The sequence below is a fragment of the Antechinus flavipes genome, chromosome 2, assembly GCF_016432865.1.
Source record: "Antechinus flavipes isolate AdamAnt ecotype Samford, QLD, Australia chromosome 2, AdamAnt_v2, whole genome shotgun sequence".
NCBI lineage: Eukaryota > Metazoa > Chordata > Mammalia > Dasyuromorphia > Dasyuridae > Antechinus > Antechinus flavipes.
Genome location: NC_067399.1, coordinates 451931946 through 452036802, shown reverse-complemented (window position 1 = coordinate 452036802; position 104857 = coordinate 451931946). Strand labels below are relative to the sequence as shown.

The 104857-nt window shown below is 36.2% G+C and overlaps 1 protein-coding gene across 6 annotated transcripts; it reads left to right on the top strand.

The window, feature by feature from the left end:
• The first annotated feature begins 18315 nt into the window (after positions 1-18315).
• On the top strand, positions 18316-81425 carry TPX2 (TPX2 microtubule nucleation factor). 6 transcript variants are annotated; one of them, XM_051979382.1, is made up of 19 exons: positions 18316-18414; positions 22803-22909; positions 23706-23813; positions 33739-33897; positions 38009-38131; positions 41719-41857; positions 45104-45232; positions 46409-46528; positions 46772-46887; positions 47627-47778; positions 49063-49234; positions 55000-55138; positions 55882-56098; positions 69451-69546; positions 71053-71232; positions 73817-73963; positions 74727-74838; positions 78127-78293; positions 80957-81425. In XM_051979382.1, the coding sequence occupies exons 4-19, from the start codon at positions 33792-33794 to the stop codon at positions 81065-81067; spliced, it is 2226 nt and encodes a 741-aa protein (XP_051835342.1). In that variant the 5' UTR covers positions 18316-18414; positions 22803-22909; positions 23706-23813; positions 33739-33791; the 3' UTR covers positions 81068-81425. The 6 variants fall into 6 exon arrangements, with proteins under 6 accessions (XP_051835342.1, XP_051835338.1, XP_051835339.1 ...); XM_051979378.1 differs by having other exon boundaries at positions 78106-78293; XM_051979379.1 differs by lacking the exon at positions 23706-23813 and having other exon boundaries at positions 78106-78293.
• The last annotated feature ends 23432 nt before the right edge of the window (positions 81426-104857 follow it).

Sequence of the window (104857 nt, the reverse complement as noted above, 5' to 3'; positions counted from 1 at the left end):
TTTCTTTCTTTTCTCTATATAACCCCTCAGTTCACTCTGCTGGATTGCTTGTCTTCCTTAAGGAGAAGGCCTACAGGATGTGTCACCCCTTTCCCATGTAATGCCCAAATAAATGTCCTTGTGTTATTTGGAGGTGGTTTGAACCTGGATTCTTTCAGAGACAACATTGCAATCCGCAACCCAGTACCCCAACATTTTTAGCTTACCTCAACAGATAGACATATATATTCTTGTTGAGTCATTCAAGTTATGTCCAACTCTTCATGACTCCAGTTAGGGTTTTCTTGGCAGAGATACTGGAGTGGTTTGCCATTTTCTTCTCCAGCTCATTTTATCAATGAGGAACTGATACAAACAGGGTTAAGTGACCTGACTCCAGGCCTGGCACTTTGCTGACTGCACTACCTAGCTGCCCCACATTTACTTAACTACTTTTAGCCTTAGTTTCCTCTGCTGTAAAATGGGGATATAAATCACTTTGCAAACCTTAAAGCACTATAGAAACATCGGCCACTATTATTCCCCTAATTGAACTTTGTCTTTTGACAAAGAAAAACAGTTAAATAAAATCAACCAACAAATTTACCACATCTGATGATGTATTAAACATCATTCATCTGCTCATACTTTTTTATGGAAAAGAGGGGAATATATTTCAAAATCCAGGAGCAAAATTATTTTGACTTTGTCTACTTAAACTCAAATATGAAGAAGGCCACTAACGCAATATCCATTCAGCCACTAAAGTGATGCTTTAAAAGCACAGGTCTGGTTTTATTAGTCAATCTGCTCAATAAACTCCCGTAGCTCCCTGAGACTTTTAGGATCAAATGAAAAATGCTTTGTTTGGTGTTCAAAACCCTTTATATTCTAGTGGTTGTAACTCCCAACCCCCAATTTTTCTGGTATTTTTATATTTTATATTCTTCCAGATATTCTTCAGTCCAATGTAACTGGCCTCTTGATTGATTCAAAAACAAAAACATTCATCTCTGAGACTTTCTCTGATGAGCTCCCAAGCCTAGGCTCATAATAACCAACTAGTCCACATACTAACCTCCCTGCCTTCCTTTAAATCCCAACTAAAATCCCATCTTTTACTGGAAAGTTTTCCCCTACTCCTAATACCTAGTGTCTTTTCTCTATCAATTATTTCCTATTTATCCCTGCATATTTTTGTTTGTATGCTGTTTCTCCCATTAGACTCTTAAGTTCCTTAAAAGCAGAAACTTTTTTGCCTTATTTTAATATTCCCATGACTTTACACAGTGTCTGACACACAATAGGCACTTAATAAATGTTGATTGAATGATAGATTTCTTTTTGTCTTTGATTATGCCCAATAGTAGCACCATAAAAAGACATAGTTCCTTTTCTCACATAATTGCAATTTTTCCCATAACTTTTGGACCAGTTTACAATTCTTCCTCCTCCCAATCAGTTAAATCAGCAAGAATTTATTAAATAATTATTATTGACAGGATTAAAAGACAAAAATAAAATAGTCCCTGCTTTCAAAGAATTTACTTTCTTTTGATCGTTATTGTATCTGTCTTCTCATAATCCCAACAACACTATTTCTATTTATCTTCTTGATGACTTCGATAGGTAGAACTTGAAGTAGAATCTCAGAATTATTTTAATTAATGCTTATCATTAATGATTTGGAATGCTTTTAATGATTATCTATAGCTTCCACTTCCTTTCAAAAATCATATCCTTGAATGATTTGGAACTATGCTCAAAAAGTTATCAAACTGTGCATACTCTTTGATCCAGCAGTGTTACTATTGGACTTATATCCCAAAGAGATTTTAAAGAAGGGAAAGAGACCTGTATGTGCAAGAATGTTTGTGGCAGCCCTCTTTGTAACGGCCAGAAACTGGAAATTGAGTGGATGCCCATCAATTGGAGAATGGCTGAATTATAGTATATGAATATTATGGAATATTATTGTTCTGTAAGAAATGACCAGCAGGATGATTTCAGAAAGGCCTGGAGGGACTTACATGAATTGATGCTAAGTGAAATGAGCAGGACTAGGAAATCATTATATACTTCAACAACAATACTATATGATGATCAATTCTGATGGACGTGACCCTCTTCAATAATGAGATGAATCAAATCAGTTCCAATAGAGCAGTAATGAATTGAACCAGCTACACCCAGGGAAAGAACTCTGGGACATGACTATGAACCACTACATAGAATTCCTAATCCCTTTATTTTTGTCTGCCTGCATTTTTATTTCCTTCACAGGCTGTTTGTACACTATTTCAAAGTCCAACTCTTTTTGTACAGCAAAAAAATTGTATGCACATGTATACATATATTATATTTAACATATGTTTTAACATATTTAACATGTATTGGTCAACCTGCCATCTGGGGGAGAGGATGGGGGAAGGAGGGGAAAAGTTGGAACAAAAGGTTTTGCAATTGTCAATGCTATAAAATTACCCATGCATATATCTTATAAATAAAAAACTATAATAAAAAATCATATCCTTTGACCACTTCTCTATTGGGAAATGGTTCTTATTGTTTTATATTTCTTGGACAAATCTTGGATAATGGGTTTTTATCAGACATTTGATGTAACATTTAACAGTTTTATTACAACCTTATTAGTTTGGTGCAAAAATTTTTGGTTTTCTATCATCTGAAATTGTCTATTTTGTCTTCTCTGATCTCTATCCTTTGATTATAAACTTTTCCCCTAACCATAGTTGTAAAAAAGTATCACCTTTTGCTCTCCAATTTTTTCATGACATAACTTTTTTATATTTAACATAATTATCCATTTGAAGTTTATTATGTAATACATTTATCTATGGAACATATCCTATATGATGTAATCTAAACCAATTTTTTGCTAAAACTATTTTTCAAGGTATTTTTTTCTTTTTTAAAAGTAATTTTACTAATATATTTTATTTTTACATCACTTTAATTTTTCCAAGTTTGTAATGTTCTCTTGGTTCGGTTTTCTTGGGGTCTCTGGAAGCAGCCTTAGTTTCAGTCAGAGTAATCACCACAAGAACAACCAGGTGTTAAAGTCTAAATCCTTTATTATCTCTTTCAAAGTCTTGTTTCCTTTCCTGGGACCCAGTTAGCTTTTTTATAGTCCAGATTCTTTATTATCTCCTTCCTAGGGCTGGGCAGCTTTCTGGAGAGACTTTCAGACCGGCCTTGATCTCAGTGGAGAAATGCAGGAGAAGAGCCTGCCACCAGTGGCCTGACTGAAGCTCAAATGAATGTCTGTCCTTGGTTCCTGTCTTCTCTGCCCTCTAAAAGCTTCTCCTCTGTCGCTCTCAGTCTCTGCTATTTATGTGCTCCACACTGAGTATAAACCAATCATTATATCACTAGGAAATCATTATTTGTTGTATGATTAAAGCAATCATACTGAGTCATGCTAAATTAAATAACCATCGTCTTTATCAAGTCCACTGACAACACCTTGTTTCAAGTTCAGAGTTCTGGCCCATGACACAAGTACCCTAATTCTCACCCAGAAAGCTATTATGGAATGATTTCTGGGAATTTTTTTTCAGCATTTTTTGCCAAATAGGGCATCTTTCCCTTAAGGGGTACTTCATATTTAGGGTTTTATCAAACAGTGGGCTACTATATTCAATTGTTTCTGCATCTTGCTGGTCTAGTTTTTTCTACTATCTATCTGCCTCCATCACTTAGTAATTATTACTTCTTTGACCTCTCTATCCAAATTTGTCACACAATCCAAATCCTAGTGTCAGTTGTCACCTGGCTTCCCAGGTCATGCTTCCTCCTTGCTCAAAGAGTTCAGTATCTGATTCACAATCTTTTTCTCCATGTAACTCTTGACTTTATAGTAGCTAGGGTGCTTTAACATACATGTTGATAGTTCTTCAAATACCCTAGCCTTCCCAATTCCCTATCTATTCAACCTCTATAACCTACTCCTTCATTCTACTTCTTTTACACACAGGGACAATGACACTCTTGATCTTACCATTGCCTACAAGATTACATATCCTCTTTCTAAGATTAAGAATTCTAAAAATTCTTTTTTAAAAATAATAGCTTTTTATTTTTCAAAATAAATGCAAAGATAGTTTCCACATTCACCCTTGCAAAACTTTGTATTCCAAATTTTTCTCCTTCCTGCCCTACCTTCTTCTTCCCCTAGACAGCAAGTAATCCAATATAGGTTAAATATGTACAATTCTTCTAAATATATCTCTTTTTAAAATTATTTTTTATTATAGCTTTTTATTTACAAGTTATATGCATGGGTAATTTTACAACATTGACAATTATAAAACCTTTTGTTCCAATTTTTCCCCTCCTTCCCCTCATTCCCTCCCCGCCATGGCAGGTTGACCAATACATTAAACATATTTCTACATTTATTGTGATGTGCAAGAAAAATCAGATCAAAATGGGAAAAAGTAAGAAAAAAAAGACAAGCGAACAAACTACAATAACAACAAAAAAGGAAAATACTATGTTGGGATCCATATTTAGTCTCCATAGTCTTCTCTCTGGATGTAGATGTCTTTTTCCAATACAAGTCTAAAGGAATTGCATTGAATCTCTTCATTGTTGAAAAGATCCAAGTCCATAACAGTTGATCATCCCATAAACTTGTTGCTGCTGTGTACAATGTTCTCGTAGTTCTATTTACTTCATTTAGTATCAGTTCATGTAAGTCTCTGCAGGCCTTTCTGAAATCATTTAGGGTTAGATGCTGATCTCATAGAACAATAAAATTCCATTACATTCATATACTATAACTTATTCAACCATTCCCCAGCCGATGAACATCCACCTAGTTTCCAGTTCCTTTCCAAAAGGACAAAAAGGGCTGCTATAAATATTTTTGCACATGTTAGTTCTTTTCCCTTTTTTATGATCTCTTTGGGATACAGAACAAGTAGAGACACTGTTGGATCAAAGGGTATGCATAGTTTGATAGCCCTTTGCACATAGTTCCAAATGGCTTTCCAGAATGATTGGATAAGTTCACACCATCAGCAATGTATTTTCCTACATCCCTTGCAACATTTATCATCATCTTTTCTTGTCACCTTAGACAATCTGACAGATATGAGGTGGTACCTAAGAATTGTTTTAATTGGCATTTCTCTAATCAATAGTGATTTAGAGCATTTTTTTCATATGACAAGAAATGCCTTTAATTTCTTCATCTGAAAATTGTCCATATCTTTTGACCATTTATTAATTGGGGAATGGCTTGTAAAGAATTCTAAAATTCTTTATCTAACCCCAAATCCCCTTCATTTCATCTCTTCCAATACCTTATTTCCCCTATATCTATTCTTCATTCTCATCCTGCCCTCCAGTCCCAAGCCATCACTCCTGCTCTAGTTTCATCTTTCCTTCATTCTGAATCTTGATCCTGTAGTTAACCAATTCAATATTATACTCCCATCTACTCTTGAATCCCTTGTCCCTTTGTACTATTGCTACTCATGCTTTGTCAATCCCAATTGTGTAAACTCCCACCATCTGTCTCAAAAATCCCTTTCTTAAGTCCCTATTATGTACTAGATACTGTACTAAGTGATGGGAATCCAAATACAAAGAATATAAAAAAGTCATTTTCTCAATACCTAGGGAAATACTCTTGACTCAATTCCTATATAAAACTAGTCCTGTTGATGTGGGAAAGATTCTTTTCTTTTAAGATTCCCTCCCCCTCCTAGTTAATGTAATTACCCTTTGACTCACAAATCCTGGTCTCTTTGTATTCCAATAGAAGATCCAGACCTGTCGCAGCCCCCATCCGGATCTGAGCCAACTTTGGGGCTACACTCACAGGCCCCTCTAGCTAAATCTCCTATTATAAAAGGGACAGCTGGGAACCTCTCTTTGCAAAGGTCCCAAACATGCTAACCATGTGAGGACCCTCTGTCCACTGGACCCTCTGTCCGGTGCCCTCCTTATCTCTGCCTTCGCCTATTTCCTTAACTATGCTTTAACCTTGCTTCCAAACCCAATAATACACCTCTTTTATCAATCTAGCTCTCGGGCTGATAAATGCCTTTATTAGGGACTCATCCCGCTACTAGACTTCATTTACCACTGTATCCTTGCACGGAATCCAGAGGGGTTGCAGGGGAGCTCTGTTTGACTCTCTGTACCCCAAACCTGCCACTAGACCTCAACTAAACCCTAATTTCACTTAGGTACCCCAAATCTAGACCTCAACACTACCAACTTCATTTCCAAAAGAGCCTGACTGCCAGATGAGGGCTTAGATATTGGTGGCCTGGATCACACAAAGCCCAATGTCTATTTCTTAGTCTCAGGTCAAGAATTAAGAGGCTTAACTGTCAACAAAGGACAGAGGCAAGATAAACAGTGGAAGCTTCCTCAACCAATCTAAGAACTTTCCATTCACCCCAAGAAGCTGAAGCTGACCAGAATTAGTTATAGAATAAACTGCTTCCCAGATCTCCAACATCTTGAACTGTTTTAACACCTCTTCCAGACTCCCAGAATCAAGCTCTTTGGGTTCTCCATTTGTAGAGATCGTGTCAACTGAGCAAGAGGATGTATTCAGTGCATATATTACACCTCCATTACATCAGAGTTTTCAGCTTGGGGTAGGGTGGGGGCCCAGAAAGGCTTGAGAAAAGTTTTGGACCAGCCACTGTGGAAATTGTGATAAAGAATCAAAGAGATTGCCTTCCTATAGTGAGGGCCCAGTTGAGATTAAATAACATAAATTTATAATGGATTTAGTTAGCATGGTTATGTGACTTCCTATGTCCCGACTTACCTATGCAGATTTATTATGCATTGCTTTTCTTTACCCACTCTATAATCCAGACAAACTTGCGTAGGCCTCCCTCCCCCTAATTTTTTGTTGTTCAGTTGTTTCAGTCTTGTCCGACTCTCCATGATTCCACTAGGGGTTTTCTTGGCATACTGGATACAGGAAAGATTCACCAATTCCTTCTTCAGCTCATTTTATAGATGAGGAAACTGGAACAAACTGGTTAAGTGACTTGCCCAAGGCCTCTCAGATAGTATGTGTCTGAGGCCTGATTTGAATTCAGGAAGATAAGTCTTTCTGACCTCAGACACAGCATTCTATGTATTATGTCATTTAGTTGCCATTCCCCTCAAATACCTTGTAAAGAGAGGTAGCATATTATAGAGGATAACTAGCTAGTACCTGAATTCAGATCCCATCCTTGTCACATAATGGCTATATTTCTATAGATGAGTTTTTTTGATCTCTCAGTCCCATAGGTAAATCTCTAAGACTAAAATCTCCATTGATAGAAGGATTTTTTCTTAGCTAGCTTTTAATATCAATAAAATCACTGGATCTGTCCTTTTCCTTGCTCCTACATTTTACACGCTTCTATATGTTCATATTGTCTCCACAAGAGAATTGAGGGCAAATTATTTCATTTTTTTTTGTATTTGTATCTCAATTGCCTCGCACATATTAAGTTCTTAATATATTCTGGTTGATTTATTTACTTTGTATTTCTTTTACACCAATGCTAAATAGTTTTGATATTTTTTACTCTCTAATATAGTTTAAGATCCAGTAATTGTTTTATCTCCTTTGTTCATACTTTTTCATGATATACCTTGAGATTCTAGACTTTTTGTTCCTCTAAAGTAATTTTGTTATAATTTTATCTAATTCTATAAAGTAACTTGTGGCATTTCACCCATATAGCTGGAATACTATTTTTCTTAAATGCAAACGACACTTAAATGTGTTAATTATCCAATGAATTAGTATAAATTCTTAATTACCCATCATGTGATACTCTATTGGAACCAAGATCTCACTGGTCTTCTCAGTTTTTTTCAGACCATATCTGGAATTGCCTTCCTAAAAGGAATTCAGTATACTTACTATTAGAAAGCTCTCAGCCTGTAAATGCTGATACTTGTTATCCAATCCCCCCAGTTCTATTGCATTACACAATTTGGTTCAAACCCTGGTGCCCTTATCTAAAATTAATGAAATAGTACTCAAGATAATAAAATATAAAATCCATTGTCTGCACACATATCATGAATTCTCAATTCAATTGGTCTCCCTTCTCTGTACACAATTTCTTGCATTCATATATTCAAAAACTTAGCAAACTATAGTCCAAGTTTATTGTACAAAGGATAACTGAAAAGAGGAAAAGCTCTCAACTTTTGTATGTACTTATTTGTCTTCAGTCAGCTTCTCATATACCTCCCAGTTCTTTAGATGTGGAAGGAGAATTCCAGAGCATATACTTATTCCAAAGCTCACAGAAAGGAATAATGAAAAAGAATATTTATAATTCATGCCAGAATTGTGAACTATGAACAAGGGAAAATGGGGGAGAAAGGGTGATGAAAACCAGTATCTCCCTTCCAGATCACCACCCAGCAGGATTCACAATGATTGGCAATCTTAGCAACTTGGGGTCTTCTTTCTCTTTGACACTCTAGTCTCTGACCCTGCCTCTGCTCCCATAGTCTTAGTGTCTGACTTTCTTGCTCCCTAGCATGTTGCCTCTTAATACCAGTACTTAGGAATAGCGATGATGCAATCACAGCCTTGGCCATTTTCATCAGGCTCATGGAAAGTCCGTAGCCTAAAGCCAAAGTCAATGACTTACTGGCCTCCATCACCTTCTCCAGAGCCCAGAATTCTTAATCCAATGGCACTTGAAGAAACAGAGAAAGCCAACTCTGTAGAGCTGCATTAGAGGAGGAATAAGAACCATCAGAAACTTCTCTGTCATTTTCTCTTTCTCTGTCTTTATTTCTCTTTTTCTGGCTCTTCTTCTCTATCTCCATCTCTGTATCTCTGTTTTGCTCCCTTCATATCTCTCTTCCTCTTTCTTCCCTTCCTCCAGTGCATTTTCTCTCTCTCCCTCTCCCTTCCTCCTTCCCCTTCTGTCTCTTTCTTGGTCTCTTTTTCTCTCTCTCTCTTTCTCTCTGTCTCTCTTTTTATATGTCTGTCTGTCTATCTCTATTTTTGTTTCTGTTTCTCTCTGTGTCTATCTCTATTTTTGTCTCTATTTCTGTGTGTGTGTGTGTGAGTGTGTCTGTCTCATTCTTTTTTGTAAGATTGAGTTTCAAATTTTCTTTTTTCCCTTCTTCCTTTCCTCTTTCCCCTTCCTCCCACCTCCTCAACACAACAAGCAATCTGATATGTTACACATATGCAATCATTTTTAAACATATTTCCATATTAGTCATGTTGTAAAAGAAAACCAGAACAAAAGGGAAAACAAGAAAGAAAAAGCAAACAAATTTAAAAAAAGGTGAAAACAATGTTTTTATACAGTCTCCATAGTTCTCTCTCTGAATGCGGATAGCATTTTCTTTTTATTATTTTTTTATTATAGCTTTTTATTTACAAGTTATATGCATGGGTAATTTTACAGCACTGACAATTGCCAAACCTTTTATTCCAATTTTTCCCTTCCTTCCCCCCATCTCCTCTCCCAATGGCAGGTTGATGAATACATGTTAAATATGTTAAATTATATATTAAATACAATATAAATATACATGTCCTAGAATCGGACTTTGAAATAGCCTGTGAAGGAAATCAAAAATGTAGGCGGACAAAAACACAGGGATTGGGAATTCTATGTAATGGGTTCATAGTCATCTCCCATAGTTCTTTCTCTGGGTGTAGCTGGTTCAATTCATTGCTGCTCTATTAGAACTGATTTGGTTCATCTTATTGCTGAAGATGGCCAGGTCCATCAGAATTGATCATCATATAGTATTGTTGTTGAAGTATATAATGATCTCCTGTTCCTGCTCATTTCACTCAGCATCAGTTCAGTAAGTCTATCCAGGTCTTTCTGAAATCATCCTACTGCATGCGGATAGCATTTTCTAAACCAAATCTATTGGAATTGTCTTGAATGAATGTATTGCTGAGAAGAATCTATTATACTTGATCATCATATCATCTTGTTACCATATACAATACTTTCCTAATTCTGCTCACATCACTCAGCATCAGTGCCTGTAAGTCTTTTCAGACTTTTCTGAAATCAGCCTGCTCATTATTTCTTATACAACAATGACAATCCCTATTCTCAAAGAGCTCACAATCTAATGGGAGAGATAAAACGCAAACAATTCTTTGCATACAAACCATATACAGGAAAATTAGAAATAATTAACAGGAAAACCATTAGAATCAAGATCAGGAAGTCTTCTAGTGCAAGGTGGGATTTTAACTGGTTTTTCAGGGAAACCAGGGGATGGAGATGAGTTAGGGAGTGAACAATCCAGGCATTCCAGTTCAATCCCAATTTATAACAAAACCCAGATTCTGATAGTTTCCTATGGACTTCCTTTTTTTCAAGGAGTTCAGTGTCTGGATCATAGATTTCTTTTCCAACCCAATTTGTTCCTTCAATTTCTAGGGTTCTTCAACCTATAATATGATGTTACCTCAAACATTCTAACTTTCAAGTTCCTCAGTATAATCAACTACAATGACCTTCTCCTACATTTTAAGCTATTACAAGAATGTACAAAAGATTCCCCCCTTAATTATAGCACACTCCTCTGCTCTTAGGAAGAGTGGATTCAATTTACAATGGTTACCACTAAATATTCAAAGCTATCAAATTCCCTTCTGAGTGCTTTTTAGCTGATGGATGTCATTCTCTTGTAGAAGAAAGAATATGGTGTTCTAGCTGCTGAGGCCAGTCCACTACTGGGATCCCTCAGCTAAACTCTCTTGTAGTTTTATTCCTTCCACGGTTAGGAAGCAGGAAATCTGGTGGCCCCATACCAAAAGGAAAGAGGTTATAAACAGAAGGTGGCCCGATTCTCAAAAATCTACTTGCCTGGAAGGACATGCTCATGGGACAGCAAAAAGGGAACCTCCCTACCAACCCTTCAGAGCTCAGAAAGTTGTCCATTTGTGGACCATGATAAGGAAAATTAGCCCTTTGGTCTCTTTGTGTCTTTGGCATTCATAATCTGTTCTGGATCAACCACTAAGGAATTAAAATTTTTTTCTTTACTACAAAACAAGCACACAGTATCTGAGGAAGTCAGATCTTGCTGACTCTAGATCAGTCACATTATTATGCTTCCTAGTGGCCTCCCTGCAAATTTTCCAAATATGTTTGGACCCTTTCTTTTTGTGTTTCATGCACTTCTAAGAGCAGTTTACCCATATAGCAGTGGAAAGAGGCTGCTTTCCATGATCTGAGAATTGGGCTCCCATTGGTCAGATCTCTGTAAGCTACTGATAAAAGAAATGCATGTTAAAACAATACTGAAGTTCTACTTTACCCCATCATTTGATAATAATGACAAAAAAGGAATGACAATTGTTGGTGGAGATGAGAAGACAGGCATTCATTCTTGATGAAGTTTTTAATTGGTCCAGATACTTTGGAAAGAAATTTAAAAGTATGCCCCAAGAGTCACTAAATCACATATTCCTTTTGACCCAATGATTTGACTTCTAATTCATAGCCTAAAATAACAAAATAGGAAAAGGATGTACAAAAATATTTAATGCAATACTTTTCTTGTAGCAAAGATTTGGGGAATGGCTGAAGAAATTATGGTATGTGAATGTTCTGACATATGTATTAAGTATGCCATGGTAATATAAGCTCCTTTCGCCCAGAAACTATTTTTGCTTTTTCTTGGTATCTTAGTACCTAGAACATTATAAATGTTAAATAAATGCTTGTTGATTGATTATTTACTATCCCTTTAAGTGATCAGGGTAGGTTGAAGATGAATACCATGGAAATAAAGGATAATTAATTGGGAAGCCAGGTACATCAGTATCTATATTAAGCCCTGAGTATTGTGCTATTAGTTGTTTCAGTCCTGTCCTAACTCTTTGTAACCCCATTTGGGGTTTTCTTGGCACTCACTTTCTAGAGTGGTTTGCCATTTCTTTTCCCAGCTCCATTTTTCAGATGAGGAAACTGAGGCAAATAGTTAAGTGACTTGTCCAGAGCCACACAGCTAGTATGCGCCTAAGGCCAAATTTGAACCATCAGTATTCCTATCTCTAGGCCTGACACTCTAACTATTGTGCCACCTAGCTGCCAGCTATTAGCTTAGTATTGTAGGGCTCTTTGAAATATAACTGCCAAGATTTATTTCACAGTGTCTCAGTTGTGGGTTCATGACCTTTATATATATGTATATGTTTGCTTCTTAAAATTTAGTAGCTATTTGTGCCATACCCTTCCTCTAGGGAATAAAGAATTTGATATTATTTGTTAATAGATATGTATGTATATAAAGTTGTACTTAGTTGTGTTAATAATAAGATCTTTTCTTCATTGTGGAATGTTTGTATTCTGAATTAACAGTCATATATAGAATTTTTTTTCTTTGTTGAATATTCATTTATGTATTATAGCTTTTTATTGACAAAACATATGCATAGATCATTTTTCAACATTGACCCTTGCAAAAATTTCTGTTCCAACTTTTCCCTTCCTTCCCCATCCCCTCTCCTGTAGATGGCACGTAGTACCATTCTTGTATAGAATTTCAAGAGAAAACTCCATAAAGCACCTTTGTTTGAGGGCTTTTGATCTTCACTTAAGAGAACAACCCAAAACTATTCTCTTGGCAATGGACAGGCAATTTAGAAGCAGCACTCTTAGGAAAGACTCTAGTACATTTTAATTGGCTTCTATCCTGCATAACTATGTAGATTTAATTACTTCTGGCTTTCTTATGAATTGTCCCTGAAATCAGCAGACTGAATCTCTACTTTTTCCTCTAATTATAAATTTATAGCTAAGTGCTTCACCAGGGCCCACATAGCTCCATGGCACCTAGAAAGATACTCCATAACACTCACTCACCCTTTATTTTCCAGTTTTATTGGAAAACATTTCAATCCTTTATTCCCATCCTTTTCAACATATTATTTTGATCAAAGATCTCAAAGTATAAATCTGGAAATTGAGATGATACATTATATTACCTACCCCTTATCATCCTGGAAACCATGAAAAACCTGTAGTAACTAACACATCTAATATGGATCTTTTCCTATTCAAAAAGAAAGATGAGAAGATATCTATGAAGCTGCCATACCATCAAATCAATCCAGATACAAATTTGGAGGAGCATCCCCCTCCTGTTTCCAGCTTTTCTGAAACCAAGGTTAATTGGGCAGTATATCATTTAATAAATCTTATTTGGACAAATAAGTTTTGTGCATGCTTTTCTCCTTGATTTCCTAGTATGACTGCTGAATGACTACAATATTATTCATTTGAAGAGGCTTGCCATTAAATGCAAGAAGAGAAAACGATCACCCAAGATAGGGGAATGGAGTAATGGAGCTACTGAACGACTAGTACTTTTCATCTTCTTGTCCTTCTCCTCCTTTTCCTTCTCCTTCTTTTCCTTCTCCTTCTCCTCCTTCCTTTCCTTCTCTTCCTCCTCCTCTTCTTCTTCCTCCTCTTGTTTCTCCTCCTCCTCCTCCTCTTCCTCTTATTTTTCCTCCTCTTCTTCCTCTTCTTTTTCCTCCTCCTCTTCCTTCTTCTTCTTTTCCTTCTCTTTCTTCTCCTCCTCCTTCTTTTCCTTCTCCTTCCTTTCTTTCTCCTCCTCCTCCTCCTTCTCCTCCTTCCTTTCCTTCTCCTCCTCCTTTTCCTTCTCCTTCTTTTCTTCTTCTTTTCCTTCTCTTCCTCCTCCTCTTCCTCTTATTTTTCCTCCTCTTCCTTCTTCTTCCTCTTCTTTTTCCTCCTCTTCCTCTTTCTCCCTTTTTTCTCCTCCTCCTTCACCTCCTTTTTCTCCTCCTCCTCCTTTTCCTTCTTCTTCCTCTTCTTCTTATCTCCTCTTGTCTTTCTCCTCCTCCTTCTCCTCCTCCTTCTTTCTCCTTCTTCTATCAGAGTGACTTTTTTAGAATCACAACAGCTAGTAACTATGAAGTATCTCAGGCTGGATTTGAATTCAGATCCTCCTGACTCCAAGGATAAACTAAACTTCTTAAGAAAGAAGAAATGATTTAGCATCTAAAAGATAACTACTTCAATCATTTGAGTACAATAATATGTCTGATTGGAGTGAAATTCAAATAAGGTGAGGACACTGAGTGATGGTAGCCAGTAGTCTGCAAGGGAAAGCCTATGTCTTCTTCTGACAGTATTGGTATTGGAAAAGTAGTCATATAGTATCTTTTGGGAGGATTCAGGTTATCCTGATTACAAGAAGACAGAAGTATAAAAAAACAGAAGCTTAATGGTTAGAGAATTCCAAATAGTACAGTATACCTAAGTAATTGTAGAACAGAATGGAATAGAAATTAGGGACAGGTAGAAAGGACGGAGAAGGTTAGGGATGAGGGAGAGTGACAGATGAACAGAAATACAACAAGAATAGGATAGAAAAGAATTTTCACCTGGTCATCCTTCAATTCTGTATCTCAGAGATTCAGAGGGAAGAAGGAATTTCCTCCTCTGTAAAATTAAATGGAGAAAGAAATAGCAAACCCCTTCAATATCTTTGCCAGGAAAACCCCAGATGGGATCACAGAAAGTCAGATATGACTGAAGAACAATAGTATGATATCTTGGGCCCTAGATGGGATGTTATGATTTTCTTATCCTGGAAGGGAACTAGGATTCTTCTTCCCTTTCAGAGCCTAGAGATCCCTAGTGCCAAGGGGCTTTTAAAAAAAAATACTAAGTTTTTATTTTTCCAAATATATGCAAAGATAGTTGTCAACATTTACCTTTATAAAACCATATGTTCCAAATTTTCCTCCCCCCTCTTCCCTTTCCCCCTCTCCTAGACACCAAGCAATCAAATATAGGTTAAATATGAAATTTTTCTAAACATATTTCCATATTCATCATTCTGTGCAAGAAAAATTGATCAAAAGGAAAAAAAAAACATGCAAACCCCCCCTCCCCCCAATAACAAGAAAGGTTAGTTCTCTCTATGGATGGGATGGCTCCTTCATCCCAATTCTGTTAGAATTGTTTTGAATCACCTCATTGTTGAAAAGAGCCAAGTCCCTGTCATAGTTAATCATCACATAATCTTGTTGCTATGTACAATGTCCTCCTGGTTCTGCTCACTTCATTTAGCATCAGTTTATTTAAGTCTTTCCAGGCTTTTCTGAAATCAGTCGATTTGTCATTTCATATAGAACAATTATGTTCTATTACCTTCACATACCATAACTTAGCCATTCCCCAAATGATGGGCATTCATTCAATTTCCAATTCGCCAAGGGGTTTGTGTTTTTTTGTTTTTTGCTTATAGAACACTAAGGCATATTTTATGAGCAATGGCAGCTCAACACCAAACTCCAGCTAAGATGTTTATTTGACTGGAAGTAGGTTTGAGTTATTGACTCTCTGGACTTCAGATTTCTCATCAGTATAAAAACCTGCAGTCTCATGATTTATTTCAGAAGCTGTGATATGCTGGTCAAATGTCTAACAACTGACTGGATGGTTTGAAGGAAAGACATGGCCATACTTTAAATTTAATTTGTATTGTTAACATTTTCTCCATAACCTCTTGAGAGTCAAGTTTGAGCTGGCTCCAGCACATTCCTGGTAGAGAGGCTCTGATGCTGGACTTGGTGGTCTTGAGACCTGGTTAGTGAGGAACTGCTCTGTGGGTGGATGATATCAGGCAGGGAGGAGTATCAAAGAGATTATAGGGAAATAAGTTGGGGTGAAACATTTCCTCACAGTTTTCAATATCACCTCCCCTAGTACTAGCTCCCAGGACTGGAAGCTTTTATTTTGTTCTTCTAGGTTGGCTGGAGGGCCATCTAGTGGAAGTTTATCCTGGGAAGCAGGGGATGAAGGATGCATATGGAGATGAGGGGAGATAGGTTCAAGGGCAGGAGCCTAGCTATCAGCATAGCCCATTCCTACCTGGGAGTTTTACTGTACAGAGCTAATATAAGAGTTTATAACTTTTTTCAAAAATAGATTTCAGCTTTAGATAATGACAACACCCATGAACTCTACTTTCTTTTTCTAATCTCTAACTTTTTTTCTTTCACATTTTGAACAAGTCATATTTATATAGCACTTTAAGGTTTATAAACCCGTGAGCCATCAGTCCCTATAATATTATCCTGGTCTTATGGGTAGGCTAACTAATTTAAGCTCAATTTATAGGATTACAGGATTTAAAGCTAGAAGGGACCTTTGAAATTATAACCTAACCTTTTTCAAAATTTTGCAGATGAGACATCTGAAGTTCAGAGAGTTAGAAGTACCTTGCTGAAATTCCTTCTATGACACAAATATGGTACTGATACCCAAACCAGGAAAAGCCAAAGCAGAGAAAGAAAATTACAGACTAATCTCTCGAATGAATTTTGAGACAAAAATTTTAAATAAAACATTACCAAAAAGATTACAGCAACTTATCAGCAGGATAATACACTAAACCAAGTGGGATTTATACCAGGAATGCAGGGCTGGTCCAATATCAGGAAAACTATTACCATAATGGACCATATCAATAACAAAACTAACAGAAATTATATGATAATCTCAATAAATGCAGAAAACACTTTTGGCAAAATACAGCACCCATTTCTACTAGAGCAATAGGGATAAGATGGAGTTTTCCTTAAAATAATAAGCAGTAACTATCCAAAACCAACAGCAAGCAATATTTGTAATGGAGAAAAGCTGTATGCATTCCCAATAAGATCAGGGGTGAAGCAAGGATGTCCATTATCACCACTATTACTCAACTGTACTACAAATGTTGGCTTTAGCACCAGAAGTAACTTTTTTTTAAAATTTAATAATTTTTTATTGCTAGAACGCATGCCAGGGTAATTTTTTTTTTTTTACAACATTATCCCTTGCACTCGCTTCTGTTCCGATTTTTCCCCTCCCTCCCTCCACCCCCTCCCCCAGATGGCAAGCAGTCCTATATATGTTAGATATGTTGCAGTATATCCTAGATACAATATATGTGTGCAGAACCGAACAGTTCTCTTGTTGCATAGGGAGAACTGGATTTAGAAGGTATAAATAACCCGGGAAGAAAAACAAAAATGCAAGCAGTTTATGTTCATTTCCCAGTAGCACCAGAAGTAACTTGCTGAAATAGCAGAACCCCGCAATTCTGACTCCAAATTCAAGGTCCTTTCCCACTATGGGCAAAGGCACACATTAGAAACCCTGATTAAGTGTTCGGGGTTAGTGAGCCTTGTTGAAGTATGTGCACACGCAGTCCACAACACTCTCCTGTAAGTTGGAACCATATTAAAATGTAATTGAGAAATACTTAACAAAATATATAAACATACTTGATGTTACGTTTTAAAACTTAGTTGATTTGTGACCATAGGGATCCTTATGAATGGATTAGTGGCCCGTTTCTATTTGAGGTTGACATCACTGAGGTAGAGTATGGGAATGGGAATAGTATTAGATAAATTTGGAATGAAGGGTTGAAGGTTAATTGCCAAGGGTCCTGAATACCCTTATGGATACCTTCCACAAAAATAGGAGCCTGCCAAAGTGAGGAAGGAAAGTTGACTCAGTTATGTAATCTGCAAAATGGGAATGTAAACATTTAAAGTGCCTGCCTCGTGGGATTAAGAAAACCACATTTATAAAACACTTGTGTAAAAATCCCCAAACCACAGTAACCCGCTGGAATATTAAATAGGCTTCCTGTGTCGGAGCCGTGATCTTAGACCCTGGGAAAGAAGCGCCAGTCCTCGCTCCCACTCTGGGGATTCCCCTATCTGCGGTTCCAGCCTCTCAACAGCATACCCGCCAGGGCACGCTCCTTCCGAGGGAGGAGGAAGGAAGGACTCAGAAACAATCCACTTCGTGTATCCCAGGCAGGGAATATTATCCAGCTCCCAAAGTGGAAGAATCCAATCAATGGCGTCAGAGGGAACATTTTGAGACCAGACCACATATCAGGAAAAGGGATGTTTTTATTCTCGACTACAAATGTGTCGTGGAGCTTCATTGAGATTAAACACAGACAAACAATCAAACAAAAAAAAAAAAAAACTTAAATAACTCGGGATTCCTCTAGTGAGAAGAGCCAGCAAAGTTCTAAAACTTCATTCCAAAAAAAAGTCATTTGGGATGATCTTGGCGCAGAGCCTTTTGGGTGATGTAGTTTCCTTTGGGCCTACTCCATTGGTTGAAATCGTCCAAGGACAACATTTCCCAGCAGGCTTCGGAAGACCAAGATTCTGTTGCGAAGGATGAGGATATTTGTGTCTCTTTCCTTCCTGTGGGCTCTCGGCCGCAGTTGCTGCCGCGCTGACCAATCGGAAGGCGCAGAGCCCCGCGCTTCCCGTCTTCTGATTGGAAGATTCAGACTCAAAAGTCCTCTTTCAAATCTTTAACGGGTAGCGAGTTGAGTTGCCCCAGCTGGAGGTGTAGGCACCGGCGGTACAAATTGGAGGTGAGTGTAGGCGTTACCTGTCCCCGCATTTATCCTCCGGCGTCAGTCCCCTCACCCTCTTCGGTACCTTGCAGCCTCCCAGGGCATTCGGAGGGCGGTGGTTTTGCCGCGCCTTGTGGAGGCCCCCTCTCTCCTCTAGTCCCCGGGGCTTCTCCCTGGCCTCACTCGTCGAGCTGGAGGTCTGGGTGGGCCTCGTTCCTTCCCGTCCGCTTTCTAATCCTCTTCCTCCTTTCTCGGGAGAAATGGGGATCGGGCGTTGAGGGGTCCAGCCTTGAGCTTTTGCTGACCAGGGGAGGGGAGCCCCTGGCATAACAATAGCAGCTCCCGTTTCAGCCTCCGAGGGAGGGAGGAAGAGGATGGGCGTCACTTATATAGTTGTAGCAGCAGAGTCAAATTCCGGGGTCCTGACCGACCCAAGATCACTCAATTTACTGAGAGCTAGAACTGGAATAAAGGTTTTATGATTCCCAAGATTGGGGGGTAACTTAGTTTCTATTTTCTCACATTTAGTTAAGGTTTACTAAACGCTTTTCCATTCATTATCTTCTCCTTGGGTTGTTCATTATTGTTCCAGTTTTACACGTGGGAGAAACAAGTTCAGACAGTGACGTTATTTTGTTTTTTTTTAAACAAGTCACTCTGTTAAATTCCATAGACATTAAGTATTTACTGTGTCCCCAGCCTTTGGTAGGAAGTGATGATGAAAAAACTTTTCAGTAGAAAGTGGATTTGAACTTGAAGGAATTCGGTGTGAATCTCCACTCTACTGTTTAAAACCTTTATAACCTGAGCATGTTTCTTTGCCTGTCTTGGCCCTAGTTTCTTTTTCTGTAAAACTAAAGGAGATGGGACTGGCTGATGACTGAATGTCTGGTCTACTCCGCCTTTAAATCTAGGATCAATCCCTACTTGTTTTCCGTAGGATTGACTAACACATAAGTGTGAGTAGTAAAAGTAGTTCCGCTGGGAAGCAGACACTAGTTCTCAAACTGGGATTCTAATCTATCTTTTGTGATCTTTTGACATTCATTCCACAGGAATTAGTAGTATTCTTATTTTAAACACCTAGAAACCAAGCTTTAAAGGAGTCCTTGTGATAAGAATCTTGTCAGTTACTGCGCAAGTGACCTTGGATTGCACATTTAATCTTTGTGGGTCTCAGATGGCTTCTCTAAAATCTCTAGATGCTCCCTCTTAGTCTTCTTTCTTGCCATCACCACCATCATCTTCCTCATCCCTTTCAGCCCTTACCTGACCATCCTGGTGCCTCTTGCAAAATGGTGGCTGAGGGGATTGCGCCTTGGCCAACTATCAGAAACGACTGTATTAATTTGAAGGTGGCAGGACAAGTGGTACAATTTAAGGTTGAGGCACATATAACTTGGTAGAATGAAAGCCTATTGTGGAACATGAGAGTTTGTCAGTGAGGCAGATCAGATTCAGATTTGACGAGCAACGAATCAAAGAAACAGGTACACCTGTACAATTGAAAACGGAGGATGAAGATACAATCGATATATTCCAGTAAAGGATTAGGAGACTTAACAAAAATAGAACCGCTGGGGTAGCTAGGTGGCGCAGTGAATAGAGCACCAGCCCTTGAGTCAGAAAAACCTGAGTTCAAATGTGATCTCAGACATGGAACACGTTCAAGCTTGTGACCCTGGGCAAGTCACTTAACTCCATTTGCCTTGGAGGAAAAAAAAAATAAAACCTTCAACTCCAGAACTGAAAAGAAAACAATTCATTTACATTAGAAAACCAAGATTTGGTTCCTTCATATCCTGACTATGGCAGTATAGTTTTCTCATTTCTTTGATTCCTTCCCCCATTCCTTTATTGTACACAAAGCAACTGATGTATGTGCATAGGCATAATGTGTAATTTTTAAAAAACTAAATGACTGATATTTTGAGCAACATCATATGGAAATGGATAAGGAAAGAAAACTGGTTCTATGAAAATTTTCCTTTTCTCTATTAGTAATGCTCATTCAGCTTTCATCTTTATATATTCTCATAAGTTACTTTACCCAATATTTAACAACAACAAAAAACCCACCAAAAAATCCTTGCATATCTTGTTTGATCAGATAATTTCAGTGTTTTTCTTTTATCATTGTAAAACTAAGGACAGTTTTATAACTTTTATGTATGTCTAGGGCAATCTCTGTCTCTCAATAGAGATAAATTATTGTAAAGAAATCAATCTTAGTTTTTCTTTCAAATCAAATATCTTGTTGTTTAAATAAACTTCTTGTTTATAATTTTTTTTTTAAAGAAGAGATTTAGACAAGAATCCCTCTGAAGTTCCTCCTAGCTCTAAGTCTATGAACCTAATTGATTTAATCAGTCACAACTAGATCCTCCTCTTAGAACCCAGGTCTTCATGGTGTTCAGATCCATGTGATGAGTGGAAGGAGCATCAGATTTGTGGTTGGGAGGCCTATGTAAAGTTTAAAACACCATAGAAATGAAAATTGCCAGTCAGTCAACAAATTTTGATTAATCACTTGGTAAGTAATCGTAGAGATAAATTTAGTGCTTTTTTATGTGGCATCACTTGTAATTTCATTGTCTTTATTTTGATGTTGCATCTTTTTTTCCTGCCTCCTCAGCCCTTGGTTATCCTGAAGACAAGAAAAGATCTTGATTTCCTAATACTTTTCCTAGGACGCATCATTTGTTTAGGTAGTAATGGTCAAGTATCTATTCTGAAATGGACTTTCCTTCTATTGTACTGTTTCTCTTGAATTTCTCTCATTTATCATTGTAAGCTGGGAATGTGCTAGATACTTTGGAAATACAGAAGTATGAAATATAGCTGTCTGTTCCAAAGATGCTTCCTCTGTATTTAAGGATGTACAAAATATTTTGGAGACTAGTATAAAATAGTTTCTGGTATATCTTTCAAGGATCTAGCTTTATATTTGTCAATTCAACCTTCATGAAATTGATTCTCATCTCACCAAAAAGGGAGCTGTCTAGTAGAAATTCTTTATTGTCTTGTTTGGTAAAAGTAATTCCTTTTTAAAAATGTTCGTGTGTTGGCTAGAGTACAGGAAGACATGTTCAGCAACATTGAGCATCTCAGATATGGGAAGGTGTTAATTCATTAATTTGAAAGAGTTTAACTCCATTAATGAAATAAGAATTTGTGATAATCCTAATTAAAGAAGGTGACTTGTCACCAGGAAATACATATTATTTTGAAAAAGGGGTCCACAGAGTTTTACTCTGCAGAAAGAAATTAATAAATTCATGGAAGCATGAAAAGATTTGTATGAAATGATGCAGAATAAAATAAATAGATCCAAATAAAAATATGTACAATGAAACAAATTATACAATGTATAATACAATAAGTAATTTTCAACTTTGTAAATGAAAAGATCATTAAAATGAAGTTGAATTCAAAATAATTTGAAAAACCAATGAAAGTTCCAGGGAAGAAATGATGAAACATATAGGACTTTATCTTCTTTCAACTAGGGATAGCCCTCTTTTCTTTCCCCTTCTTCTACCATTCTCCTCTTTCTACCATTCTCTTTCTCTGAGAACTGTAACCAAATCACTATTACCATTAACAAACTTGAAAAGAGTGACGTGCAGATTGGTATGTTAATAGACTGTCCTTTTGTTCCACTTTCTTTATGACTCTTCCTGGATACTGCTCTTCCATTGTCTTTCCACTTATTAGAATTAGCTTCTTAAAGACTGGGACTGGCTCTGTTATATTAGTATCCTTGTACTTGGCAGGTTATAAGAGCTTAACGATGGGTTTCATTCATTCATCTTGGCAGTCTTGCCAGACTTGGGTACTGACCTTACAAAGCTTTTCCTTCTAGTTCTCCCTTTGGCTTCTCTCATTCAGAAATGTTTCTAATCAAGAGTATGATACTCCATAATCATCTAACATCTGTACTCCATTAAGGTATTCAGAAAGAGAGGTGGTGCAAGTATTTTTTCTTCACTTTATAGATAGAGCTCATAAACTTGGGGAAATTAGGGAACTTGCTTAAGATCACACAGCTAGAAAATACCACTGATTTTTTTCCCCCCTGATATACCAGGCAGCTAAGTAAACCTGTTCTTCCCATTCTTACCAATTTGGAGTTTGCAGAAGTAGCTGGTCTAGGTGCAAAAATTAAAACTGTTGCTACTGGCATGATACTGGCAAAATTTTTTCACAGAATGAAGTATTCACAGAATGAAGTGCATTGTCACTGTTTCTTTAATCCTCTCTAGGTTTTCTGTCCAACCATCTACTCTGGACTTTTGCCTCCTGTTTGTTATCTGTTCCTTCTCTTCCTACCTCTTTTACCCCATCTAGTTACCTTAAGACTAAAAGAATTTATACCCATGCCAAGCCTTACTTGTTTCTTCTAGGACTGCTCTTGGCAGAAGGTTGCATTCCAGTCTTTCAGATAATTTGGGAGAGGTTACTTTGGGCTTTCACTCTCAGCCTGTGGGCAAGTGGACCTGCAGATTGACAGGTAAGCTGGAGGTTAGGGTCTATTCCTAGAGTGAAACACACACAAAAAAGGGGTGGGGGTTAAAGGGAAAATAATTTAGGCTAATTTGATAATTTTGTTGATCATCTCAAAATTTGTTGCTAACTTTGATATGAAAAAAGGGAAAAAAATGGTTGATATTTTGCTACCTTTATAGTAGATGGCTGAACCAATGGATTTGGGAGGTAGGTTCAGAAAGAATGCACTACTTATCAGGTGTCCCAGCTAGATCATATTATAATAAACTGGAAAATATTGGTAAACACTTTTTTTAAGGCAGTGATAACCAATTTAAGCAAAATGAACAGATTTTTGAAGGAAAGTAACAGGTGTAACCATGCAATTAGACTATTAGAATTGTCAGGGACCTCATAAAAGTCTATGAATAACATATGTATTCTGATCATTTTATTTAGTCCTGATTCCCTTATTATATAAATGAGGCGGTTTGAAATTCAGAGAAGGAAAGAGTTTGTGGCAGATTTACCTGTTGGCTTCCTGATCCTTTCAGTTATATATAATCTTTAGTTTTGTTGAGGTTAGAGGGTGGTATGCTTATTTAAAAACACAAACTAAATAGGTACTTATTAATGCGATGTTAATTCATTTGAATTTGTCATTTTTGAGATTTCTTTTGATATTTTTGTTTTGCCTCCTAAGTTTCTTGAAGAGTTAATTTTCATAAATTATTAGAACTAAGAGAGACCTTTTGAGCTCTAACAGGTTGTTCATTCAATATCTGATTTACTTTAAATTTGCTATTTTTCTTTATTTCTAGTGAGTACTGAAACCAGAAAGCTTGTTACTTTGATTACCAGTATCATCAATTTCCATTTAGGGCCCAAGGAATGCCTAAAGGTGAACTGTTATTTAGAGACGCCTGAAGGTAATGGTCTCTCCCCTGAGGAAAATGAAGATCTTTGAATTTGTTCTCTTCTTAAGAGAAAACTTCTTTTTAAGGATAACATATGAAATAGTCTAGAAGGGATGGGGTGAGGGAAATGCTGGAAATATAGATTTGCTTCATGTTTCTTGACAGTGATGGATTAAAACAAATGTTCTTGTGTCCTGTGCTGACTTCTGAGTGTTTGGATGCTGGAGGATTGTCATTGGATTTAAAATTGACCCAATTTTGGAAGCTTCTTAGATCTGTTTCTGTAAACAGATCTGGTTTCAACATTGAAGAAGTTAGCAAACTTAAATGTGGAAACACAAAGTCCATTAAACTTCCTTCAGATTTAGTTTGTGACTTTGATTAACAGTTAAGACTGCATGCTGGATTATGTTGCCATTTACTGACTCCCGCTAATCCCTTATGTACAAGAAAAAAATATGTAGGTGTTTTCTCTGTGGGCATGATGAAAATAACTTGACTCCATTTAACTTGTGGTGCTGAAACTAGATCTCTCTTCTCTTGTGAAGGGAGGCAGGGGTATCTCTTGGGAAATGGCACTAATAAGACTGCTTGTGATAATTATTGGTACTTGGCTGCCCCCAAGCAGTGTTCTTCACTGCTATTCACAAAAGTCAAACCATTTCATGATTTACATGATTTATTCTAAGTATTTTAAGTGGCAAAGTTAGTTGGGAATCTTAATCTTACAGGAGATTTTATTAGGGTACTTTATGATTTCAGTTTCAAAATATAGAAGAAAGTAATCTTTTGAAAGCAATTAAGTGTCTTAAGTTTTAACGTTCTGCCTACTGCATCTTGTAGTTTAATTTACAGTCTTTCCTCATAGAATTGAGGCCGACATAACTTTACAAACTGAATAGAGGCTAGGCATCATTTAAGTCTGTTTGTTTTTCTTAGAGTATTGCAGCTACTTGACCACTGTCTCAATACTGCTTAGAATGTACTCTCTTGCAACTAACTACCTTCCACAATCTGTATCATTTGATTTATGGAACTTGTCAAGGCTAGTCTATTTTTGGATGAAGAGTGAAGAGAGATAGGCTGGGAGTGGCTGATATCAGGAATACATGGAAATTGAGGGATTATGTTGCAACTTTTGCAATTCTTTATTATAAATACTTATTTTTCTGGTTCTTTTTTTATTTTATTTTATTTTAATAGCCTTTTATTTATAGGTTATATGTATGGGTAACTTTACAGCATTGACAATTGCCAAACCTCTTGTTCCAATTTTTCCCCTCCTTCCCTTCACCCCTCCCCCAGATGGCAGGTAGTCCAATACATGTTAAATATGTTAAAATATAAATTAGATACACTATAAGTATATATGACCAAACCGTTATTTTGCTGTACAAAAAGAATCGGACTCTGAAATATTAGCCTGTGAAGGAACTCAAAAATGCAGGTGTGCAAAAATATAGGGATTTGGAATTCAATGTAATGGTTCTTAGTCATCTCCCAGAGTTCTTTCGCTGGGTATAGTTGGTTCAGTTCATTACTGCTCCATTGGAACTGATTTGGTTCATCTCATTGCTGAGGATGGCCAGGTCCATCAGAATTGGTCATCATATAGTATTGTTGTTGAAGTCTATAATGATCTCCTGGCCCTGATCGATGGTTCTTTTTTTTTTCAATCAGTCCTCTGAAACCCATGTAGAAGCTTAAAATTTCTTGGAAACCATGAACTTTATAGCTCACTAGCACTTTCTTTTTTGCCAGTGACTTTAAATACTTATAGGTGCTCATACTCACAAAGTTACAGGAATTGGAATTGAGATTTAGCCATAGGAATAGGCTTGCAAATATAGAGAGCTCTAATCAAGGACCAGATTTTCAACAACTATTTGAGCATGTTGTAGGCAAAGTATTATGCTAGGCATTTTGGATGTTCTATCCCAAGACACTTAGAAGATAGATGCTTTTGTTACAAAACTTAAAGCCTGACAGACAATTACTAAGTTTTTAACTATGTGGTGTTGCCAGATCATAAGTACAATAGAAGTTCATGGGATGGAATGTGATCTCACTGGTTGTTGATCATGGATTTAGAGTTGGCTCAGGGCTTTAGTACATCTAGGTCACCTAGACCAATCCCCTCATTTCAGAGATGATGAAATAAACCCAGAGAGGTTTAGTCATTTGCCCAAGGTTACAGAGGTACTAAATCATGTAGCTGGGATTTGAACCCATACCATCTGACTCCAAACCCATCTCTTTTTGCACTCTGTCATCTTACCTATGAACTTATTCTAAGGTTGGGATAGTCGGAAAAGGCCAAGGGAGGCGCTATGGAACTTGGACTGGGCTTTGAAGAATGGTTGGTCTTTAGGGAGGAATATATTTGGGGAGAAATAACAGAAGTGAAGCCATAAGCAAAATGTAAGCAGGTGGGAATATGTCTTTGCATCCATGTTACAAGTAGTTTTGAGAACATGGATCTTTCAGGAAAGAAGGCTGCTTCTTGAGAAGATCTAAGGCTAAGTAAGGTGTGAAAGAAGAATTTAATTTGTGAAGGATCTTGAAAGGTCTGAAGAGCCTCAACTTGATATAATAGGGGACCTATTATAGGTTCTTGGTAAGGACAGTGACAAACATTATGTATTTTCAAGTGAATAGGTGTTTATTGAGTGTCTCTGTACCTTCTATGCCAGGCATGCTAGAGGTTCTTTTAGGGAGCCTATATTCACATCCTCATACTGCTGACAGTTGAAAGTCTTAAGATAAAAATAGACCATCTCTTGAGTATTGTGGACTTGAATGATAATTTAGTTTTTCTTGACACTGGTTTTAGAGCATTTTGTCTTATTTCTGGTATTCATTTACTTTGCTTCTCAGTGACAGAAGTATCATTTTTATTTCAAGTTATTTCTAGAATGTCACCTGAAAGAGAAAATTGAGGTAATTGTAAAGTGATATAAAACCATTTATTTGGAGCCTCAACTTTAAATACATCTAATCTAATTATCTTATTGTCTAATCTAATTGTCTTATTTAACAGATGAGGAAACTCAGGTCCTAGGAGGGAAAATGGCCTTGCCCAATTAGTGGTAGATACCAGAATATGATTAATGTCTTTTGACTGCCAGTTTAGGACTCTTTGTATTATGTTGTACTTTTTTTGAATTTTCATGATTTGCATTCACTTGAGTCATAGCATTTGTATCTTCTTCCATGTCAAATCTTATAAATTTTTAAAACATTTGTGATTTCACACCTCATTGATACATGGCACTAAGTGAAAACAGGCAGAGAAGCAGATATTTCTATAGGAAAGCCTGAAGGCTAGAATGGAAAGATTTTGGAGGTCAAGAAATCTATTTTAATTTCAGTCTTTCTACTTGGGTAGGTTATTGGTTTCATCTGCCCTCTGTGTTAAATGGCAAGGTAGTGTCCTAGGTTTTTACTAGTTCTGAACATCTACAATTCCATGTGTGAAATTACTTCCTTGCAGTTATATTCAAACCTTGATTTATACCTTAGATATCCTCTTGCCCCTTCTACATAAGACCCAGAGAGTCTTTCTTACCTGAGGTCACACAACTAGTTAGTAGAGAACTGGGACCAGTTTCCTCAATCCTAGTTTAGTGTTCTTTTCTCATTAGTTTTAATAGAATTTACCAGTAAATGGAGGGTCAAGCACCAAAGCCCTTTTGTTTCAGTTCTTAATTGAAAAAGCCTTTCCAGAATCCCCAAGTCTGCTCTTCTGCATTAATAAAAATAGACAAATAAAATGAACATAATTGAATTTTTACTTGAAGATTTCCTTTCCATTTATTAATGTTTGACACTGGACAGTGAAGTTATAGGAGATAGAAGTCCTCATTGCTTCTCCCCTGGGTATTGTAAGTAATATAGTTTACTGATTAAACTACTCAAATTTTCTGTGTTTCTCCAATTCAAACCTTCCAAAGCAATCTTAATACACAGTTCTGATCATGTAACTTCCATGTTTAAAGTCTTCCATTTGGTTTATGAGTAAAATTTGAACAATGTAGCTTGACATTCGAGGTCCTATATAATCTATAGCATTCCTTTTCGGTCTTACATCTCCATCACTAGTCTACTTATTCCACATTACAGCCAATTGGGGTGCTCACCGTTCTTCATCCTTCTTTAGCCCTCTTCTGGCTCTGCTTTTGTTGACCATTCTGTATGACCATTAGAACCATAGCAATTCAGTTTTCCTATTGAAATCCTTTTTTTTAGGACCTTACTTTTTTCTTGAATCTTCTTTGAAGTTTTACACTGGTCACTTAATTAGAAATGTGATTCCTGCCTCTTCATATTTCTATATGATCTTTTCTATATTTTTATATTCTTTGCATTCTAATTATATGTTCATGTTTTATCTGATACCCTCATGCCCCACATATTATAAATTCCTTCAGGGCAAAGATGGTGTCATTGTTTATCTTCTTAATTTCAAGGCCTAGCACTTTGTCTTTGCTTCTGCTATTTTCTTCCTCTCAGCCCCCAGCCTCTCGAAAAAAATCTACTCATTTCTTAAAACTGCTCTAATGTTATCACTTCCATGATCCATGAACTTCTTTGATCTTTCTTTGGACTTTCCTAGGATTTGTACCTTTCATTTATATTCAGTTTTGAATTTTAGTCTTTTCTATGTCAAATATTGTACTAGATTGTAAACTTGGTGGATACAGACAATTTTTAACTTATTATAACTTTTCATTGCTGAGCATAGCTTTTTTGACAGTAATAGGTTCTTTGAATAAAAATATTACGGTAATTAGGGAGATGTTTTCTCTTGCTTTCTTACAGGGACTGTCATAAATAGCTGTCTTCCAATAAGGGAGTTCCTAATTTTGCCACACTAAAGCTCTGGCGTTTTGTATCAGAATCAGCTAATTTTGAAATGTGATGCTAAATTTCTTATTTGGCAGGTTGGCTTGTTTGGGGGAATGCGATGACGCATGTGCCTTTTTTTTAAAGTGAGGAGTGTTGACAGAAACTCAATCCTGATTGAAGGGTAGAGGAAAGCATCCAATTCCCACCATGCCTGCAACTCTGTTAACAGTTGGTTTTGGCCTTAGCTTATTCCATTTCCCACTTAGCTTCTGTGGGCTTTAAAAAAAAGTTTCTACCACCTGAATTTGTGCAAGGTGCTTACTTTGGTAAGACGTATTGCTTTCATTTTCTGTACTTGAACAAATCACTTGACCTCAGTTTCCTCCTCTCTAAAATGAGGAGATTCTCTTGGGCCCTCCTAGCTCTACTGATCACATTTCTGATATCTCAACTAAGCCAAACAATTGTTTTAATAAAAGACAGTCAGGTTAGACTTTTGTGGAAGCAAAGGAAGAAAATGGTCTGGTTCACTGCATATGTCATAAGGGGACACCCATCAATGAGGAATAGCTGAGCAAATTGGTATATGTAATGAAATATTTTTTAACATTAAGAAATATTAGGAATTCATATTCATGGAAATATGGGGAAACCAAGTACGACATGTTCAGGGTCTCCTGCATACCCCATACTTTCATTTTTAAAGAAAGGTTAAGTTGGCTTCAGGGCAACATTTGTTACCATAAAAGACCTACTATAAATACTTTGGTCTGTATTAGAACTTTGGTTTTGTCTTTAACTTCCTTAGGGAGTTTGTTCTGTCATTGAATTTCTAGGTCAATGGGTGTTAATAGTTTAGTTACTTTAATTGCATAATTCCAAATGGTTATTCAGAATGATTGGATCAGTTCACATTTCCATCAAGATGTTAATATTAATTTTAAAATTTCACTTAAATATAGGTTAAGCACTTCTCTTATAGACTCTTTTCTTTTCTTTTTTCCCCCCCGGAAGCAAGTATCTTTCTGGGAGTTCATGACTTGACTATAAGCCTGATGGTTTTAGGAGAACCTTGTGTATAAAAATCTGAAAGAAATGCATTTGCTCCACAGGAGAGTGCTTTAAGCAGTAAGATATTTAAAATAGAATTTAATTGATGTAAATAGTTTATGGAAACATTTTCTTTAAACGTTTAGGCACTAAACTTAAATTACCTTAGAACTATTAGGCCTGCATTATGAGGTAGTGTTGATTGGGCAGGAATCTAGGATCTGTTAGCCAACTGATTGTATGTTTAGGGAGATTGAAAAATCGGTGATTTCTTTTTTTTTTTTTTTTTTAATTTGCTGAGGCAATTGGGGTTAAGTGACCTGCCCAGGGTCACACAGCTAGGAAGTGTTAAGTGTCTGAGACTAGATTTGAATTCAGGTCCTCCTGACTTCAAGGCTGGTGCTCTATCCACTGTACTATCTAGCTGCCCCTGTGATTTCTTTTTTAAAAATTCTTAAAATCTTTTTTGAGATTCTTTTTATGAGATCTAAAAATCCATATCTGGTTTTGTAGCTCTGAAAAGCCAGCTTCTTTTTTTTTTTTTGTTTTTTAATCCAAACCAAATGATATTGTATAAGGTGTTTTGCGAGTCTTAAGATGCTATATAAATTTCAGCTATCATTGTTAAATATTCCTATCTTTGCATACCTCTTACTTTGTGTCAGTCACACTCTGTAGTTGAGTTGTTGTTTTCAAAATGCTAGGAGAGGTTGATGGATTACATTCTCTCCTCTTACCTCCTCCTTCCCTTTTCCCTCTTTGGTGTCTTCCGTCACATTCCAGTCTGGGAAGCATGCCCAGTGACCTGGGGTAAGCATTGGATCATGGGAATCTTAGATTTTTCCCATGCTCCTTAATGTCTGGTTTACCCAAGAAGGGAAACCTTATAATATCATTGGATACAGTCCTCCTCCAAGATTGTCCCAGGGGCATTTTAATCACCATCGCTGAGGAATAGTTTTGAGAGCCAGTCTTAGACTGTTGAATGACTTCCTTAGTAAAGGTGTGTTCAAATGAAAATGGAGAGAAGAGAAGTCACTAAGTAGTTTAACTAGGAATAGAGTTTGTCTGGTCTCTAGTTAGAAAGATAAAAAGAGAGAATAGGAGCTCTTTTTTATACTTTTTGGGCTTTCCTTTTTCTAATCCTTTTGGAACTTAGTCTGTAGAAAGACCTAAAAGTAGAGCAGAACAAGTATCATATGTAGGAATGGGAGGACTGGGTCAAAATCCTAGCTTTGACATTAATTTTGTTACCTCAAATAAGCCTGTAACTTTTCTGAATCTCTGCCTTGTGCCCTCTTCCTCTACTTCTTTTTCTCAAGCTCTGCTTTTCTCCCCTTGCTCTCTGTTATCTCTCATCCTGAGCTGCCTCTTTGCTTATTCACCTATTCTGCCCCTCCTTCTATCTTATTCTCATTTCATTTCATTTTTCTTTTTCCTTTTTCTCTTCCTTTTGCCGTCCAAGCCAATCAGGCTCCTTACTTTCTCCTTCATTGGACCTACCCATCTGCATCTTTTTAGGAGGCTTCTGGGGATAGGGCAAAGGGCCCTTGGTTCAGATTCCACTATGACATTATGTGTGATTGCGGAGTGGGCCAGGTAACCTCCAGGGTCCCTTCTGGCTTTTCCTCAGTGATTCTGTGGCCTAATATCCTTTCTCTCTTATATAACAAAAAAATTTTTTTTGAATTAAAACTTTTTATTTTTCAAAATATATGCATGGATAATTCTTCAACATTAACCCTTGCAAAACCTTGTGTTCCAATTTTCCCTTCCTTCCCCCACCTCTCCCCTAGATGACAAGTAGTCCAATATATATGTTAAACATGGTAAAAATATATGTTAAATCATATATATATATGATATATATGTATATATATCATATCATATATATATGTATATATAATGTACCTATATAAATATACATACATACATACACACAAATACACATATTTATACAATTATCTTGCTGCACAAGAAAAATCAAGTCAAACCAGAAAAGAATGAGAAAGAAAACAAAATGCAAACAAACAATAAAAAGAGTGGAAATGCTATGTTGTGATCCACTCTCAGTTCCCACATTCCTCTCTCTGGGTGCAAATGGCTCTCTTCATCACATGACATCACACATGTCATCACATGACAAATTCCCATCTCTTCATCATTGGAACTGGCTTCAGTTATCTCATTGTTGAAAAGAGCCATGTCCATCAGAATTGATTTTTGTATAGTCTTTTTGTTGCTGTGTACAATGTTCTCCTGGTTCTGCTCATTTCATTCAGCATCAGTTCACGTCTCTCCAGGCTTCTCTGAAATCTTCCTGCTGGTCATTTCTTACACAACAATATTATTCCATAACATTCATATACCATGATTTATTTAGCCATTCCCCAACTGATGGGCATCCATTCAGATTCCAGTATAACTAAGTTCTTAAAAAAATTATCCAGACTTGCTTTCTGCATCCTCTTAAGTAGTCTCATTTCCTTTGGGATTTGTGATATTACATTCTCTTGACCTGGCCTATCTCCCTCTCTTCTCTTTTCTTTGCCGGGTCACCATTCATCTCCAGCCTTTGGAACTTTGGGGTTCTTCAGTGCATTTTATTCTCAATGCCTTGCCAATTCCCATGGTAACGATTGCCCAAAACATCTCCCAAACTCTTTCCTACTAGCTCTGGTTTCCTGCTGTATATCACTTGGATGTTCCTTCAGGATTTCATCCTTTTAGGCAACATGGCATTATGGGAAGAAGCTATCTTTGGTGTCAGAGGCCATAGGCTTTGAGATTCTTTGGTCTCATATTTCGGGCTCCTTATATGACATTGGACTACTCACTTGACCAAAAGGGGGCTTGAGTTTCCATGTTGTAAAATGAAGAAGTTGAACTGTATGACTTCTGCCATCCTTTTCACCTCTAAGCTTGTGGACTTCTCTAAAACTACCCTTTCTTGAAACGTCATCTTTGTCACCCAAGCTCTAAATCTCAGTGTTATCTTGAGTCTTCCCTTGCAATTGGGTCGTTTCCCCACCATCCTGTATCTTTCATAATTGTTCACTATTCATGGTCTTCTTGCTTCAGTTTTCTTTCTACCTCCAAGCTGTCTTTCTCATAGCTGCCTAAGTAATTTTCTTTAGGTCTGGGTCAAACCATGCCACTAAGCTGCCACAAAGCTTTCAGTGAACTCCTCATGGTCCCTAGGAGAAAATATAACCTCGTCAGCCTGACCTGAGACACAGGAGGACTGCAGCCTCCTTATTAGCTTTATATTCTTACCCTTGTGCATTCTACATTTTAGACACACTGGGCCTGGAGCTGTTCTTTGTTTCCATATCTTTATGCAAACTGTTGACTGCCTCAAATGTATTCCTCATATCTCTGCCCCAGAATCCTTCCTTCTTTCAGGATTCAGTTCATTTGCTGCAACTTTTGGGAAGTCTCCTATCTTCTCTTTCCTCTCTCTTGTCCCCAACTCTCCTGTTTTGGCTTATCTTAAATTTGCTTCTCTTGGTTAATTTTGTATCTTAGACTATTCTTTCTTTGAATTTAAGGCTTAATTTTTAATTAATTTTTTTTTATCAAAATGTCTTTCACATAGTATGCACTTAGTATATGTTTATTATATTGAATTTGTTGACAGCAAGACTATAACATATCACTGTGCTGAAATCCCCAAAAGGTCAAGAAATATCATCTTAGATCATTGTTTTCCCAACTAATTTGAGTGAGTGTTTTGTACTTTGGCAATTTTTTGACAAATCCCCAAAATGTTGGTCACACACAATGTTGTGGAACATACCCACTGAACAGACCTTTGGATTTGAAGGCACTGTAGAAGAAATCAATTCTATTTTATACCAAAAGGTTATTTTGTCTAGATTAAGGATATAAGTATATTTTTAAAATTTTAAACTGGAAAAATATTGCTATTATCATCATAATTTTTTCATGCAGCCTTTTCCATTACATTTCATTGACATTTTGAGCACCATGCCTTGGACTACTCCACAGCCCCACTCATGACTTGTTTCTTCTTCAGACAGTGATTGCACCAGCCAGAGAGACTTGTTCGTGAACAAAGAAGAGGCAGCAATGATGTCTCAGAGTAAAGCCTCTTATACCTTTGATGCTCCAACAGCTTTCTTCAATTTCACATCTTTGAGTAATGAAGATGTATATAATGTGGACTCCTGGTTTGGTAGGTCTCTGCTTTCTTTGGCAGCTCTGAATACTGTCTGTGTGCCACTTGGCAACCCTTTCTGCTTATATATTAGGTCCTCATGCCAGTTGTTACCCCTTTGTTTATAAGGAGGGATTATTTATTGCCTGTGAAACTAAATTCCCTATTGGCATATAGTTAAGTGTCTCCTATGTGCCAGGCACCTTGTTAGGAGACAGCTTTACTCAAAGAGTTTGCAGTCTATTTCTAGGAGTAGCATGTATGTAAATATATGTCATTTTTGGGTGAAGTGGCATGGGATGAGAAAGCACTAGTACTGGAGGAGTCATGAAGAAGGAGGTATTTAAAGGAAATGAGAAATTTTGAGAGGTAGAGGTAGGAAGGGTGTGCATTCCAGGAATGGCAGTTAGCCTTTATAAGGTGTGGAAATGGGAGATGGAGCATTGTGTGAGGAACAATAAGAGGGCTGATTTGGCTAGACTGGAGTGCATGAAGAAGAAAGGTATGTGATAAAGCTGGAGGCAGATTGGAATGAGGTTATGAAGGCCTTTAAAACCCAGCTAAAAAGTTTGTATTTGATCCTATCAGTAATTGAGAGCCAATGCAGTTTATTGAGCAGGGTAGTGATAATGTCAGACCTATGTATTTTAAGAGTAGCATTGTAGCAACCATGTGGGAGACAGATTGGAGAGAAAAGAGTCTTGAGAACATAATAGGATTCTCCTTATATTTATTTTTGACCCTATTGAAAATGCCAAATGTGAAATCAATTCTTATACTAAGTTGTTTATTATTATTTTTGAATAAAGATCTCTTTTTATTGGTACCTTGCTTTGTGTTTGTGTTTAATCAGCATAGATGCTCGAAAGAATAACTGCAATAGTTACACCATGCTTTTGTTCAAAGAAAACAGGTTTGAGAAGGGAGTGGATATTGAAGCACAGAGAAGATATTGAAGCTAGATAGCAAACCACATGGTTTTGAACACCTAATGTCATAAAGTCATTGTAAATATGGTGTGGTTGCTTAAAAAACCAGCATGATCTTAATTCACATGAATAGAAAGAGGAAAGTTATAAGCCCTCTGTTCCCTGCCATAGTCAAATCATGTCTGCAACAACATGTCCAAGTCTGGACTTTACATCTTTTTTTTTCCTGAGGCATTTGGGTTTAAGTGACTTGGCCAGGGTCACACAGCCAGGAAGTTTTAAGTATCTGAGACCAGATTTGAACTCAGGTCCTCCTGATATCAGGGCTGGTGCTCTATCCACTCTGTCACCTAGTTGCCTTGGGCTTTACATTTCAGGAAGGTCATTGACAAACTGTATCAAATTGAAGTATACTACAAACCATCTGGACAGAAAGAGCAAATAGATAAGGAACTTACAAAATAGGTCACAAGCCTGAGGGAGGAGGGGAATTAGCATTTATATAGTGCCTACTCTGGGCCAAGCACTGTACCAAGCAGTTTAGAAGTATTTTCTTCTTTGGTCCTCACAACAACCCTGGAATTGCTACTAATCCAATTTTACAGTTGAGAAAACTGAAGCACACAGAAATTACTATGACTTGCCCAAGGTTACACAGCTAGTTCATGTCTGAGTTTGGATTTGAACTCAGACTCTTCGTTCAGTGCTTGGTCCCTTGTACCACCTGATTACTTGGCACTGAAATATTATTAGTGTGTTGTAGAGATGTCAGTTATTTTGACTTTTTCCAAAATTATTTTCCTTTTCAAAAATGGAGCAGCTCATAATCTCTTGACTTGATTGTAATTTTATCCTTCAAAAAGTGGTGGATATAAATGAGGGGAATTTCTGTTTTGGACCTGATTATGTCACCAGGAAAAAAGAATTATTGTTGTGGTTTTCATCCATTTTCATGATGGAAATCTTGGGGGAATATGCAGTCACTCAATTTTAGAATTTATCATAGGAGAAGAAAGCAATATATACCTGTGCATCCATCAAAAAAGAATCAGGGTCTTTTTTTTCCCAAGTATACTCATTGCTAAATCATAAGTGGATATCATGTGCAATCCTACACTAGTGTTTGATAGTGTAGGAAACTAGAATTTTCTGATTGAGCAGATATTATAAGTCTTGCTGCTTAAGAGACAAATAATTGAAAATGGCACTGTGGTGTTAGATCTAACATTCAACAGCTATTGTGTATCCATCTTGACATCTATATGTTGAAGAACTTTGGAGCATTTATCCAGGGAAAAGTCATAGAAAGGATTTGAGAGGCTATCTTGTCAAAGACAAGTTAGACTTATTCCATTTGATCCTTGAGAACAGAACTGGGGATAGTGGGTAGGAACTGTAGTCAGCTAAATTTAAGCTTCAGGTAAGGAAAAACATTCCTAAAAATTTGGAGCTATTCCAAAGTAGAATGGGCTGCCTTGAGAAGTAGCTGGTTCCCCTTCACTAGAGGTTTGCAAACAAAAACTGGATGATTCGTCAGGAATGCCCTGCAAGGGATTTGTGTTAAAATGTGACTATACAGGGTGGCTTCTGAATTAGTTCCCTTACAGTTTATGATTCTTTTATGTCCTTAGGAGAGCAACCAGAAAGATAGGAAAACTGAAGACCAATGTCATTATAAGCATGAATTGGTTCTTCTGGAGAGAGGAAAATATAAGGGAAGCATGGTGGTTATTTTCAAATTTGGAGGAACAATTATGTAGACATTGTAGATTAATTTTGTATATCATTTTACTGAAATAGATTTCAGTTCAGTCTAAGGGAGGACTTCCAAAAAAATTAGAAGTATTAAAAAATGTGATTAATTACCATTAACACCCACATGACTGATCAATTTGAACTGGCTTTTATATCTGCTTCTCTTAAAAGAAATCTAATATATTGGTGTTAATAACTATACTTTTTCTATTCAAATATGACTTTCCTAAAACCTGAATGTAACCTATAATTGGTGTTACTTTTCTGTTTGTATCCATTTATTTTACTTCTAAAAAGACCTCAGTTTAGGCATGTCACCTATTTTGGGAACAGTAAGGAAGACTCTAGTCTTTATTAGTAGTATAGAAGAGAAGATAACCTCCAGATAAGGATTATCTCCTTCTCTACTCCCCATTACTCCATTCTATATCCTTAGCCTCTCAAGAGTAAACTTGAGTAAAATATTGAGAGTCTGGTTGGACTGTCAGAAGTTTTTGTTGCTTTTTGAACAGTTATTTGGGGGCATCTAGATTATACAGTGGATAGTGCACAGGTCCTGAAGTCAGAAGAACCTGAATTCAAATGTGACTTCAAAGACTTAATATTTACTAGCTGTGTGACTCTGAGCAAGTCATTTAATCCCAGTTGCCTTACCAAAAAACAAAAAAAACAATTGTTTGAACTGGATTTCTTCTTTCCAGTAGAGCCCTGACTGCTTTATAACCTTATTAGGTTATATTCTCAACTATCTCTGGTAACAAAGAGCACTTTTGTAGGACATCAGCTTTGCAGTTGAGATTTGGAACCTCTTGTAGACAAGATAACATGATCCTTTATCCTGTATTAACAAATCCCTTTATACACTAAAGTCTTGACATTATATTTTGTTAAGAAAATCACAATCTAGTTAAGTTGTAGATAAGATCAGTTCAGGTTTGTAAAATGTCCATTGGTTCTGGGTGCTGAATCTTTACTTTCACAATTCTCTAATGTTCTGTGAAGAATCTTCAATATTTTTGGTAGAAATGTGATTCCAAGCAATCATTAACCCTCTTTCTGTGGGATCACATTTGGGTTTATATTTCTTCAGTCCACAAGATTCATATTTTTCTTTTGTAAATGTTTTCCTTTTTGAGTATAAACTGATGAGAAAATTTGGGTGCCCTTTTAGGTGAACTTGCATGTTTGGCAGGGTATTGTTTTATATTTTCTTACCTGTTATTTGTTCAATAGTGGCTTACGAGCCTTAAGTCATATACTTATTATGTGACTCTGGGCAAATCACCTAGCCTGTAAGAACCTTAATTTATCTATAAATTGGGAATAGGTGGCTAATAGGGCTATTTCATAAGTTTGTTGTAAATAAATGATTTTTGTAAACTTTAAAGTGCAATTTAAATGTGAATAGTTGTCAACATGATCGAGATGATTTTGCTTTTCTATAGAGGAGAGGGCCAATTTGGAGAATAAGCCTCCTGAAGATGATGAAGCACCAGAGCCCACCTTTAGGAAGACACCTTTGAGAAAGGCTCACGTACCCCAAGCAGTTGTTATGCCTTTGAGATCAGGTAAGTGGACTAGAAAAAAAAAAATGTCATAGGAAAAAATAAAATGGTAGCACAGATTACTGTGAGTTCAAATCTTTGCTCTGTTGCCAACATAAGTGATCTGGAGAATAAATTAAGGGCTTGTATTTTCTCTGAAATGGGAAAAATACTTACCTGTTCACAGCATGATAGATAGGGAATGTATGAAAATTCTATATGTTTTATTTCATTTTGTTTTTTAGTTCTATTTTATTTTATTTATTTAGAATGTATCTAAATTCTTTCCCTTTACTTTCTCCCTCCCCCATCTATGAGAAGTCAAGGAAAGAAACCCAAACTCCCAAATTTCAACATAAGTCACATTGCAAAAGGGAAAAAAAAAAAGACAAAAGAAAGGAAAAAAAAAAATCAGCTCTCAATCTGGAGTTGGATAGCATGTTTGAATTCTTTTGTGATTGTGGTTGGTCATTATGTTGATTGCAGTTATATTTTTTAAAGTTGTTTATCTTTATAACGTTGTTACTGTATAAATTGTTCTCCTTGTTCTGCTTACTTTATTATCTTCCCAGGTTTTTCAGAAACTTTACTTAAACTTTACCTTAATTTTTAAGACTTGACTTATCTATCTTGCCCTAGCTGGAAGTTTAGGGCCTCAATCATGATTGGCACAGGGGTTTTTAACTTGCTGTTTTCAACCTGCACTAGTTTGCCTTCTTTAGACAAAACTGTAGGACTCAAATTAGCATGATCTCCTATGGTCCCGGATTCCCAAGCTCAAAAGATTGGTTAGCCTTAGCATTCCTATGTGTTGGCATCTTAATCATACCCAGCTATATAAATATGGCATCATTGGGAAGAAATTGAACTGCTACAGAATATTTTGTGACTGTCACCCGTTTACCTTAATTATGTCCTGTAGTAATGCTAACTGAAAGTTTATTCATATTCAGCTTTTGAACAAGTAATGTCACCCTGCTCATGTCATTATTTAGTTTGACAAGAGCAGGGCATTAAGTGTAGCATTAAAAAAGACAGTAACTTATTCTGCACATGCAGAATAAACAGGATGATATAATTAATTGGTATTCAGGGAAATTAACTCTGATGGACCTCAAATACTAGAATTGGTCATTATGGATTGGATGAGTATTACTACCACTTTTTTCCCTCAGGTAGAAGGAATCTCAGAGTGGTATACTTACATAGTGGGTCTCTGTTCTTTTCTCACTATAGATGTGGTTAATTGAACTGAGGAAAGAAATTATATCGTGAAAGCATACCTCTTTTTCTGCAAAGTGGGAATTGTGCTTCAGGTTGGATGACATGAGAGTAGAATTTTGGTTCTTAAGTATTAACAACATGCTAGCAAAATGTCATCTGTTGGCATAATATTACCTAAGGTGTGTTATGTGGTTTAATTCTTTTCCTGTTTGGTCATCTGTCCAGCCCTAAGTTTAACTCAGGCTAAACCTTATTATAAAACTGTAAAACACCCACTGTGCATGCATACTTTGTCTGAGTCATGTATCTAGTTTCAAAAGATGACCAGGGTCTAAATTGCTAGTTACTAAATACACACTCAGAATCTTGTCTGTCTGGTCAGGACATAAGCATCCTTTAAGAGGTCATAAATCCCTGTTGCTTATTTCAACATCCAGAGCCTCCTTCAGTGTAAATCTGAAACTGACCCCAGTTATGTCATTAACTAGATCTGTGGTATCACACAAATGACTCTCCTAATTAAGCTGCAAGATTGATTTGCAAATAATTCATGTAGATAAACAGTATCATCCCTCCAACAACTATTAAATTAAATATAGAGTTTTGGGTAGTGTATTCTACTTGGAACTAAAGGAACAACAAAAATTAAATAAGTCTTGATTCTTACTTTCAAGGTGTTTATAATTTATTAGAAAGGTAAAGCTTCTTAAATAATGTATACATGTATATATTATTTTTACATTTATAAGAAATGAGTGTTCTACATTCTTATGACTATTTGTATATGTCTTATTTGCCTTATTAGAGATAAGCTCCAAGGTGGACTATTTTGAATTCTTATAAAAAATTTTTCCACAGTTCCTTCTGTAGTTATTTGTCTCTAGTTGACCTTCAGCAAATTTTTGTAGAAGGACTTCAGGACTGTGTCCTTATTTGGTCTTTGTATTTCCTTTGATTAGAAAGGGGGTCTAATGTTTGCTAAGTTTCTCTCTTTCACAACCTTTAAAAAATCCAGAACATAACAATTAAAACAAGTCTGAAATAAGTAGCAATAATTTATAGAAACTCCATCCACAACAACAATATTATAATATTTTCTTCATCTAGTGGTTATTTACAGCCTCATGTATTGGGAAAATGATTCCATGTAGAAAGATTTCTGAGCAACTAAAAAACCCAACGCAGCATCTACACATTAAAAGCCCATATATATTATTCATAATAGAAACCTCCAGATTCTTACCCCCAGCCTTTCACCTCTTATTTTTAAAACAGTTCTAGCAAGACTATTGTTTTCCAACTCTGTAATAAATTAGAGATGGGAGGGGCATGTCAGAGTAGATTAGTTGAAAGAAATGAGGATTGACCACTTAAAAGTTAGGGAGGAAGAAGAGAAAAGTCATGAAAAGCTTACACAACTTCAAAAACAAAGCAACATGAGATAATTTAGTGTAGAGACAAAAAATCTTGCAGAACTCAAAAGTCCCCCAAGGGCAGTGTTGTATTATAGCACAATCTTCATAATGACAACCCTTCACTAGTAGAAGTTTATATTATGTTAGCTATGCATAATTTAAGAAGGCAGTATGGTAAGCTTTGGCAGTATCAAGACATGACCTTCTGGTGGAAGTTTCCATTTCCTGACTACAGAGAAACTAGTTCAGGTTTTTAAAAACTAATCATGAAACAAACCTCTGTTTAAAAACAAATCCCCAAACTCTCTGTGGTACTCTATGTATAATTTGTAAAGAAAGAAAATTAGTGTATTGGAAAGTCTTTTGGATTTGAAGTCAGAATGTAAAAACTCGGGACCTTGTCAAGTCATTGAATTTTTTTCTGTGCTGCACTTTTCTTCATTTGTAAAATTGGAATAATAGTACTTATATTACCTACCAGAGAGATTTATTTTTGAGGGATCAGATGAACTAATGTATATAAAATGTTTTGTGTAAAAGAAATGTTTTAAAAGACTTCTGGGAAGAAGGTACATAGTTCCCACCAGACTACCAAAAAAGTCCAGGATTCCACAAACAAAAAGACAGGGTTTCTTAAACTTTTTTTTTCCTTTTTGTGCAAGAAATATTTACACAACCTGAGGTATATAGGTATATAAAATAGATATACAAATCACACATTTACTGATAATAAATCATAATTTCATAACTCCCATTCAATTATACAATTCCATATGAGATCATCACCCACAGCTTAAGAGGTTTTGATCTAAAGTACTTTTTAACTCTTCTTTTGTCCTACCTCGTTGGTTTCATACGCTGACTGTGTTATACTAACGTGTGCGTGCGTGTGTGTGTGTGTGTGTGTGTGTGTGTGTGTGTGTGTGTGTACTTATATATGACTTGTTTTTTCGGCCCCATTTCTCACTATAGTTGGCAACACTTATGTAGAAACAGAGAATCCATCAGAAGAATCTGCTCCATCAAACTCTTGCAACTCACCAGGCTACCAGGAAACTACGTCAAAAAATGTACCTGTTTTTGGATCCCTTGTTCCGGGCCAGTCCCAAAGGTAACACTAGTGCTTGGGAGCCAAGAATAACTTTTGTGATCAAGGCCAAGCTTTAACTGATAGAAGAGGTGATTACACTTCCTAGAACAGATAGGCCTCTGTCTTCTCTTGGGGATGGCTTCTGCCTCTCTTTCTTTGCAAAACCTTTCTCTCCATGCGTGGAATGGATTGTTTCCATCACTCCTGCCCTACTCTCTCTTCCTATTCTTCAAGGCTTAGTTCAGCTGATCTCTTCATGAAGGCTTTGAGTCTCTACTTCTAATCCCTGGAAATACTTTTCCCCTCTGCAGATATGCCCAAATCAACTTTGTATCCTATTTATTTGTAGGTGGTGTTCCTTTTTCCATGTTTTTGGTCCCTGAAGGCAAGAATTTGAGGGCAAGAACTTGGGTATATCCTTAGCACCTAGCACCAAATCTAAAAAATCTTTTCACAATATTAAGCATACTAAAACCGTTTTTTGCCACAAGAATTAAGTTGCACTTGAAGATACTTTATGTCTTAAGAGTGTTGTAATTGAGGGTCTGCATTCAAATTGAATTTTATTGTCTTGTTTCCTGCTTGATAATTAAATCCCCCTACAATTAGAAATCCAAGGCATGTTTATTGAGTCATATAAGTTGATGCCATTCTAATATGTCCCTGTATATTTTAAAATAATCTTAAGATTATTATTGAAATTAAATTTACAGGAAAGCAGAGTATTTTATTTTTCATGGCATAGCTAGGAGGAAGAAATCACAGATTAATGTGCTGGGAACTGATGTCCTCTGGACAAGTGACACTTTTTTTTCCCTCAATAATATTTTATTTTTCCAGTTGCATGTAAAGATACTTTTCAACATTCATTTTTATAAGATTTTAAATATTTTCCACTTTCTCTCCTTACCTTCCCACTCCTCAAGACAGCAAGCAAGGTTATATGTATATAGTCATTTAAAACATTTTCATATTTGTCATGTTGTGGAAGAAAAGTTGGAACAATACTTTCTAGCTGAGTGACCCTGGACAAGTTACTTAACTTTTTCAGCAAAAAGAAAAAAAAATTGGAACAAAAAAGAAAAACCTTGAGGGGAAAAAAAAGCAAACCAAAAAAAGATGAAAACAGTGTGCTTCAATCCACATTTAGACTCCCTAGTTGGATTCCATAGTACAAGAACTCTGGATACAGATTGGCATTTTTCATCCCAGGTCTATTGGAATTGTCTTGGATTACTGCATTACTGAGAAGAGCTAAATCTGTTATAGTCAATCATCACATAATCTTGCAGTTACAGTGTTTTCTTGGTTCTCAGTTTATGTAAGTCTTTGCAGGCTTTTCTGAAATCAGCTTGCTCCTCATTTTGTATAGAATAATAATATTCCATTATAGTCATATCATAACTTATTCAGCCATTCCCCAATTGCTGCACATTTATTTAATTTCCAATTCCTTGCTACCACAAAAAGAAGTGCTACAAATATTTTTGCACATGTGGGTCATTTCCCCTCTTTTATGATCTGTTTGGAATATAGACTTAGTAGTGACCCTGCTGGATCAAAGGGTATGCACAATTTTATGGCCCTTTGGGCATAGCTCCAAATTGCCCTCCAGAATGACTGAATCAGTTCACAACTCTACCAATAATGCTTTGGTCTCCTCATTTTCCCATGTCCCCTACAACATTTATTATTATTTTTTCCTGTCATCTTAGCCAATCTGATTGGTATAAGGAAGTATCTTAGAGTTATTTTAATTTGAATTTCTTTAATCAGTAGTGATTTAGAACATTTTTTCATATGATATTTGATTTCTTCATCTCTTCTTAATCTTGTACTGTTTATCAATTGGGGAATGAGTTGTATTCTGATAAATTTGATATAATTCTCTATATATTTGAGAATTGAGACCTTTATCAGAGACAACTTGCTGTAAAAAATTTTTTTCCAGTTTTCATCTTTCCTTATAATGTTTCTTCCCCTCCCCCCAAGGCAATTGGGTTAAGTGACTTACCCAGGATCACACAGATGGGAAGTGTTAAGTGTCTGAGGCCAGATTTGAATTCAGATCTTCATGACTTCAGGGCTGGTGCTCTATCCACTGCCCCATTTGCTTTATAATCTTGATATGTAGGTTTTGCTTGTGCAAAAATATTTTAAACTCAATATAGTCAAAATTACCATTTTACAATTTGTAGTGCTTTCTGTGCCTTGCTTGATTATAAATTTTTTCCCTTCTTATATCTGACTGACAAACTATTCCAGACTCCTCTAATTTACTTATGGTATCACCCTTTACATTTAAATAATGTATCCATTTTGACTTTATCTTGGTATATCATGTAAGATCTTAGTTTATACCTAGTTTCTATCATATCCAGTTTTCTCAATAGTTTTTGTCAGATAAGTTTATCCCAAAAGCTTGAGTATTTGGGTTTATCAAATACTAGATTATTACGTACCTAATTCATTCCACCGATTCTTTACTCTTAGCTAGTCCTAGATTATTTTGGTTATTACCACTTTTTAATACAGCTAGAGATATGGTATAGCTAGACCACCTTCCTTCATATTAATTATTTTTCCATTAATTCCTTGCTATTTTGTTTTTCCAGAATAAATTTTGTTCTTGTTGTTGGGTTTTTTGTTTGCTTGTTTGTTTTTGATTTTGTTTTTTTAGCTATGTTGAATAATCTTTTGGTAGTTTGGGATGGCACACGATAAGTAAATTAACTTAAAAAGAATTGGCATTTTTATTGTATTGGCTCAGTCTACCCATGAACAACTGATTTTTTTTCAGTTGTTTAGATCTGACTTTATTTGTGTGAAAAGTGTTTTGTAATTGGTTTTTTTTTGGTAGTTCTTGGTAAGTCTTGTCTGGGTAAATAGACTACCAAGTACTTTATATTATCAAAAATTATTTTAAATTTGTTTTTATCTCATGCTGCTATACTTTATTGATAACATGTAGAAATACTGATGATTTTATATGGGTTTACTTTTATATCCTGCAACTTTGCTAAGGTTGTTAATTATCTTCATTTGTTTTTTAATTGATTCTCTAAGTATAACATCTACTTATGTCTACCTTGTTTGCCTCATATTTCTCTGCTATAATGAGATGGAGAAGGAAATGGTACTCTGTTATCTTTGCCAAGAAAATCCCAAATGGGGTCACAAAGAGTTGGACATTAATGAAAAATTACTGAAAGATAATAACATTCACTAGTATACTGTATTAGTTACTCTTGTTGATTTCTTCTCTAGAGTGACTAGAAACATGTCTGCTAAGAAGAAATCAGAACAGCGGCAGAAACATCAGCTCAAAATGAAAGCAGAGAGACACATTGTTCCCATGGTCAGTGATGAAATGCCACCTTCTAAGAAAATGAAAGTGTAAGTAGACAGGTGGTGGGGTTTTCCCTACTTTAGGTGACTTTGCTTTATCCTGTAATCCTCTCATAGTCTCAGTCATAGTCTTTTGGATGCATTTTTTGTGAGGGCAATTGGAAATGGCTTTTGCATTTAATAAATATTACTGCCAGTGTAAGGTCAGCTTGTCTCAAGCATACTTGCTACATCACTGAGTGTTCTAGGGACACTAATGAAATGGTAGCTAAACTAACTCAGATGAATTAATTATGTGGCAGAAAACATACTTATCTTCCTAAAAAGTGTAACTCTTTTTAGTGTTGTCTACCTTTTTTTCCTGGATCTGCTTTTGTCTCTGGATTTTTATGTTAACCACTACTCTCTCTTGCTTCCCCTCCTACTTGTCTGTCTGTCTGTTCATTATTCATGTACACTTAATAGTATGTAGCTCCATGGCTCTGTCTTGAGCCCTTTTCACTGGTTGTTTTGTATCCTCTCAGTTGATCTCATCAACTATCATGAATTAATTCATCAGATTTGAGCAGATGACTCCTAAATATGTATGTATAGGACTAATCTCTCTGCTGAGTTCTGATTTATGTTATCAGCTGTTTTTTGGACAGTTTCACCTACTAGGGTGATCCCATAAGTATTTCAAATTTGACATGTTCTAAACACAGTTAATCTTTCCTCCCTAGAGCTCTTTCAGATTGTGCTTCCTATGAAAGCACCATCATTTCTTCAGTCTCCAGATTCACAACTTTAGTGCCATCCTTGACTCATTGATCTCATTGACTGTTTACCTCCACACAGTGTCTGCCTTCTCTCCTATCTATTACACAACTCCCATGCTAGTGTCTGGCTCAAGTCTTTCCTAAGGTTCCCTTCCCCCTGGTCTGTGCCTCTTGGAATCCTTGGTTTTCTTCAGGACTTCGTTCAAGCTTCATCTTCTACATGGGGACTTTTCCTATGTGTTTGTGCTCTTCTCTGCCTCCCTCCAAGCTTACCTTTTATTTGCTTTCTGAATGTCTGAGAGCAGACACTCTTTCATATTTGTGTTTGTATTCCTAGTAAGTAGCACTGTGACTTACACTAGGAGGTACTTAATAAATGTTAGTTTGATTATGCTTTAACTGATTTTATATGTGACTCTGGGAAGACTGAATACATTGTCTGCTTTTGACACTTTCTGACCTCTAGCACTGAGGGCAAAAGTAAGTCCAAAGAAGGTAATGCTTCCAAAAATGATACCCAAAAGAGTGAGTCTTCCGTGGGGCGACCTGCAGGCAGAACAGCTGTGTCTTGCACACCACCCATAAGGTGAGGATCTCCCCTAGCTGGTATTTGAACTATATCAGATTTGTGGATTCTTTTTAAAAGTTTAAGTGGGTGGTGACTTGATAGTTTCCAAGTGAGCCTTGACTTGATCATGTGGACCTTAATGAAAATATATCTGGATTCATGTTTAGGGGCTTTGGAAACAACTCTTTGGGATTATTTGAGTGTTTATATTTTTTTTTCTCATTTCATCTTTATTTCTGACTAATTTGATTTTCTTTTTAGGAAGAAGGTTCTAAAAAGTACAGAGGAACAAGAGTTGGAGAAGAGACTGAAGATGCAACAGGAGGTGGTAGAAATGCGTAAGAAGAACGAGGAGTCCTTGAAAATAGCTCTAGCAGGTATAGGCCAACTCTGCTGAAATCACATTTATGATTGCTTCTGTTCAGCATTTCCTTAGTAGAGGGAGGTTTTTTACAGTAAAGCCTTCCTATGTGATTCATAGTCTGTATAAGTAGGATATGATTATTGAAACACTGAGCAGTCAACACTGCCAATTGTAGCACTACAATTTGCCCTATAAACATTGATCTTCTTGAGAATTGTTAGGAGCTTTGGTCTACAGAGAAGTAGGAGCAAAGCTAGTTCTTGGAACAAATACCAGTAATTTTACCTGGTAATAGGAACCTGATGCTTTTTTTTTTTTTTTTTTTTTTGGGAGGGGGGAGGCAATTAGGGTTACTTGACTTGCCCAGGGTCACACAGCTAGAAAGTGTTAAGTATCCGAGGCTGGATTTGAACTTGGGTCCTTCTGACTCCAGGGCCAGTGCTCTATTCACTATGTTATCTAGTTGCCCCTAACCTGATGCTTTTTCAAGAATAAGGCAGGATTAAGAGGATTAAAGAAAATGACTTGTTTTGTCCTTTGGCAGTATCCACAAAAATACTATCCAGGAGGCTGAATCTAAACTTCAGGTTAACTTGACTCAGGTTTCAAATTAGGCAAATTAGGAAACTGGCAATATTATATTGGTTCTGCAAGTTAAGAATGTTGGTTGTGCAGTATTCTCTGCTCATGGTGGTTATATTTCCAAAGTTTCGGTCTTCTTCTTTTTTTTTCTTTTTGTCTACTGTATCCAGGGCAGCCTCCAAAGAAAATTGTCAGCCAAGTAACCAAGTCAGTTGACTTCCACTTCCATACAGATGATAGGATCAAACAGCACCCAAAAAACCAGGAAGAATACAAAGAAGTGAATTTTACTTCTGAACTTCGGAAGCATGCTCCATCTCCGGTAAGGTAATAGGCAAAATGACCTAGTCCCAGTTACTAATGTATTCAAAAGGATATTGTGCTATTATTCTAAATAGTTATTAATTATCTCAGAGGAGATAAGAGTAAGGGTAGAGAGATACATATTAACTCCATGGCCAACCATTCTGGAAAATAATTTGAAATTGTATCAAGCACCACATACCCTTTGACCCATCAAAACTTTATTACTGGGTGTTTTTTGAGCATTCCAGGTATAAAGTACTGGTCAAGTGAAAAGAGAATAATGATTTGAATGAGAATGGGACAAAGACTCACATGAAGCAAGACTCCAAAGGCCTTTCTTAATTTACTCTTCTTCACTTTCCTTATCTGTAGAATGGAAGCTATACTTTGATCACTTAACTCTTGAATAAGTTTGCTTTGAGAAAAGTGCTTTATAAACTGTGGAATGCCACAGAAATATGAGATGTTAGCAATAATATGATACCTCGAGAACATGTTAAATCCATGTAAACTATCTTGAATAGAATGAAGACGAAGGAGACCCTGAAGTTAGCACATCCAGACTAGATGTGATTAATTAGAAATAAGTTCCACAGAGTAGGAGAATCTCAGTTGAGTGCCTTATATAGTATTTTACATCATTTATCTCATGAGATCTTTTCAATAGTCTTTAAACAAATAGACTTTATACTTATTTTACATGTCAAGAAAATGAGTTCAAGGTCATACATTTAATGAACATTGAGTGAAACCTGAGTCAAGTTAACCTGAAGAATCCATTCCTTTTTTCCCCATAAAACAGTCATGGTGGAATAAGAAAAAGAAAAGCTTATCCAGAGACTATAATGAAGATAGTAATTCTCTTTCTTGGTAGATGCTGATGACTTTGTGTAATCTGGTTAATCTCATTTGCTTTTTTCTGACCTAGAACTTACCCAGAGAACTCCAGAATTGGAGTCAGAATAAATAAGAGTAATCCCCTCACATTAGCCATATGACCTTACGAAAATCATTTAAACTTATTTGGTTTGTTCCTCTAGCATAAAATGGAGGCAATTCTGTTTACTTTGACTATTTCACAGCATAGTTGTGAGGATAAGACTTTACGATTTGTACTAATCTTATTTTTGAGTGTAGGATTTGTACTGCCAGGTTAGAGGTTAAGACTGCAGCAGTCACAGAAAATTGCTTTTAAAAACATGTTTTCTTAACTGAAAGGCCATTGTATTTTGTGTGTGTGTATGTGTATAAAACTTTTCAAAGGATATTTGTCATTTTGCATACATTTTCCTGTCTGCAGGCCCGAGTAGGCAAGGGGCCTACCATCGCCAAGCCTTTCAATTTGTCCCAAGGAAAGAAAAGGCCTTTTGAAGAAACAGCTTCTACTTATGTCCCTCTTGCACAGCAAGTTGAAGCTTTCCATAAACGAACGCCCAGTAGGTACCACCTGAGAAGCAAGAAAGATGATGAGGGTAAGTGTTTCCTATTTGAAACGAGTGTAATTATACATATATATATAAAAGTATGCAATTTTGTACGGGGAACAGACATACAGTATAGTGTCTCTCCAACTTTTTGAGTCTGTGACATACCTGTAAACTTGTGGTTTGGGGAGGAGTAGTGGTGAAGAATGGTTTCCCTCTTGTTTCTCCAGATGTTTGTCTATTTGTTTATAATACTAAGTTAAATTTCTATATTGCTTTAAGGTTTAAAGAACATGGTCATCACAATTATTTTATGAGTGGATAGTACAGGTATTTATTCTCAATTTACAGATTAAGTGGAATGTATTGATCCAGTTTCTCCTACTCTGTGGAACTTATTTCTAATTAATCACATCTAGTCTGGATGTGCTGACTTCAGGGTCTCCTTGGTCTTCATTCTATTCAAGATAGTTTACATGGATTTAACATGTTCTCGAGGTATCATATTATTGCCAATATCTCATATTTCTGTGGCACTCCACAGTTTGTAAAGCACTTTTCTCAAAGCAAACTTATGTTCAGTTACAAGTCTTGTGACTTGTAACTCTCATTCATGTACCAAGATTCTATATGTTTCTCTCATTATCACTTGTTTTTTTTTTTTTTTGTTTTGTTTTTTACTCTGTTCATTCCTCCATCTACACTGAATTATAGCATTGACCAAGGAGAATGAAGAAACACAAGTTAAAATCAATTCAGTTTCTTAATGTGAGACTTAGAGTGCTAACATTTTATTTACATAAGTTAACATGGGATCTTGAAGTCCTAGAATCTCTTTGTAATTTTTAATATACAATACATAGACTTTATAACACTGTTGGGTAACAGACAAGGAGGATCTTGTATTCTTTTATTTTATCTCTGACCTCAGTAATGTTGGTATTCTTTGGAAATGGACTCTTTGCAACCTACCTGCACTTTGTTGTCCTGTGAGCTTCTTGTGTCTTCCCATAATTCCTAAAGGATCATTTAGCATGAGTGTCAGAGGTCTTCACAGTATTCCATGAGCCCCATTGTAACACTTAGTCTATTACTTTTCTTTCATTATTTTAAAAGCTTAACTCCTTTTCTAGTCATATATTTAATAAAAATATCCAACATTCATTTAAGGTTTACAGATACTTTGTATATAACTTATTTATGTGTCACAATAGCCTGATGAGATACATGTTACAGGTTGCAGTATCTCTGTGTTATAGAAACTGAGACTTAGTGAGTTCATCTGTCTGTGGTCATATTGCTATAAAGTATCAGAGATGAGATTTAAGTCCAGCTCATCTGTACTGCACATCTAAAACTTTATTAATCCACTTTCCTCTCTATTTCTTACACTATCTCTTTTATGCTACTTCTCACTTACAAACCATCATTGCTAACAACCCATTGTATGCTTTGCCATTATTGTTCTCTGAATCACTCTTAATTTTAATTCTTCAAAGAATAGTGTTCCAGGGTAGCTGTAGACTATTCTCACTTTATGTATTTTCACATTACACAAATTCAACATTACATAAAAAATTCTGAAATAAATCCACATTCCAGAAAAACACCCATGATGACATAAAAAAAAAATTTATTTTGTAATAAAATTTTTTTAAATGTTATCACAGGTGTGGTTTTAAAAATGTTTTATTTTTCCAAATACATGCACATTCTGTATTCACCTTTGCATAATCCTCAAATTTTTCTCCCTCTCTTCCTCCCTTCTCCAAATTAGCAAACATTCCTATATAAGTTAAACAAGTTAAACATTGCAAGAAAAATCAGATCAAAAGGGAAAAAAACATGAAAGAAAAAAGAACAATTACCACCACCATCACAAAAAAAAAAAAAAGTGAAAATACTATGCTTTATCCATATTCAATGTCCATAATTTTCTTTCTGGATGTGACTGGCACTTTTCATCACAAATCTATTGGAATTGCCCTGAACTATCACATTGTTGAGAAGAGCCAAGTCCATCCATCTGTGATAAACTTGATTGTACAGTACTGTACTCTCATTCTGCCTCTGCCCCTTGGCATAGCACTCTACTGCCTCTCCTCATGTCCCCCTAATCCCCTCGCTGAAATAACCCCTTCAAGTGAAAGTTGAAGAATGGGCTTATGGAGAGACCAAAGCCAGTGCTGGATTGGGAACAGGAAAGATTATTATGTCAGTAAACATTTATTAAAGGTTGAAAATAAAAGCAGGAGCTCACAGTCTAGTGAGGGAGAAAACATGGAAACAGTTATATAAAACAAATAAATACAGGCTAAATTAGAAATACTCAATACAGAGAAGGCCCTAGACTTATAGGGAATTGGGAAAGGCTTCTTGTAAAACATGGAGTTTTATTTGGGACTTGAAGAAGCTGGGAAAGTTGGGAGGAGGAAATGAAGAAGAGCATTCCTGGCATGGAGAACAGTCAATGAGAATGCCCAGGAGTTGGGAATAATAAGTAGACCAGGTAAGTGTGTAGCATTGTAGAGTATGTGTTAGGGGACTGGAAAGCTAATCAGGGAGCTTGGATATAAAGGACTCAAATCTGAAGATCTCATATTTAATCTGGGAAGCAATAGGGAACAACTTTATTAGGTAGTGTGTCTGTAAGACTGAGGGAATCAGACCTATACTTTAGGAAAATTACTTGGCCAACTGAACAAAAGATGTATTGGAATGGAAAAGGTCAGCAACCCAGGTGTGACGTTCTGAGGGCTTGTATCAGCCTGGTGGCAGTGTCAGGAGAAAAGGGGATATATGTTATGAAGGTGAAATTGAGAGGTCTTGACAACAGATTGGTTATAAGAGAAGAAAAACAGTGAGGAGTCAAGGATGACACCTACATGATGTCTAGATAACTCTGTGACTGGAAAGAAAAGATAAAGAAGGGGGAAGATGATTTCAGTTTTGGACACGTGTTTGAATTGTTCTCTGATTTTTATTCTGTGTTGGAAATGCAACATGAAAGGGGTTGAAACTTTTGTTTTTTTTTAACATCCTTGATACTGATAATGGAAAATAATTGTTACATATTTACATATAAAATAACTTATGGAGAAGACTTTTGAGTGCTGCATTTTTCTCTATAGTCAAGTCCTCTTAATAAAACAATGTAGCTTTTGTTCTGTATTGATGCCTTTCAGTCATTTGTGTGACCTGGAACTATACTCTGCCATGGAAAATGACAAATGTAACCTGGGCAAAACCTACTGGAATCAGTGCCTTATTATTCCTTTGTGATATTTTCCTTAAAATACTTTCAATATATACATTGATTATTCTCATAAAGATGTTTAGAAAATAGGTCTGTGACATAGTAGTTCTTGATTATTTGGCCTTTTGGGATAAATTAGGCTGTCCATGATTTCCCCCCTTATTTGTTCTAGATATTTTGAAAATCAGTCCCTCAAAACTGTGTTTATCTTTCAGTATGGATTTTTTTCTGTTTATAAGTGATCTGAATTAGCTTTTCTTTCTGTCTTTATCATCTTTAATTCCATTTTCACTTTCTCTTAGTTTAATGAGAATTGAATTGTTGGAGTCCATGTGATTGTTCTATTAATAGTAATGAAAATAATTTGTTATAGAATATACAATTGGTTTCATTTTCTTTCTGTATTTTTTTTCTACCTAGTTTCATTAATATGTGATCATACAATCATCACTTTAGAACAAGAAGGGTTCTTAAAGATCATCCTGTCTAACCAACCCATATTATTGCAGAGGGGTTAATAACACAATTAGTAAGTTGAAAATAGTTTAGTTGAGTCTCACTTGAAGTAGATGGTTTTCACTATTTATCACTGTTAAGGGGTGGTAATAACAACCCACATTTATTTAGTGCTGTAAAGTTTGCAAAGTCTTTACAAATATTCCCTCATTTGATCCTCAAGATAACATTGGGAGATAGGGTCTATCATCATCATCCCCATTTAAGGAGTGAGTTATATTTATTGATTTATAGACCTTTTGCACAGAGCTGCAGATTGGAAATTAGAAATCTATAACGCTCTACCTCATTGTCAGTCATAAGGTATTTTGTTTGGAAAATGGAAGGGACTTATTTGAAAATCTTTCAGTGGAACTTTTGACAAAAAAAATGAACTTCTTTTAAAAAAATTTTTTAATGAACAAATTGAATTTTCTTTTCCAATCTTGTCCTTCCCCTTTGAATAAAAAGAAAAAAGACCAAATCCTTTGTAACAAATATGCATAGTCAGGCAAAAACAAATTTCCTCATTGGTCATATTCAGGAATAGTTTCAATTTCATCATCTGAAAATTGTCTGTTCATATCCTTTCACCATTTATCAATTGGAGAATTGTTGGAATATTTACAAACTGTTAAGTCATTAGAATTGATAGAGACAATAATTATCTAATTTAGCATGGTTCAGTATCTTTGATCTAATCTTACAAGGAGATGTTTTGGGCCAGAACCTGAAACAAGGTACTAAGTAGAACTAATTGATACAATACTTGTGTTCACACCTTTACTCACTGGAGTTCACACGTTTGAGAGATTTCAGAGTTTAGTATGAAATATGGAAATTCATACCTCTCTTGAAGCTCTTAGGGCCAAAGAGCACTATGGGAGAAAACCCGTAATTCCACTCTTTGATATATAAGAAGAAAGCAGAGGCCCAGTTAGGGGAGTTCAGCTGAATTTAGATTGAGAGGGGAGCCATCAAGTGAGTTCAGCCAGAAGCCCTGTCTCGGAGGCAAGAAAGATTCATTACAACTTCCACCTGGCTGGCTGGAGGCTGAAGGACAAACCTTTGGATTTGGAGACATTCAGAAGGAGCTCTTGGAACTAAGCAGAAAGATAGGCCTCTAAGAAAAAGTAACCGGGCTATTTTGGAAGGAGAAAATAAACATTTGTATTTTATCATCTGGCTGCATTTGGGTGATTATTACTTTTAACTGCAACTAAGGCTGCCTCCAGAAAACCTCCCCAAGAAACCTGCTTTCTCCCAGAGAAAATCATTATAGTATTTTTGAAGAAGAAAAACACCAGCAGAGAATGGCTTGATTTCTTATAAATTAGAGTCAATTCTTTATATATTTTGGAAATGAGGCCTTTATCAGAACCTTTAACTGTAAAAATATTTTCCCAGTTTATTGCTTCCCTTCTAATCTTGTTTCTATTAGTTTTGTTTGTACAAAAGTTTTTTAATTTTTTGTGATCAATAATGATCTCTAGTTCTTCTTTGGTAATAGATTCCTTACCTCACAAGTCTGAGAGGTAAACTATCCTATGTTCCTCTAATTTATTTATAATCTCATTCTTTATGCCTAAATCATGAACCCCTTTTGATCTTATCTTGGTGTATGGTGTTAAGTGTGATGTTGTGCCACAGTTCCCTTTTAATGTCCTGACCCAGTTTCCCAATTTTCCTATTTAGTTACTCTGCCTCAGATTATAACCTTTCTCTCTTAATGTTTGATGAGATAAAGGTTTTATATCTTTAGGCTATAATCTTTTTATTGTTTGACAGGATAAAGGTCTATCCATTTTAGACATCATTAGAATATCAGTAACCTCTCCAATACCTCCCACCATTGTGATTAATGACTTTTGTTTCATATTAAGAAGAACATTAATGTTTTATATAAATCGGAGAAACTTTTCTTTATGAGTGGAAAGAGAATGCTAAGATATACCAACACATCATTTACTCCTGATTGTTATCCATTGTAACCTGGGCAAAACTAATTGGAGTCCCAGGTATGGCAGGGAATCCAATAGCATTTTTATGGTTTCATTTGCAGGTCTCTTACCCTCTAAACCATCAGTGCTCAAGATAACAAACCCACAGACTCCTGTATTTAAAACTAAGCAGCGCGCAAGGCCTGTAACATGTAAGAGCACTGCTGAATTGGAAGCAGAGGAACTTGAGAAAATTCAACAGTAAGTTTCCATAAAACCGTGAAAAATCTAACTTTAGCAATTGGTGTACTTCCTTACTTGGTAATTGATAAATTCCTATCAATGTCTGTGGGACTCATACCACATGTGACTTTTTATCTAGCCACAAGGTAAGGAACCAATTGAGGGAACAACTAGGGAATCAGGTTTGTGTTGGGAGGGATGAGTGAAAAGAAGCAGCAAGATGTTACATAGGAAAAGCCTTACTTGATTTTTACAACTCGTGAAGGCTAAATATTGTTGTTTCCATTTACAGATGAGAAAATTGAGGCTTAATGAGTAAAGTGACTTTTCCACAGTTATTCAGCTATTAGGAGGGAGAACAGGTTTTCTGACTGCTAATTTTTCTCATTAACCTGTGATTCTAATAGCCAATGCCATTATATGACTAATAACATTGTCAACTAAGGTTAAATGTTGAGATGGAATATAGAAAATCTTCTCCTAATGGTATTATTTGTTTTAGTGCTTGTGGAGAAGACAGAAACAAGTTACTATGAGTAAAAAATAAGTCACATTCTGTGGAGTTAATCAAAGATTAAGACATTATGTAATAATTTCTTCTAACAGTATTAGAAGATGATATTACTATATGTCAATGACAATTGATATCTTAATGAAGTTTAAATACACTATGAGGAGAAATCTCCATGATTATTATTTCTGTCTTTGGCACAAATTTTTTTTTTTTTCACGTCCTTGACATTTCATTAATCATTCTACAGATACAAATTCAAAGCACGGGAACTTGACTCTAGAATCCTTGAAGGTGGGCCCATACTACCAAAAAAACCTCCTGTAAAGCCACCCACTCAAGCTATTGGTTTTGACCTAGAAATTGAGAAAAGGATACAGGAACGTGAGGGAAAAAAGAAGCCAGAAGAGGATCACTTTGAGTTTCATTCTAGACCTTGTCCTACAAAGATCTTGGAAGATGTTGTGGTGAGAATTTTTTTAAGTGCAAATAAAAGTGTTTTGAGAACTAGAAATTGATTAAAATAGGTGGGTGCCGGTTTGTTAGGATTTGTATTCATGTTTTGGTCTTTATAGTGTGAGAAAAGGTTGAGGTACTTTTGGGGTATAAAATTAGTTAGATCAAGTTAATACCAATTCCTGGTAAGATTTTTAAAAAAATATAATAAAGACCATTTATTTTCTTCTGATTTCTTATTCTGGCATGGAAGTGAGTAACTATGTTTTCAGACAAGTGTCTTTGAATGTCAGGAATTTATAAATCATGATGAAAAAAATCATGATTATATAACAAACAATGAATAAAAGAATATCTTATAATTATATTAATATATTGTGATTATCATGTTATATATTTATAATTATGTTATGAACACATAAACCATGTTAATATTTTAATAAATTAAGTCATAATTATTATAATCAGCATTTATACTTTTCTTAAGAGTTTCAAAATATTTTACATATATTATCTCATTTGATTGTCACAACATGTCCCACAACATGCGAAGTAGGTGCTCTTATTAACTCTATTCTATAGCTGGGGAAACTGAGGCTGAGTGAGTTTAAATGACTTTTCTCATAGCTTATATATGTCAGAGCTGGGATTCACATTCTTGATTTTCCCAACTAGCAAGTACAATGGTCTACCCAAGGTGCTGCTTTCCTGACCTAAGCCTTAACAGTTCTTGCCAAGCTGGAAAAACAAATACTTTCTGACAAATTCATAATTTTGTTGACTCTACTGGCTTTTAAAACATTTGTTATCTTGAGTTTGTTTTTTAAAATTTGAGTTCTAGATTCTCCATATGAACCCATTGAAAAGGCAAGTAATATTATAACAATAATTTGTGTGAAGTTATACAAAACATTTCCATATCAGCCATATTTTCACTAGAAAAAATATAGGAAATAAAGAAAAAAAAGAAAAAAATAGGAAATAAAGAAATACTTTATTTTGCATCATATCATCAGTTTGCTCTCTAAAAGATAGCATTTTTCATCATTTGGAATTATCCTAGATCATTATATTGATCAGAGTAGTCAAGTGGTTGACAGTTGATCATCATTACAACATTGCTGTTAGTATACACAATGATATCTACTTCTCACTTTGTTTTGCATTAGTTCATGAGTCTTGCCATGTTTTTCTGAAATCACCCCTCTCGTCATTTCTTAAGGCGTAGTAGTATTCCATCATTATCATTTGCTATAACTTGTTCAGCTATTCCTCATTCCCTTGATTTCCAATTCTTTGCCATCATAAAAAAAGCTATTGTAAATTTTTTTGTATATATAGGTCTTTTTCCTTTTTCTTTGATCTTGTTGGGATGTAGACTAAATAGTGGTATTGTTGAGTCAAAGGCAATGCCAGCCTAGTGCCAAATTTTCAGAGTAGTTGAGCTAGTTCATTTCTCTACCAATAATTCATTAGTATATAAATTTTCCCCGTAATCTCCCCCAGTTTTTGTTATTTCTGATCAGTTGAGGTAGTAGCTCAGAGTTTTAATTTGAATATCTCTAATCACTTGTGATTTTGAGCATTTTTTCATATGACTAGAGGTAGCTTGAATTCTTCTGAAAACTGCTTGTTTATTATCATTTGACCATTTATTACTTTGAGAATGGATTATTTTTAATAAATTTTGACTCAAATTCTATACTCCTTATATATTTGAGAAATGAGACTTTTGTCAGAGAAACTTGATTTTAAAATGTTTAATATTACTTAATTATCTATGGTATCTTTTAGAAAAATATAGTTTCCCTGATTATCTTTTTAAATTAGGTCTGGTTTTGTTTTTGCTTACAATTGTCCATATATGGCTATGCAGTGATCTTACTCTGATTCTCTGTACTTGGCCAGGTTTTTGTATATAGAAGATTTTTTTTTAATATATCGAAAATCCTTAAACCCCATATAGTGTCACTTAACTGAATGTGGAGCTCACAAAATTATGATTTATTATTAGTAAATGTTTAATTTGTGTGCCTGTTTTATATGCCTACATACTTGGGCTCACAATAAAATTGCTTGGGTGATCTTTTTTTTTTTTTTAATTTTATTTTATAAGAACTTTTTATTGACAGAATCCATGCCAGGGTAATTTTTTTACAACATTATCCCTTGCACTCGCTTCTGTTCCGATTTTTCCCCTCCCTCCCCTCACCCCCTCCCCTAGATGGCAAGCAGTCCTATATATGTTAAATATGTTGCAGTATATCCTAGATACAATATGTTTGCAGAACCAAACAGTTCTCTTGTTGCACAGGGAGAATTGGATTCAGAAGGTAAAAATAACCTGGGAAGAAAAACAAAAATGCAAATAGTTTTATAGGCCTTTGGGCATGGTTCCAAATTGTCCTCCAGAATGGTTGAATCATTTCACAATTCCATTAATAATGCATCAGTGTCCCAGTTTTCCCATATCCCCTTCAACATTTTTCATTACCTTTTCCTTTCATCTTAGCCAATCTGAGAGATGTGAGATGATCCTCAAAGTTGTTTTAATTTGTATTTCTCTATTAATTTAGAGCATTTTTTCCCATATAACTATCAATGGCTTTAATTTTGTATTATGAAAATTTTCTGTTGCTATCCTTTGACTATCAATTGGAGAATGACTTATAGTCTTATAAATTTGACACAACTTTTAATATATTTTATAAATGAAACCTTTATCAGAAATATGGTTGTAAAGATTTTTTTCCCAACTTTGTACTTCTCTTTTAATCTTGTTTCTGTTGATTTTGTTTGTGCAAAGACTTTTTTATTTAATGTAATCAAAGTTGTCCATTTTGCTTACATAATGTTCTCAAGTTCTTTAGTCATAAATTCTTGTCTTCTCTAAAGATCTGATAGATAAATTATCCCTTGTTCTCCTAATTTGCTTATGGTATCATCTTTTATGACCGAATCATGTATCCATTTTGACCTTATTTTGGTATGGGATATGAGATGTAGGACTATGCAGAGTTTCTGACATTATTTTCCAGTTTTCCCAGCAATTTTGGTCAGATACTAAGTTCTTATTCCAGAAGCTACTTGAGAGTTTATCAAATTCTAGATTGCTATAGGCCTTGATAATTGCATTGTGTGTATCTAATCTATTCCACTGATCCACCATGCTATTTCTTAGCCAGTACCAAATGGTTTTGATGACTGCTACTTTGTGATATAGTTTTAGGTTTGGCATTGTTAAGCCATCTTCCTTTTTTCTTTAATTCTCTTGATATTCTTGACCTTTTGTTCTTCCAGATGAATTTGGTTATTATTTTATCTAATTCTTTAAAATAATTTTTTGGCAGTTTGGTATGATACTGAACAAGTAGATCAACTTAGGCAGAATTGTTATTTTTAATATATTAGCTTGGCCTAGCCATGAACAATTGATGTTTTCCCAATTGTTTAGATCTGACTTCATTTGTGTGAGAAGGATTTTGTAATTGTATTCATATAGTTCTTGGGTTTGCCTTGATAGGGCAACTCCCAAGTAGTTTATTTTGTCTACAGTGATTTTAAATGGAATTTCTCTTTCTGTCTCTTGCTGATGGGCAATGATTTGTGTAGGTTTATTTTATATCCTGCAATCTTGCTAAAGCTGTGAATTGTTTCCAGTAGGTTTTTGAATGATTTTCTAGGATTCTCTAAATATATCATCCTATCATCTGCAAAGAGTGATAGTTTTATTTTCTCATTGCCTGTCTTAAGTTTTTAATTTCCTTTTCTTTTCTTATTGCTAAAACCAACATTTCTAGTACAGTGTTGAATAATAGTGGTGATAATGGGCATCTTTGTTTCATTCCTAATCTTATTGGAAATGTGTCCATTTTCTTTCTATTACAAATAATGCTTGCTGTAGGTTTTAGATAGGTACTGCTTATTAGTTTAAGGAAAACTCCCTTTATCCCAGGGTTTTCTGTATTTTGTCAAAAGCTTTTCCTGCATTTATTGAGATTATCATATGATTTCTGTCATATATTAGTGTGGTCGATTATGGTAATAATTTTCCTGATATTGAACCAGGCCTTCATTCCTGGTATAAATCTTACTTGGTCATAGTGTGTTATCCTTCTGAGAAATTGCTGTAATCTCTTTGCTAATATTTTATTTAAAACTTTTGCAATATTTGTTAAGTACATTGGTCTGTAATTTTCTTTCTGTTTTTGGCTCTTTCTGGTTTAGGTATCCATATTTGTGTCATAGCAGAAATTTGACAGTACTCTTTCTTTACCTATTTTTCCCAGATAGTTTATGTAGTATTGGAATTAATTGTTCTTTAAATGTTTGCTAGAATTCACTTAATTAACTATAGTCTTTTATTGTTAAGGAGTCCCCCGCACTTGACCTTTTGAATTGCCATATATTTCAGAAACATTGGACCCAAGAAACCTTTTCTAATCCAATAGCCACGTAATCATAAGGGATGTTATTTAGATCAGATCTATAGAGGCTGATAGTTTTTAATACTTTATTCAAGTTAAATCTAAATTTTGCAATAAGAAGTCTGTGAAATGAACATCTTATGCCATTTAACAAAATAAGCAAGCACTAAATTGGATGAGCAACCTAAACATAAAGTGTAATAAAAAAATTTTTTTTTTTAGTGGAAAGAGGTGTTTTTCAGGAAAACATGTATGGTATAGAGGATATATTTTATTCATATCTTTATATACTTTTCCAAATAGATTATAAGCGTCTTAAGGGTAGGAAATCTATCTTTACAGCCAATTAGGCTAAGGTTTGAGCACAGAACCTTATACAGAGGGTCTCTATAAACATATCTGTTGATCAAATAACAATTTTATATAACCAGGTACATTCTGGTTAACTGCCAGAATATATGGGATTGAAATTATTTATGGGTGTACAAATGAACAGATGATTAGCATGAAAGGTTAATTTAGAGTGTTCTCACTAGCATGGTCCTGAGTAGCCCTGTATTAAATTAAAGAATGAGCTGTGGACTAAAAAACACCTATGAAAAAAGGGGATGAGAGAGACATGTAACAAGTAATACTTCAGGAAAATAGGCAAGAATGTGTTTGTTAGCCCTGGTCTTCCTACTCCTCAATTTAATTTCAAAATACCTCTGCTAAAATTATCTCCTCTCTTCACTGATAATCAGTCTGATTATATAGTCCCCTAGATGTCTACTAAATTTTCGAATCAGGTTAAAAAAATTTTTAAAGCTTTTTATTTTTAAAATATATGCAAAAATAATTTTCAACATTCACCTTTGCAAAATCTTGTTCCAAATTTTTTTCTCCCTCCTTTCTCCTCATCCCCTCCCCTAGATGTCAAGTAATCCATTGTTTTCATAATTATCATGATGCATAAGAAGAATCAAATCAAAAAGGAAAAAAGTGAGAAAGAAAATAAAAAACAAGCAAGCAACAAAAAGTGAAAATAATATGTTGTTATCCACACTCAGTCCCACAGTACTCTCTGTGGGTGCAGATGGCTCTTTCCACAAGATCAATGGAACTGGCCTGAATCACCCCACTGTGGTGATACAGCTACATCTATCAGAATTGATCATCATATAATCTTGTTGCTGTGTACAATGTTCTCTTGGTTCTACTCACTTCACTTAGCATCAGTTCATGTAAGTCTCTCCAGGACTTTCTGAAATCATCTTGCTGATTGTTTCTACATATATCATAACTTATGTAGCTATTCCCCAATAATGGGTATTCACTCAGTTTTCAGGTCCTTGCCACTACAAAAAGGGCTGCTACAAACATTTTTTCACAAATAGGTCCTTTTCCCCTTTTTGTCATCTCTTTGGGATACAGGCCCAGTAGAGACACTGCTGGATCAAAGGGAATGCATAGTTTGATAACCTTTTGGGTATCAAGTTCAAATTTTATATTCTTACTTTCAGGGCTTTTCAGTATTTTGTGCTCTCACATTCATTTTTAACAGTTTTTTATCTCCAACTCATTCAGTATTTTAGTCCAAATCCAGAAGAAATGAAATTTTAAATAGAAAGAAATAACACTTTGAAGCGATGAAAAAAACCCAACTTATAACTGTAAACACATATTAAATTGAAAGAGCTGGGCCTGGATGAAGGGGTTAAATATGTCTTCCATATCATAATATCTGAATTCTAATGACCAGCTTGCCAGCTTTTCAGCAAGCAAGTCACTTCCTTTTACTGTTTCATCTATAAAATAAGAGAGAATTGGAATAGATTTCGCATTTATGTTTTGGTATTCTTTTAGGAAAAAAGACTAGGAGACTAGCAACCAGGAGCCTAACAAGGATTATCAGCTATGAAATTAGAAGCTGTTACCTTTATTAATGTTACTACAGCTACAATGGTGACAATGATGTACAAAGTACTACTGTTCTAGGTATTGGAAATACAAAGATAAAAATAATAGAGGCTTTTATTTCATTAACAGTACTAGCACTAACAACTTGGAGCCTTTAGAAGCATGGTGGAAGTGACAATTCCAGCTGAACTATTCAGAATACTAAAAGATGATGTTGTTAAAATGTTGCACTCAATATACCAGCAAATTTGGAAGACTTGCCAGTGGTGGTTGTATTGGAAAAACCAGTTTACATCTCAATCTTGAAAAATGGGCATTGATAAAAAATGTTCAAACTACCAGATATTTGTGGTCATTTCACATGTCAGTAAGTTATGTTTAAGATTTCGCAAATTAGGTGTCAGCAGTTTGTGAGCTGATAATTATCAAAAGTACAGACTGATTTTTAAAGAGTAGAGAAACTAGAGACCAAATTGTCAATATTCACTGAATTATGTAGAAAGCAAGGGAGTTCCAGAAAATAGGTCCTTTTGCTTCATTGACTATACTAAAGTATTTGACTGTGGGAGTACCAGATTATTTTATTTGTCTCCTAAGGAACTTGTATGTGGTTCAAGCAGCAAAAATTAGAACCTAATATAGAATAATTGATTGGTTCATGATTGGGTAAGAAGTATGAAAAGGCTATATATTGTCATATATACAATATGTTGTATATTAACTTAATATGCAGAGCATCTCATGTGAAATTACAGACTAGATAAATCCAAGGCTTGAATTTAGGTTTCCAGGAAAATTACAGTGGATCTCAGATACCAGTGACAATACACTCTTGGTAGAAACTGAAGAACAATTAAGAAAACTTGGTGAGGATTAAAGAGGAGTGTGAAAAAGCTGGCTTGCAGTTAAACATTTTTTTTTAGTTTGTTTTTAATACACATTGTTTTATGAATTTATGTTGGGAGAGAAAAATCTGAGCAAATGGGAAAAACCATAGGAGACCCAAAAAAAAAAACAGAAAAAAGAAATGAATATAGCATGTGTTGATTTACTTTCAGTCTCCTTAGTTCTTTCTCTGGTTGCAGATGGCATTTTCTGTCTTAAGTATATTGGGATTCCTTTGAATCATTGAATTATTGACAAGAATCAAACCTTTCATAGTTGATCATCTCACAGTCTTACTGTTACTGTGTACAATGTATTCCTGGTTCTGCTTGTTTTGATCAGCATCAGTTCATGTAAATCTTTCCAGGTCTTTCTATAATCAGCTTGTTCATCATTTTTTATAAAACAATATTTCATTGCCTTTATGTACCGTACCACAGTTTATGCAGCCATTCTGCAACTGATGGGCTTCCACTCCTTTTCCAATTCTTTGCTACCACAAAAAGAGCTGCTACAAACATTTTTGCACATGTGGGTCCTTTTTCGTCCTTTAGATTTCCTTAGGATACAGACCCAGTAATAGCACTGCTAAGTCAAAGGGGATGCACTTTTATAGCTCTTTGGGCACTTGAAGTTGAACATTAAAAAAAAAAAATTGAGGTCATTATCCCATTCTATCACAAGTAGGAGAAGAAATGAAGATTTTATATTATTGGACTTAAAGATCACTGCAGACAGTGACTGCAGCCATGAAATTAAAAGAAGAAAAGCTATGGCAAATGTGGACAACACACTAAAAAGCAGAGATATCATCTTGCCACAAAGGATTGTATACTCAAAATTATGGTTTTTCTGATAGTAATTTATGGTTCTGAGAATTGAGATTATATGGAAAGCTTAGCACCAGAATCGGTGTTTTCCTTGGACAGAAAGGAGATCAAGTAAAAATAAATTGACTTTTTATTGGAAGAACAAGTACTGAAGCTGAAACTGAAGTTTAAATATTTTGACCATGTAATGAAAAGACAGGACTCTTTGTAAAAAACTCTGATGCTAGAAAAGATAAAGGCAAAAGGAGAAGGGGATGGCAGAAAACAAGATGAATAAATAGTGTCATGGAAGCAACAAAGATGAGCTTGGACAGACTTTGGGAAGTAGTGGAGGGCAGTAGGGCCTTGTGTGTTGTGGTCCATGGGATTGTGAAGGGTTAGATATGACTGAATGATTGAACAGTAACAAGTAGCATGTTCATCTAATTCTAATTTCTTTGAAATTGCTTTTCTGTATTCTAAGAAATTCTTGCAAATAGGACCTTCCCCTTGTAATTGTGTTTTTGAGTACAGAACACTGAAGCTACTGTGTTTGCTTGCTTCTCAGGCTTATTGAGCTAGTCTATAACCATCCCAACAGCACAGAGGTCAGGAAGGCATAGGGCATCCAGACCCTATTTCTATCCAGGGTAGGCCTAATGCAGCCACATTGCAGAGACATCATTTTGATGAGGTAAGATGAAATCAAACAGCTCTCACATCAATAAAGGGAGACTCAAGACAACATGAGCATGTGACCACTGATTTGAAATCCAGCGTCAGTTCCCACCAGTATGGATCCGTGATAGTGAATGTCCTTAATCTGCTGACTCTTTCCTTATGGTTGATAAACTTCCACCCTCTTACTCTACTAAGTCCAGTGACCACTGAATGTATAACTGCCCAAGAGTAAACCATGGTCTTCCCATTCTCACATTTCTTATTTTTCTACCCTTGTAATTGTATACTTAAGTATCTCCTGCAACTTCCATTGTGCTCTGTGGAATTCCTGTTCCTAATCTTAAATTTCTTTTCATTTTAGATTTAGAGTCACAGAGACTCTACTTTTATCAAATGATACTGCATCCCTGAACTTAATTTTTAATATTGATTACACTTTTTCTCATATTCTCCAACACACTAATCCCCAGAAGGCAGTGGGAAGGGAGGAATACTCTGATTCACCCAGACTCTTCCTCTTCCATTATCACCTAGTAACTTTTATTTCTTCAAGGTTTACTCTATCCAAAATTAAGACCCAACCCTGATCATCCTGGTAGCCATTATCTTCTGGCCTTCAGCTTCTTTCTTTCTCTGACTCTTCTTTCTATTCTACCTCCTACACTTTTACCTTAGTTCTCAATATATATTTTGATATTTCTGTAAACTACAATCTTTATTCTGTTTAAGCCCCTTAAGTCTGTTTCCGTACAGCAACGATCACCTTTGATCTCACCAATCTCTGTAAATATTCCATGTTCAAGGACTCTGAAAATTTTTTGATTATAGCCTTCTGTGATTTCATCTTTTCTTATGCTTTACTTCTTCTAACCCTTTTCTTTGCCCTTATAGTTATTTCTCATTCTTCTACCTTTTGCACTTTTTCAGATTATTACCTTTTTAATCTGGTTCCTATAATGTTGTCTAGTCTCAAAACTTCTCATTCTAAGTATTATTACTCACATCTTGAGCCTCCTTGGTTCCTGCCACCATGGTCTCTCCCTTCTCCTCTCCCTCCATGACTCTTACTGCAGCGAGGCCATCCTCATGGGCCTACCCAGCTATTTTTCTCTCCTGCTCCCCACCTTTCTCACCTTAATCCTTTCCCTCCCACTTCCACCCATTTCTTTACCTTTCTTGATACTGTGCTGACAAAATAGCCATTTTTCATGAACTTCTTTTCTGTGACTCCTTGACATTACTTCTTACTCTCTTCTCCTTTCCACACCAATCCTTTTTTTTCTCAAAAACATTTTGTTGAACTTTAGTGGGTCCATTGTAGGAGTGTATCCATTTCTCAGGATCTTTGCTGCAGTAATAATTTCAACCTACCAAAGGCAGAGGGGAAAAATGGAAAGCAGAAGATTTCTCCCAGGAGCCATAATTCATCCATTCACTTTTGTGGACGTCAGTCTTTCTACATTTAGCCTTACCCCATCCCCCTCTTCTTCCTTCATCAGCGTGCTGACCACCCCATCCTCCATCCCCCTTCTGTATTACCTTTTCCTGTTGTCTGCAAACACTGCCAAATCTCATCCAACCTTAAAGTCTGCTGGACTGCCATTTCCTCCAAAACTTCTAGAAAAAGCCATGTATGCATGTTGCTCTACTTCTTTTCCTCTTTTCTGTCCTTTGCATCTCTCAAGTGAAACAGCTCTCTACAGAGTTATGAATGATCTTTCAGTTGTTGAGTTTGATGGCCTTTTCTCTGTCTTCATCCTACTTCTGCAGTATTTGAAACTTCACAACCTTCTTTTTTAGCAGGAAGTACCTGCCTTATGCTCCCTCATAGTTTCTGTGTGTTTTCTCTCTGGATAAGCTTATTAATTCCCATGTCTTTGCAGTGACTTCCAGATCGGTATTTACAATTCTAGTCTTCTTTTGAGCTCTAGTTACCAACTCCCTACTATTTACTGATTGTCCTATTGAAATTTCAAATTAAATGTCCTAAAGCAGAACCATAGGAATCTAAAAAGATTCCAGAGCTCACTCCTCTTCCTAGTTCTTTAGAAGTTACTCCTACTACTCAGGTTGCAATGATACCCTTGTTAACTCCTTATTCTCCCTTGCCTCCCATAATCTCTCTGTGGCCAAGTCTTGTCATTTCTTTTTTTTTTTTTTTTTTTTTTTGCTGAGGCAGTTGAGGTTAAGTAACTTGCCCAGGATCACACAGATAGGAAGTGTTAAGTGTCTGAGACTGGATTTGAACTTAGGTCCTCCTGACTTGAGGGCTGGTGCTCTATCCACTGAATCACCTAGTCTTGTCATTTCTGCTACCACAACACTTGTCAGAACCATCTCTTCTCTACTCACACACCCATTAGCTTGGTTATGGTTCTACTTCCTCTTCCCTGGACTACTAATTGGCCAACCTGCCTCTTGTGTGTCTCCATATTTCATTCAACTGCCAAAGTGATTTTACTACAGCACAAAACTGATTGTATCACTTCCCTATTCAGTAGATTTTAGTGGGTCTTTCTTCCTTCTAGGTTCAAATTCAAACTCCTCTGTGACATTTAAAGCCTTTTACAATCTGACTCCAGCCTACCTTTCGAGGCACATTATACATTATGTCACATTCCATCTAGACTGCTCTTAATTTTCCTTACAGATGACATTCCATTTCCTTGCCCACTATCTTATTTTCCTATGCCTGAAATGCACTCCCTTTCACCTGTCTCTTAGAATCCCTGATTTCCTTCAAGTCTCTTCTCAAGCTTCATCTCCATATAGAGTCTTTTCTAATCTTTCTAACTGCGAGTGCCTTCTGCCTTTCCTCATCATCTTTTAGTTGTTTTTATATATTTATATATACATATGTCCTCTGGATAGGCTGTATGGTTCTAGAAACTGTTTCACTTTATCACTATAGTTCCTTTGGCTAGCACATACTTTGCTTGTCAGGTGATTGCTAGTCTTTTTAAGCAATACCAAATGACTTATTTCCCAGGTAGTTCTATCCCTTTCTCATCCAGAGAGCCATCCCTTATAATTAAAACTAAAAAAAGAGGAAAAAAAAAAACAGCTGAGCAACCAAGATATTGAGTCCAACTGCATATTTAGTGTTTCATACTAATAGGCTCTCACCACAGAAAAGGCATGGTGTCTTCTCATAACTCTTCTTTGGACTCAACCTTAGTCATTATAATCACAGTATTCAGATTATTTTTGTTCTTTTCATTTCTTTTTTTTTACAGTTAATATGTAATTTTTTTCTGGGTTCTTTTAACTTCAGTCTGTGTGAGTTCATTTAGTACCGTTTAGTTTTGTTTACTCTTTTCTGAATTTTGTTTGAGATCCAGTAATACTACTTTCCACCTTTTTTGTTGCTTTCTCCCCTTTTATTTCCCTTGATATTATTATTGTTGTTATTATTGACATTGTATTTTAAATCAAGGATAATTGTGATAAAAATTTTTAAAAAATAGTGCTTGCACACATTAAATGAATAATTAAATACTATTACATAAATTAATTTAGTAAAAATCTATTTTAATATAATTGATTTCTTTTGTAATTTTGCATATTTTGTTTTATGCCTTTAAAGACATTCCAAAAGGAAAATTTATGACAAAAATGATTAAGAACCTCTGTGCTAAAAAACTATTTTTTAAATTTTTATTTAATTCCATAAATATTTCCTTGCTAAACCTCTAGGTGTAGTATTTTTCAATATTGTCTATCTAGTATTTGTAGGATTTCTCTAGGAAGAGTAGTAAACTGTTTTCCAAAACAGTTTCTTCCTCAAAGTTATTTTATATACTTTTTATTGGTCTTGATGAGAGGTACCATTTTAGGAGAGGGAAAGGCATCTTTTTTTTTTTTTTTTTTAAAAGGCCAGTATTAAATGACTTGGCCAGGGTCACTAATTAGTTGTGTCTTAAGTTTAGGTTTGAACTCGGGTCTTTCTGATTCCTGTACTCTGTCCACTGTACCTCCCAGCTGCCCCAGGGAGAATGGTACCTTAACTATCAGGACCTTTTAAGCATAAAAATGTTTTGCTATTCAGAGTTATCATCTCCCTCTCTGCCTAAATTTGACCCTCAATTTCCCGCTGTAACTTCCAAGTGCCTATCTTCTGTATCTTTTATTTTATTAACGTTGCTTTTGCTCAAAATTATTTTAGGAATTCTTCTTGAAGTTATCTTCAGACCCAATGAAACTATTTATAAAGAATTTTTTAAAGTTTTGCTTATGCCTTTTGTTTTTAGATTAGTTCTCTTTATTTCCCAAGAACCTTCTCTTGTACCAAAGAAAAAAGTCTATGACGCATTAAAAAAATTTTTTTTGAAATTCCAAATGGTAACTTTTTTGTTTTCTTTTGTTTGTTTTTTTGGTTATGATCCCAAGTACTTAGAAAAGAAAACAAGGAACTTATGAACTGGTAAATACAGTGAATGAATGAACTAAGTATATCAGTAAAAGAATGAGATTATTTTGTGTGTATTAAAAATTGAGGGAGTCCTTTAACTCTGTAAAGTCTGAATGTAGGTTCTTTGAATAGGTACTTGGGGAAGAAGATTAGCTGGTATATAAGCTTCAGGACAATGTTTTTGTTTTTCTGGAGCACCTTGTGGTACACTCAGCTGCTTAATTAATACATTCTTTTCTCCTTCTTCCCAGGGTATTCCAGAGAAGAAACAACTCCCTACTACAATTCCAAAATCTCCTGCCTTTGCCCTGAAGAACAGAGTCCGTGTGTTCACCAGAGAAGATGAGGTGATTTGGGAAGGGTTTGGGTAGGGATTCAATTCACTCACTTTTTCTCCCTAAATATGTTCTCTTCCCACAGTTCAGAGTTTACCATTATCTAGAGTTGACAACTTTTCAGAAGTAAATTTCTAACACATGGTTTGCTATGCAGAAAGATGTTGTTATGAGTATACACATGTGCTCGGCTCTGTACGTACATGGCCTCATGAGATCTTGAGAGTAGAGTTGAGGGAGCTGAACATAATGGATCAATTTACAACTCAAGAAGGTACTTAGAGAGATGAGGTAGATTAACCCCTGAAATTGACCATTATGCTATATTTGGTACATGGTGTCCTAGGTCTCTAAACCCTGTTCTGAAGTATACATAGACTGTTACCAAGCAGCAGTGGACTCTTAAAAGCCCTTAAAGGGCTGTCATCTGACTGATCTCTTTTTGCCCCAACGGTTTGAGTTCCAACAGATGCACTACATGGCAAAGTTTCATGAAATCAGTATGCGTAAACTGTCATTGATCAGCCTAGTTTCTTATTTCCTCTCCTGATTTGTCTATAAATATCTTTGGATAGGGTAATTTTATAGCAAGTATCAAACAGGTGCTTTTTTTTAAGGCACATTTGTAACTAAAATACTTGTTAACTCTGAACCAAAGCCATTTATATGGTTTCAGTCTTGTTTTGGAAGAGGAAGCATGCCATAGTGAACGTTGAGTCAGGAAGCCCTGGATTCAAGTCTTTGCTTGGGCACTTCTTAACAGTGTATCTAGGGCAGGGCTTCTTACACTTTTTCCATTTGCAATTACTTTTTGCCTGAGAAATTGTTACAGGACCCTGGGTATAAAGGTATATGAGAGAGGCATACAAACTAAACATTTAATGATAATAAATCATAATTTTATGATCCCTACATTCAGTTACAAGACCTCATCTGAGATTGTGATCCACAGTTTAAAAAGCTTTAATCCAGGGCACATCCCCAAACTATTTTGATTCTCATTGTCTTCATTGGTAAAATGAAGGAGTTGGGCTTGGTAGTCTCTAAGGTTCCTTTGAGCTGCTCTAAGTGTGTGATCTAGTGTACCCCAAAGATACATTTGTGTATGATTTGACAGTGAAATGAAGCGAAGTCACTCCTCATTACAGTGAATTGAATTGGAAGATGATATGCAGCAGGATCCAAAATATTGTGATGTTTCTTGTCTGCAAGATAAGTAACTTTATTGCTCATTTAATAGAGTGCTTTTATTCTACTCAGAAACTTCATATAGTCAGGGAGCTTTTATAACTAGCTCCCTGAGCTTTTCAAACTTTTTCATAGGTTAGTAAGTGATTTCCCATTTGCTGCATGAGGGAACAGATGAAGAGAGGATCATTGACTTGCCTCTGATTATATTATGTAGGTAGTTAGTAGGTTAGGCCTAGGCGCCTCCCTCCCCTTCTCCCCCCAATCTTTAACATTCTTATTTACAAGTATGGAAGAGATCTATTTGTGACTGAACTTTTTTCCTCTTAGGAAGAAGAACCAGAACCAGCAGTGATCAGAGCTCACCCTGTGCCACACTATGGGGTACCCTTTAAGCCCCGAATCCCAGAGCAGAGGACTGTGGAGATTTGCCCCTTCTCCTTTGATTCCCGGGACAAAGAACGGCAATTACAAAAAGAGAAGAAAGTAAAGGAACTACAAAAAGGAGAGGTAGCTGTTTGGTTTTTTGCACTGAGACTGAATGATGAATATAGTGAACCTGTCAAAGGTGGGGCCTTTCATTGTTAAAGTCTAAGTATTTTCCTATTTCTGAATTCATTCAGTCCTCAAAATAAAAGAGTCAGTTATGTGATACAACAACCCAGAAAAGCCAATGAGATCTTATGCTCAATATGTGGCATCCAGGATGAGTCCCACTCTATTTTGTTCAATGAGATTTGTAATATTGTGTACTCTTTGGGTTCCACATTTTAGAAGGGTTGGTTACAGACTAGTGCCACCAGGATGGTCATTTGTCAAGGAATATATCCTAAGTATTGGTTTAGATAAGTAGGAAAGTGTAGAGAAGAAAATGACTTGGGAGAGGGCTTCCAACCATGAAATATTACTGTTTGGAAGAAAGGATGGGAAAACTGTGACCAATGGGTAAAAGTTGTAATAAGCAAACCTACTCAATATTAGATATTTTTTTTCCCCACAATTAGAATTGTCTAGCAGTGGAATGGGCTGCTGGAACAACTAGTAAATTCTCTCTTAATTTGAGGGGGAGGAAGGGAAGACTCAGTGAAGACCTGATGAGATGTAGAAACGATTCCTTCATGGAGTAAAGGATTAGACTTTTGCATTAGAATCCAAAATTAGAAGGGATTTAACAGGTTGGTTATCTAGTCCATATGATATCTAATGAACTCTACAATATTTCTAACCAATACTCATTTAACCCCGCTCACCAAAAGCACTCTCTTCTACTTTTGGAAGGCTCTGATTGTTAGGAAACTTTTCTTTATATCATAAGCTAAAGTCAGCTGTTTGCAGCTTCCATGTATTTTTTTAGTTCATACCTTAGAACTTCTGTATTAGAGAAGAGCCATCCAGCCTCATTTTATAGACATATAAGTTCTCATTTTATAGGCAGGTGCTTAGAAACATAAAGTAGATTTCTGTGACTTCCAAAGGCTTCCTTAAACCCTCGTCCCCTTATTGTGTCATGAAGGCATCTCTCAGCTTGATGAACTTTGTTGATTATCAGTGCTGTGGGGATATTCTTGAAATGCCACTGAGAAGTAACTAAAGTTTAATCATGGATGTAGAAAAGTCAGATCATCCCATATCCTTTTAAAACCCATAGAATTATGAATTACTAACACTATACATTGCTTTAAGGCAGGAACTGTTTTTGTTTTTTTGTATTTTTATGGCTTAGCATAATACTAGACAAATGTTAGATACTTAATAGGTATCTTGAATAAAACATGGACTTTGTAATCCTGTTTATTCACTCATTTAAACTTTATTTATTTATTTTAAAGTGCTGAGAGTGGGTCCACAGACTTTATCAGACTCTCCAGTCCATGACAAAGAAAAAGTTAGGAATCCCTGTACTAGATCTTGCTGCAGTTAATATCTTGACTTGCATTCCTTCTCTAAACTCTTAGAAATTTAGACAGTTCCTTCATATAAATTTGACTCCCCTGTGGCAGTTGCAGAGCCATGCATCTCTGTTGACTCTGGCTCTAGCAGATTGCTGCAGCCTCATTTAAGAGTTCCATTATGAGTTAGGCCATGGCTGGGCCTAGCCATGCAGAGCCCCATGAAGGGGCAGGTGGGGAAGTCTGTGAAATGGTGCATTTACATTAAGTGAGAACTGTCTGGCCATTTAGATTCTTTTGCTCACTGGGATTATTAAGTAGCAGGAAAAGCTAGGAGTCAGAAATATAGATGTGACATGTTGTAAATATGGACCCATCCTTGATATTTAGAAACTAGTACTCACAACTCAATGGGAGAGATTTCTGCTGCTGACTATTTGCTTTCCACCTTGTCTGAGGAATTGATGTAGAATGAGGACTTTGTGTATATACAGGATTAGGTCATACAGAAAGATTTTGGTACTTCAAGAAAAAACATCCCTCCAGTGTTCAGCTTGAATATGGCCTTGTTTGAAAAGTTAAGTTCTTCAGAACCAGCTACACCTAGCAAAAGAACACTGGGAAATGAGTGTGGCCTACAACATAGCATTTACACTCTTTCTGTTGTTGTTTGCTTGCATTTTTGTTTTTCTTCCCAGGTTATTTTTATCTTTCTAAACCTGATTTTTCTTGTGTAATAAGGGAACTGTATAAATATATACATATATAGTATTTATGATATACTTTAACATGTTTAACATATATGAGACTGCCTGTCATCTAGGGGAGGGGGTGGAGGAAGGAAGGGAAAAGTTGGAACAGAAGTTTTTGCAGGGATCAATGTTGAAAAATTACCCATGCATATTTTCTGTTAATAAAAAGCTATAATAATTTTTAAAAAATGTAAGTTCTTCTGGGTCAGTCTTGCCCTATGGGAGAGCCCTCATAAGACCTCATTGGTCTGTCTCTGTGTGTGGTGAAGAAATTGTGGGTTATGATTTGAGCAGATCATATTGCTGTCAGTAGTAATCACTGATGATAACCAGTCCTTGATCAATTTGGCTGGGCATATTTGAGACTGGAGCTCTGAGGAACCTCATCTATGTCTTGTAGTAAATTGTATTTTATACTTACTTGCTTTTGTCTTTTCCTTTGTTTGGGATCAGGTGCCTAAATTCAAGGCACATCCCCTGCCTCACTTTGACACTATCAGTCTTCCAGAGAAGAAAGTGAAGAATCCAACCCAGCTTGAACCTTTCCACCTACAGACAGATGAGAGAGGAGCTCTTAAGGCTCAGACCTGGAAGCAGCAGGTGGGGACAAAAGGGAGAGCATTCGAGAAGTTACTAAGAACAGATGGATTGGAAGTCTGTCTTGAAAGCTGACATCAGGATTATATTTCAGAAAGTATCATATCCCAGCAATTAACTAGGACATGTCACAATTTACTAGATTTCCTTGAAGGGGACAATGTCTTTAAAAACTTTAATCAGTTTGTTAACTGATTTTTTTCACATTCTGGAACTTTGTAAACCTAATTGTCATACTCTATTATATTCGTACATTGAAGAGCGGAGTATGGATAATAGGAATACTTTCTCAATAGAATGTGCTATAAGTAACTTTGCTAAATAGTAGATAATGTGAAAATGGTAAATCAGTTATCTGCTAAATATTTCCTTATTTGAGATCTGAGTCCTTGGCTTATCTGGAAAAAATTGAGAAGCCCTAAATCTCCCATTGTTTTCATAAGTTATTTAGAGTCTCTGTCCAAAGGAAACTATGACCTGATCCCTTGTGTGGGAAATCCCTTCCCCTGCATCAAAGAATTCTACTTTCCAAGAATTGGTTGAATTCCTACTACTGGGAGATGTTTTCTGGCAGAGTGTCCAATTTGGGTGGTTTTTATTTTGTGATGTGCATATTTAAGTTGCCTATTGTCTAAATATGTTTAATTCAGGTTTCTATAATCTCCCCTTAGGGTGGAGAGTTTCCTTTACCAGTGAGAATTGAGCTGGAGAACTGTATCCAATCTCTGTGTAGTTGACTTTTTTTTTTCCTCTTTATTTTCTAAAGCTTGAAGAAGATTTAAAGCAGCAGAAAGAAGCAGCTTGCTTCAAAGCTCGTCCAAACACTGTCATCCATCAGGAGCCCTTTGTCCCCAAAAAGGAAAAAAAGCCAGTATCAGGTGGGATTATTGTGTACACTTCCAGAGTGCTTGGATTGGTGATTGAGGAAGCTGCAGTAAGGCTGACTCCCAGGGCTCAGGAAACTAGAGATTTTTAAGTTCAGCTTAGTCATTTGTGTTGGGGTCATAATGTGCCACTAAAAGAAGCAGGTGTTTTTGGAAAATGGGTGAGTTTCTTCCTTTGCCTTCTAGGGAATTTGGTCACTGCGTTCAGTTTTGAGAGGCAAAATGTGCCTGGGACCAAGAGCTTGGGTCAATGGGAAGAGCAGCTGTAGAGTATCATATAGATGAGGGCAATAAGAACCAAGTCTTCTCTTCTGGCATTAGGATTCTAGATGTCCTCTTCAGGACATCTGAAGCAATTAGAATTGCTTTAATGAAATTGTGGTGTGAATGGTTTTCTGAGTGCTTGTCTAGTTGGGATCCCTAGGTTCTGAGGACCAGCTCTTCTTCTTTTCCAAGGGCCTTTCTGGCTCTGGCATCCTATGATTCTGGTCCTGTGCATTTTTAAACTTTCTCTTTTAAAATATATAATCAGGCATTGTATAGCCCTGAATTTCTTAGTGTACATCTACAGATGATTATTGGTCTGTCAGCCATTGCCATTGCCAGACAGCATAATAGGGGGTAGTTCAGATTCTGTCTTGGCTTCTTCTGTTGACTGAGCCAAGTCACTTAAGTTCTGTGGGTCTTAGTTTCCTTATTTGTAGATGGAGCAGGTTAAACTAGTCTTTCTAAATCTTCTTTTAACCCTAAATACCATTGAACTGGAAATCCTGTTTTCTAAATAGTTTTTGACCTTTTAGTTGTACTGATATTCTCCTCTCTATTTTTTCTTTTTTCTTTCTTTTCTTTTCTTTCTTTTTTTTTTTTTGTAAGTAAAAGACAAAATCAGCTGCTATCAAGAATTAAAGTTTGTTTTTTTTTAACTTGTAGGAAATATTTTGAGGTCTACTTACATTCAACCTAATTTATATTTATGGTACTATATGATGATAACTGTTTGAAAAGATGACCTGAAACATTGTAAAGTAGTCCATTCTTACAGAGTTAAAATAGTCTCTAGTACTTGTCATTCAGTCTTTTTTAGTCATCTCTGACTCTTCATGTATCTACGGGCTTTTCTTGACAATGATACCTTAGTGGTTTGTCATTTCCTTCTCAAGCTCATTTTTATTGAAGAGGAAACTAAAGCAGACAGGATTAAATGACTTACCTATGTTCATACTAGTAAATGGCTAAGGTTGGATTTTAACTCAGGTCTTCCTGACTCCAGACTTGGTACTCTATTTTAGCTCTTCTGATCTCTAATATACCAAATTTAATAAGGCATAAAAATGCAAAAATCCATTTAAGAAAATTTTTTGACAAATTTTTTGAGTATTGCAAGCTTATCAGATGACAGAGAATCTAGGAGTAAAATTTACATCATTAAAAATAGTTTTTGTAAATTTTTACTCTTTAGTTGTTAGCAATTATATCAAATCCTAGAGATGAAAAATGTAAAGAAATATTATTCCCCTCCCCACCTCCTGGGGAAGAACAGCTCTCTTTGGCTATTTAATAGGCTTCAATGGATCATCATTCTCTCCAAGTCTTTTGAAATGCAGGGGAAAAACAAATTAAGTGTGTGTGTGTGTGTGTGTGTGTGTGTGTGTGTGTGCGCGTGCGTGCGCGCACTAGCGGTGTGCTATCAGAAAGGGCTCTCTATACAGAAAGTCACTTCTTCTTTCTAGAAAACAATTCCTTCCTTTGAGGGAAGTGGGAATTACTCCCATATCTATGCATTCAAGCCCAGTTAAGTCTAATTTTCCTGCAATTTAGATAAATGTTGTCCGGCCCATAATGCAACATGATTCCATAGGAAAAAAAGTTTTTTTTCTATTTTTCTTTTTTCTATTGTATTTTATATACATTATCTCATTTGATCCTCACAACAATCCTGTGAGGTAAATGCTATTAACTTCTTAATTATCAGTAGAAGCTTAATAACTATATTTAAGTTCATTTCTATGCATAAAGCATCAGAACACTTTCAGTTTTTTCCTCCGAGTCTGTATTCTCTATTTATTCATATTCACTTTTATATAGATAATTGAAATTGGTATATAATCCATTTGTCAGGTTCTGCTTTTTTCTTTGTACTATTTTGTAAGTCTTTTCAAATTTCTTTGTATGTTTCATCTTTGTACATCTTTGTTGTTTCATGACATTTCACTGCATGAGTATGCCACAATTAACTTAATCATTCCTCTGTTGGTCACACTGTTTTAAGTCTTTTGCAATTTCTCATAATACTTCAGTGAAAATCTTTGGAACAGACAACTTTTTTGGTGTGTTTTAATGATACTTGTACTTTTCCTAATGAAGGAATTTTGGGGTTCAAATGTGTACTTAGATTTCGTAACCTTTATTACCTCCTGTTTTGTTTTCTAGAAAGATTATACCAATTTTTAATTCCATTGGCACGGAATAATCACCCCTGTTTTGCCATTGTCCTTTTACTGTTTAGTTGTTTTTAACTATTTTTTACCAATTTGATAGATATGAGATGATATCTTGATTCATATTTTTAATTATTAGATAAGTTAAACATTTTTTCAAATAGTTATTAACAATTTCTGCCAATTTTTGAAAATTGTGTTACTTTCTTTATTCACAGATTGAAAATATCTAAAATGAAATTTTTATGTCATAGTTTCAATAAGCATTTTCCCCAAGCTGTTATTTTTAGTAAAATAGAACATTTTAAAATTTCTCATCATAGTCAAACACGTCTGTCCTGTCTCCATTGATTTCTTCTATTTGTTGACTTGAATGAAATTTGTCTACTTTTCATAGTTGAGATCAAATTCTTTTTTTATGTTTATATCTCATTCTGCTGGAATTCAGAGATTATTTGATATGTGGGTCTGAATTTCTTTTTCACCAAACTGACAGCCATCTTCTCAAGTACATTTTAAAAATAATTTATCCTTTCCTCAATTACTATTTTCTAAATACAATTTTCAATTGCCAATCTTTTGTACATATTGTGCATCCATTCAGTTGTATTGGTCTACATATATATATATATATATATATATTTTTTTTTTGGTCTATTAGCAGTTTTGATAATCTCTTTGTAATATATTTTAAAGTGTGTACAGGGTTCCTTTTATATATTTTCTTTTCAGCATGCTCTTAATACTCTTTTTTTCCCATGCAAATTTGTTTATGATTGTGTCTGGCTCTATAAAGATTCTCTTTGTCTATCTCCATACTCAGAGGACCTTTCTGGTTCCATAGTTCAGGAACCTTTTCAGCTGGCCACAGAAAGGAGGGCCAGAGAACGACAGGAATTTGAGAAACAAATAGCTGAGATTGAAGCACAGAAAGCCCAGAAGCTTGAGGAAGCCAGGCAGCGGGAAGAAGAGCAGAAGAAAGAAGAACTAGCTAAACTGCGGCAAGAACTGGTAACTGAATATTTTCATGAATTAATTCTAGTTTGTCTCAGTCTTGTTAGAGGAACCTTAGATGCACATTGCTGTTTTCTGCTAGCAATGGCAGTTGGATTGCTCTCTGGCATATGTTTTAGACCAAATAAGCAAATCTTTTATTGGAACAAGTCGCTGGATATTAAGGATGGGATTTTAAGAATCCCTCAAAGGGCTAACCTACATCAGATGATATAGTGTATTTTTTTAATAGAGTGGGATAAAAAAATGTTATTTTAGAGTAAAATTATAAAAATTTTTGCATTTCTTAATCTGTCTGGTCTAAGTAGTGTTAATTAGTTCTCTTCCTCACCTGTGGTATAGTGCATACTTCATTGATGTTAGCATTATGAGACTTGGGTCTTGGTGACTCTGAGCAAATTACTTAACCTCTTAGAACTCCATTTTCTTTATCTGTACGTGAATGAAAGAGCATTCATTAACCCTTTATTCCAAGCACACTTAACACAATTCTCCAATCATCATGCTAAACTTTGGGGATGAAAATAGAAAAATTGAGATGGTTTTTGCCTTCTTGGAGTTCACAAAGTTAAGTTCAACTCTATATCAAATGGAAAGGCCCAGAAGTTCCAACAGGGCAAGGATGGGCAATTGGCAAGGCTGTGGGATCCTTAGGTTATCTATCAGTAGGTAAGTGGATGTGCTGAGGTGTGTAAGAGGAGCAAGGTAGATAGCCTAGGGTCCCTTAAGAGGCTGTGGCAGAAAGAATGGTGAAACCTGATTGTTCCATCATTAGAAAGAAAAGAATTGACAGCAAATCCATCCCTTCTTGCTGTATTAACAGGCAGCTTGTACTGGATTTGGGATGGCATTGGATGGGGAGAAGAGTACCCCTTCTGGTGGATAGTCTTCCTCCTATCTTGACATCCCAAATAGGTCCTAGAGAATAGGAATAGTGGTATACGATTTAGGGTAATTGTAAGGAAAGCATATTAAATTTTAAAATGTCATAAAAATATTAGCTGTCATTATTGTTGTTAGTGAGATTTGGCACAATGTGTTTGAAAATACCAAAATTATCCCTGAAGACAAATATGATACTATGTTTTAGCTTATAGATTACGATCTAACTCTCTTTCCCTCTACTTCCTACTTTGTGCCCACAACTATAGTCAGGCAAAACTCTCCTTTTCCCTTGTTGTTTAGTCATGTCTGACTTTATGTGACCCCATGGATTTTGCCCATGAACTTTTCTTGGCAAAGATCCTGAAGTAGTTTATTATTTCTTTCTCCAATGTGTCCCTATTATCCAGATGGATAACTGAGGCAAATAGGGGTTAAATATCCTGCTCAGGGTATCACAGTTAGTGTCTGATGCCAAATATGAATTCAGATTTTGCTGCTTCCAAGTCCAGTGCTCTCTCCACTGCACCTTCTTTTCCCTTTAGATATTCCATCTTCAGTTCTATTTTCCTGCCTTTGTGAGCACCAGGTAGAGATGTGGGTATTCTCAGCTGGAGTAAGCAAGGCTTGTCCTTTTAGCCTGTCTTGCTGAAGCCATGGCACTGAAATAATAACTCACATATTATAGCACTCAAAGATAAGTGCTTTTTTTTTTTTTTTTTTTTTTTTTACAACTTTGGTATTTTTTATCTCTTAACAAATAATGAACTAACAAATGAGAAATTAAGGGATTTTTCACAAATAGTAAGTAATAAGTTCATTGTGGGAGCTGAAATTCAAATCCAAATCCCTCACAGTAGGTCTGGTTGCCTTCCTGTAATCCTATGCAGTTTCTGATCATGCTTGAGCAATCAGCCTTCCTTGACTGAGCTTTATGAACTTCTCCTTTGAATTCCCATTCCTTCATTCAATGCCGACCATAGTTCATGCTCTTCTTACCCTAATGGCTATTTAGTCTCATTAGTCCTTCCATTGATAATGGATTTTTAGTAATTTATGCGGCTCTTTGCTACATCTTACTGCTAGAACTTTAATGGATTTGGGAAGATAATGCAGGAATAGCAGAAAGAGGACCACATGTGGAGTCAGGACCTGAGTTCAAGTTCTGACTGCCACTTATTATCTGGGTAATTTGTGTAATCTTTCCCATCTCTGTTCCTCAGCTTCTTCACTTGTGAAATTAGAAGTTGGCCTACATAGTCTTGAAGGTCTTTCTGTAGTTCCAAATCCGTGGATTATTTTAGTGGAATTGATTCTATAGTGCATGAGTTTCTACTATTGGATTTAGCAGTTTTTCATAGGCTGTGTTGTTTTGTTTGCTATTGTTTCATATTCACCTAACTAGACTTTAAGCTTCAGGAGCAATAGAAAAATGATTTATATCCCTTATATAAGCACCTAGCCCAATGTTGGGTAACAAGAGTGCCCATTCACCTTCCTCTACATCCTCTCCCAAGATGATTTTGTTACTATACTTATGCAGTTTTTAATGCTTTGTAGTTTATTTAATGACTCCTTTTTGGTAAAGGGAGAATGCCATACTTGTCATCCATTTATACATAAGGAATGATTTAATCTGAAATGGTTCGAAATTGGGGTGAAATCAAATTTTTTTTCTTTTAGCCCAACTGTCCATTAAGTTACATAAAGAACATTGGAAATTGAATGACATTTCCACAATAGATGATTGCCATTTTTTTCTTTTGTATCCTCTATAGGTACACAAGGCGAATCCTATCCGCAAATACCAGAGTGTACAAGTGAAGCCCAGTGATCAGCCCTTGACCTTACCAGTATCTCCCAAGTTTTCTACCAGATTCCAGTGTTAAGCTACAGCTTCCTGTGTTTGCATGTGCTCTTTCCATGTGGGAGATGGACGCACAGTCTACTACAAGTCAAGAGTCTTTTCATGCTTTTATCACTGGGCATGTTGGACACATTTCTACCAACTGTCTTAATTGTGTTTCACTCTTGAAGACTTTCAGACTTTGGAATTAATTCAAGAAAACCATTATGATGTCCATAATGGATTTTGTCCAATCTAGCCACACAGTTGCTTCCTTTCAGCACAGATTGGTCATTAATGTGGGTCTTAATTCTTCTAATACAAATTTCAACATAGTGTAACCTATTAGCTCATTCTTTTTTTAAAACAAGAAAATAAAGATACTTATATTTAGAGACTCAGCACTTAAGTCATAATTGGAGGTGAGGATCTCTGCTTAACTACTTTCCTTTTTTCATTCTCTCACCTTTCTCTTCTCAACTTTTGCTTTCTTTTAGGAGAGTAGGGTTGGCTCTAGAGATAAGTAATTAATCATGAACTCTTAGCTTTCAGTTGCTAAGAGAGAGAAAACTAGCCTAAGCAAATCTTTATTTATACTAATGAGTGATAAGACCACATGGATAAATTAAATTCACAGATGCTCCAGAAAACTTTATTGTTGCCATCACTTAAAGCTCATGTACCACATCTTTGCCAGAGCTATTATAAGAAACATTTAATGGATATGAACTTTGCATCTTTTTTTTCTCCCATTTCCCCAAACCATTCCCTTAGACCCTCCAAACACACGTTTCCTATGGTGTTGCCAACAAGCTAGAATCTGGAGGGGGAAAGGAAGAGGAGAGGAAGTGAAAAAAACACTGAATAGAATAATAAAATCTCTGTTAAGAAGAGTTGGAAGGAACCAGGGAAATCCTTTAATCTAGCTGCCATCCATACCTTATAGAATAATCCCATCCACAAGATTACCAAAAGGTGCTTTTCCCACCTTTATTTTAAGGATTCTGAAATGAAGATCTTATTCCACTTTTGAATAGCTAATAATTTATATTGAGTCATAATTTGCATATCCCTGAAATAAATTTGTTTAAACACTTTCAGTTTGTATTTAAGAAAGAATTTATGAGATTTCAGTAGAAGTCTGTTCTTTTTGGTAACTGGATCCAGGGAAACTCTGAAAATAGTTTGGGGTATTTGTACTAAAGAAAAAATTACTTATGCTAATTCTTTATTAATGATCAGCTTGCACTGATAACTAGTTGTAAGTCCAACTATTTATTAATTCATGCCAACCATAAGGTTTTCTAATAGGTTGAAATAAAATAAATTGTCCTTTGCTTGTGTCATCCTGTCCTGGATATTATACAGGATGTAAACCTTGCAGCTTGATGTTTATGTGAACATATTTGACTTAAGCAAATGGACTGATCAGAAAATTGATTATATTGTTGTCCAAACTCTGGATTCGATATGGGTGCCCCTGGTATATAATTAGTATTTGTGAAGAACACTGTTTTCTTCTCCAAAAATAATAGATCAGCCTTCTCCTCATTATGACATATAGATAACCCAGAATTCTTGAAGCTATGGCAACAGAGAATCAACTTTGAATCCTACTAAATATGGGATCAGTATTGGACTACATTTCACCATGAATTGGACTAATTAAGCTTGAAGTGGCTTATTACCAAATTGGCTACATCAAGCCCAAGCCCTTTTTTTATTTTAAATGTTTAATAATTGGTGGCTTTTATTTTCTACTGTCCATATCTCTCTCATCCTGCAGTAAAGAGAGATGTGTTGTCTTTCTCTTGTCCAAACTTGGTTATTTTAATCACACAGTATTCAGTTTTATTTTCTTGTTTTTTCTACTCATGTTATTTTAGTCATTGTATATATAATTTTCCTTGTTCTGCTTACTTCATTCTGCATCAATTCTTATAAGTCTTCCAATCTTTCTTTTAGTTCTTAATATTGATTATATCTAAAATCATTTCATTTTTGTAGTGCAGTCTGGTTAGCCATTTCACAATTGATGAGTATCCTACTTTTGTGTTCTGTTTGTGGCTATCAAAACCAAAAAGTCCTCCCATGAGAATTGGGGAGATGGTTAATTTGGAGAAAAATCTTTGCAGCAAACTTTTCTGTCAAATCTCATAAAATTTATAAGGAACTTGGTTCAAATTTTAAGAAGAGCCATTCCCTCTTGTTTGTCAAAGGATATGAACATTTTTTTAAGGAAAAAAAACTTAAGCTACCCATAGCCATGTGAAAAAATGTTCCAGTTGTTATTTGTTAGAGAAATGAACATTAAACAATTCTAATATTCCACTTCATACCCATCAGATTGGCAAAGAGGACAAAAAAATAAAATAATAAAAGTTGGGAGGAGCTGCCAGAAAACTGGTACATTAATGTCCTATTGGTAAGATCTGTGAATTGGTCTAGTCATTCTGGAAAGAAATTTGGTACTGTGACTATAAAGTTATTGAACTATATGTGCCCTTTTTCCTAGGCTTGTACCTTCAAAAAAAAAATAAAAGTGGAAAAGTCCCTTTTTTATAGTGGCAAAGAACTAGAAATTAAGGATGAGTAAAGATCAATTGGAAAAGCTGGAAAAAATTGTATGTAGACTATTTCAATCTTTTGTCCATCTTTGCTAATTTGCTGGGTAAGAAATGAAATGATTTCGATACATATTTTTCTTATTAGTGATTTTATTCTTCCTTATGGCTCATGGTATGCTATTCTGACAATTGTTCTCATTTTCCATAGGGAAATGATTCATATATTTTTGTTAATTGGTATATATCTAGGACACTGTAGCTTTTGGAGACTATATTTGATGCAAAAAAGATTTTTCCCAATTTTTCCCTTTTTTCTCCTTATCCTAATGGATTTCCCTGCAAAAGTTTTAAATTTTCATTTAATCAAATACATGTTTTACAGTTTTTTAATTGCCTCTTTTGTTTAATTAAGAATTCTTTCCCCAAGTAGGAAAAAAAATCTTCATCAATTTTCTTCTAGATTTCTTTTTTGTACATTATTTTTGAGTATCCATTTGGAATATATTGTTATCAGCTAAAATGCTGGTAGCATTTTAAGTCTGCTAAGTCAAAAGAGGGATTGTGACTGATATTGGGAAAGTACCCACACTAAGAAAGCCACAGGTGCTTGAAATATTGAAAGTTCATAGCAAGTGTACTTAACATGTAACAATTTTCCATCTAAACTAGTGTTTATTTAATTTTGTTCCCCAATTTCTCCCAGCTTCCCCTAATCCTTGGGCACTTCCAGTACCTCGGGACCAAAACGTGAGTCTATTAGTATCAGTATTTTGTGGTCAGATTTCATTGGGGGAGTACCGACCTGGCAGATCTGAGACCAGAACATAGCTTCTATGGAAACCTATGTGGTTTCCTCTATGCCTTAAAGCCAGTGACCCAAGATCTGACTAACCTTAAGGCAGTTGTGTAAGCTGCCAAGGCAAAGGTGTAACTCCTGTAGAAACAACTGAGTTAGCCAGGGATTGGGGGTTAGTCTAATGTGCCCGCAGGGATAAAGAGGGCTTGGCCATCATTTCTTTTTCCATGTCACGCTGAGGCAGGTTGGTGGTGGTGTGTTATAGTTTGTCACCAGGGAAGTCCTTCAAGCTGAGAAAGGCAGTTATAAAGCAGTTGACTGCATGGCTGGATTTCTCCTTTTGGACAGGCAAGGTGGGCGAGTTACAGCCCCCATGGCAGGGATTCAGGTAGGAAAGTTGTTAACATTCTGAATGCGGAGCCACCATCTGCCTTGCAGCCTGCTGGGACACTCAATTTAGACAACATATAAAGTTTCCTGGAGATGGGACAAGCGCTGGCTCTGGCGGTGAGCTTGCTCAAATCTATGGAAAGAGCCGAAAGGTTAAAGTGTGTTCTGCTCTGGGCAGTGACGAGGGTGTAACCAGGGAGCTGGCGTGCTTGATCCCCGGCCAAGTATTCCAGGACAGTTTGTTATCCAGTTCAAGCTGGTGTTCATGCTGGTTTGAAATGCAAGGGGCAAAGTCATTTGCATTTTTTGTTTGTTTCTTTCATTCTCTTAGATGACCGTGTGTCAGAGGAAATGTTAGCATCATTGAAAATGCCAGAGCTTGCTTGCTTCCTTGCTGTCCCTTGGGAGGGAGGAAGGGCTTGGGCCCAGCTGTGACCATTCTTATGTGCTGAAGGCATCGGCTTCCCAGGGAGGCCTGACAAGGGCAAACACCATTTCATTCTGGCGATTTGCTGCTGGGGGAGGAGACAGCCACAGAGTGTTCCATTCAGTCGGCATTAAGCAGAACATTGCTAAGATTCAAGGCAGCAGTAGGTATTGAAGAAACTAGTGGTTTTGGAGTTAAAGGAGCTGGGCTTAAATCCTTGTTTTACTACTAGTATCATGTAAAGCAAGGCTGTGTGGGTCTCTCATTTCTAAGATGAAGGGGCTTAGACTATGTCTTGGTGAGACCCCTTTTTGTTTCTATGTGACCCTTGCCCATCTGGAGCTTATTCTCTAGTAGAGGAGATAATGCAAAGTGCTATATTGCATCTGATGTAAGAAGCAACAGAGCCAATATTCAGACCCATGACTTCCAAATATAAATCCATTGTTCTGGCCACAATATCACAGCTTTGCCAGTGAGGAAGAGAGCATTCTGGGTATAGGTACTGTTGTGGTAAAGGGAGAAAAAGAGGGCAACAGAATTAATTCTCTTTAGCTACAACTCAGAATATATGGTGATAACCAGTGTAAAATAAGAGTAGAAAAGGGAAGATGGGGCCTGGTTCAACTAAGAGCCTTAAAGAAGTTTGCTTTCTATTAGTAGGCAAAAAAATATGACCATCATTGAAGGATTCAGAACGGAGAAGTGGTTTGATCAGCTCCCTCTTCCTAAAGTTTTGCTGAAAGAAAACCAATCCAACCTCCTTGTCCCATCCACATGGGAGCAAAAATAAAGCTTTGTGTGTGCTATAATAATTTTAGCCAGAAGAGGCAGCTAGGTGAATAGGACACCAATCCTGAAGTCAGGACTTTGAGTTCAAATCCACCCTCGGACATTTAATAGCTGTGTTGACCCTGGGCAAATTACTTAACTCTCTTCTCTTTCCCACCCCCACCCCCCAAATAAAAACAAACAAGAATTCTAGACAAGTGTTGTCCTCAGCCTTAACTCATTTATGTAATGTTTTTATGTTTATAAAACATTTCTCCTACCTACCTCCTTCCCTCCCCCGCCTCCCCAATTCTGTAAGGAGAACAGTGGATTCTCTCATTTTTACAAATAAGAAAAGAGGTTTTGAGAGATTTTACCTATTGTCTAGAGGTAGATTTTGAGCTTAAGTCTTATAATTTTGAGTCTGGCTGTTTTTCTTCTATACCACACTATTTTCACCTGCTTCCTAATTTTCATTTTAATGATTTTTTTTTTCCCTGAGCAGCATAAGATTTTATGAGCTGCAACAGGAAGAAATTTTGCAGAGATTTTTAACTCATAGTGTTGTGAAAACCAGGCTGGGATAGTATTTTCACTTAATCTATGATTAAGTGAATTGTAATGGTCCTAGACGCACACCTTCCCTAGGTGACTCAAAAGTGAATTTGAACATTCTTTCAGACCCAGGAATGCCAATTCTGGTTCCATAAGCCAAGAGATCAAAGAAATCAGGTGAAAAGGAAACGGTTTTATATTAATTACAAATATTTATAATAGCCTTTTTTTGTGGTGGCAAAGAACTAGAAACTAAGAGATTGCCCATCAGCTGGAATTACTGATTATATTATGGCATGTGAATATAATGGAATACCATTGTACTATAAGAAATGACAAAGAATTTGATTTTAGAGAAACTTAGGGAAACTTGGATGAACCTGAAGTGAATAGAACCAGAAAACAAAATGGACAATTTTTTCTTCAGAACTATGATTCCAGAGGACTGATGGTGAAGAATCCTACTTATCTCCTGACAGAGAAGCAATGGACTAAAAGACATTTTTGGACATGATCAATATAAAAGTCTGTTTTACTTGCCTATACATATTTGTTATAAGGGTGTTTTGGGGAAACTATGAAAGAGAAAAAATTCTTGTTGAGAAAAAAATTGAAAATGCTCATATAAAACATTAGCTAGCTAGGTGGCGTAGTAGGTAGAGTGACTGGTGGAATTACAAGACAAGGTCAAATCTAGACCGGACACTCTCTAGCTAGGTTTAATTTTCCTCTTGTCTGAAATGGGGATAGTAGCACCTACCTTCCAGGATTATTATGAGATAACAAATGTAAAGCCTTTAGCACAGCGCCTAACATGCAGTTATGTGAATGTTAGGTATTAATAAAATATTTTCTTATAGCCTTCCCTTTTAAATTCTTGCCTCAGCCACTAACTGATGGTTAGTGAGAGAGAATTAGGGGGGGAGGGGAGAATGGACTGTGGAAAGATAACTAATAGGTACATTTAATCTTTTCATTTCTATTTGGACTTGCATATGAAATCTGTAGCAATCCAATATGTTTTCCTGGATAATTCTTTAAGGATCTCTCCAGAAATAAAACTCCAATCTAGATCACTCCAAGGATAAATTCTTGATGATCATCTATTCTCCCAGTATACAAGCATGTTTTTTTAATGTCCCTTGACTTTGGGAGATTTTAAAGACTATTCAAAATACTTGATGGTGGGTATGTTTCAGGTTTTTTTTTTTTTTTTTTTTCTTGGAGACTTGCCTTACCCAGGCTGGACACACAGTGACCATTCATTGTCTTTGCTGAAGACATTGAAGTTTTGATGGGTTTCGTTTTTGGCCTGGCTTGGTTTAGGTCTCCTAAGTGTGGTGCCCTCTTGCTCATGAAGGCCCACCATTTTGGTATGGAACTTGGTATAGTTTTACCTCTACAACTCAGAATTCCTGAACTCAAGTAATCCACCAGCCTCAATACCCATGATAACGGTGATTTCAAGCACACTTCATGCCATCTCATTGGCTATGGCTTGTTCAGTGCAGTCTCAAGAATGGCTACAGAATTGCTTACCCTGGTCTTTGGCTTCCTGACTGATTTGAATGATACTGTGACTCTCCACCAGCACAGAACATCAGATCACAATATCTTCATATCTTCCCCAACCTCTATAATTCTTTTTCAGGTATGACTCGATACACAAGAAGTATTTTAAATTCTTTTAATATTTCACATATGCCAGGTAAGTATTTGGAATGTTTTTCTTCTGGCTAGATTATTGGACAGCATGTTCCAATTATCCGTTTTTAAGGACATCATTGTAATAGTTCATACTTCCATAGCATTATTAGTATTTTCCTTACAACCTGGGAAATAGTAGTGTCAGTATTCTTGTTTTATAGATGAGGAAGTATAGGTTCAAAGAAAAAGTAATTTATTCACGTCATCTAGCTGGTGTGTATTAGAGTAGAGATTTAATCTTAGGCCTTTTCTCACTGCTACTACCATTTTTATGCCACCTATGGGGCTAGTAACTTATCTTGGCTATTTCTATTTTGCTCTGCAATTTGACTCACATGTGATCTGTGGTGACAAGGGAATAAGGACATTTCCCTTGGTTATACCAGGAAAGAAAATTAAAGTCCCTTGGGCAATGAGGATGACTAGGAGCAGGTGATTATTAAATTAGATACTTGTGCATCCCCACAGCTGGCTGGTGTGAATTGGATATGACCATAGTTGAGTTATATAGACCATATTAACTGTCATTGGGTATGTGGCACTGAAGGCTGCCAGAAGCCCCTGCTGATTTACCAAAAGCTGCACAGTGCAGGGCAGTGCCAATCACAGGAGGCTGGCAACAGTTAGCAAAGCCAGGAACGAGGCTTCTGCTGGGAATGGCACCTTGTGCATATGTGAGGGAGCTTGAGACATCAGAAGTGAACACGTAAAGCACAACTCATTCTCTTGGGGGCTGGGGATAAAGTTCAGTCAAATTTAAGTTGGGCAAATATACATTCAGTGCTTCCTATCTTCAGAGTGTTCTGTGCTAGACCTGGAGGATATTAAAATAAGGCTTGCAGAAGGCCTATATGTACAAATAATCTCTCTGCTTCTGTTTCTCTGTCTCTCCCTCACCCCTCTCTCTTTCCCCCTTCTTCCCTCCCTCTCTGTCTCTATATCTGTCTCTGTTTCTCTCTCCCCCCTCCCTCCCTCTGTCTTTCTGTTTCTGTTTCTCTGTCTCTCTCTTGCTCTGTTTCTCTCTCTCTCTCTCTCTCTCTCTCTCTCTCTCTCTCTCTCTCTCTCTCTCTCTCTTCTCTCTCTCTCTCTCCTCCCTCCCTCCACTTTTCTCCTCTCCTCTCCTCCCTTCTGCTCTCCTCTCTTCTTTTCTGCTCTCCTCTCCTCTCTCTTCCCCCCTCCTTCTCTGTCTTTCTCTCTCTGTTTCTCTTGTCTGTCTCTTTCTATCTCCTTCCCTCCCTCATTGATGATGTAAGGGAAAACCTTTCCAGATTTATGGAATAGTGTCATCAAAGGTACAGGAGTGGGGTGAGACACTGGTGGTGCATCAGAGTTTAATTTGGCTGAAGGTGTTTTGGGAGATAATAGAAAAGTAGAATGGTGCCAGCTCCGGAGGACCTTAAAAGCTGGAGAACCTTGGATCTTCATTTTATCCCTCGGGTTGTAGAGTCAAATTGTCCAATTTGATTAACTTGGCATTTTAAGAGGATATTTCTCTTATTTACTTGTGGATTTGTTCTTATGATTTCTTTGTCTGCAGAATGTATTTGTAACCTAGGGAAAGGATAGGATGGGAGCAGAAAGTGAATGTAAGCCATGAACAACTCTGTAATCTTTATTCTCTCTGTATTCTATCTTATTTATTGTTGCCTATAAACATGTCCAAGATATTCTTAAAAAATAAAATAAAAAACCCCGCTTTGATTCTATCCTATATCCCCATTTTCATAGCCCCCAAAAGATGTCTACTATTGCTTCTAATTCTATTTTGTTTCCTCACTCTTTTAATCTTCCTCTCACTTACACTTTGAAATCTATTTTCTAACATAATTCTTCGACTGAAACTGTTCTTTCCAAAGTTACCAAATGAGGTAACTTTTTGCCTGTTTGCCAAATCCAGTAGCCTCAGTTCTCATGCTTCATGATTTCAATGCAATCAGACTAGTCTTTCTTCCTGAATACATTTTCGTCTTTTGGTTTTCAAGACCTTGCTTTCCCGTTTTTCCTCCTAAATTGGATCATGGTTCTCAGGCTTTGCTGGATCATATGTCCTAACTATGGATGTACCCAACATTCTGTCCTGGGTCTCCTTCTCTCTAAACACTCAGTGTTTGCAATTCCAATAGAGTCACTTATTTGCAGATGACTCCTAGATCTTTATATCCAGCCTGTCCTTGGTTCCAACCATAATTCGTCAAAATTGCCTGTTAGACTAAAACTGGATTTTCCTTGGTTATCTCAAACTCAACTTGTCCAAAACAACTCTTGTTTCTCCTTAAGACCTACCCCTTTGCTTAACTTCCCAGTTTCTGTCAAGGGGGTCATTTCCATCCAATCACACATGTTCACACTCTTTAGAGTCATCCTATTTTATTTATTCCTATTTACCCTATAACCAATCAGTTGCCAAGGTTTTTTTTTTTTTTTTTTCCCAATTTACTTTCACATATGTGGCATTTTGTTCCTTTCTCACAGGACTTTCTAATTCAGACCCTAAAGGCCTCTTGATGGACTATTATAATATCCTCCCAATTGGTCTCACTTCCTCAAGTATCTCCCCATTCTAATCCACACACAATTATCAAAGTAATTTTTGTAAGGCACAAGTCTACTGCTCAGAAATCTAGTGCCTCCCATATTATTTTTAGGATCAAATATAAATGCTTTAATATTTGAAGTCCTTCACATTCTACTTCCAAATCACCTTTCTTTTATATATATATATATATAAAACTTTTTATTAACAGAACCCATGCCAGGGTAATTTTTTTTTACAACATTATCCCTTGCACTCGCTTCTGTTCCGATTTTTCCCCTCCCTCCCTCCACCCCCTCCCCTAGATGGCAAGCAGTCCTATACATGTTAACTATGCCACAGTATATCCTAGGTACAATATATATTTGCAGAACTGAACAGTTCTCTTGTTGCACAGGGAGAATTGGATTCAGAAGGTAAAAATAACCCGGGAAGAAAAACAAAAATGCAAATACTTTACATTCATTTCCCAGTGTTCTTTCTTTGGGTGTAGCTGCTTCTGTCCATCATTATCAATTGAAACTGAGTTAGGTCTCTTTGTCAAAGAAATCCACTTCCATCAGAATACATCCTCATACAGTATTGTTATTGAGGTATATAATGATCTGGTTCTGCTCATTTCATTTACAATCAGTTCATGTAAGTCTCTCCAAGCCTCTCTGTATTCATCCTGCTGCTCATTTCTTACAGAACAATAAAATTCCATAACGTTCATATACCACAATTTACCCAACCATTCTCCAATTGATGGGCATCCATTCAATTTCCAGTTTCTAGCCACTACAAACAGGGCTGCCACAAATATTTTGGCACATACAGGTCTCTTTCCCTTCTTTAGTGTCTCTTTGGGGTATAAGCCCAGTAGTAGCACTGCTGGATCAAAGGGTATGCACAGTTTGATAACTTTTTGAGCATAATTCCAGATTGTTCTCCAGAATGGTTGGATTCGTTCACAACTTCACTAACAATGCATCAGTGTCCCAGTTTTCCCGCATCCCCTCCAACATTCATCATCATTTTTTTCCTGTCATCTTAGCCAATCTGACAGGTGTGTAGTGGTATCTCAGAGTTGTCTTAATTTGCATTTCTCTGATCAATAGTGATTTGGAACACTCATATAAGTGGTAATAATTTCAATTTCATCATCTGAAAATTGTCTATTCATATCCTTTGACCATTTATCAATTGGTGAATGGCTTGATTTCTTATAAATTGAGTCAATTCTCTATATATTTTGGAAATGAGGCCTTTATCAGAACCTTTAACTGTGAAGATGTTTTCCCAGTTTGTTGCTTCCCTTCTAATCTTGTTTGCATTAGTTTTGCCAAATCACCTTTCTAGAGTTACTACACATTATTCACCTCATTCCTGTATTCTGTGATTCAGCCAAACTGGTGGTCTTGGTATTCCTCACATACAGCATTCCTTCTTCTATCCCTTTGCCTGTGCAGTTCTTTTGCCAGGTTTGATCCTTTCCTCAGCCTGTTAGAATTCTTGCTTTCCTTAGGATCATTTCCTATGTGATCTTTACTTTTTTTTTTAATAGTAGTTTATTTTTCCAAATACATGCAAATTTTATAGCATTCACTTTTGTAAAATCTTGTGTTCCAAATTTCTCCCTCTCTTCTCTCTCCCTCCCCAAAACAGCAAGTAATCCCATATTAGTTGAACTTAGGCAATTTTTCTAAACATTTTCATATCATCATGCTGTGCAAGAAAAATAAGACTAAAAGGAAAAAACCCATAAGAAAGAAAAAACAAACAGCAGCAACAAAAAGGTGAAAATAGTACACTTTAACCCATATTCAATCTTTTTAGTTCTCCCCCTGAATGCAGATGGCTCTCTCCATCACAAGTCTATTGGAATTGCCTTGAATCACCACATTGTTGAAAAAAGCCAAGTCCATTATAGTTGATCATCACATAATCTTGTTACTGTGTACAATGTTCTCTTGGTTCTACTCATTTAGCATCAGTTTTACATGGTCTTTACTATTCCTTGCAATTGCTTGTACCTCTACTTAATATCCTATTCCCCAAAGTTATCTCATATACTTGGAATTAATTTTGTATATATTTGTGTACATGTTGTTTTTCCCCAATGGAATGTAAACTCCCGAAGGGCCTTTTTATTTTTGTCTTTGTATCCCCAGCAATTGGCTCGGTGGATGTCACATAATAGGTTCTTAATAAATGCTGATTGATTGATTTATGTGTCCAGGGACCATACCAGATTGCTTGAGCAATTTTCTGTGATGCCAATTGAGAAGCCTTCTGGAATCTGTTTGCAACAGAAACTAAAAGGTTCCTATGACTTCCAGAGGCAGACTATAATTTCTAGCATGGCCCAGTGCTCAGGGCAGAGTTTATTTAGATAAGGCATGAATACTGCTTCAGAGGAGCTTATTTGGTTTTAGGTCTGACAAGACATGATCCCAGAGGAAAAAGGAATAATAAGGGGGGAAAAAAAAACCTCAGCAAAACCAACCAATGCATCAAAAGAGTTTGAAAATGCTCATGGAACTCCCTTCTCTGCAAAGAAGCAGGGTGAGGGTATCCTCTCACTGCTTTTCTTTGGAGCCATGCTTGGTTATTTTTTAGAAATTTCACAACTTTCACTTTTGATTTTTTCTTAGGTGTCATTAGTATCTTGGTTTTTTGATTCTGCTTACTAGTTTCATTCTGCATCAGAACAAGCAAATTTTCCCATACTTTTGTATTTGGCATGTTCACAGTTTGAAGCACAGGAAGTGCTTTTTGTAAGGCACAAGTCTACTGCTCAGAAATCTAGTGCCTCCCCTATTATTTTTAGGATCAAATATAAATGCTTTAATATTTGAAGTCCTTCACATTCTACTTCCAAATCACCTTTCTAGAGTTATTACACATTATTCACCTCATTCCTGTATTCTGCGATTCAGCCAAACTGGTGCTCTTGGTATTCCTCACATACAGCATTCCTTGCAATTGCTTGTACCTCTACTTAATATCCTATTCCCCAAAGTTATCTCATATACTTGGAATTAATTTTGTATATATTTGTGTACATGTTGTTTTCCCCCAATGGAATGTAAACTCCTGTATTATTCCTTCCTAATGAAGAACTAATTAAATGTGTAGGAATTCATGTTCTTTGAGCAGTGGAATCAAACTTAAATAAAAACAGGGACCTTAAAATATATAAAAGAATCCCAAAGAGTAGCATGTTGACTCAGAAAACCACATGTTAAAATTATCCATGTTGAATATATTGTTACTTCTTTTGTTTAATATTTCCAGCACAGATGGGAAAACTGGGATTCAGAAGATTTGCTTGTGATTCCATGTAGTTATACAAATTGCAGAGCCAGGATTTGGATCAAAGGCTTCTGACTCCAAAGTCAGGGCTCTTTCCACTGTCATCTCCTAATAGTATCAACTCAATAGTTTTGTTTCAAGTTGTGCTAGAAATAGAGTCTGAACAAACAGCGGAAATGTCTCTTTCCATACGTCTCTGGTTTGGTTCAAACATTTCTCAAAGTTTTTGTTGTCATTAGCAATAATTGCTCCCGATTTCCATAGTATCCAAAATTTGTAAAGTATTTTTTTAAAAAACACTTCTGTGAGAATAAGTAGGGAAAGTGTTGTTATACCTAATCTTTACAAAAGAACTGTCTGAGGTTCTGGGAGATTGTGTCTTACCTAGGATCACCAAGCTTGTTGATAATTAACAATTGTTAGTACTTGGGCTCTTACCATCATACTGCCTTTCTTTGCTGATATATGCCTATGTGGGCATAGTTGAGACCTAGAGGCAAAATTAACTAACCAGGCTTTAACTGACCAGTGAAAGAATCACTCACACACTCAAACTCAACAAAACTAACCAACATATTGACCAGGTCCTACATTGTTTACTATCCAACACTTTCAACTTTGTATGGAGCAGTTGGGTCAACTAGTTCTAGGACAGTTCTCTAGATGGTTTTGGTCAAAGTGAGGAAGGCTGAGTACAAAGAGCTATGATGTGGAAAAGGAAGATTTTAGCAAAGTGCTATGAAAAATTTGGAGAAATTGCTGGCCTGAATTGGTCCTTGAAGGAAGAAAGGGATCGAAATGTTTTTAAGTATTTTTGTAATGTTAAAGTTTGTAAAACCCTTTACATATATTATGTAATTTGTATAATTACACAGTTATAGTAACTGGGTAAGGATAGGTGCTGCAATTCCCATTTTGCACACAACCTTAGTTTTTGGTTGAAAGAGCTTAAGCGACTTGCCTAAGATCCCACAACTGTCATAAGCATCTGAAACAGAATAGATGGAGATGGGAAAATACCATTCCAACTTCAGAGGATGACATGAGTGTGGGAGAGGTAGGGATAAGAACTGGTCCAGATGGTCGGAGGATAAGAATATACATGAGAGAACTTGGGAGACAGACAAAGCATCATTTACGAACACAATGCTCTGCCCACAACCAGTCTTTGTTGAATAAGGCATAATGGAGACATGCTGTGGAAGGCAGGGACTTTAATACCTGGCTCAGCATTCTGTCAGTAGTCAAGGGATGATCGGAAAGGTGCCTTAAAGATACTTCCTTGAGCTGCGTAGAATGGATTGGAGAGGGGAAAGATTAGCAGCCGGAAGACCACCTCTTAGGTTCTCTGCCTGGCTCCTGATTTCAGCAGGGACCATGGGCAACAGCTCAAGCCTGGCTGTGTCCACCCTGGTTCTTATGGTAACGGACCCAAGCAAATGGTATAAATAGCACAATGGCAGATAATCCAATGAGCCACCCTCTGCAGCAGCACAGAACATGCATTCCTCACCTCTTGGGCTGTTTCCTGGGATCAGGTGTCCCGGCAATGCCTTTTAGTCCAGGTAAATCCAAATTGGTTGGCCCACACGCCCTGCCCCAGCTTTTTGGCTCCTCTCTGCCTTCCCCTCCCATGATCTCCCTGCCCCCAAACTCCAGACTTCCTATCTTCATGTAGTGGTGCTTCCAAGTCTGTTTCTTGGACATTTCCTGTCATTGGAACAGCTGCACTGGGCTTCTCTGGTCTAGGGTGTCTTCCCTCCAGTTGATCCTATAGGAGGTGTTCAGTAGTTGTAGGGTCATCTTAAGATGACCTTGGCTTCCTGATGTCACTGGAGTGTTATGTTTGTACGTAGTCATTGGATTGCAGAAGTTCTGATTGAGAGGAGTGGAATATGAAGAAGTGGAGTGTTTGCCTCTTAGGTAGGAGGGATTATTCCTTAAGACATAAGATTTAGGTTGATGGGGACTTTAGACAACATCTAGTCTGATGCTCCCCCCCCTTTTTTTTTTAGTAGGTGAGGAAATAAGACCAGAGAAGATGCCCAAGGACACACAGCAACTAAATGGCAAAATCAGCTCCTCTGATTCCACAGCCAGCATTTATTGCATTGCTCTAATTCAGTGACTGATGGTTTAGGGATGTCCCTGAAATCATAAGTGATAGAAATCTTAGTACCTGAATACCAAACGCCTGGATCTCAGGATCAGCGTATTCAACATCTACTATCTGCTCAGTTCCTGTCCTCAAAAAGCTTATATTGTTAGTGAAGAGACAAGACCTATGCATGAATTCACACAGGAAGGTGGAGAGGGGTACAAGTCAAAGAGGAAGTAATTCTAGAGTCTCAAGGCTTTGAAAGACAATGGTGCCATTGTTGGAGACTGGGACATCAGCCTGGTAGAGTGAAAGGGATACTGAACTTGAAAGAGGAGAACAGGGTTTTATCTTTGTTGCTTCCTAGCCATTTGACCTTGAATAAATTATTTCCCCTTTCTGGGCCTCAGCATATGAATCCTAAGTCAGGAAGAGAGAGCAGTGGATTAAAAGGGTAGATTGGGTTTTAACTTTTCGGGAAGAAGAGTAACTCCAGTAATTTTTTTCTACCTATGTGGGTCATAGGATTCTTTCTATGACCCTTCTCCTTTTGCCTAGGGAGTGAATCATTACCAAAGGTCAGTAGTCTTCTTTTTTTATTTTTATTTTATAATAACTTTATTGACAGAACCCATGCGAGGGTAATTTTTTTACAACATTATCCCTTGCACTCACTTCTGTTCCGATTTTTCCTCTTCCTCCACTCCCTCCCCCAGATGGCAAGCAGTCCTATATATGTTAAATATGTTGCAGTATATCCTAGATACAATATATGTTTGCAGAACTGAACAGTTCTCTTGTTGCACAGGGAGAATTGGATTCAGAAAGTAAAAATAACACAGGAAGAAAAACAAAAATGCAAACAGTTTATATTCATTTCCCAGTATTCTTTCTTTGGGTGTAGCTGCTTCTGTTCCTCGTTGATCAATTGAAACTGGGTTAGATTTTCTCTTTGTCAAAGAAATCCACTTCTATCAGAATACATCTTCATACTCATTTCACTTAGCATCAGTTCATGTAAGTCTCGCCAGTCCTCTCTGTATTCATCCTGCTGGTCATTTCTTACAGAACAATAATATTCCATAACGTTCATATACCACAATTTATCCAGCCATTCTCCAATTGATGAGCATCCATTTAATTTCCAGTTTCTAGTCACTACAAACAGGGCTGCCACAAACGTTTTGGCACATACAGGTCCCTTTCCCTTCTTTAGTATCTCTTTGGGATATAAGCCCAGTAGTAACACTGCTGGATCAAAGGGTATGCACAATTTGATAACTTTTTGGGCATAATTCCAGATTGTTCTCCAGAATGGTTGGATTCATTCACAGTTCCACCAACAATGCATCAGTGTCCCAGTTTTCCTGTATCCCCTCCAACATTCATCATTATTTTTTCCTGTCATCTTAGCCAATCTGACAGGTGTGTAGTGTTATTTCAGAGTTGTCTTAATTTTCATTTCTCTGATCAATAGTGATTTGGAACACTCATATGAGTGGTAATAGTTTCAGTTTCATCATCTGAAAATTGTCTGTTCATATCCTTTGACCATTTATCAATTGGTCAATTCTCTATATATTTTGGAAATGAGGCCTTTATCAGAACCTTTAACTGTGAAAATGTTTTCCCAGTTTGTTGCTTCCCTTCTAATTTTGTTTGCATTAGTTTTGTTTGTACAAAGGCTTTTTAATTTAATATAATCAAAATTTTCTATTTTGTGATCAGTAATGGTCTCTAGTTCATCTTTGGTCACAAATTTCTTTCTCCTCCACAAGTCTGAGACATAAACTATCCTATGTTCCCCTAATTTATTTATAATCTCATTCTTTATGCCTAGATCATGGACCCATTTTGATCTTATCTTGGTATACAGTGTTAAGTGTGGGTCCATGCCTAATTTCTGCCATACTAATTTCCAGTTACCCCAGCAGTTTTTATCAAATAATGAATTCTTATCCAAAAAGTTAGGATCTTTGGGTTTGTCAAACACTAGATTGCTATAGTTAACTATTCTGTCTTGTGAACCTAACCTATTGCACTGATCAACTAATCTATTTCTTAGCCAATACCAAATGCTTTTGGTGACTGCTGCTTTATAATATAATTTTAGATCAGGTACAGCTAGGCCACCTTCATTTGATTTTTTTTTTTCATTAATTCCCTTGAGATTCTCAACCTTTTGTTCTTCTATATGAATTTTGTTATTTTTCTAGATCATTAAAATATTTTCTTGGAAGTCTGATTGGTATAGCACTAAATAAATAGATTAGTTTAGAAAGTATTGTTATCTTTATTATATTCGCTCGGCCTATTCAAGAGCACTTAATATTTTTCCAGTTATTTAAATCTGACTTTATTTGTGTGGAAAGTTTTTTGTAATTTTGCTCATATAATTCCTGACTTTCCTTTGATAGATAGATTCCCAAATATTTGATGCTGTTGACAGTTGTTTTGAATGGAATTTCTCTTTGTATCTCTTGCTGTTGGATTTTGTTGGTGATGTATAAAAATGCTGAGGATTTATGGGGATTTATTTTGTATCCTGCTATTTTGCTAAAGTTATGAATTATTTCTAATAGCTTTTTAGTAGAATCTCTGGGGTTCTCTAGGTATACCATCATATCATCTGCAAAGAGTGATAGTTTGGTTTCCTCATTGCCTACTCTAATTCCTTTAATCTCTTTCTCAACTCTTATTGCAGAGGCTAGTGTTTCTAATACAATATTGAATAATAATGGTGATAGTGGGCAACCTTGCTTCACTCCAGATCTTACTGGGAAAGGTTCCAGTTTTTCCCCATTGCATATGATGCTTACTGACGGTTTTAAATATATGCTCCTGACTATTTTAAGGAAAAGTCCATTTATTCCTATGCTCTCAAGTGTTTTTATTAGGAATGGATGTTGGATTTTATCAAATGCTTTTTCTGCATCTATTGAGATGATTATATGGTTTTTGTTTGTTTGGTTATTGATATAGTCAATTATGCTAATAGTTTTCCTAATATTGAACCAGCCCTGCATTCCTGGTATAAATCCTACTTGGTCATAGTGTATTATCCTGGGGATGATTTTCTGTAATCTTTTTGCTAATATTTTATTTAAGATTTTAACATCAATATTCATTAGGGAGATTGGTCTATAATTTTCTTTCTCTGTTTTCAACCTACCTGGTTTAGGTATCAGTACCATGTCTGTATCGTAAAAGGAGTTTGGTAGGACTCCTTCAATCCCTATTTTTTCAAATATTTTATTTAGCATTGGAGTTAATTGTTCTTTAAACGTTTGGTAGAATTCACATGTAAATCCATCTGGTCCTGGGGATTTTTTCTTAGGGAGTTGGTTAATAGCTTGTTCTATTTCTTTTTCTGAGATGGGACTGTTATTTACTTCTTCCTCTGTTAGTTTGGGCAAGCTTTATTTTTGAAGGCATTCTTCTATTCTTCTAAGTTGTCGAATATATTAGCATAAAGTTGGGCAAAGTAACTCCTAATTATTGCTCTAATTTCCTCTTTGTTAGTGGTGAGTTCTCGCTTTTCATTTTTAAGACTAACAATTTGATTTTCCTCTTTCCTTTTTTAAATCAGATTTACTAAGAGTTTATCTATTTTGTTGGTTTTTTCATAGAACCAACTCTTAGTTTTATTAATTAATTCAATAGTTTTTTTTTACTTTCAATTTTATTGATCTCGCCTTTTATTTTTAGAATTTCAAGTTTAGTGTTTGACTGGGGGTTTTTAATTTGTTCCTTTTCTAGCATTTTTAGTTGCAAGCCCAATTCATTGACCTTCTCTTTCTCTATTTTATGCAAATATGTCTCTAGAGATATGAAATTTCCCCTCATTACTGCTTTGGCTGCATCCCATACATTTTGGTATGATGTCTCATTATTGTTGTTTTCTTGGGTGAAGTTATTAATTATGTCTATGATTTGCTGTTTCACCCAATCATTCTTTAGTATGAGATTATTTAGTTTCCAATTATTTTTTGGTCTACTTTCCCCTGGCTTTTTGTTGAATGTAATTTTCATTGCATTGTGGTCTGAAAAGGATGCATTTGTCAATAGTATTCTTAATTGAGCTTGCTCCTCTCTTTTCTCTTCTTTGAAAAGAACCTACTCTTTCTACAGATGCAAAAGTAACTTTCCTAATGTCTATGTTTGATGAGCTATCACAGAGATATTCAAAAACTTTCAATCGTTCCCTAATATTAAGATAAAGTTTGAACTCCTTAGTTTTGTATTTGTTATCCATAATCTTATTCAAATCTGCCTTCCTCACCTTCTCTCACACAATTCCTTTTAATTTGCACCTTCCCTGTCGCCTCATAGTGTCATGTCTCTCTTCCATGCATAGAATATGAGGAGAAAGGAATCGACTTAGCTTGGAAGGAAACAGGGCAATTGAGAAAGAATCTATGGAAGTGGTGACATTGGGTTATGGTATGGGTTATGGGGTGATAGTAAACTGGGTTATGAAGGCAGGGAAAGTTTCAACAGACAGAAATGAGGAGGGTTTATATTTTATGCATGGGAGAGACTTGACCTAACCATATGTTTTCTAGTGTTCTGATCTCTTAAACTCCAGATCTTACCTGCTAAGACTACACTGACTCCTGTCAGACTTCATCTACTGTTTTCCTAATCCCAGGCATCTGTCTGCTTGAACCTTCCAGACAGGTATACCTGTCTGAGCTCTACCTAGTGCTAGTTAGAGCAAGATACCTTTGTGATCTCTTCTGGACTTCCAGCTCCCCTTCAGCATCAATCAGGCTCTTCTTGCTGCCCACCTTGCTGATCTTGGACACCTGCCTGATTCTTGGCCAGCCCTATCCTATTGCCTACCCCTTGCTTGGCGTGGTTTCCTAATGTTGGTGTTGGAAAAGGAGTGGAGACTGAAAAGCTAATGGCAGTGGGAGGATCAACCTCCCTTCAACTTTGGATTGAAGTAATGGTTTTCTGACTGGAAGTTCAGCAACTTTGATGAAGACCACAGGTAGTGGCTGTGGCTCTTCTCTTAAAAAAGGATTATTTGTTAATAAAGTTGAATGAGATCTTGCTCTGGGGAAGAGGCACTAAAGACCTAATATGCACTTTTTTTCTCCCCAAAATAGCCTGATGACAGTTTCATATCTGGTTCCTATTCTCCCACTCATGGAAGGTCACACAATGTGATAGGTAAATCAGCAGTCAGAGTCAGATTTGAGTTCAGCTCCATCCCTCATTCAGGCAAGTTCTTTGTTTTTTCAATACTTAACTTTTTTGCTAAAAGAGATAGAGTAGATTATCTAGCTCTGATACTGTATCCTGAGGTTTTTTTTAAGTTCCACCATCATTTTATGACTAAGTGGAAGTTGGTTTGTGCTTCTGAGAAGAAGATTGAGATGACAGTACAATGTAAAGGATTGCTTGCCATCTGGGGGAGGGGGTGGAGGGAGGGAGGGGAAAAATTGGAACAGAAGTGAGTGCAAGGGGTAATGCTGTAAAAAATTACCCTGCATGGGTTCTGTCAATAAAAAGTTAAAAAAAATAAAAAGAGAGAGATGACAGTAGAAATGCAAGAAAAGAATTGAAGAAAAGCAGCAACAATGAAAATACTATGAGATATCAGAATTCAGATTATGTTTAATAACTGATGCAATTTGAGTTCTAAAATACATTGCTATGGGAATCTTATCTCCTTGGAGGAGATCTGTGTGGTGGACTTTGACTCAATTTCTGCATACCTGACATGCAGACATGCTAAGTCTGACAAGAGGATAGAAGTAAAAGGTTTCAGTGATTGTTCACCCTCTGAATTGGATCCAGAAGTATTTGACTTTGGTCATAGTCCCATAGTACCAAAAGAGTAAAAGGATAAGGTTGAAGCTGGAACTTAACAAGGACAAGTGTGTTCTCATTGCATGAATAGGATGTGGGGTATATTTGAGACACAACCCACAGAACCCAGCTTACCAATTCTAGACCATTCAGAGAAAGGTCTAGGAAGATTCCTCTGTCTGTGATGGAAGATCTCAGAAACCATCTCAAAGAAATACTGGTTAATGACATCATCACAGAATCCATTAGCCCCTATATGCCAACCTATGGTGGTGATACCTAAGAAAGATGGAAAGATACAGATGTGTGTTAATTACTAAATTTTGAACATAAGGATTAAAATAGATCAGTACATGAGTCCATGGGAGCAAGCTGTGTGGATTATCTGCTAGGCAGCCAGGGGTTTTTCAGTCTTGGACTTTCATAGTAGATACTAAAAGATTCCTTTATCTCAGGAAGACAAGAAAGAGTGCTTTTATCTGTTCTGCTGGATTTTTACCAGTTTGAGAGCCTGAGAATCTTATCTGTTTACAAAATAGTCCCAGGTACTGGAATTATATCTCAAAGAGTTTTAAAGAAGGGAAAAGGAACCATATGTGCAAAAATGTTTGTGGCAGCCCTCTTTGCAGTGGCCAGAAACTGGAAACTGAGTGGATGCCCATCAGTTGGAGAATGGCTGAATATATGAATATTATGGAATATTATTGTTCTGTAAGAAATGACCAGCAGGATGATTTCAGAGAGGCCTGGAGAGACTTACATGAACTGATGTTAAGTGAAATGAGCAGAACCAGGAGATCATTGTACATGATTATAAGAAGATTAATCCTGATAGACATGGCTCTTCTCAACAATGAGTTGATTCAAACCAGTTTCACTTGTTCAGTGATTGAAGAGAGCCATTTATACCCAGAGTGAGAACCATGGGAACAGAGTGTGGACCACAACATAGCATTCTCACTCTCTCTGTTATTTGCTTGCATTTTGTTTTCTTTCTCAGTTTTTCTTTTTCTTCCTTCTTGATATGATTTTTCTTGTGCAGCAAGATAACTATAAATATGTATACCTATGTTGGATTTAACATGTATTTAACTTATGTTGGACTATCTGTTATCTAGGGGAGAGGGTGGGGGAAAGAGGGGGAAAGTTGGAACAGAAAGTTTTGCAAGGGCCAGTGTTGAGAAATTACCCATGCATATGTCTTGTAAATGAAAAGCTTTAATTAAAAAAAGCTGAGGAAAAGAGATGGCTCACCAAGATTTTCTGACTCGGATATGGGTGATGAAAATAATGTTTCCCGTGAAGGAAAGAAATGATGTGTATTATTCCTGAGCAGGGCAACAGAACCCAGAGGCAGCTTTTTTCCTGCTCAAAACTCTTGTAGATACAGATTCAACCCATGTACTGATAGTCAACTTTGCCTGGATTGCCAATTAGGTATAGATAAACAAGTCTATAATAATGCTGATGGTCAGTCCATGCCAATTGCTAACTCTGGTACAGGAGCAGAGAGATCAAAGAGAAGAGAGCTAGGGCTAGTGGACCAGTCACTAAACTAAATTAGGATGTCACAGGTAACTCTGAAACTACTGCCCCTGTGAAATGTGTTTTACATGTAATTACATATAAATATATGTAATTATAAATTACATTTATAATTACAAATAAGTTATAAATACATATAATAATTACATATAAATGCATGCTTGAGTATTGAGTTTCTTTTTTAAAATTTACTGCTTTGTCCATTTGACAGTTTTATGCTATATTTATGCTGTAGCAATGCCAGTTGTTAATTGTTTTATATTTATACTACTTCTTATAGTTAAATTGGATTTTATATATAGGCATATGAGTAGTATGGTTGTTGCAACTCGTTAGCACTGCATTTTTTTTGTTTGATTGCTGTGTACTATGGATATGTATATTCTTTCAAAATGTGCATGTGTTATATTCTGTATGTAGTAATAAATTTTTTTCACTATAGTATTTTTCCTAGGTGATTCTCTGAATAAGTACTATGTCTACTGCATGTACTGTTAATGTGAATTTATCTGTCTTAATTTCAATGGTATCAAAGGTTGGTTACTTAGAATACCAGGAAAACCACTTTGTTGTTTTAATACACTGATGATTATGTTTATACTATATAGGTCTAAATTTTGGACTTGTCTCAGCTAAGCATTGCAAGGAATTATAAAGAGTTTCAACTTAGGGGAGGAATGTAAATGAACTTCAAAGCACAATTGTATGGAAATATCTCCTAATTGTTGAAAATCTAAACTCCATACAGGCCTGAGGGGTGGGACCAGAGTGGGTAAGAACCAGAGAGAGGAGAGATTCAAGTTCTTCAAGCTCTTGTGTTTCTTTGGTGTTTCTGAAAGTCAATAAAACAGGACACTCTTCTCTTCCTTCACCCTGAACTAACTTTGAAAACACCACCACAAAAACAAAACAAAACAAAACAAAACAAAAAAAAAACCCTGAAACTTGAGTCAGTGCCCTTTCCATGTTGGAAGCAGAGCTCAAATTTAATATAAAGTTCAAAGTCAAGAAATATGTGGGAAAATAAGCAAATATCAAAAAACAAAACAAAACAAAAAACCTGACCATAAAGAATTACTATGATAACAGGGAAGATTGAGATACAAAACTTATAAACTCAGAAGAAGACAATGATGTCAATCAAAACAGCTATCAGTAAGACTTCAAAGAAGAATGTGAATTGGACACAAGCCAAACAAGAATTCCTGAAAGAGATTCAAAAAGAATTTTAAAATTTAAATAAGACCATAGAGCAAATATTGGGAAAAGAAATGAGAGAGATGCAAGAAAATTATGAAAAAACAAAAGTCAACAGTTTGGTAAAAGA

Coding starts and splice junctions, on each gene's coding strand:
- TPX2 (XM_051979379.1), top strand. CDS start 33,792: ATGATGTCTCAGAGTAAAGCCTCTTATACCTTTGATGCTCCAACAGCT. Junction 33,898..38,008: donor TAATGTGGACTCCTGGTTTG/GTAGGTCTCTGC, acceptor GCTTTTCTATAG/AGGAGAGGGCCAATTTGGAG. Junction 56,099..69,450: donor AGATCTTGGAAGATGTTGTG/GTGAGAATTTTT, acceptor CCTTCTTCCCAG/GGTATTCCAGAGAAGAAACA.